General features: G+C 42.4%; 1 protein-coding gene across 1 annotated transcript; it reads right to left on the bottom strand.

Moving 5' to 3' along the window:
• Positions 1-26,837: 26,837 nt before the first annotated feature.
• On the bottom strand, positions 26,838-99,191 carry LOC147619270 (3-hydroxyisobutyryl-CoA hydrolase 1-like). The gene is made up of 14 exons (XM_086772928.1): positions 99,019-99,191; positions 73,972-74,052; positions 73,732-73,800; positions 73,565-73,628; positions 73,258-73,337; positions 73,060-73,143; positions 52,698-52,782; positions 52,202-52,287; positions 51,907-52,028; positions 39,232-39,292; positions 39,038-39,133; positions 29,731-29,832; positions 28,002-28,043; positions 26,838-27,421 (listed from the first exon to the last, which is right to left on the bottom strand). Exons 1-14 carry the CDS (start codon positions 99,124-99,126, stop codon positions 27,275-27,277), a joined length of 1,227 nt encoding a protein of 408 aa, XP_086629054.1. The 5' UTR covers positions 99,127-99,191; the 3' UTR covers positions 26,838-27,274.
• Positions 99,192-131,595: the final 32,404 nt, after the last annotated feature.

Here is a 131,595-nt window from a genome sequence, read left to right as displayed (position 1 = left end):
ATGTCTACATACCTATAGACTCCATGTAAACGAGTATTCTCTCTCCCTTTCTTTCATAAGAGATGGTCCTTTGCTTTGGTTCTCTTTCACAAAATGCGAGGAAAGAAGAAGAAGCTATTGCAAGAAGAAAACCTACAATCAAACCTATGTAGCATGCATCCAACAAGACTCAATGGAATACAAGCAAGCAAGAAGAGGGAAGAGGAGATCTCACAAGCAAACTATTACAACAAGGGAATGAGTATCTATTGCATATTGTAAAAAATGACTTATATATGAATGACTAGTTTTCACACTAGGCCGGTTAAACTTAAAAATAGTCCGGCCTCTATTATTACTTTTAAGTAAGTATGTACACTAAGTCCTCAAACTTTTCCTATTTATATGTAAGTCCTCAAACATAAAAATGGTTCAACCTCTACTATTACTCTTAAGTAAATATGTTCAAAAAGTCAAACTTTCTCTATTTGACATTAAGGAAAGGGTAGTTCGCTTTATAAATTCCAGTATCATCTTACAAAAGATAAGTGCTTGTTTGCGGTATAAGATGGCAAAGCGCCTTATGGTAGGTGAAACCATAATAACCAATAGAGTGGTTAACATAACTCCCTTCCTTAATGATGACTATGTTCTCGTATCACCCAAGTTGGTGGTGATGTTGCTACTAGGGTGGAAGGTACGAATGGTCCAGGATATGTCATGAAGTTGATAGCCGAGGAGGTTAAGTGGTATAGTTCAGAACCAATCTGCAGCCGTGCCGCTTGGGTACCCTGATAGCACGCAGCTTGTTAAGACAGCAAGGAAAGTAATAGGCGATGTAGAGACTCTTCATGCTAGAACTCCATTAGTTGTGGAAGTGGTCTATGTCCTAGTTGCATGGGTAGATGGCGATCTGGAACTTCATGGCATAACATGAGAGCATATCCCGATCTTATCGATCTTACGACGTGATACTATGAGATGAGGCTTGTTTGTGGCAAAAACATTGGCCAAGGAGGGGGGGTACGTTGCGGTGGTGTGGAAGTGGAGTTGAAGTAGAGGTGTGTAAAATGAAGCTCTTTGGAGGACCTTGCAAGGTTGAGGATTCTCTAGGTGATTGTATCCTCACATCACCCCTTCCTTATGGTGGTGAGTGCTTCCTCATGTCAGGCAAGTCGGTAGTGAAGTTGCTGCTGCTGTTGGGGTAGAAGGTGTGGATGGTTTAGGATACGCGATATGAACTTGGTGTCTGAGTAAAGTGGTGGGAAGATTTGGGTAGCCCTGATGGCACATAACTTGTCGAGGTGATATAGAAAGTGACAGGCTGAGATTAAGTGGTATAGTTTGGGACCGATCCATAACCGAATGCAGGGCAAAGTGGTGGGAAGCTTTGGGTAGCCCTGATGGCACACAACTTGTCGAGGTGGTGTGGAAAGTGATAGGCAATTTAGAGGTTCTTCATGCCCAGGCCTCTATTTTGGTTGTGGAAGTGGTGTAAACCCTACATCATGAGGTGGTTGGTAGAAGCAGTTTTCACCCTAGGATCACCATGTAATGATTTGCATGCGTAGATGGCAGGTCTGGGTCTTTATGGTATAACATGAGAGTATGTCTCGATCTCATAGCATGATGCTAAGAGACGAGGCTTCTTCATGGTGAAAACATCCGGTAGGGCGAGGTTGGGGTGATGTGGAAGTGGTGTCAAAACAAAGGTGTGGAAAATGAAGCTCTTTGGAGGAACCTATAAAGGTTGAGGGTTCTCTAAGTGATGGGTTGTTTCATAGGCTAGGCTTGGACCCACCATGGTTCTCCCATCCAAAACAAAGGTATGGAAAATGAAGCTCTTTGGAGGAACCTGCAAAGGTTAAGGGTTCTCTATAAGCGATGGGTTGTTTCATGGGCTAGACTTGTGCTCGCCGCCATGGTTCTCCCATCTAAAGATGTATGTGGAGGGTTGGCATTAACAAGTTACAAGTGTATGTGTTTGTGTGGCGTGAGATGTGAATAACATAGCAATGCGAGCCTATGTGATGATGTACACGACATGAGCCAGCATGATGACATGGCACGTGTGAGCCAACATGGTGATGTGGTACACTTTTTTTTTGGGTGACGTGGTGATTTGGCATCATGAGTCAATGTGATGAGGTGGATTTAAAAAAAATAAGATTTGTTTTTAGGAGATTTGTTTCGTCCAAGTTTGTGTGTGTGAAAATTTTCTCCAAGAGGGAGGGAATGTTTCAAGAGTTTAGGGGAAGAACTTTAAAGGGTCTAAGAGGGAGAAAATTAAACGAGCCTAAGAAGGGGTAGTTTTTAAGGGGGAGGGGATTTTGAGTGTACATGTGTGTATGTGTGGGAGCACATGCAGGTGAATATGGATGTGTGTACGTGCTATGTGCTCATACGTGCATACTTTTAATTTTTGATCATTTTTAGTTTTCTTTTGGGTTTCAAGTTTTTTTATCATTCGTGGGTGTATGTGTATGTACAATTAATAGGAAGTATGTGCTATGTTACATATGTACAACACATATGTACAACGAGATTTTAAGATTTTGGCTTCTCGGGTGGCATCACTGTGAGCAAAGGTGGGGAGTCGCTTACCCGTCCATGATGAAAGCCTTGACGTCACTACCATAGGATTTGCTGGCACACTTGATTGAGCTTTATCTTTCCAATTCGAACTGGCAAGTTGGCATTGCAACATGATGGTGCACACAAGTGTTGTGGAGTCATCATATTTTTTTTTTGAGCATTGGGGTTGCTCAGTAGTGCCATGGAAATGTGTACATAGCACTCTTTGGGGTTTGGCACCATGGGTGGCTCTTTATAATAGATGTGAGTAAGAGGTCAAGGTATTATCTCTTATTGCTTGGCATCCATGGACTCCAACTTCTTTGACGGTGGTGGCAGAACATAAGTTGAGATGGAAGTCACTCTTGCTTAAGCTTTGAAGTTAGCATAAGTGGCATGGCTTTGTGTCTCCACACCCACTTATATTTGATGTTTGAGAGGGTGTGTTTGTGGGGGTCCGAGGTATGGTTTTCTTTGAACTCGATACCTAGATATGGGGATTCCCTTCCTAGAATCCTTTTGATTCTAGAAATTTTATTCGGATCCAACGAAGCCTCAACTTTTGAGGTGGTACTAGGTACTGAGGCAATCACCTAAATCTTCAAAGTTGTGGAGACAGTGAGATTTTTGGGACCCAAATCGATGAGCCCCTTCGTAGAAGCCCTGGGCTTTGGGGAATGTCAAGGAGGGAGATTCATTGAGAGAGCTTTAGAAGGAGCTTTTAGTGCCATGATCTCTATGCATGCACCTCCACCTCCACCTCCACCACCACAACCCCCCCTCCCCCCCCTAACATGTTTCGCTTCAACTCTCCCTCTCCCTCTTCACTCTTCTCCCCAATTCTGTCTTCTCCCTCTCCCTCTCCCTCCCATCTTCTCTTCACCCTTTCCCTCTCCCCCCCATGTTCTCTTTACCCTCACTCTCTCCCCCCATGTTCTCTTTACCCTCATTCTCACCGTCACCCTCACCCTCACCCTCACCCTCACCCTCATCCTCACCCTCACCCTCTTCCTCCTTTCCATTGATACCTCTTCCAATCTCCCCCCCATGTTCTCTTCACCCTCTCCCTCTCCCTCTCCCCCCTTCCCACTGATACCTCTTCCAATCTCCTCCCTATGTCCCCCCCCCTTCTTTCTTCCCTCTCTCCTTATTATCATCATCCTTCCTCTCCCTATGTCCCCCCCCCCTTCTTTCTTCCCTCTCTCCTTATTATCATCATCCTTCCTCTCCCTCCCACTGCCCTCCTCCCATCCACCATTCCTTTTCGCTCTCCCTCTCATATCATCCCATTCCCATTCCCATTCCCATTCCCTCTCCCTCTCCCTCTTTTCCTTCTTCTTTCCCTACTCCTGTCATATCAAATCCCCATCACCCCCCCCAAACTATGCTTTCCCTCTCCCCAAGGTCTCATACTTCTTCCCCCCCCCCCCCTCTCTCTCTCTCTCTCTCTCTCTCTCTCTTCCACCTCTCCCCTCTCTCCCTCTCCCTCTCCCTCTCCCTCTCCCTCTCCCATCCCATCCCATCCCCTGCCCACCCCACCCCACCCCACCCCACCCCACATGACTCTTGGTTCCTCTCTCTCTCTCTCTTTAAGCTATAATTACAAATTGCATGTACATGCTATTAACATATGTTATTTTGTATAAATAAGTCTTTATATCTATTTTCATATGTTTTTTCGACTCAATATAAGGTACAAATTTTGATATTGACATGTAATAGAATGTACTTTTTGTACATGAAACATCATGTTTTTGGTATAAATTACCTAATTTATATAATTTTTTAGCTAATTAAGTTGGAATTTATTTTATTTTTTCGAGTTGATTTCTCTTTTTTTAAAACATTTGTTATCAAAAGATAAGAAGCACATTTTGATTTCTCTTTTTTTAAAACATTTATTATCAAAATATAAGAAGCACATTTTGATATCGACATCAAATCTTTGTACAATTTACACAAGCGATTTTTTTTTGGGTTTCATTTTTGAAGTTATAAATGTTTTTTGTAAAATACATGTTTTTTAAAATAATTATTAGGCTATAGAAACCAGAAGATTCATGCTTGTGAGTATACAAAGTGCCTAGCAATTAAACATTAGGTTTTTTTATGTAAATTATCTAAAATTTTATCAATTTTGGCTAATAAAATTAAATTAAAATATTTTTAATTCCTTGGGTTGAATTCTCTTTTTTTAAAACAAATTTTAGGAGCTTATAGGTAGCTGAGTTTTTGTTCAATTTACATAAGAATTTGGTTTTGTTTATTTTTGGAGATTTTAAAACTTTTTTTTTGTAAAATTAATGTTTTTTTGAGATTATATACCTTTTTTGTAAAACTAATATTTTTTCTCATAATTATTAGGCTGAAATTTAAGCTTAATGTTTTCTCATTAAGAATGGATGCTTTCTAAAACATAAGTATGAACACATTACAACAGTACATTATATTACATCGACATCTTTGTTGTAGTACAAATTGTGAATTGTGAATTTGACATCACTTGTGTGCGAAATGTATTAAATTATTATATTTTTTTCAGAGTGGGTTTTTTATTGTACTAATGGAGATAAAGCTAGGTTCTTACAATATTTTTGCAAAGCAGTTTCTACATTATGGGTCTACTAGGATTTATATGGATATTTTGTTTATGGATGTTGGTTATGGATGAGAATCCCTAGTCACATGGGCCTTTTGCCATATGGACATCCGACCAAGATGACCATACCGTTGAGATGGGCACCCAAGTATGGATGCCCATTTTAAACAAAATGCGGGGGAGAGGGAGAGCTTGAGTTCCTTGTAAGCAAACACACACACACGCACACAAGAGAGTGTAAGACACAAGAGAGAGATGGATGGTTGAATTTTCTTCTATCTTCTTCTCTTCTCTACAACCATATAACTAAAAGATAAGAGTACATACAAAAAGGGAAAGTACTCTCCTATAATAACATACAATGTGAATCCAACTATATGAGGTGGCGCTATAACTATGTCATAACTCTCTAGTACTCTAAAGTGGCTGTCACACACACAACCTATCATCCACTAGTGGTATATCGACCATAATCTCACCAACCATTCTAGTGGCATAAGTGTGGAAGCTATCACCCAGGCAGGTCATCAATGCTTGTTTTGTAGCACTAGTTGAGCTCGAATCCCAACACTCCCCTCCAGCTCAACTCCATGCACTGCACTCCAAGTAAGCTCCTAAACTTGTGGAGCTTCTCTGTGCCAGATGCCTTCGTGAAGATGTCAGCCACTTGATCCTCTGTGTTGACATATACCAGATCTACATCATCTACTAGAACCTTCTCCCTCAAAAAGTGATAATGCACCTTAATGTGCTTCGTTCTAGCATGGTATACTAGGTTACTGGCCAACTGTATGCTACTCATGTTGTCACAATAAATGACAACTGCCCTATCCACCACAAGCTCACCCATATCACTATAAGTAGCTTCTGAAACCAAGTTACCTCACAAGCTACCATATCAGTATCCTTGTTCTCTGCCTCTGTACTCTCGACAAGGCAATTGTTGACTGTTTCTTACTGCTCCAACTCGAGTAGCACTTCCAAACGAGAACGTAAAACCATTGGTAGATCTCTTGTTTGCAACACTAACAATCCAAACAACATATGTGTACCCATGTATCTATATCTCTATACCAACCTCATAGAAAAGTCCATAATCAGCTGTGGACTTTATGTACCTAAGAATCTATCTAGCTGCATCCAAGTATGGCTTCCTAGGGGCCTGCATAAATTGACTCATAAGTCTGACATCATAGCTCAAGTCTGGCCTAGTAATGGTCATGTAGATCGAGCTACCCACTATGTGCTTATACGGAGTGGGGTCCTCCAAAAGCTCACGTGTATACTTGCACACTGAACCATTAGCGTTATGCTTGACCTTATACACCCAATTACATCCAATTGCCCTCTTTTCCTTAGGCAAATGCACTAACTCCAATGGGCTCCAACTCTTGTATTGCTTTCATTATGTAAGCAGAATGATGGGCTCTGTATCCATCATATCTCAACTTGTCAATAGGGTACCTAACCCTCGTAGACCTGTGTATACTTAGATCGTTGCCAGGTGTCCTCAAAACAATCATAGTTCTCCTTACACCGAGAGTAACCACAGATAGAATGCCAAGCTTCTCATCAAGGCTCTCCTCGGAGCCACTAGAGTCACCATCCACATATGAGTGACTTGCTAACAGATTAGGCACAAAAGGTTGATGCACCTTTTCCTTCCCTTTGCATGATACATGTGTGACTACATCTGTTCTCAACCTACCTGAACATGGACTAACATTGGATCCAGTGGTAGAGGACTCTCGAGGTCCACTAAGCACCTGTGATTGCTATTCTACATGTGATGCAACATCATCACTTATTACATTTACATCTTCTATTGCTTTCACTTCTGGTGCATACCAGTTATTCATCTCGTCCTCAGCCTTAAACTTTGACAAACTTTGGGCATAGACTTCATTGCTGTATATTCACATGACCAATGCGCTTGTGGCATATGTCAATATCTTCAATGACACCTGTTCCATGCACAAACATGAATACCTTTACCTTAGGCATATTCACATCCAAAGTAAAGATCCTGCCATTTTTGCTACCCTTTGTAACCAAGTGACAATGATTTTTGAAGTCTTCCATAAAACATCCTTGAGGATTAAACCTCACTTGCAGACCTTGCTCAACCAGTTGTCCAACAAAAACCATGTTCTTTGTGATATTTGGAACATGAAGTACATATGCTAAGCACTTCATTTTATCATCCGACATAGACTATGACACTTTACCAACAAGCGCAATGGGATGCGCAGTATCATGACCTATTTCTACATAACCTAGTTTTTTTATTTTTTGCATGTCTCTAAACCACTCACCATGACTGGTCATGTGGCTAGAGACACTAGAATCCACATACCATATATCTTGAGATTCTAACACATCTCTTGTTGTGCAACTGAGCATGTGCTGCATCAGAAACTGCTCCTAACTTCTGACATCACCACCCCTTATTATAGTAGTCCTTTGCCATGTGCCCCGGTTTGCCACAATAAGAGTACTTTATGCTATTTGCACTCTGATTTCTTTTGCGAACCACCTCGGTCTCTTTGGCTCCCCCTACCTTTAGATTAGCCTCTTCCACGTGTATGATTGCTGGTTTGTGCGAATCATTGGATTGTTGTTTTCTAGAATTCTAGTTTCCTTGTCGGCCAGCACCTTGGCCTCAGCATGACCTCTACCTCTGCCTCTATCTAAATTAGAGTAGAAGGCCTATTCTAATATATTCTTACTTTGTGAAGAAGAGTCCTCACCTAAAAACTTTTCTTCTATGATCAGCATAGACACCAAGTTTCCAAAGTTGGGAATATTCTCTCTGATTGCAATGGAGGTCTTGAATGGCTTGTACTCTTTGCCAAGTCCATTTAAACAGACACTCACCAAATCATCATCTTCGATACATTGATAGACCCAATGGATTCAACAATGCCCTTGATCTTTAAAGCATACTCATTGATAGACATGCTTTTCTTTTCCACACGGTATACAACTCTTGTTTTAGCTTCCTTTCCTTTATATTGTTTTGTAGCATCTGCACACCAGGTTTTGCCATGTAATTGCTCGAGTGTTGGCATCCGGTATGTGTCCTGTCATCATTGTGCTTGTGACATTGATTGAAAGCTAATACACGACTTTCCTTGCACCTTGATTCCAGTCCTTGAATGCCTTTATATTTGCTAGAGCGGCATTCTCTTTGGATAACTCTGGAGGCTCCTTATTGTCTCCTTCGACATAGTCCCAAAATCCTTTGCCCATCAGGAAATTGGTCATTCTAAAATTCCAGGCATTGTAGGTGTTCTTATCCAGCTTCTCAATAATAATCTATTTGAGTCCGTTAGACATTTTTTCCTGCAACAATCAGAAACCTACAAATAGACAATTTTTGTATGCAACCTATAACACAACAGTATCTTCTGTGATTGCTCTATAACACTACTTCAGCACAATGTGTATGTCATCGGATATGACCAGAGTACATGTACATACACCCAATATTAACAATACATATGCAAACACTATATACACTCCTAAAATGGGCTGTTGCACTACAATGACCAAATTTTGACAAGAGATAGTGCTTTATCAAAACTTCTCAAAATTACCAAAAATACCTTGCAATGACGAAATGTAGACTAAAACACAATTTTGGCTACAAACATTTAGTACAATGTACTCAGTACAAAGTATTACGTAGTACACAGGCATCTCTAAGCCTACGAGACAGCATCGAAGATGTGTACCTTCTAGAGCTTCCGAGGGGGTATTGTACCTAAATCAAGAAGGGGAAGAGATGATGATGCTCTTACTCATATACCACTTCCTCATTTACTTGTTCTTGCCTCTTGTTTGCCTCCTTATCTCTCACATGAACCAAAGCTTTGATACCATAAAGAGAATGTGGGGGAGAGGGAGAACTTGAGTTTCTTTTGCAAGCACACACGAGAGTGAAAGACACAAGAGAGAGATGGATGGATGAATTTATTCTATCTTTTTCTCTTCTCCACAAGCATATAACTAAAAGATAAGAGTATGTATATAAAGGGAAAGTACTCTCCTACAATAACATACAATGGTCAGTTTCATAGTGTGAATTCGACTATATGAGTTGGCACTATAACTATGCCATAACTCCAGTACATCAAAGTGGATGTCACATAGCCTGCCATTCATTGGTGTCATATCAAACATAATCTCACCAACCATGCCAGTGGCATAAGTGTGGAAGCTATCACCCAGGTGGGTCATGAATGTCTGCTATAGCACTAGTTGTACTCGATATCTTAACACATTTCACCGGGGTTGCTTTTTCCATAGATAGCTTCTACTTTTTTAAATATAGCATGTTATTTTCTATTATTTCATGTGCTTTCTCACCATATATTGAGCTTCTACATTATCCCTTCTTTACTCTTTCTTCCGTTTATTACAGTCTCTCTTTCTACATACTCTCTCACATCCCCATCCTCTCTCCCTTACATTCTCATCCTGCCACCACCTACTCTCTCTCCCTTCTCATACCCATTTTAAAATACCTTCATCCAATAGCAACTACCAATCTCTCAAGGATACCCTTCGTGTTGTGATCTGCAAGGTCATGAACAAGTAAAAGAGCAGGCTGGTGACTAGGACGATATAGGATGCCCATGCAAACTACAATCTACAAAAAGGAAGCACTAAGCGTGTGGATAAATATTACAAATCAAGAAGCTATTGATCTTGTATGGGGACCTCTTCGTATGGAGAACTAGGATCCATAATGCAATTGGTACCCTTCATGCCTTTGCCTACATCAATGAAGAAGATGAAACTTGTCTTCGTCTCAAAAGCTAGATACTGTGGTGGCCTCTAAGTCCACCTAGCTTGTTTAGGTGCCCCTATGTCTTTTAGGTGCACATGGGGTGGTCGTGTGGACCAGAAGGGAGCTATTGGTGAACTCCTTTTGCCATATTTGGTTGAAGTGATCATGTGCTTCAATTTTCCCAACATACTTTAGCCAATGGGTGTCTGAATCGTTAGGGAAGACATATCATTTTGGCCTAGGGAATCCATCAGGCTTGCGAGTCCTATGGGAGCGTGTTTCCCCTGATGGTTCTGCTTTACTGGCTATTCAAGTTAGGCAGGCATGCAGTGCTAAACATGTATAGAGATGTGATCTCTTGCCCGTCTGCCATAGTAAACCTTGTTCCCATGCATTTAGGAAGTATGTCCAGGGTGGCAAGGATATGCATTCAATTCTCAAAGTCTTCTGGATCTGGAAGAGATGCACATTCCTCACTATCCTTTTCAGAGATGGATTGCAATGGATCTAGCTGTTGTTACTGAGTGCAAAGGGTTTGCCACTCATGGGATGTACCTTCCACATGGGATGTACCTTCCACATGTGTAGGTTGATCTTTATTGTCTGATCTTTCCTTCGAATGTAGATGTGGTCGGTATCCTAATCATGGATCATTTTGGATTCCCTCATGAATGGTCGCCTAAGGATACAATCATATGAACTGGGAGGTGTGGCGATAAGTAGTTCCAAGGATATTTATTTTCAAATCCTTCAATAGACCAATGGGTCTAGCTGTGGCTCCGTCAACGAGTTTGACTAGCAATGTGGTGTCATCCATGGCGGGTGCTCCCTATGTTCCCAACATTGTTTTGTAACAATGCTCACCCCTGCATCCCCATCCAGGATTGCTGTGACCTGGAGGCCATCGAAGGTTATAGGCAATGCTACATTGAGTTTGTTGCCTTCAAAGTATTGTCTAAGCGTTTTTACTCGAACTGAAGGGTTCCAAGTGATCTTGTGGGGTACAACAAGCTCGTCTTCCTCCAACTCATTAGAGCTGTCTAGCTCCATGGATTCTTGCATGTTTGCCCCAAGGTGTCTCGTACACTCAACAAGTTTAATATGGTGCTGGGATTAGCTTCACGAGCCTTCCTTGTTGAGAGGGACCGTGTGGATGAAGCCATCTCTTACACTCAAAAAGTTTAATATGGTGCTGGGATTAGCTTCACGAGCCTTCCCTGTTGAGAGGGACCGTGTGGATGAAGCCATCTCTTACACTCACAAAACAGGTTAATGCTGGTGATGGGATTAGCTTCACGAGCCTTCCCTATTGTTCTAGGTCTCATCGGGACAATCTTTATACATATGGTAAATTCCACACCCAACACATAAAGGGGTGAATGCGGGAGCACCTATACTTGCCATCCCTTTCTTGATAGGACACTCAGCCACTCGGTGAGGTCCTGCGCAATGATAGCATTGCATGGGTGGTTGTTTTACCATTGTATTCATGTCTCGGCCCCGTGGCATTGGGGCAACTAAGTATACTGGGTACATTTGGTCACCCTCCATCACGTAGTGTCTTAGAATTTGAGAGGGTGGACTAGTTAGCTCAAGGGGTTTGTAGTTAGGGCCTTCAGGGATTTCCTCCTTGTTCCCTTCTTCAAAGATTTTCGTTAGGGTTAGCTGACAAATAGGTGCGATTTGCGGGCAATGGGGACTCAGGTGGGAGAATTGGGGGTGGTAAGGGCGTTTTGGGTACTCGAAGAATTCCTCTTCAGGCCACTTCTTGGCCTGGTTGAGGTGCATTGTGGAGAGAAGGTGCTGGCAAAGCCAACAGTTGCCTTGGGTTTGTAGGCAAGGCTTGAGGTAGAGTACAGGTTGGAGTAGCCCTTTGCTAATAGCAGTTTGTGAATTCGTGATTACCCCATCTTTGGCAATATGTGCAAGAGGGTGGGATGAGGTCACAAATGTGGACACTCTATGCTATTATGGTTAGCTGCTTGACAAATCGGGCACCATACTAGCTCCATCTTTGGATAGAGATGGGGTTGGCCAACCCGATCCCGGCCTTGGCCGGTTCTCCAATGTTGGGTCATCTGCTGCATTAATGCAGCGGCCAACTTCTCAACTTACAGTCTAGATGTGGACTCTTTGCTCTTTTCGTCAGATTTTGTGCTGGTGGTCTTGAATGAGGCTTCTGATGTACCCTCATAGAGTTCTCGGGAATGTGTTCCCTTGAAATTGTCCTCAAAGTCCATAGCACTCCTGTACCATTGCTTGAAGTGGGTATGGGCCAAGGTATACAATGACTTGTGTAAGGGTACGTCATCTAGACCTTCTAGAAATCTCCCTATTAATCTGTCATCAGAGAACTTGTCCCTTAGCATTGTAGTGGGAGTGGAGATATCTCACTTTGTTGGTATAGTCTTGGATCGTTTCACCATCCCTTTATCTAACATTGTGCAGCTGCTCCTATGTACACTTGGTACCTTGGCGAGAATATCCCACCTTGAAGACCTCTTTCAAGGCTTCAAAGGTGGCCTTGTCCTTACTTTCAAGGACCCAAACCATTGGCCTACTTTATCGTCTAGGGTGAGGCCAAAGGAAGGCACTCAACTTAGCTTGATCTTCCACGTGGCCAAAGGCTTCACAGATTTGGTTGAACATCTCCAAATGTGGGATGGGGTCTCCAGTCCCATTGAATTTAATGATTAGCTTTGAGATGTTTGTTTGCGGGTTTATTTCGCTCTATTATGGTTCTTGGTGCAGGTTGAACTGGAGCTGGGGGTGTGATGCTCGTAGCCACCCCCTCCCTATTTCCATGGCTAATCTTTACATTTTTGATGTTAGCCCTACCATGGCTGGAGCGGGTGTTGGTTGAGGAATGATTGGAGGAGGAGTGGGGCCAGGTAGATAATAGAACATTGGAGGCTCTTGTCTTATGATGGGTGGGTTAGGTTGTGCTCCTTATGGCCCCATGTGGTACCCTGGGTATGCTCCCTGTGGTGGGTACTGTTGATATATACAGGTGGACTAGGCTTTGGGAAGGAACCGCCATTGTAGAAATGGAATGGCCATGGGCAGAAATGGACGACCGTGGTAGTATTAGATTTTTAGAGAATTTAAGGCTGCAGGTCTGACTGCCATCTATAATATTCCTTGACAATACAACTGTACCCCCTTGGTTGAATGCAATTAAATGCAATTTATACCTACTTAATGCAAATATTCTATTTTAATGCTAACTACCACATTCACGGGCTGAAGATTTCCCAAGATTTGGCTAGAGAGAATGGTACGGGCATGGCACATTTTCCACAATTGTGGCTTGTGAATGGAACGTCCGTTCGCTTCTCAAAAAAGCCTCCCAGAATGGGATTTTTTCCCTGTTTCCTCCTCTGATTTTTGCAATGTTAGGTATCTTCCCAATGTTTTCTTTTTTTTTTTTGGGATTTTTGATTTGATAGGGAGCTAGAGCTAGTCTCTAGCTACATATTGGTGCATAGAATGCTTAATGAAACCTAACAAATTGATATTAATTTGACAATTAAGCTATGGTGAAAACTTAATGAAAGATGAAGCAAAAATAAAAAATTTGTATGAATGTCAAGGGAAAAGATTGAACACTTACTGGTTTCTCTCGCACACTCGGTGAAGACCTCAATGCTCCAGTTGACCTCCATAGCTCCATGGAATCACCATTAAGCAAGCAAAAAAAAATTAAACACAAGCAAACAACTGGTGGATTTGCACTCCAACCGGGCCAAATGAGGACTCTAGCAAATGAAATAAGTGGAGGACCCTAAGCTAAATGCATTCCCCGGGTGGCGCAAAGATGTTAATCCTAACATACAACCTTGCACAAAAGAGAGAGGGAGAGAAGCAACATGCAAGGGTTGAGTTCGGAGATGTGCAGTTAGCCAACCCTAATGAGGGTTAACTCCTCGATGTGTAGCCGCTAGGGCTCACTCTACCTCCACTTGTGTCACCTAAGTGGATTCAAAAGCTAGGTAGAGAGCAATGAGGGAACTATGGAAAGCTCAACCTTCACTCCATGCCACATGCATGCAAGAGAAGAGAGCAAAGAGAGGGGAGAGGCTAATCATCACCATACCTACAAGCATACACAACAACAATCAAACATGCAAGCAAACCACAAACAAGCATGCATCCACAAGGTTATAAGAGAGAGAGAGAGAGAGAGAGAGAGAGAGAGAGAGAGAGAGAGAGAGAGAGAGAGAGGAAAACTCAAATGAGACTAATGGGATTGTCCCTTTTCATATTTCATATGTCTTATATACAAGAGCTCTTAGTTTACGATGGCTGGCCGCCCATTTACAATTGGGGACCAAAACTAGTCTTTTTAGCTTTATGTACAACTCTTTCTTATGACCAGCATTACGCAAGCCATAAGCTTGGTCATTCCATGTCTCTTTTATCATTAATTGCTTTGTGCGAAAACAAAAGATAAGTTACAATGAGCGTAGCCATGCTTGAAAAGTAATGTTAACCAAAGTGGTTAACATCATGTACCATGTGGCAAGGTTGAACATAACTAGATGGGATTTAACAGAGTACAAAAGTGTGGTGTGCAAGAAGGAGATAGCTCGGTAGGGAGGTTTGGTTACGGTGCGGTGTTGATGCGGGCCAAGATAGTGTGGAAGGTGGGGGTTGAGATAGAGTTAGATAAAAAGATATTGAATTGAAGCAATACATAGAGTCAGCATACGGTTGATGAGAGGTTGATGAGGGTAAAGGTATCCATAATGGGGGACCAACTCATGGTTGGTAAGGGTGTCGATGTCAGTGGCTCATGAGAGAAAAAGCATGTTCAACTTCTTTTTGTCATGCTCTTCCAAAGGGGTATGATCCGAGGTAATGGTTTTGAGCTTGTGGATTTTAGTGTGTGCCTGGATAACAAGGGCTTTTTTATGGTGAAGGAGCTCTTGGCAGTTCGCTTCTCGAGCTACCAAATTTGCCATCTTTGCCATGGCTTGGTTGTACTCCTCATGGAAATTTGTGAGGGCTTTGGCTTCCTCTTCAATTTTTTGCATGGACAACGTGGGCTTCGTTAGCTTTAGATTGTTGCTTGATCTCATCTAGGAGTTGGTTCCTTTGGGCTTCATGTGCATGGGTAGCTACAATCTTGGTTGTGTTCCTGGTATTATGGCCAGAGGAGGGCATCTATGTCTTGCTTTATTAATGTTGGCTAGCTCCTCTTAGGTGGCCTCCATGCAGAGAAACGATCTTGCTCTGAAGCCTATGGACTTCTCTTTTACCTTTCTTAATCTCAGTTTCTAGCTTAGCCGCTCTTCTCATTGTTGGCATCTTGAAGTAGTTGTGGGGAGTGGTTAAGCTTTCTTGTGGCCCCCTTGGATAGACTTATGCTGACATGGGGTTGTCGCTTTTTGTCAAACTCAGATGATCAACCACAAAAATCTTTCAATGTCTACTTCATGTGAGTCATCTAATGTGAAAACACCTCAAAATTAAGAAAACCATCAAGAAGAAAAATCTCACAAAAGTTATGAAACCTCATTACTATTTTGTTAACTCCATTTTTGGCCATTAACTAGGCAAGATGACTCTGGTGGGCCACATCACAAATTATTCTTATCGCTAGAGTTGTGGAAAAAAGTACCCGAGTTTTAAGAGAAAAAAATTTGGTACTTTATAATAATTATGACCAAGGCGGCAGACACTAGCCACTTGATGGTGGTTAATGAGGTAGGCAGCTTCGACGGGTTCCTGGTCCTTGTGGAGACGTACCCTCTTCATAGTGTGGGGATGCCGGTACTACCTATCTAGAGCTTCCCAAGGGAGGCTCTCCAACTGCAAAGTAGCTAACCATTGTGAAGGTCTCCACCGTTATCACCGCGGTGTTGGATATGAAGCTCTTTAGATGTGTCCCTCATAGCATAAAGCTATCATGGGATGTGTGAGACAATAACCAATAATCTCTCTCTCTCAGCATAAAGCTATGGGGTGTGTGAGGTAATAACAAATAATCTCTCTCACACTCACACTCACGCTCACACTCTCTCACCACACACGAGAATATAGAAGCTATGGAATGTGTGAGGCAATAACCAATAATTTCTCTCTCACTCTCACTCTCTCGCACTATACACACAAAAGAATATAAAAGATAAGTTGGTGCTCTTGATCTCACACAAGGGAAGTGTGTATTCTGATTGGTTGAATTATCTTTTATACAAACTTACCAAATGGCTGGGTCTCGGCTATGCACTCGAGCATAAGCGTCCGTAGTGTAAATCTCCAATCTAGTATGTACTAGACTACTAATATACATGTGAAATTTAATGCCAACATTACATTTAGCTTGGTTATCTCTTGTTTACATGATGTGTAGCTCCTTAGAGCTTAAAAAAAAATTATGCATTAAGGGCACGGGGACAACCTTAACCTATGTAAGGTGGGTGAAAGGAAAAGGATAACTTTGGGAGATTTGTGGTGCTTTTGTGTTTTTTTAATGTTGTTTAATCAATTAATCTTGTAAATATTTGTGTTTTTATAGTTGATTTTGTGTTTTTTTGAGTTTGATTCATTCATTAAGGGGAAAAAAAAGAAAAAAGCGTATGTTTTGAGCTTTCAATAACTTTTCATTTGATCTGCAATTACATATTTTGTTATTTTTAATTATTCATTTTACATTATAATGATTAATTTATGGTTAGCATTGGATTGCATTTGCTTTGCATACAAAATCAAGCATTTAGAGTGAATTTATTGATAAAATCCTCTTCTGTATTAACTCTATAAAGTTAACAGAAAAGAGATTTTTGTTGTTAATTTCTCTCTTATTAGTTTGTTAATTGGTTTTTTGAATTAATCAACATATGAACATCATTATTGTGTGCATTTCATCATTTTTCTAGTAGAATTAATATTAATAAATACTAGCAGTCAAAATTTGCTCATAATGTTATAGTATAATCTTCAATTGCTTCTATCTCATGATTCTAGACTTCTGATTAGAATTGGAGACCACAGTTCGAATTGTGAGATCAAGCTCTATCACCCTATACGTGTTTAGATTTTGTTGATAAAGTCTATAGAAAATAAGTGATCTTTGATCTTAATCATGATTAAGAGATTGGTTAAGCATAATCTATGCTATAATTGTGTTCCAAATTTGCATCAAGAGTTGCATTTGCATTAACATTGGTAGAATAGCACTAATGTTTAACTGTCATCACTTCTCTGTACACTTTACAATGTGTTGCAGGGAGAGTGAATTGTTATTTTGAAATTTGAAGGTTATTTTTCAAAATTTGCCATTCACCTAACACTAAACCTCGATTTTTCGTGAACACTGGACTGAATTGACAGACTTGCGGGAGAAGGGGGCGAGTATCGAATTGGGCATTTGCACTTCCATCTCTTGCCCAACGATGTGGTGCTTGCTTTTCATTTCATGTCTTTTTGACATCGTTGTTGAGAGCAATAGTGCTTATAGGGTGATTAAGGCCCAACTGTAGCATGCATCTACATTATAAACAACTTCCACAGAGCAATATACATCATGTGCATCAGTGCATATTTTTCCAAGTAGTGCTCTATCTTTTCTAGGGTCACCCTTTTGTGGCCTTTCAAATTGAAGGGCAATTTCTGCCCCCCCAATACTTGTGTTGCTATTATACTTCTATTGTAGGTCAAATTACCTTTAGAAGGGCTTTGCAACCTTCAAAAATAAACCTTGGCATGTATGTAAACTCGATGCGAACGTATGACAAGGATCATAAAAGGTATGTTGAAAAATGACACAAGTGGATGGTAGGAGATGCGTAGGATAGAAAAACTCATTGCTCATTGGGGACTAACCACATCGAGCATATGTGAACTTACGAGCATTGCTGGTTGTGAAGTCGTGGAGGTAGAAAAAACACAATAGAATGAGGATGACATCGACCAGACTAATTACGACACATCAATGGCCATGCAAACATTCAAGTATGAAGCTCAGAATGGCAAGAAGTCCTTTGTGACTCATTTGTATATTTTTGGTTATCTTACTCTTATGATCTTTTTCTTGAGTAACAACACAATAAGTTAGATGATAAGTAGATGAAATGCGCTTTTGTGGGATACATCTCAAAAAGCAAAGGGTATAGACTCTACCATCCAGCCACAAGTCCAGCCACAAGGTAGCTTTTGGTGAGTAGAGATGTTTTTATTGAGAACTCAATTCAGTCCATGCTTTCATGCAAAAAATAGGAAAATGTATGCTTATATGACATCTTTGAGTAGGGACGTTGTCTTTGTTGAGAACTTAGTTACAAATCTATGAGACTAAACATGTAATTGAAAAACCATGTTGAGTTGAGCTAAATCCATGACTTAAAAAAAAACATACAATTAAAAGAACATCCTACTAATCAACTAGTCAATATGCCATGTCAAGCATAAGTACAATTACATGTGCTAAAATCTATTAGTTTCACTTTGGGCACTGGCTTGGGCATTTGTTTTAGTAAAAAATTCTCAATGAGCACTTTACCTTCACGATAAAGGTTGCCCACTTGCCCTCTTTTTAAGTTGATCTGACCTTGGCTAATTTTATATCCGTTTGTTTGAGTTACATTGGGGTGAGTTCCTATGCAATCCATATTTTTGCACCATGAAGCGTGTTTAATTGATTTAGGGCCACTTTTGTACCATTAAGCTTGTTGATTAACCCCAATCTTATTATTTTTGTAACTATATGTGATTAAAGCGCATGGTTATCTTGTCTTTAAACTAGCAAATTCTAGCTCCCATCTTGTAACAAATATGTGACGTTATATGATTACAATGTATGATGAGGTTGACCTCTACTCTCTCCGGTGAGGGAGTCCTAGTGTGCCGAGCTCCATCAAGTAAAGTCCCAGGTAGCATCAAGAAAATTAATGATCATGGAAAGGCATACCATACTGGGTGGTCATGCCCATGCCTTGTTAGCTATCAAGAAGACCCCCAAGAAAGCCTCAATAATTTTTGGTTATCTAGGGTGTGGAGGCGATGCATGTCATTATCTAGAAAATGCATCTAGGGGGTACTCTCATGAACTCTACCATGACAATAGGGTAATAGTTTGCTCCCCATACTAGGATTACATTGCTTGCCTCTTGTACTTGACCTTAAATTCCATGCTCACTATCAATGCATACATGGGAACCATTTAAAGTTGCAGCAAGTGTGCTAAACCATTCTTCATGATGCATCATGTGATTTCTGATGCGGCCAAATCCATATACCAACAATCATTGTATTTATGTAATATATTTCCATGTTTAGAAAGTTGTGATGAACAACTACAATTTCTCATTGCTTGAGATACTTGTTTCATTTGTTTCCCATAGATTCTAAAGCATAAGCATAGTCTTCATCTTGAATTTCTATGCCACATAGCTAGTTTGATCCAGTTTGTTTGCATCACCTAAAAATGGAACCTCATTGTTGTATGCCATCCTTATAAGTAAGTAGCTCAACACACAAGCCAACAAAGCTGAATAATACAATGCCCAAATGTCAAAGTCTTGAACTTCGCAACAGTTCCAATTTCCGCACATCAATGTGCATTTAATGACCATATACATACCATACACACGACATACATTGCTTGCATTATACATCCAAGTATTCACATGTACATTGATGTACATTCACCAATGGCAACAAACGACAACTATGAGTGTTGTTTTGGTAAACTTCAACATACAATTTTGCTCATAACTTGAGCTTTTAGGAGCTCAACTCTAAATGATGGGCTCAAAATCCTCTTTCCAACAAGCTCAAAATAGCAAAACTCTAGGTAGCATAGATATTCTCTGTTTTGAGTTTTTTGACAAGCAATCTTAAACAACTTCACATGAACTCCATGTATATTAAGATTGGAAAAATCTTTGACCATACATTTGCTTCTCATAAGCTAAAAATACATTGCTTTGCACTCACCAAATCAATGCACAATGCTTTGCAAGCTTACACATACATACATGTAGATGCCAAAATTGTTAAGTTTTTGTCCTATTGTTTTGTTTGTCTTGTTCAAATCATGGTTGTCCCAAATCTTTCCAAGTGCATCACATTTAAACCCCCAACACATTGGGATTGTTTGCTACCAATATGGATAGGTTCTCCACATAATGTACATATTAGGATTGGGATTGTTTGCTACCAATATGGATTAGCAAACAATCCCAACACATTGCAGCCTACTTTCATAAACTCTATATCAATTTGAGATCCCTATTCTTACATACAAAATAACATTTATATTTTGAAAGTTTGTGTGTGTCTCTTACCAATAGGGATTAGCAAACAATCCCAACACATTGGGATTGTTTGCTACCAATATGGATGGGTTCTCCACATAATGCACGTATTAGGCTTGTGACCAAAATGCTTTTTGATTTTACCAATGAGCTCCAAATTGCTCTCTTTGCATTGCCCAATGCTAGTGCTCAATGCACATATTAGGCTTGTGACCAAAATGCTTTTTGATTTTACCAATGAGCTCCAAATTGCTCTCCTTGCATTGCCCAATGCTAATGCCTTTGATTTCAAGCTAATTTTTACTCATTGGGTGTGCTTGAACTGCCACAAAACAAATTGAACTAGAAACTCCAATGTGGGCTTCAATCGCCTCCAAAATTAGCTCTCACAAGAGGACAATGGTTGCTCCTCTTTCCACAAAAAATGACCTACAATGTGTGCTTCAAAACTTGCTAAAATGCTTACAAAATAGCTAAAATGAGCTTACCTTTTAGGGTTTCACTAGGTGAGTTGAGTTTGAGCTTAAAATAGTGTGAATGTGGCCTCTAATTATTCCAAGCTCCTTTGATTAGTGTTTGTTGAAATAGTTCACTCTCCCTCACTGAGTGAACTCTACCTTCTCTAGGTCCTTCACTCTTAATGTTCTAAAAAATAAAATAAAATCTCATAATTTGTGTGCTAGGATGGTGCAATGATAAATCTTCCCAGTGCATCGATACCATGAACAAATATATACAATTGAAATAGCTCACAACAAGATAAGGCACACACATGCTTAGAGCTCACCGTACTATTCTCTCTATTATTAACACACAATAGAATGATATAATACAAGCCCCACACACCACACTATCCTAACCACGTCTAATTGTGGTTATAGATTATTAGCATGTACTTGGCAATGTCAACCAAAAATTTATCACGCTTCATGTTTTGTGTTTGCCAAGTTGGTTGCTCTTACAAGAGATGATGGTGAGTGGCTTGAGTGATGTGTGCAAGGGAAGGAGATTGTGTGCAAGGGAGTCGTACAAGATGGTTGTGAGCTAGAAGAGGAGGATAGGACGCGGCAACAATGGTGAAGAAGAGAAGGTTATGGTGGGCTCCAAGTGGGGAAGGGGGGGTTAGTGAAGTCTTGAATGTAAGAAACCACAAAGATGAAACTCCCATTAAATATTGCAATATTGTGCTAGAGCCTCCACCAAATGCAAAGTGAGACAATCAAAGGAATCAACCCCTTTTATATGACGAGCCATGTACAACTCCCATGTCAAGGAAGTACATTTGAAACTTGTGGGGTGTCCCAAGTCCTATAATGTCCTTTGCATGGTTGTGTTTCCTAGGTCTAGCTTGTGTACCAAAATGGGGTCTACAAAATCTGGTAAAATGAACCTCTATCCATGCATTTTACCACCCAATTTGGAGTACTCATAATGTCCTCATATGGAGGCATGTAAAGGCAATTGCCCAATGGACTCGGCATATTTAGACATCTCAAGGGTGGAAAATATCAAGGTTAATGTGTACAAGCATGTCCCTATGGGAGGCATAGTCGCAACTACATGTATCTAGCCTCCTCATTCTTCCTCAACGCTGTAAGGATTCTACATAGGTGTGGTGCAAGTAGGACAATGACTTCTCTAGATCCCTCCACCCCTCTAGATGTTCTAGTCTCTTGTGTGTACACTACTCATATCCAACTACCTATGGTAACCCTCTCTCAAGGCTTTGATGTCTCTATATAGAAGATAATGTATTTACCACTAAAAGTCTCTACAAAGCCTCCAAGATCTAACCAATGTGCCATTGCAATTGCAAGTGGCCATATTTAGTCCTTTAATTATCTCATAGACCCCACCCTATCAAATGGGCCATCTCCCTATTATGATGACCCAGCCATCATGATAGACAACCCATTTCCCTACTTTGCAAGCCTCATGAACTTGTATCTTGACAACCTTCCTTGCAAAGGGGAAAGCTCATCCCCTATATAGATATGGGTGTCTTTCAAGGCAGCCTGTTTTTCCATGAAGGCCTCACTCACAAGAGCATCTTTCAATGAATGGAGAGAGAGAGAGAGAGAGAGAGAGAGAGAGAGAGAGAGAGAAGCTCTCATCACACTCACATGTAGATTTTTCTCTTCCTTCTCTCTCTCAACCCACATAACACACGACACAAAAGGGGAAGACCATTCTATCAAACATAAAAATGATACATACATGACCAATAGAACTCATTCTATTTTAGAACCTTTTAGGAAGCGCTGTCCCACCCTCTTATAGAGAGAATGAACACTATGTTCTCATGTGGTGGTTTGGTTTTTCAACAAAAGATGTGACACTCAAAAAAATGGCTTCATCCTAGATTTCATTAGAGACAACTTGCAAACTCACTTACATTCATGTGTGTGTGTGTGTGTGCGTGTGTGTGTGTGTGTGTGTGTGTGCTTACATTCTGAAGCATTGCAAAGACTCTGTACATAAAATGGAGACTTTTGTGGCACTATGTACATAAAATGCAGCCTGATATTGTCTGTTTACAAGAGCACAATCAACATTCCATGGTAGGTCAGCATGGATATTTTAGTGGCTATGACATATTTTATGCTGGCACCTCCACTTATTCAGGGGTATGTATTCTGGCTAGACATGAGTTGCAGCCTCAGTTAGCTTTTAATGACAGTAGTGGCAGATGGTTGGTTATACAATGCAATGTCAATGGGGATATACTTGAGTTTGCCTCTGTATATGCTTCGCAGACCTCTGCCATGAGGGCTTCTTTATGGGACTCCTTATCCAGATATCCATGGAGGTCCAATGCATTCATCTGTGGAGATTTTAACAATTCCCCTCTGCCAAGAGATAACACTACTTCTAAATCTCACATGTTATCTTTGGAAAGGCAGCAATGGGAGAGTATGCTTCTTGCGGTGCAGGCTGAAGACTTATGGCTGCTCCTCCAGGAAACCTTGCCCGGATACACTTTTCATCACAATGCATTCACCACATACTGGGCAAGGTTAGACAGATGGTACCTCTTTTATCCTCATCAATTTGCAGATTTCAGTCCTCATCTCTCCATTGACTTTTCCCTGGGATTATCAGATCATGCTCCGCTTTGGATGGATTTACACATTGGCCTGCCTTTGGATGATTTGCCTTCCCATTCTAGCAGGCTACTGCATGTAAATCAGGCCTATTTAAGGCACCAACATTTCCAGCAAATGATTAAACTTGCAATACAGCCTTTGTTTCAGCATGCCCAGGAGGATATCAATTATGCATGGGACAGCCTGGTTACCAGACTGCAGAATATCATTTGCAGCTATGGCAAGTGGTATATGTCTGAATGGAGAAATAAGATCAAAGAAGCAAAAAGGACAGCACAACAACTGACTGAATTTTCTCAGTCAAGACCTCTCTCTGAGGATGAACAGGAAGCTCTTTCACATGCTCATTTTCAATTGAATGCCAATGATCAGAGAAAATTGCATAAATGGCAGATCAGGGCGAGAACGAAGCCCCTCATGGATAAGGGCCTTTCATCCAAAGCTTTCTTTCAGGGCCTGCATGCTACTCGTAAGAAAAATTCATGCCTACGAGTTAGAAAGCTGGATGGCTCATGGACGCACTCTTTCTCTGATCTCCAAGATGAATGCCATAATTATTTTCAGAACATGTTCTCCCCTCCTGGCTCCCCATCAAATCAAATGATTGATGCTAGGACTGAATTCCTTCGACATGTCTCTGAAATAGTGGATAAGGATGTTGCTCTTACCATGGAGGGATCTTTCACTGCCACAGAGCTTGAGAATGCATTGTTTCACCTTAGCAGACATAAGTCTCCTGGTTGGGATGGCCTTACGGTGGAATTCTATATTGTCTTTTGGGATGACTTGAAAGAAGTCCTATTACAGATGATCAATGCAGCCTGGCAGGCAAACCAGATGCCACACTCATGGAAACATGGCATAGTAAAACTAGTGCCTAAAAAACATCTCTGTGATCATCTGTCGGATTGGAGGCCCATTACTTTGATGCCAGTAGTTTATAAGCTTATTGCAAAGATGATGGTGCACCGGCTGCATACGATATTGGATGTGGGTCTTCATCCTTATCAATATGGATTTATCCCGCGTAGACAAATCCATGATAACATTTCCAATGCCTTGACAGCAATTGAATATGCTAAGTACTCCCATCAAGATGTACTTATTTTGCAAGTGGATATTGCTAAGGCATTTGATACTGTTCACTGGGACTTCATCTCTCAAATTATGTTCAAACTTGGTTTTGGTCCCAAGATGGCAAATGCAGTATTTTGGCTCTACTCTGGATCTACCTCTCAGTGTATTTTGGGAAACCATCTCTCCCGCTCATGGACATTGGGTAGATCAGTACGACAGGGCTGCCCCCTTAGTGCTTTGCTATATGCCATTGTCACCCATCCCCTTCTAAAGTATCTTGATCATCTGACACATACAGGGCAGATGAAAGGGCTCACAATCCCTGGGGCATCATCCTTTTTGGCTCAAGCATATGCTGATGATTCCTTTTTCATGCCACAGAATTCACCCCAGGAAGTACATATGCTAATGACCACGCTTTCATTGTTTGGCTTGGCAGCTGGTCTGAATATTAATTTTGACAAATCTAAATTACTTCCTCTCAAACAATGTGATTGGCATTCTCTCCTTTGGCCTGGGCAAGTGGTGAATTCAAAAGATGCAGTCAGGCATTTGGGATATCCAATAGGATGGCATATTACTAGGAAGCAGCAGCTCAAATGGGTCTTACAAAGACTGCAACATAAATTGGATTTCTGGAAGATATCTACCTGGCCGCTTCATGTCAGGCTCAGAATAGTGCAGTCTATTGTAATGTCATATGTGCAATTTTATTTGCCATTGTTACATTGGTCCTCTCGGGATATTTCAGCCTTTATGTCACAAGCCATGGAAATACTCTGGAGAACAAAAGCGGCAGTGAAAGCATTAAGACTGATGAAGATGGAATTGTTGTGCTCCCCAAGGATGCATGGTGGTCTAAATATTCTAAATGTGCGGTATCATGTCCTTGCAAGGAAAATCACTATGCTGCATACTTTTTTCCGCCAACAACAGCCATGGACATGTATGCTTGCATCTATGTGTGTTAATATGAGGACTTCTGCTTATGGCCAATGGACTACTGATCCCTGGGAGGTTGTCATTGGGAGATTTGCAGGAAAGATACCAGGCTGCCCTTTCTCTACTGCTTTGATTTTGGACTGGAAACAGCTACTTTCAAAAGTTAAATGGGCTCCTAATAATTGCTCGGGGACAAATTCCATGAGACAGGAAAGTATTCATTGGAGTGCCATCTTTGACACTCCACTTGCCTTACAGGAACCGATCCGAGCATACAACCTCTCTAAATTGGGAATTCGGTATATACAAGATGTGGTGGATGATCAGGGATATGTTTTATCTTTTCCCCAGGCTATGGCTTCCTATCCTTTGGGAATGCATCACAGGACCATATGGAAGCAAATTGCTGATTTATTATTTCCTTTTCTACCAGTTCCTCCTATGGCTCCTATGGATCGGCTTATGGATTGGCAGCTGCTTTCCTCCACTACAGGCACTCATCCTGTTCCTCTCCCCGCTCTAACCTCCATTAAAGCCTATCATTTACTTCAGCCTGCTCCATGGATCCAGCAATATGGCAATTCTTTATGGCATATAAGGAAACCCCTTTCATGGTGGAGGAAGAATATTCGAATGATATGGAAAAGTAAAATGCCTTTGAAACAAAGACTTTTCCTCTGGAGATGTTTGACAGGTACATTGTCAGTGGGGGTTACACTTGCAAGACGCCATATTGCATCATCCACCTGTCTAAGATGTATGGCTCTTTCAGAGACAATTCCTCATTTGCTTTGGCATTGTCCTTGTTCTAGGATCCTCCTCAGGCGTATTTCTGATTATCTTTGCCTTCGCTTCCCAACTCATAGATTTGGGAAACATTTCTGGCTCTTTGGCAGACATCTCAGAACTTTGTCCCAATACTCACTTTTTCTATTTTGGGTGAGATATTGGGCCCTATGGACCATCTGGAGTGAACACAATTTTGCATATTTGGGAAGGCACAATCTCCAATCATATGAATCTTTCCGAGCCTCATTGCGACAGTCTGTATATGCTGCTTGCCTTGAGGGTGACATGGATGCATCTTGTATTCAGCTTTTCTTCGAGTGCTTTTGATCTTTGGATATTCTCCACTCTGGAGAATATGATTATGTAAACTTTCTTGTGTGCTTCCATTAGGCTCTCCTTTGGAGTCTAATGTCTTGTATATTGACTTTATGAAAATATAACAATTACTGGTTTTACTTAAAAAAAAAAGTGTGTGCTTACATTCATGTGTGTGTGTCCATGTCCATGTGCATGTGTTTTCCTAAGACAAATATCGGCCACATGATTGAGAAATGTTTGAGAGGAACTAAAGCCATTTATTTATGCGTGTGCATGTGTGTGAGTGTGTGTTTTCCTAAGATAAATAACGGAACTGTGCCGCATTAGAGAACATTGGGGGGATGTTAACACATGTTGGGTGAGGTAGCACATAGATAAGCCTTCTTGAACACATGATACAAGCACGACATAATCAGCTTTTGGATTTATTAATGCTTTAAGAGGAAGCACACCAACTCACCCCGACATTGAAAGATATCATTTGACAGGGAACACACCTACTTTGGTCTACACTCTGGTATATTTTCTTGGGTTTTACTTAAAATAAGCTGTAACATATTCTTGTGGGTAAGTAGGCGTATATCAACCACTTCAGAAGCTCGGATACCTTGTCCCAAACACTACTTTGCTACAGAGGAGAGTGACTTTTATTTCACTTATCACCCTGCCAAAGGCTTGTAAAGACAACTTACAGTGAGTGACATAAATCTAGGGTTTATAATAATTAGTACTTACATGAGGAAATATTATTGTATAGGAAGAAATATATTACCATCCTAAACATTTTGTATTATACTCTCATATATTTCTAAAGTCCACGCCTCACCATATCTTTTTATAGCCTTGCAAGACCTTTGATCTTGTCTTCACCAGCACCATGGCGAACAGGGAGTTCCAATTCATGCCCCTCTTCCTCCTTCAAAGGTGAGAAGTAGTAATCCACAATATTGGGTGTAACAAGCTCAAGAGTAGCTGGGTTCCACTGTCATGAAGGACAAGGAGACAATACAAGGACTTCAAGCTCCATTAATTGAGCAGTTTATTTGAAAAGAAGACATTTCCAGCGAAAGCAAGGCTTGGAACTGTAATTAACCACCACTTTTGGGTGGCATTAAAAGGACAACAGGGTATTTTTTTGTGTATGAGGAAGAAAGATGCATGCAGATCCTCTAAAAGCACATAGCAGGCACCCCTAATATTACATGAGCTAGTAAGAGCAATCTAGCAAGAAGAGAAAGATGAGTGGATAAAATCAGAGGTGGTACAAAGACAAGCATTTGATACTGGAGGTAGAGGCTAGCTATAGGAGTAAGGGACCAGAGCATAATAGAGGGTAGAATGGTGAAAAGGTACACCGTGAGAAACAAGAGTATGCCAAGTAGGCAACACATACTATCAATATTCTTTGCAAAGGATGTATTGAAATCAGGCCCTCTCAATCATTATGCAAAACTTAAAGACAAGGAAGGAGATCTCAGCCAGACAGATAAGGTCTCAAACATGCCTTTATGTGCCAGCAGAAAAATTGGAAGGTGCAAGAACTAGCTCATGGAATACTTTACCTTTGGGTTCTTGTCCTTATCCACCAAGATAGCCCGGGCACCCTGCAATATCCAAATGATAAAAAACATGACCCATAAAGTACAAAAAGAACGAGCAGAAAATTGGAGAACCTGTTTTTTTTTCCATTAAAAAAGTTGTTCTCATAAAGAGAGAATTGAAAGATTGGCCTTGCTCAAATAGCATTTCATTGGAAGCATCTGATCGATTTCCTACCAATTTGTGCAAGAAACTCTACGTAGCATAGTAGCATGCTGTCATGTGACAATGGTGGAGAGACCAGAGTTTGTGCCCAACACCAAGTTTGGTGCTACCCCAAGCCCCTGGTACTCACTTTCTCCAGGCCTCAAGAGAGGACTTTTTTATTGTCAAGGATTAAGACAGTGTTTGACAGCAAGTTTGGCACTACACCCAACCGGCAGACCTATCAACCTCCTCCACACTCCATATGAAATCTTGGCAAAAACGATCAGCCTTCACCTTCAGCTTATCCTTCCAAATAATATTCACGATACCCAGACAGGATTTCTTTAGGATCAGAGAATCCTAGATAGCACCTTCACTAGAGCAGCAACAGAGGGAGGTTTCGCAGGTGACAGGACTTGGGCATTCTCACCTTTGAGAAGGCCCAAGACTGGGGATTGGATGACCTTGAAAGGCCAAATGCTGTCGATGTGTTTGAGGAGTCTCTGCCTTCTACTCAACATCACATACGCAGGTTCAGGAGGAGTCTCTGATTCCAGCTGTGAGGGCTGCCTTCTTACTCTGAATATTTTCATGTTTGAGGCAGAAGCCATGAACAATTTTCTGGTAGCACAAACACGGTTGCAGGGATGGCAACTTCCTATCAAAAGCCCTCAGAAGTTCCTTGATTTAAAATATTGTAGTCTATCTCACCAGCATTAAGGGTAAGCAAAGGCCGTTTGTGCCTGCCACCACCAATATTTATTGCAGGGCCTTGGGTGCCAAGATTGATTGGGAAAGTCCTGTGGTAGGGAAGGATTTGGTCCATTGTCCAGGATCATTGATTCCATGGACCAAAGATGCCTTAGACTTTTAAGGGACTCCCTCCTTAGAAAGTAAAGAGCCCAGCCCAGGGACACCTCCCAGTTGACCATTAATAGTTTCTTTGAGGAACAGGACGACAGTATTTCGGGAGGCACCTGAGCCCACCAATCCACCCAGGATGACCAGATGCCACCTTGCACTGAGCCACGGCCTACCTCGACCCTCTGGAGTTCCCCTTGATCAGGCTCACCAGCTACAGTGCACTCGATGTCCACAAGGGCCTCGTCCACAACAACAGGGCCATACAGACATCTTCCCAGTAGCGGTGGACATGGAGAGTCTCTACGGTCATCGATTCCCCTATGTTGGACATCCTAGATGGATGAAGATGACACCACACCCACATTAGCCCTTTTTTGGAGATATATGTTTCACATGGTACACATGGTACCCACTATGAGGACGTATCTAGTTCACTTTTCTTTTGTTTCAACCATCATGTTGTCTCGTGGAACTATTGTAACACTTTTTTGTCTCATAGACCTTAAGATCTTTTGTAGACGTTTAATACAACTTTCTTTCATTTTTTGCTCTCATTCATTGCAACTAAATTTTATAGCACAAAAAAAACCACTTCTTATTCTCTTCAAAAATGTTGAGCATTAAAGGAAAATGTGATTATGTTACATGAACAAATAAATGATCGAAAAACATAGACTTTACCTCATAAAAGTCATTGGACAATTTTCGGTCAACACATCGCACCGTGAGTCTATATTCCCGCACAAGGCATTCACCTAGAGATTGGTGCCTACCTTCCCTTATCTGAGAGGGAAAAAATGAAGAGTTACCTGTACTTATCTTAGCCTTTAGAATGCACAAACAAAATCATGCCTATTCAACTGCTTAATACGCATGCATGATTTTTAAAACATGCTTTTCAACTCCTTCCTCTCCTCCCTCACCTCACACAAAAAATAAAAATTCTGACTATCCACTGAATATGTAATATGAGTCGGTGCACTGAACAAAACTACGGAAATGAGGCATAGTGAGGGCACAGTTATCATAAATGGAGAAACACGAACAGAAACATCCTTTTCGAGGGAGGGGAGATAGAGAAATGCCACATCAGCGAAGGAGATACAAGCTGGAGAGTAAGAAAGAAAAATATATTAATATCTTCAAAAGACCCAGAGGGTATCTGAGACCAAAAAGGTAGTACAATGTATCCATGATGAATATTGAACATGGAAAAGAAAAATTTGTGCGAAACTCGCTACATAAGCAAAAGTATCCATGTGATGCTACATGGCGACAACATGTGGTTATATACAATGATGCCATCCTCCTCAAGGAAAGATCACAAAGTCCCCTCTCTAGGAGCTTGTCATGTTGCTGAAGGAGATCCAGGATCTGCAACTTCTGGGTGGACGGATGAGGCCTCTGAGATCTGGGACGTCTGTCTCTCACAAGGGATCGCCCACAAAATCTCCCTTGGATCTCATAGTAGGGTGGGCATCGAAACAAATAGTGCTCCTCGTCCTCCACCTCACCAGTGATGCGTACTCTGCATATACGTGCATCTTATGGAATGCCCTCAGCTCTGCCAAACTCAACCCTAAGACGGTGTGAAGATACCCTCAGCTGGCCAGTCACTATCTGCATGGCACGCAGTGTGTGAACCCATCCTCAGAAAGTCTCAAAAAATGCTCTGTAAAACTGAGGTTTCCTGGTGAACTCTAGTGGGGACACCCATGTAAAGCTTGTGCGGAGCCCTAGCAGGTCTGGCCATATAAGAAGGTTGATCTATGACGTCAGAGCGTCCAAGCTGTACTTGAAAGGTGATCCATATGGAGGACATGACCATCAAATCAATCAATCACATGAGAATACCATGAACTGCTATGTCCATCCCGATGACTCGAGGGCCAATCTGTGGAGGCTCTCACTGTAAAGTGTATATACATTATGAGTAATGGTCTAAAAGAGGGAATCTATGACCAAAGGGGTGGCTCCAAACTCTGTTAGCACGATCCCATGTGACACAGATAGCTTACTGTGGATCATACATGAGCATCATCACCTAGAGTGTCTCTATGGCATATGCTCTTCCAGGTTGTCTCATGGAGATCGGGTTCCTAGAAGGGAGCCCCCTACATCCCTGCTGGTGGTGCACTAAGGTATCAAATAGCCAAGATTTGGTGCGGGGTTCATGGAAACATTGCCTGTCTAGGCAGGCTAGAGATGCATATCCTCTTGCCAAACGTGCATCAATAGCTGGTCTCATGGAAAAGAGAGGGCCTGCAAAAGTAAACTTGAAGTATACATAAGATGAAACCATCTCCACCTGGGCTCCCTGTATGAGAAGATAGAGTAGATATAGATATAACCCGATATGATGTGTGTAATCGGTCAGGGGGTTCTCACATATGACTATTTTAAATGCAATTAAACACTTAAAAAAAAAGGGACTAAATTTATCCACTTAAAACCATAGGCACACTTACGAACTTGACACCACATGAGGACCGGAATTGGCTGGACCCCCTTGGAATTTATGTCATATTACTGGGGAGTATTTATCTGTTACAAACTTTTGGGACATCTTCTATTCCCACACATGGGACATGAAATGTTTTCCACTGTACAACATCAATGTCCCAAAAGATGTCTACATATCCATGGATTCCTGTGAATCCAAGAGTCCATAGAGCATAGAACTTGTCTTCGATCTCCACCATCAGATGGCAGCCAAGTGATAGGCACCTAAGAATATCTCCACAACGCCATCAAAACACGTTCAGCTGGTACAACAATAGGTACGATCATAGCAGCAGGTACAGCAATGGTATGGCCAGCAGGTACAGTGCCATGTTGAGAAGTGCGGTACAAGTACTTTAGAATGTACAAAAGGTACACGTGGTACAACAAGTGTGTATGGGTGGCAACAGGTACAATTGGGTACAACAGGTCCAAGCCAACTTGTACGACTGTTCGCATTACATGGTGGTCACGAACTGTGCAGGAAGTGAGTGAGGCAAACACATGAGAGAGAGAGGGAGAGAGAAAGATGGCGATTGTAGAGAAAGAGAGAGATGTCAAAGCTCAAGAGAGATTTTCACGACTCAATCATGGTTCTTGATTGATGATTAAACCCTTCACAAGTACATGCTTTTGCAGGCTAGTAGCCTTATCTTTTGACCCATAGAAATCACATACACACACTACACCAATGACACATGTCACACTTATCCTATCTTCTCATAAGAGATTGTTCACACACATTGAGCTCCAAATCCTAACAAACCCCCCTTTGGAGTGAAGGTGGAGATGCCTGAAAAACCTTCAATAGTCATTGTGGTTTGGACTCTAGATAGTACCATGTGCTCAACGGAGACACAATACTTTAGTGTGCCGGGCAACCAACCCTGCTACATCAAGGATTCAGAGAATTTTGAAACCTCTCTATACTTGATCAAAGCACATCTTTCTTATCATCTTTATCCATTGCAACTCCCAAGCCAAAGAGGAGTTGTATTATAGAGCCTAGATTGCTTATCTTTCATTCATTTTCAAGCGGATTTTTTTTTTTCTTGAGGACAACATTCGAGTTAATGATTTTATTACCAAACAAGTTTTCCAACTTGTCCCATACCTCCTTTGAGCTCTTGGTGAAATCTACGTGATGAATCACGTTCGTCAAACAACCTAAGCCCGATGAGCACCATGGCCCTATCATTACAGCCATTCCATGTGCGAATCTTCTCTCTACATACAAAGTGATCCTCAGTCTCCACCTCCTCGCGGCACAATCTACATATCCGCTCGGCTCTGGGAACCCGTGCCGCTCTCCTAGCCTCTATCTCTAGCTGATGTGATGAGACTCGTAGCTGTCCAATAGCAACGCGAGAGCTGTGGGGCATGTATACATCCATATACCGCGATCGCTGTATAAACCCATCCCCTGAGATGCTCATAAAGTGGTCTCTGTAATACGGCATCTTCGGTGGTAGTGGGCTCTCTGGTGCTGTCCATGTCTCCTGTATTAACGTCTCTCTCAGGCCAAAGAGAACTGGCCTATGAGACAAAACCATGTACAATGTATGTGGTATCTCTGAGTATCAGATGGTGCTCAGTGCACAACACAACAACTGGAAGAAAACTGCTACTGTGAGGTTGGGATGTATGTACATATATAAGGATGGAGCACTACTGGGGTAAATGCACAACTATATGCCAAGGTGATACAACAATGCTCAATGCAGGCATGCTCCTAGTCAGCTCCATCCTGTGGTGAGGGGGGGGTGTAATATGTCATACATGTCAGCGCCAGTTGTAATGATATGCAAGATGGCTGCTAGATCAATGGGTCCCGGCTGTCCTCTCCTGTAGTCTCCTCTGGTATCGTGCCTGAATGTCCGTGATCATATGTCAATATCTGTGGGAAGGTCGGTATCTGGGCGCTCGTGGACGCCACAATGCTCAAATCTCCTCTGCTCTCCTCAAAGTGACCCCTCGGCCCATCACTGTGGGATCTGGCATGGCTGTCCTCTGGAAGAAATCGGTCAGCTGAGCCTGTCGGATCTGGGCTCTCCTCTCTCTTGACTGGAGTAACTGCTCTCTCTGTCGGTATATCTCTAGTAAGAAGCGCCCAAGTACTCGGTTTGATATCTGCAGGATGGACTGAAAAGATGTGTCTGCTCCTCTAAAGAGAGTAGGGTAGGTGGCTCTGATCCCATCATAATATGGACATCTGCATACAAAGTGTGACTCGCTCTCCACATCCTCTCTGCATAATCTGCATAATCTCTCCTCCCGTGAGATGCAGGCTGCTCGTCCAACCTCAATCTCCAGGGGGTGTGATGAAACTCGGAGCTGTCCAATCACTACTCTCAGAGCATGTGGAAGATATAGATCCATGGGTCTCTGAATGAAACCATCATAAGTCAGCATCAAGAAATGATCTCTGTAGTATGCCATCTTCGTACGGAGAGGTTGTGATGGTGTCACCCATGAGATCATACTGGGTAGGTGGTAATCGGTCCATATCATACCCAAAACTCTGGAGCCACAGGACTACCTGTGTATACCATGAGCGATTATCCCCTGACTCTGCAAGCTGCCTGGATGCCTCAAAAGCAATGCGCGGGAGTCGGTCCACTGGCATGTCATTGAGTCTGTGCAAGAAACATACTGTCTGAAAGAGTGCCTCCACTAGCATCGGTGGTGCAGCAAACTCTGCTCTCACAATGTCATGGGGAACGAATGGCTTGCTACGAACCATCCCGGATAGCAGTATGACCTGTGGGCGCTCTATCTGGCTCCATGTGGAGGCTGCCAAGCCTGGTGTCCAAACTGGGGCTACGTACATCAGGGCTGGGGTGACTAAAGTGTCAAAAAGCCACCCTTTTGTACGGGGCTCTTGGAAATGTGCCCGATGGCTCTGTCTCTCTAGCATAGCCAAGGCTGCATAGGCTCGGGTGAGTCGATCATGGGCTGCTTGCGTCATAGAGAATCGCCCGGCTCTGCTGGTGAATGTAATCCCCAAATATACATAAGATGTAGAGACCTCTACTTGGCTGCCCTCAAACATAAAAACAGATCTCCTCCTTATTGCTGGCGATGTATGGAAGATCATAACCTTGGTTTTCCCAAGGTTCACTGTGAGGCCTCTGTCTCTGCAGAAAAGCTCTAGAGCCCCTAGATGCTGCTGTAGTCCCTCCTGTGTCTCTGAAATCAGGATAATGTCATCAGCATATAGCATAATATGTACTTGTGTGTCCGAGATCTGCCTGCCGACTCCACCTCGCTCAATATAGTCTTCTACCTCGTCGATGTATAGCTCGAAGAGGGTGGGAGATAGTGGGCATCCTTGCTTCAAGTCTGCAGACATACCTCCTAGGCAACTGACCCTGGCTGCCACACGCTCATAAAGAGCATAAATTCCCCACATCATCTCTGTAGGTACTCCCAATGTCATGAGTCTCTGAAAGAGCCGCTCTCGAGGAACCATATCGAACACTTTGCGGAAATCCACAAAGCAGTAATGTAAGTGCCTGCCCCAGCTCCTGGCCTGCTCAATCAGTATCCTGAGAGTGAAGACATGGTCAATGGTGGAGAAGCCTTGCCGAAAACCTGCTTGTCCAGGGGCTCAGAGACTGTGGGCCTCTGCATAGTGACTAAGCTCTGCCTCCAATACTGCCCCATATAATTCGGCCAATGTATGACCAACCATGATAGTCCTGTAGTTGGCTGGGTCCATATGGTCCCCAGCCTTATGTAAAGGCACTACAGTATGCACAGTCCATGTCTCAGGCAAACCCTCTGCTAGAGCTCTATTAAAGAGCTAGGCAATGAAAAGGTGCTCTCCTTGGAGGCCCATGTGATCCGCGGCTCTCCCATGCTGTAATCTCTATATAGCTCTAGTGACCATCTCACTGGTGAAGAAAGTAGGGGCTGTGGGGTGCTGCTCTGATGGCTGAGGGATAGGTGGTTGGGCTGGGATTTGGTATAGTCTCTCTGCGTAAGCATGCCATGTAGTAGGGTCCTCTATCGATGTGGGTGGGGAAGGCTCCCTGAGTTGGCGCCAAGCCACATCTGCATCCCGGCTCATCAGCAAGTGGTGGATGTCCCAATACTGGGCCTCCTCATATGCCCGTCTCTTAAGTCTAGTAGGGGTGGACATCTGTCGTCCAGCCTGGCGTAGTGTAATTTGTCCCAGCTCTCTCTGTACTCTCAGCTGTCTGCGTAACTGGCGGCACTCATCATCATACCAGCTGTTATGGGGCATAGTCCTAGAACGGGTGATCTCCATGCCATGTATAGTGTGGGGGAACCTCTCCATGGCTGTTGAATGCAATACTGACGTAAGTCCATCCGTGAGTGCCGATAGAGGTGCTAATGGATCTAGATGTAGTACCTTTGAGTGAGAGAGAGAAATGAAATGTTATATTAACGTCTTCAAAAGGCCAAAGTGACCTATGAGACCAAAGTTACAACCATGTGAAATCTGATACACTGCCTGGAAAAGAAAAGAAAGAACTGAAGGTAAGAGAGAGAGAGAGAGAGAGAGAGAGTGAAAGAGTGAAGGAGTGGGAGAGAGAGAGAGAGAGAGAGAGAGAGAGAGAGCTTGCTGCTTAAGCCTTATAGGCGGCTGGCCGAGAGTGAGAGAGTGGGAGAGAGAGAGAGGAGAGCTTAAGCCTTATAGCCAGCTTAGGGCTGGCCACACTACACAGTCCCCATGGGTGACGGTAGGCCACAAAGTCGACAGACGCCAACGGAAGAAAACGGGCGCAGCCAGCAACGAGAGAAAACAGGCAGAAGCAACGGCAGAAAAAAAAGCGAAAAAAACAATGAAAAAAATAGGCAGAAAAAAATAGCCAAAAAAAAAAAAGCCTGGGCATTCCGGGCGGCCCGTCTCCGACGAGAAGACCCCGTTCTGCCGTTCTCGAGACGCCGTCCCCTGGTGACAGTGATGCACGAGACGTTCCCCCCGTCCCCATTCCATGTTGGAATGCCAGGTCGTTTTGGGACACCGTTTCCGCGTCCCGGCCCTCCGTCCCCTCCGTCCCCTGTGACTATGGCCGAGATAGGTGGCTACGTGGTCAGAGGAGGAGCTCGGATCAAAGGTGAAAAAAGGTAGCTCAACGAGAGAACATGTGTTCTGATACCATGTTCCCGTTATGTGTTGGTCACGGACTGTGTAGGAAGTGAGTTTGGCAGATACATGCGAGAGAGAGAGAGGGAGAGAAAGATGGTGATTGTAGAGAAAGAGAGATGTCAAATCTCAAGAGAGATTTTCACGACTCAAAGATGGTTCTTGATTGATGATAAAACCCTTCACAAGTACATGTTTTTGTAGGCTGGTAGCCTTTTGACCCATAGAAATCACACACACACTATACTAATGACATGTGGCACACTTATCCTATCTTCTCATAAGAGGGTGTTCACACACATTGAGCTCCAAATCCTAAAAGCGACCATGTATAGCAAGTCCATGTCAACCTGTACGGCCAGGTACAGCAAGTACAGAGCCACATCAGCATGGTACTTGCGAATATATATTTGTGTGTGTGCAAGATTTTTGCATTTTATTTCCCTTTCTTTACTCCACCCTTTCCCTTTCAAGATTCTGTTTTGTCCCTAACTAAGGCCAAATTGATAATTTATGTGCAATGTCCGAATTTCCCGAGCACCCACACATTAATGTGTGTGAAACCTTTTACTCACAAGGGGCCGGAAATATAAGCAGTCCACGGCCTTTGATAATAAACTTGTCCAGCCCCATTAATAATGATGTGTACACACACAAATAACATGTTTTTAGCCTATTTTCCACACAATTGGTCTTCATGTCAATCATCCAATGACCTATCAGGAGCACGCCATCCATAGTTCAAAGCCAAAGTCCTATTCGTAGGTGCCCACAAGGATATCCAGGGTGCCTATAACCCATATCTGGATAACCTTCCATCCAAGCTTGTCCAAAAGTCCATAAATCCTTTGTAATCTGTAAAATACTAATAAATACTAGTAAATCCCATTGAAAATGTGCCAAGTCATTGGGGGGAAACAGTGAGCTATACATGACTCCGCTAGTCTTCACGACTCTACCAAAAACACTTAGTCCAAAATGAACAAAGTGAAAAGCAAGGTCAGACTTGACTTGTGGGTGGTTGCCCACAACCAAGTCCTATCTTGGACTAGCGTCTTAGTACCAAGCCATACCCTTGTCATGTCCCAGATGTGAAATGGTCAATTGGTCAAAGGGTCCTATTCTTGTATATCACACACGTAATCTCTTCAAGAGTCCATTCGATGCGCTCATCTAACATGGTCCGGGAATTGTACCACTTGACCACAGGGTCTGGGAATGGTACCACTTGATCCAAGGATCCTGAAATTGTACCACTGATCCTCAAAATCCAAGAATCGTGCCACTTGATTCTCTACTTGGCATAGATCCACGAATAGTACCAACTTGATCTAGCCAAGTCCAAATAAGCACCAGGAATAGTACCACTTGTGACTCATAAATCCAGTAGATGCTTGGCTAGTGGATTGCTAGGCCTTCGGCTTAACCACACTAATAACCTTGTGAATTTCCCAAGGCAGTTTTCCCACCTCCCATGGCCACATGGGCTCACCCGGGGCCCTGTTTGGGCTGTGCGATCAGGACAAGCTGTCCAAGAGTAAAGTCTACCTACTCCATGTGTGGACCATTATGGGATAACAATCCACTGTAGCATGTAGCCTATTTGGCAGAGTGTCAAATCGAATTTGTCTCTAAACCATTTCTCCTCCTAGGCCACTGTCCCATGTGAAGACGGGGATACCACGGACCCAAGCTGCTTAACCATGGCTACACTGGGGGTCGTACAATATCCAATAGTTCCAATTGCTAGGCGTCCCGAACATGTTGAAGATGTGTGAACCCAACGGGTAGTGTGCCCGATTGGATGAAACAAATTACTCGGTAATCTTTGAAGATTCAGGAATTGGCGTGGTAATTTGATGCCGAGAGGGTTGCTCGGCAGTTTTACTGGCAGAGAAGCTGGGCTTGAAGGCCTATTTGGTAGGTGACCCAATAGAGAAAACTTCATCGAGCTATTTGAAACATGTTCTCTGTTTGAATTTGTACATTGGGTTATCTTGAGAATCTAATTTACCAGGACCAATATCTGCAAAGCTTTGAGGTGACCATGAGCTGGTATGCTTCCGATAATCCTACCACCTAATGTGATGGTTTTTTATGATGTTTTTAAGGTAGAAAGGAGCTCAAAGTACACCTTGAGTAGATTATATTTCAATATTGTTCATCAGTTGTGTTGAAGCCGTTGTCATAAAAAGGGTGGAGAGCTAGAGAGAGCCAAATGCGGATGAAGAACAATAACACAGTGCTGAACTTCAAGACGAACAGGAGTCGGCTTAGTCAAGTTTAAATTTGCTCTTACCATGTTTCAAAAGGTTCGATACTCTGTATTTCACAAACTACATAATATACATAAACTCATAGAAGACATACCGATCTCAGTGTGATCTTAAGGCTCAAAGGAGAAGCCTTTTTCAAGCTTTCTGCTGATGCTTTGTGCCAACCATGGCAATTATCCCCTTCAAGCTCCTGTTATTTTAAACAGAGCAACCAAATTTTTTTTAAGTATCACAAAAGAAAACATGCGCCTCAACGTGTTTATGCCACAACGTAGATACTAGACATACAAGTGCCTCTAAAATCTTCTCCATAGTAGTTTTGGAAAAGCATTTGTTGATCTCTGCCAACCTGTAATACATGGAATCATATCTCTCTCTCTCTCTCTCTCTCTCTCTCTCTCAAATGTGAACGTCCTTGAGCACCGTCTCGTGAACAATACGCTCATCAACACTAAAATGAACTAGCCACAATACACATAATCGCTGAAAGATACATCGTTGCTCAAGACAATTTGCAAAAGAGAAGCACTACACAGTACACCAGCATTAGGGCCGCAAACGGGCCGACCTCCCCCCCCCCCCCTGCCACCCCCCTCATCACTGAAGTATATTATTGGAGTATTTTATTTGCATATAAAGTTCCAAGGGCTTGCTAGCCAGATAATCCATGCAATGCATAATATGAAGGCATATTACCCACACAAGTATTTGCCGGCGGTGAAGAATGTTGAAGCCGGACTCGTTGAATGAGTCAATACAACCAGGTCCGACTCCTCATACACTTGGAGTTCTGTGAACACAAAACTGTTGGTCTGAGACCACACGCGAACAGGTGCTCTCGTACTAGGGCTTGGCTCACACAACTCGCAAAGGAACGAGCTTAGTCCCCCCAAGTTTAGGCACACAAACAGGTGCTCACTGTAATGAAAGGGGCTTGAGTTTGTACATAAGGAGAGGCTCATGGGCATGGTCACCATAAAACTCGTTTCGGTGGCTTTGAAACTCGTTTAACGTTTCAGTGTTGAAACGTTTCATGTGCACATTGAAACCATATCGTTTCATGTGGGAAAAAAGGTGGTGATTTTGTGTGCTTTTTATCTTTTATAATTCTTTCTCTTACCTTCTTTCATCCTATTTGTTCTTTTCTCTTCTCTTTTGTATGTCTTCTTTGTTTATTGATGATAAATATACTAGTATCATCTTATAACTATTAGCCAGTACCTACACATTTTATGTATATGATCATTTCGGTCCAACGTTGCACTGTCCGACTATCTGGTGTTGAAAAGTTTTGTTCCAAAATAAATCGTTTCAGCATGGTTTCGTTTCAATAGTGAAAAGTTTCGCGGTGACCTTGCTCATGGGCATGATTATGGCCGGTCAAGTACGAGGTCCAACATTAATGAGTGTGAAATGGTGGGCAAGTATATAAGTGAATATTGTAACAAAGGTCATAACACACTTTTACTAATGAAATCATACTTCTTGAAGCTCCATGCTTCTATGGCTATGGTGGTACTCCCTTGAGTGCATGTGGTACTCTATCATGAGTGCATGTGGTACTCCATTATGAGTGAAATCTTTCTTGCTTTCTTTTTCCCATCATTACAATGGTATCAAAGCCTTGTCTTTGATCCAAGATTTCTGAAAATTTTCAAAAATTCTGCATTTTCTTGATTTTCTTGGAGTTTCTTGGAAATTTTCTTGATTTTGATTGATTTCTTGATCAAGAAATGGAGCATGGGAAGTGTGGAATACTGGAATTCTCTTGAATTTTTGAATTGAGTAAAGTTTTGGGATCATGGGTTGGCTAAGGAACAAATTTTGAGGCGGGTGCTCCAAAATTTGAAAGAAGGGATCAAATTTGGGGGAAAATTCTACTAATCCTAATTAATTTTTCTTAATCAAAACGTTTATGATTTTTTCTCTTCTTCTCTACATGTTTGATTCTGAGGAAAATGGGTCTCCATCTCTAGCCATTGAGCATCAATGATTTAGGGTTTTGAAAGTGCATTTCACGACCTTTCCAATGAACCGTACAATGGTGCCTCACGACTTTTCGCGCCGTTTTGAAGGGATTGCGCTGCTGTTTCGCTCCGTTTTGAAGGGATTGCGCTGCTGTTTCGCTTGATTCAGTGTTTACACAACAAGTTTATGCTTGCATAAGCTGAGGCTAAGCTTAATGCAAGTATTCAATTTCGATGGTGCTGCATACTGCATTTCTTTCTTCTTTGTGAGAAAATCTGCACGTTTTCTTTTCGTGAGACCTGAGCGAGCTGCTGATTTCGCTTCACGTATTCTTGGGAGCAAGCATAGGCTTGCTTAAGCTTGCCCTACTTCGAATGCTGCAGATTTCGGGGTTTTGATGCCGTTTTCGCCTCACGAGTTTTGGGAGCAAGCCTAAGCAAGGCCGTTTTCGCCTCACGATTTCTTGGGAGCAAGCTTAAACAAGCTTAAGTTTGCTTAAGCTTGGCTTAAGCATAGCCAAGGTCAAGTGAGAGACATGGAGATTTGGTCATGAAGCAGCCACAATTATCAAACTGCAAGTTCCAATGATTTTGATCTTCTTCTTCAAGGCTTCAACCATCTCAAGTCTCAAGGCTTCAACATTCAAGCAATAATCATGGAGTAAGTTTCATTTTAAATGTTTGAATGCCATTGCTAAGAAGCTTCATTACAAGTGATATATGGGATGCTTATGGTTGCATTTTTTTTTCCAGAAAGGAGACTTCTATTAAGTATGAAAAAAATTTACAAAATGGAGATTTCACACCAAGAAAGGTGGAGATCTCAACCAATCAGGATTCCTATGCTGCCAATAGGGTCCCGAATGAGAGGATGTGAGAAAGATACCAATGTCCCACTCTCTCATAAACTCGCCGCGCTCCGCAGCCCTTGAAGATCCCTGGATTCTGGCCCAGGTAGCCATGATGGTGTGAATAATATCACTCCAAATCCTGCAAAGACACTGAGAAACAAGAACGGGAGTACCCTCAATGGCCTCGGTGCATCTAGCCTTCCAGATATTCCAGGCTGAGATGCTTATGGCTGCATTTTAAGTGCTTGGAATGCCATTACTTTGCCAACTTGCATGCTAATTGCAATGGTGGGAATGCTCATGAGATCTAGAATCTTTTGCATGGCCATTACATCCACCATTGAAGATATTTTTGGATGCATCATGTGAGCCCTTGATTTGCTTAAGCATTAAGCAAACATCACTCCTTTGGTGTTCATTGAACCAATTGGAGTCTACTTGCCATATGATTGATTGATTCGTGCATTAATGAGGGCCATGGAGTAAAGGTAAAAGGGATTGAAGTGATGCAAAGTAGTGAGTTGTGCTTGTGAATCACATGATTTTGGATGCTATGTGGATGTTGTTTTTGTGGTGATTAATGTGATGCAGCCACTTTGGATGAATGGGGAAAGCATGAGTACATGCTCTTTGTAATGATGAAATGAAATAGCATGAGTCATGTTAAAAACATTGTAAGTACTCCTATCTTATCCTTTTGAAGCTACATCCACATACGCTTCACTTGTATCCCACTTCAATTCATAGTATCTAGTATGCTTGTGAGGATACCTCGGGCATTGGAGGAGAGGCTCGGGGAGAGCATTGCATGAACTCTCCTTGTCGTGAGTGTTTTTGGTAAAGCGGCAAGGAGAGGGATTAGGTACTTGGATGTGAAGACTTGGCCCCAACTTGTGCCTAGAATCGGACTAGGTATGAGGGTGGGAAGGCTTGGCCGGGAGATCGGCAAGCATAAAGCTCTTCTTCGACACACAATCGACTATATTGTAAGCATGCCGAGGCTATGGAAGCCATTGGTCACTTGATTGGATATGCCATGGATGTTTGCTAGTGGTTGAAGCATAAGGATTACGTGAGCAAGCATATGCTTTTGATGATGATCATTTGGGGCATTATATCATGAGTGGATATTGGGCAATTGCTTTTGCATTTTGATTGAGATTTGGGCCAAATTGTAGGGAAACTATGGCAAAATTTTTGTGATTTTCCTGCACTCTGCAATGGGTAAAGAAGTGCAATTCAATCCCAACTCACACAAGATCTCTCAAGGGTCTTTGGAAGTCTTAAAAGGGTGTCTTAAGGCCATAGTTGTTTCTCATACGCGTACGAACAGGTTCGTACGGGTATGGTACGAGTGGTACGATATCGTACGGTATTTTTAGTTTTTTTAGTTTTTTTTCCCCCAAAAAACCATTTTTCCTTGAAATTTTTTTTCCAAATGCTTAAAAGAAATATAGAAACCTTGCTTTACGAAGATCCCAAATGCTCGCAATCCTTCGCAACTTTTGTGTCCACTCAGTATTCCATATGGGGTTGTTGAGAGACCTAAAAAATCTGGCGAGGTAGACTGGTAGTGTACACTTGATTGGTAGGATGAGAGAATCTTGCTACATCACTTAGGGATCCCTGGTATAGGTAGGCTAGACAATTAGATTCTCAAGTTATGTACGAGGGAGAAGATTTGGACATGGCCATTTTGATCTAGAGAGGAGTCCCTAACATTATCACCCTAGATGCATTCCTCGTATTTGTGCAAGGATGGTCCCTTAGTCATAAACGCTACACTGGGAGACCTTTGGTATTGCATTACCCATCCAGGTTCTTTTTTGGAGACAATCGAGAGATCCAATCGGGAGAGACACATATCCATGTTCTGGTTCCTCAAGCACTGTAGACTCCTCCCCTCCCAACCTTCCCTCACATTCAAGCTTGAAGCTCCATAGGTTGTAAGTGTAAAAAATAAAAACCGTATTTTATCGTACGGTATCCGGAAATTTCATATCGTACCAAAAATTCCCGTACGGTATCGTATCGTACGGTATCGTATTTTCGTACCGTGACAACCCTGCTTAAGGCGGTCCTAACTAGCCATCAAGTGGTTGATTCGAAGTCCGGACACCATCTCAGGGTACAAAGTGAACAGTTATGTCAGGCTGAAAACCCTTATTTAGTAAAAAATGGAGTGGACTGAATTGAAGGTGTCTACATAGCCTAAGAACACTACTAAGGAGCTTCCCGATGAGCCAATAAGTTCTCAATTTCGTGACCATATGGATGTTCAACTCTCATAGTTGACTTTCAGTAAAAAGTCAAAACAGAGAGGTATTGGGGTACTCAAAGTGGTGATCCAGGGTGATAGAAGTGTTCATCTCGTCAAAGCGATCGTGGCAAACTAAAGAAATCCAAATTTGGTTGCCGTTTGCTATATTAGCCACTTGGTAGCATGGGGAACCGAGGAAGGCCAACGAGATCTCAAGCACAAGTGCCCATGGAAGACAACCAAGCTCATGATGATGCCAATGAAGTTGTTCGTGATGATTTGGTACAGGTGGGTGATATTCCATTGAGTGAGAATCCACATTCCAATGTTGAACATGGGCAAAGTTCAAGGGCTATGCAACAAGATAGAGTACCTCTTCATGACATTAGTGGACGAATAGTCAATGAAGGAATGCCGACGCACACTAATGGACAGGATCAAATCTCATTGGGTAACATTACTTTGGATATGTTAAGGATTGCTCTTACCGATGCAATAAAAGATGCTCAAAGGGATGCTCAAAAAGAGGTGCTCTACGTTAGTAGTGAGATAGGCAAGTCCAATATACCTTCAAGAGACCATCAAAATGGACATGTCACGGGTTCTAGGTTGGGGAAGCCGCCTATAGTTTTGGATCCCATTGAAGGTTCTTCAAGAGGTGTTTACAATGCGATCCATCATTCAATCGAACGTGGCCGGGACATTCGTAAGACCAAACGGCATAACCAAGAACTCATATAGTCCAAATGACGTGTTGAATGCCGTTTTGTGTATATCCTGTGGAGAGACACACTTGGTGATACCCACTCTTAAGATCAATGAGGCTGAAACATGCAGACACATCAAGTTTATCGAGGATGTCATCTATGCGCGGGATTGGAAACCGGTTCTTGATAGTAAGCTTATTTAAAGCCCGGTAATCCACACACATACAGAAGGTACCATCCTTCTTTTGCACTAGCAAGATCGGTGAGCAATATGGTGAAGAGCTTGGCTGAACCAAACCTCGATCTAAATGATCCATCACCTGTTTTATAATCTCTTCTTGCAGTGCTCCGCTTACCATATATGCACGTTTATTTGGTGGGAGCTACCTGGTACCAAATCAATGCAATGATCCTCGGGTCTCTCAGGAGGTGGCTTTCCTGGTAATGCATCTGCAAAGCAATCCTTTAAAAATTTCAGCCTTTCACTTGTGAGAATATCTACACATATATCATTACATTCAACCTTATCACGAACAAAGACTAAGTACGCGGAAACACTATTTCTCATTGCTTTATTAATTTGAACATGAGATACAACTCCGATGGAGTCTCCCTCTTGGCTAGCATCAATAACATGCATGCGGCCTCTATGCATAAAAGTAACCCGGTTGGTCTTGTACTCCTTGTGTGCTCAATGTGGTGATGCCAGGTCTTTCCCAGCAATACATCACATCCCTGTAATGGTGCAACCAAGAAATTCTCATGTTTAAGATACCGCTGGATGTGTATGCGCAACTTTCCAATGATAGGTGTCACTTGCACTTGTTTCCTCACAAAAGCAGCCTCCGCCTCAATATGGGTCCCATGTCCCCTATAATGTTCAATGCGGATGCCATCTCCATAGAAATGAATGTGTGGCACAATCATCAAACATAAAGAGTGCGGGCTGATCCTTAAGTTGTCCCAACGCTTTGCAAACCATTCTTTCTTTGTCATCCTTACATGTGTTCCCTTGAACATCGGGAATGACTTGCACATTAGCCTTTTATTGCTTCTCATTGTCCTTATTCTTGCGCCTACGACATTCATGAAACATGTGATCTTGGCTGCCACATGAGAAGCACTTACCCTTCTTGGCATATTGCTCCCTTTGGTAAGGAGTGAGGGTAAACTTGTGCTTTTTTTGAGAGGCATTCTTTGACTGCTTATTTTCAACCTTGCCACCACCACTCTTTACATCTTTCACAAAAGGTTTAGCATGCTGTCCATGTTATAACCAGCCTTTTCTTTGCCCTTGAATGCATGGTCTCCTTTGCCAGAATGCTGTAATTTGTGCTCCAATTGCTCGGTGGCAAGAGCGGCTACAATGTAGTCCTGTAAAGCGGCATTATAGTGCATATCATGTACAGATTTGTAGACCGGTTGGATCCCGGACTTGAACTCCCTTTTCTTCTCAGGTTCACCCACAAACAAAAATGGAGAGACCTCCAAATAGATCTTCCAAAATCTGTTTACATATGCTTGCACAGACTCATTGTCCTTTTGCTCTACCTTGTCCAATTTGCTCATGATCTTCTCTACCGCATTTGGAGGCAAAAATTGTGCATAAAAACTTTCTTTGAAGTTCTCCCATGTTTGCACAAGGCTACTAGAAAGCTTTTCTATAATCCACCAATGGGTAGCCAAGCCCTTTAGAAACATGCTCACATGGCGAATCTTGGATTTCTTAGAGAATTCCTCATCACTGAAGGCGATGTCAAATTGGGCTATAAAAGCCATTGCCTTGCTTGCATCATAATCACCATGACAGGCTTCAAATTTCACAGATTTGTCACTTACTTTAAATTCTTTAAGCCTCTTGGTATGGTGACCCTCATCTTCTGGCTTTCTCTTCCCCTTGTCCAATGGGGCATCAATAAGTACATGCATATGTCCCTGGCGAGAAAAGTGCAGCACGGAGGCATGTGCCCTATGCAATGTGGATCTATGCAACAGTGGTCTCCTAGTACTTGCATTCACAAAAGGGTCCTTGCGTGAAACTTGTTCACCATGGGCATACTCGGTGGGGCATGAGTAGCGGGTGACACATGGTCTTCTTTGGCTGTCCCAACATTATACATAGCTTTCAGTCCATGACGGGGCTCTTCTCTGGCCAATTCCATAGGCAAAGTGCTGCGGCTTACATACCTATCACTTTCCCCATGAGAAGCATGCATCACATGTACATTTTCAGCATGTCTGCAACTCATTCTGCCATGTACATCTCTTTCTTTTCTTGACCCATGTGGAGTGGAGGTTTGCTTTGAAGTCATTGAAGCCTCATCCCTGTATACATAAGATTTAACCCTGCGAGATACATCATTTCCCATCTCCATATATGGGGGCCCTTCAACACAAAGTTCACCAGCAAGACCTTTCACCACATCCCCATTGCGTATGAGATAATTGAGAGATATCTCATGAGGGTTCACACCCAATTCCTTCGCCATAGAATCCATCGTGTGTGCCACCATAGACTCGGCCTTTGTAGCCTCCATAAGCTTGTGAACCTGCGGGTTCTCATACAACATTTTGAGCTCTTCTTCCTTAGCATACATCTACATCTGCATCTTAGCCTTCAATACATCTGGGTCATCTTCATGCATCTTCTCTTTGCCTTGAGAAGGTTGTTCGACATGTGTTTTCTTCTCTACATAACCTGTATGCGTATACTTATTGCCCAAAGCTTTAGAAACATGAGTGCCACTTGCTTGGTCAATTGAACTAGGCCCTTGTTCATTGTGTGTATGGCTATCCATAGTGAATGATGGCTGTTCACACGATGCTCAATGCCCAAACGACCATTTCCCCACTGAGAAGAGGGAAACAACCGTGCTCTAATACCACTGAAACTACACCGACTAGGTGTGAACGTCCTTGTGCACCGTCTCGTGAACAATACGCTCATCAACACTAAAATGAACTAGCCACAATACACATAATCACTGAAAGATATATCATTGCTCAAGACAATCTACAAAAGAGAGCATTGCATAGTACACCGCCATTGGGGCCGCGAACAAGCTGACCCCTCTCCACACCCCCCCCCCCTCAATACTGAAGTATATTACTGGAGTATTTTATTTGTATACAAAGTTCCAAGGGATTGCTAGCCAGATAATCCATGCAATGCATAATATGAAGGCATATTACCCAAACAAGTATTACCCAAACAAGTATTTGCCGGTGAAGAATGTCAAAGCCAGACTCGTCGAATGAGTCAATACAACTAGGAACGGGCTTGGTACTCCAGGTACGGTAGGTATAGAGGCGGGTTCAGCACTACAAGTACAGTTGGGTACTGAGGGTACAACATGTACAACAGGAGGAGGAATTGAATGCTTAAACCACCATGGACCAAGAAGAATTGGTCATAGAACCCACCAACCTGCCTATAAAGTTGGTAGAATATCCCAACCTAGTTGAGGAGAAAAGCAGGTTAGAAGTAGCTCATGAATTGGTAAGAGCATGCCAAGTGCAATTGGCCCGGTGCACAATTAGGGTTTCAGTAGGTACAACAAGAACACAACAGGTCCAACCGATACTGCTGGTACAAAAGGTACAATAGGTACAGTTAGGGTTTCAAAAGGTACAATAGGTGCTGAAGGTGCTGAAGGAGCAGTGACCAGCAAAAAAAGGGAAGTGAGCCAAAGAGAGTTGGGCACCAACTTCTAGGAGAAGGGAAAGTGCAAAGAGGTCGGGGAGAGAAGGTGGAGGGGTCCAAATCCCTTGTGCCATGTGGCGCAGCCCACCATAATTAATGGTGGGCACCTCCTTAAAGTGTCCACAGACTTATGAGGCCCTGTGTGGGTGCCCAACATTTGGGCTGGCCATAGTTTTGACCTTGGGTCCCGAGCACTGAGCCGCCGGTGCCCAGCTTTAATAAATGAGAACTGCTAAGGTTATAAAACCTTTGCAATAATAAACAAGGGTTAAATGAATACTTACCACATGTTCACATGCCACAAACCATGTCAGAATACAGGGCATTCACACAACTCACGGGTGGGCGTCCCTTGCCCGTGAATTGGACACGTCATAATAGGCATTCACACAAAAACAAGTCACGTGAAAACAATTTCAAATAGGTAGAGATGCATGCATATGCATTATGCAATGGAAATATCTCCCGTTACTGGAACCTGTAAATAGCAAGTCTTCCCGGGCACAGAACTGGCTCAATGGGAAGCCTAAATTGGGATCCCTGACAATGGGTTCCACGTCCTGGCCACACTACGGGTGACACGAGGCCTGGCCTTCCATAGGTGATGTGAGTCCTGGCCTCAGTACGGGTGACACGAAGCTCTCCGGCCTCCTGTACCTTGGCACAAAAATAGAGGAAGACCACTTGGGCGGCCAAATGGTGATGCTTTGTTGTGTGTGTGTGTGTGTGTGTGTCTCTGTTTCTCTCATAGTGGATTGAGGTTGTCAAGCAGCAGAAGGCACCCTGTTGGGGCAGGTGAAAAGCTCCATAGTTCACCACCAACGGACGTGTAGTTGTTAACGGACTCATCATGAGCCGAAGTTTTTCTTTTGTAATGACCTTTTGTAACGGGTAGTACCCGCATGAGCTGAGATGGACAAAAAGGTAGTGCATAGGACAGAAGAGGAGAGGAATCAGGGAAAAAGAGAGAGAACTCTACTGCGCAGTGTTGCATGTGCTATGCCATTAATCAGTCAGGTCTTGTAAAGAGGATGTCTTGATATATGGCGATAGCTAGTCACTGGTGATGAAACCAAGTATCTGATGTTGCCTAAGTGAAGTGGAAGCTAGACTGTGTAGCTGCGTCTTGTCTTTTACTTAATGGATTCAGTCTGTTCTGCTCATTGTGTTCTATTTGTGTAATGTCTGGAGTGTGACCATGCATATCATGATGCACTAATTGTGTGTGATTCACGTTAACGTCATTGAAGCCTTCATTTTGCACTTTTGTAAGCATGCAAATGACTACTTCAGGTCGCACAAGCGAGCCTTTCTTGCACTAATGACAATAGGTAGTAGGCACTTCTTACTCCTATCCTAACTCATTCTGGACAGTACTCTGACTCATCTGGACTAATCTCCAGAGCATCTCCTGCTCATGCAGACCAGTGTTGGGCATGTTCTGCCCATTGATGGTGTTGGGCACAATTGTACAGCCCAGCTCAAGGGAGCTGGCTAGACCATGGAAGTGTCGGGTCTTGACCGGACGACACACCCATACCGCAAGAAAATGCCATCATGATTGCAACATTGGAAGAAGAAAAACGCCAAAAGAGCAAGGAGCTCCATGTGAGGGTGGCTGGTTTTTCAAAAGGCCTCACATCTAAGGAGGATGGCACAACACTATGCAAGTAGATGGGTATGACAAGATTCGTGGATGCATAGCAAGTAGAGAAAGACATGACAACAGAACAACCCCTCATTCCGGAATTTAAAGACCACAAATCGTGGGCTGATTTCCTGAAGAAAAGGTTGGTTCTTAGGACCGCCAAGATATACTTGGGAGATGACCGCACACCCTTACAGGTAGAGCATAGAAGAATGGCCGAGGCGATGGAAGCCCATAAGGCTGGAAAATGGGCAGCTTACCAAGATGGTAGGGTCATCACCACAGAAATGTGCTGCATGACGGCGTGGGTCTATGAGACCATAGACAAACTCCATATGGCAGTATGGAATTGCAACGGCACTCTATGGTCAAATCCAGGAGCCTTTGTAGAGACATAAACAGGAAGTGAAATTGTGTTCTACACAGAAACTCACCAAAGCCGTGAGAGAGGGCTACTTGAGCTGTCTGGTTATGTATGGTAATCAGTCTTTCGAGAGCAAGCACGCACCACTGGAGGGGTGTGTGGTCAGAAGGAGTGGCATGCCTATTTCGGCCTCACATGCACCAGATGCTTACAGTGCTTGGAAGTGGAACAAGTAGGGATGTATGTTGTGTTATCAGAGATTCATTTGGATGAGATGGGTTTGCAGCGGGCCTCTCACAATGCACAGGTTACAGCATATGATACAAACATACCACAAGTGTCACCTGGCCTCTCCCGCCAACTCGGTCTCGGTTGCTCTCTTCCTAAGATAATTGTTCTTCTCGGTAAGACTGGCCCATTGGAAATCCATTGATCATCCCAAGAAATATCAATACCCAGTGCTGGCCACATTTGCAAGAACTTTGCCCATTTTCTTGGATATTCCTCATCGGCATTTCCCAATTCTCAAACAACATCTTGGTAAAATTGACCCTCTGTCTAAGTTTTAATCTCATTACCTATTTCAAGACTTCAACTGAGATGGTCGTGTTCTCTTTCTTGAGAAGTATCCGGGTAGTGATGAACCTATAAAAAGATGCCTCCCCTTGGTTTTCCATTTTGTTGAAGTTGATACCTTGGTGTGATTCAAGTGGCTAAGGTTCATATTTAATAAATCCAAGGTTACTGGATAATTATGACTGGACTAATAAGCACTATATAAGTGAGTCTTGGGTTATTATTGATTCATTGTGGTTTGGACCTGGACCAACAGGCTTACTCCTCCAATGGACATAGCAGATCACAGGCGGTCTTGCCGAAGGTAGCTTAGCCTGTGGGGAGTGGAATCTTAGCCCTTGGCTCGGGGGGAGGTTTGCAAACGCAAACCTATGGTTGGGTGGTGAGCTTGCCTACACACCTTTTATTTGGTTTCTCTTATCTTGCTTATGCTCATGTATTAGGTGATCCTTGGGAGCAGCCCCTCACACTTGGTATCAGAGCAAGCCTAATCATGGAGGTGGGAAAAAGCAAGGTTTGCATGTTGTTGTGCTTTTATCAAGGTTGCCTAAGCCAGATATCTCTTGGTCACCATATCTATGTTTTGAATCTGCAAGAAGTACGTGCTTTTTCAGGTTTTGCTGGCAGGGTAAGGCTCGTATGGATTCTAAGAGAAGGGGGAGAACGGGGAGATTTGTATGCATGCATGCAGGTGGAATTGTCCTGGGAAAACCCCTGTATTTTTGGACTATAACCCTAAGCTTTTATTCTCTCTTGGTAGCGCTGCAGTTTAGGACTGTTTTGCATGGAGTATGTGGAACAACTCTCATCGATCTAAACTTAAGCACTGAGGAGTTCATAATATGCTGTAAAGCTATTCAACACCTTGCACAATTGTTGAAGATTACCTATGAAGAGGACTCTTCTCCTCTGGGTTCACTTTTATGGTAAACTCATCTATTATTGAGCACACATCTTCGACATCTCCAGTGCTAAAGCTCTTCAATGCTTTCTCCAGCTCTGGTAGTGACTGCACATGAGAGGAAGGTACAGAGACATTGTGAAGCAAAAGGCTCAATCATTCACTACTCTATCAGAATGAGAAAAAAACAGAATCAAAGTATAGCAGCCAAAATAAAAAATTACAACAGATGACATCCATGTACTGGGATCCCCTTGTATGCTAGCCTTAAGGCCCGTTACCTTTGAAGGCACAAAGTGAGTTGCAAGACCACATGCTAGCAAATCAGCTCCATCTAAACGAGCACCAGTCAAACCTACATATTCTCCTGCAAAATCGCATAGCCTTGGCTTGATACATCATTAAAAAACAACACACCATCTAAAATATCACATAGTTATACACACACAAACACGTATGTATGTACAGACATGCACACACATACATACATATATGCACTTGTACATACATACGTATGCACACACATGTATGTATGTACGTACATAAATACGTACATATATATGCACTTGTACTTACATACATATATGCACTTGTACATACATACGTATACACACATGTACGTATGTACGTACGTAAATACATATGTATGTATGTATGCATGAATGTATATCTATGTATGCATGTATGTGTGCATGCATCTTTATGTGTGTATACGCATCAATTTTGAGTATTTAAAAGAAAAAGGGGTTCATAATGTGAAGGTTTACTCTAAAGTACCCAAATAGCCAGGTAGACGTGAAAGAAAATGTGACGCTCCAACATCCGGATGGAGTCCAAGAGCAGTTTCTGGCATGGAAAATACCTGCAAGTAAATACTTTGTTGTAAGATCTACAAACGGGGTTCTCCTTTGACGTTGACAACATTGTCTTGGGGTAAATTCAGCAATATGAGAACAAAAGTAAAACTCTAAGAAGAATGTACAGTTTTTTTCCCGTAGCATCTGCTTTGCTTTATTAATCACTCATATGGTTATCTGAAGAAATCACTGCAGTGCCGGTGTGAACCCCATTTGCGACATTAGTCTCGCATTTTGCAAAGCCTCAAGACCAAGGAAATCCAAGTACAAACCGCCAAAGTTCTGAAATGTATGTTGAATGAATGTCATTCTCATAATAGCATTAACTTATATATAGGCATGCCAAATTTTCTGAACTAATCCTAAATAAAAGGTTGTGAGACAGCCAATGGGTGTGCAGCCTAGCATTGTGGGCTTCTGACTTGGGGAGAGGAGGTCCCGAGTTCAAATCCCTGCAGAGCCCCATTGGTATTGTGGTTGCTTTCCAGCCACGAGTTGTAACGCCTTCAAGAGCAAAGACCAAGCAGCGTCCGGGTGGGTACCAACATCCACCATCCAATGACTTTCTTCATAAATATATTTTAGTTCCAAAGTCCTTTTGTAAACGTTGAGTAGCAAGACATCAAATTTTGGGTTTTAGTGAATTTCATTTAGTAAACATAGTGTGAGATAACAAAAACACTGAATCTAATTGCATCGTTGCAATAATATTTTGCTTTTAAAATGGAAAAATAAGTGATTTTTAATAACTAAAGATAAATCTCTCCACTGCTATGTAGTATCTGCGCACCATGGATGAAGTCAGAGAGAGATGGCTACAGGCGTATGCTGATGGCTTTGGTGGCAAGGATTTTGTAGGTAGTACCCACCGGAGTGGTGGCAACCAAGATGCAACAGTGACCGGAACTGAGGGCGTGTCCTAGGAGGAGATAAACTTTACCATTCAGGACCAGGATGCCTGGCACCTTCCAAAGTTCCACATTACCTTCGGTAGCCTTCTCTTTTCCAGATCCGACTGACAGGGCCCAACCTGGCCGGTTTCTATGTTGGTGAGTGAGCGTGTGACTGCGGTGGCACAGTTGGCATTTTGACAGGTACCGGCCTTTGCCGCAGCTTTGTCTCTCTTCAGCGTCTGGAGGAGAAAACCCAGACAGGCCATGTTTAGGAGCACACATGGTGGCTGCCTGCACGTCGCTTAGCGCCCTTGAGGATAGGAGATTGGAGTACAGATACCATGCTAGAGCTTCTTTCTAGACCTAGGCAAGGACAGAGTCACAAGTGACTTCTTTTAGACCACAAGACAACACCATCAGAGCAGGACATTGTATGCAGCCTCAAAGTCCTGGACAGGATGGAGTAGTAGGATCAACCTCAGGTTTGGGCCATCGCCTTGGTCTTTTTACAATTAGCTCCTTATCGCGGACCCTTACTCCCCCAGCGCAACAAAGCTCCTATGGCAGCACACAAGAGCAGTTGTGCTAGTGGCCATGAGTACTTTCTTGGATTCTCCCTTCTACATCGATGAGTTGGGGAAAGCACTATAGGCTCTTCCTTGTGGGAAGTGTCTAGGCGAGGATGGCCTACGGGTTTCCCTTCTTCCTGCGGCATTAGGATCATATGGCTTGGGGAGTCCCTTCAATGAGATCATGGTGTTTGGAGTCATGCCTGAGTGTCCTTTATAGGGGTTGATCCATCTCATCCCTCAGGGCCGGCCGGGGCTGCGGTTATTATTATTATTATTATTATTTTTTTTGGGGGGGGGGGGTGCGCCAATGGAGGCCGATCACTCTCCTCCTCTGTGGACTCGATCGTGTTAAAATCCCCTTCACACACCAGGCATCTGCCTAGGGGAGCCTTTCCAAGCCTATGTCCAAAAAGCAGCACGATCCACAACCCCATTGGGGGCATAGATGTTGAAGAGACCAATACAAGCTCCCCACGAGACAAGATCACCCATTGTGCTCATTCAAGAGTAATGATGCCAAAATCCACCACCCGGCTCAAGAGCTAACTATTGATAGAGATACAAACTCCACCTTGGTTCCCATGGGGATCTGTTGCGGGAGACCAAAAATTGCAGTTGCGCCCCAAGAGAATCTTCTCAGAGCGTTGAATACGGCCCACTGTGAGATGATAATCCTGTAAGAATAGTATGCTAACCAAGGTGCACGGAAGCTCCTCTCAAACAATCATCTTTTGCCTGCGGCACTAGGCACCCAAAGGTTTTAGACGTCTTGAGATGTCATCCACATGTCTAAGAGGAGACGTGGACTTTTGAAGCAGTTTTCCCTCGCACGGACCAGGCCGTACAGCAGCTGATTCACCTGTTCCTCCAGTGGGTTGCTCTCTTTGGTGGTCTGCACAAGCTCGCTACCAGTGGGCTACTGTGGAGCAGATTTGCGACTGTTCACAGCTGTTTTCTGTGGCTGATTGAACTCGGTGTTCAAGTCTCTCTCTCTAGGAATCTCAAGGACTGTCTGGCCTGAGCAGATAGCAGAAGAATGGGTCTCTTTAGCTTTGTGAAGAAAGCTAAGACATAGTCTCATGTGAGCTTTGTGGTAAGCTACCCACAGCATGTGGAAAATCTGGTGCTCATAACACCCTCACCTTGGATTTCTTGTAAAAGCTTCTAAGAAATAGAGAAGTTTCCTACTGTGAGCCGGCCGTTCCGGCTCAGTGTGCTGCCATATATTTGTGGCTTTCTACTGTTAGATTTGTTTGCACTTGAAGTATTTCTATTTTAGTTCGGGTATTTGCCTAGCGGTAAACTCATACAATTGTGGACAACTGCTTATAAGACGGAGGGGATTTCACCACCTCTGATCCGTGTTTTGGGGGAAGCCCACACACAAAACGGAACGAAGGTGAGAACGGGGATTTACAAAAGAAGGGAGATGCTCAAGGATAAAAGCATATCTCTGAAGATGGAAACCGATATTTGAAGCCTAGGCACTTGACATGGGAGTTTCTGGGCTTCAGATATGACTAAAAGGGTTCATGGGCACCCTACATGGACATCTGGGCCAGCTTGTTGGGCCCACAAGGACAATAAAGCTAGATGTCCACTTTTGAGAGGTATTTTTATAGCCTGGACACTAAAGAAGGCCAAGTTCTGAATTTATTCAGACGTCCGTTTAAAAAAGCAAAAGTTTGGGTATCTTTCGCAAGCAAAGCCACATTTGGGAAGGAGGAAAAGCATAGGCCATCTTTTTATAACTGGCCAACCTTAGCTAAAAGGGACTGGGCTGAAGCGTTGAAAAGAGGAGGGGCTGCTCTTTTGTTGACATGCGCACAGGGGCATAGGCCAACTGTAGCAAGTTCTCTCTCTCTCTCCCTCTCTCTTCGAACCTGCACCTCCTCTCTCCTGCGCCTCCTCACTCCTGCGAACCTGCGCCTTCTCTCTCCTCCTATTGTGGCCTGTACCTGCCTCCCCAATTGCAGCTGGCCACCTATGGGGGCCACCAGCTGAGGACCAGAATCAGCACTAGAACGGGGACCCCTTCAGTCCAACAACATGGACGAAGAGGAGATTGCCGCCGAACTCGGAAGAGCTGCCGATGCTGCATTTCACACACCGGTCCCCTTCTGTTAAGAAATTTTATATGAGAAAAGGTAGGGAATGGACACTCTCCCCGGGGTCAAAGCGACTGGGGAAGACATCCAAGAGAATCGATGAAGCAATGTATGATGAGATACACAGATTGGTCAGGACAGAGATACGCCTCCTGCGTGAGGAAGTTAAGCAAGAAATGCAGCAAGAAACACATGCCTGTTTGGCTGAAATGTATGCAGACATGTATGCAAAGATGAAGGGCAAGATGCAAGCCCAAGTACGGGCGGAACTGCAGGTTGTACAAACTCTCATGCAGGCTGAAATCAGAAAAGAATTGCAAGAGGAAATGCATGCAATGATTGCAGAAATGAAATGAAATGAAATATTAATGTCTTCAAAAGGCCAAAGTATGATCTTGGAATTAAGGGCAGAGCTGAATGCATGCAAGGAAAAGTCAGACCATCAAAATGAGGGACAAGGCATGGCTGCAGCACCTCAAATGCAGAAGGAAATAAAAGAACTAAAAATACAGGTGGAGAAGGAGATAAAAACCTTCGCCGGGGTTGCACAGGGCACCAAGGTGGAGGTGGAAGAAAATGCTAAGTGGATTGATGTGGAAAAAATCACAAGGGAATGCCTGAAAATAAAGTGGAGGTGATGAATGCAACCCTTGAAGAAGAGGCCAAACGGAGAGCCAGAGCCCTACATGTACGGGTTACAGGGTGGGGGGGAGAAAGGTACTCCTCAAGAAGATGCTAAGACACTGAGTACAAAGATAGGAGCCACAGAGATTCCTACAGCAGAGGCCTGGAGAGTGGGAAAGGATGCCACCAGCGCACGAGCATTGATATTGAAATTTGCAAATATGGATAAGAAGAAGGCCTTTCTCACTAAGAGGGCTACACTTAAGGGAGATAAAATTTATCTAGATGAGGATCTTACGCCGGCCCAGGTAGCACACCGAAGGAAAACATGCCTCGAGTGTTCGAAGCACGTAAGGAGGAGAAGTGGGCTGTATATAGAGATGGGCAAGTATTCATCCGAGAGCGCCAGTCATCCTGACAGGGCGCGGCCTATGGGACCTTGAAGTTATCGGTGTGGAACTGCAATGGAGCCCTACAGGTAGATGCAGGGTACTTCAAGGACACTTTCAAAGGCCGGGATATTGCCATGTATAGAAAGACACACCAATGTGCAGGGAGTAAATTACCGGAGGTTCCTGGGTATAATGGGAATCAGTATTCCTACAGGTAGATGCAGGGTACTTCAAGGACACTTTCAAAGGCCGGGATATTGCCATGTATAGAAAGACACACCAATGTGCAGGGAGTAAATTACCAGAGGTTCCTGGGTATAATGGGAATCAGTATGTCGACCCCAACCACGCATAGCAGGGGGGACTAGAGGAAGTGGGGGGGGGGGGTAGCAGTACTGTTTAGGGAGGACTTATGGGAGGCAATACATGTGATGCATAGAGGTGCAGACGCACGCAACATGTGGATCAAAGTGAGCACAAATAGACCTCGAGACATTTACATTGCAGTATGCTACTTCCCACCGGCACATTCCAGATACGCTACGCTGGGAGAATCACCATATATGCCGCTGTACGAGGACATCATGAGATTTGCAAGCTTGGGAGATGTACTACTAACGGGGGACTTTAATGCACGTACAGGCCGGGAACAATCAGCTCTCTATGCTACGGATGAGCCCATGTACAGCGAGCTAGCAACGGATGAGATAGGGATGTAGATACAGGAGAGGTGACAGAATATGGGAGACACTTCCTAGCTTTGGGGAGTGCACATGGGCTAGTTATCTATAATGGCCTATCCCGTTGGCCAGGTTCAGATGCTCTCGCATGCTGGAACAAAAAGGGAGGAGCTAGTACACTGGATTACCTGATGGGCTCACCTACCTTGATACATGATATACAAGATCTCTCCATTTCAGGCAGACCCATTGGGATAGCAGCAGACCATGCATATTTGACATTTTCTGTGACTTGTGCACACCACCCTCTAGTTGTACCAGATACCCAAGATATCACTTTACTCGAGAGACCTCTAGGGTATATGGCAGTGCAGTATATGATGGTCTATTCGCTCTTGACTCGAGCAGTCCACTTGATGAGCTTACAAAAGAGTTGGCAGATGTATTACATGGTTCAGCAGCATATGCTTTCCCGTATACCCCCACTCTTTCTACCCCTCCTCGCCATACGGCCCCACAGAATGGTTGGTACGATGATGAATGTCGTGAGACTCGTGACTGCCTGCAGCAGCGGGGGATCACCCTTGGCATCCACACACATAGACAGGCTAGAACGCTCTTCAAACTATAGTTACCAAGGGACGGGGACGGGGACCGGGGGACGGGGACGGCTAAAGGTAGGGAACGGGGACGCGGGGGTGGGGACGGTGTAGTGAGTAGGAGAGGGTGGAGAGGAAGGTGATGGACCGTGGAGTAGGAGAGGGAGATAGTGGAGAGGAAAGCTTGAGTAGGAGAGGGAGATCGTGGAGAGGAACTCAAGTCTTGGAAGGCTTGAGTAGAAGAGGAGTGGCTCCAAGCCCATTATATAGTTGTGTTGCTCTCTCTCTCTCTCTCTCTCTCTCTCTCTCTCTCTCTCTCTCTCTCTCTCTCTCTCTCTCTCTCTCTCTCTCTCAAATGGCCAGTGTTAACGGCTAGTAGCCGTTTATTTGAAAAAAAATGCCTAAAGATTTAGCTGTTGCAGCCGTCGCCGTCCCCTGCAGACAACGTCCCCCCGTTCCCACAGGGGGGAACGCCCGTCCCCTGGTCACGTCCCCTCTGTCCTGTCCCCCTGGCCGTCCCCAGCCCGGTGTGCAGGTCTCTCTGCTCGGGACGGCGTTCCCACGTCCCACATGGGCGTCCCTCCGTCCCCCTGTCACTATGCTTCAAACGCCTTGTGCGGAAGAAGAAGCGGGATTACCTGGCCAAGCTTGAGATGGAGATATACCAACTATTTTTGGGACAGGACAACAAGAGGGCGTGGAAGATGTTCCATGGGCGACAGCCACCCACACCTATCACAGCACCTGAGGCATGGCATGAATATGCAAGAACTTTATATTAAGTACCAGGGCAGCCCCCCATCCCTCATATATCAGCGACTCGCCAGGATCATAGTACTTTTGTCACCATTCGGATGGTTTTGGATGCTACTGACAGACTACGTAATGGAAGAGCCCAAGACCAGGATGGTCTAGTAGCAGAACATTTTTCACATGCCAGAGATGTATTGGCACCACTGCTAGTACACATGTTTAGTAGAGCCATTTGCAAAGGTTTCTCAGAGAGTTGGTCGGCACATACTATTGTACCTCTATCTAAGAGTGGTGACCCCATGATACTAGGGAACTACAGGACCATCACGATTGGCCATTGCTTGGCCAAGATATTCGGATCTATTTTGGATCGAGAGCTGAGTAGATGGGCTGAGACACATGGACTCAGAGCACCTGGGTAGGCAGGATTCAAACGAGGTTTCACGACTTTGGATCACATATTTACCCTCAGGGCTCTCATTGAGGAGGGACGAGCACGGGGGAAGAGGATATATTGCTGCTTTGTGGACTACCGCAAAGCCTTTGACACAGTGCCACGTGCCAGACTCATGAGGAGATTGCATCACATTGGTGTTCCCGAGGAGATGCAGTGGGGCATTTATGCATTATATGAGGCGGTGATAGGCAGAGTACGGACTCCCGGAGGCATTTCGGATACACTGACTAGCACCATTGGGGTGAAGCAGGGATGCCCACTGTCACCCACCCTTTTTGGACTTTACATTGATGAGATATCCAACTACATTGACAGGATGGGGGTGCAGGGGGGCAATCTGGTAGGGGTTTGGATACCCATACTGCTATATGCCGATGACATTGTACTTATTGCAGACTCCCCTGAGGGTTTGCAACTGCATTTGGATGCTTTGCAGTCGTTTTGTGCAAATAGGGACCTCACAGTGAACCTTGGGAAGACTAAGATTATGGTCTTCAATACCACACATGCCTAGGTGACTAGAAAGCAATATCAAACTGGGCAATAAAAGCAAGTGCCTTTGATGCATAATATTCCCCATGATATGTGTTAAACTTCACAGATTTGTCTCCGGCTTTGAAGTCACGAGACTTTGATGCATGTGCCTACATCTCAACATGTTTTCCCTCATGTTTGTCCATTGGGACAGCCCCTGTGAGACTGGCATCATTGTAGGAGCAAAAGGTGATGCATAAGGCATAGATACACGTGCCCTGTAAGCATGAGGCATGGCTGGCCTCTCAATATGCATTGATACAATTTCAGCCATAGCTTTTCCCTCACACAAGCACACTCGAAGGCATGAGTGGTATGAGAGATAACGCAGAATACCTACACCAACAGAAAATTGCAACCCATGTTGCATGTGTTGTGCATACACATTTTCAACCGGCAATGGCATTTGACATACATTTTGACCACTGCCATAAACATTGTGTCCTTCACGGGCTACATAAGGTATTCCTGCATGGCGTGAAGTCGTCGATTGTTCCTCTCCCATAGCATGGAGATTCATCCTCTTTGACATAAGTTCTTGTTCAGGCACCTGTGGGGATTCCAAGACATGTGGGATGGTTGCCTTTTCAGCATAGGCATCCTCGATACGAGCCAAGTATGCACGTGCTACATCCCTCGGTCGCATGTGCAACTCTTGAGCAATCAATGCCATTGCATGATCCATATAAGATTCAGCTTTCTTGGCTTTCAAACAGTCATGTACCAATGGATCCTCACGACAGTAGAGATTCAATTCTTCTTGTTGTGCATGGAAAAGAGCTTGCATACGAGTAAGTTCAGCCCTCAAGACTATGGACTCTTCTTCCTACATCTTCTCTTTGCCACAAGACAGCTGTCCCACATATTCATGTTCCCTATTGTGCACCACATGAGTTTGCTCATCCTCTAAAGCATTGGAGACATGCATTTCGTTGTCCCTGCCTCTTGTGTTAGCATCTCCAACATTCATTGTATGGCTGTCCATAATGTTCTAAGTGTAAAGATAGCTAGTGTTCACGGTGATCGTCTCTCACGATAGAAGTGAAAGAGAACCGTATGCTCTGGTACCAATGTAACTTGGTATGAACACAATGCTAATCAATACACTTAAATACACTAAGATTTGATGGACACATGCTAAATACAAGAAGTAATTTGCTAAATTGACAAGAGACACACAATGAGCCGAAACGGCTGGCCCCTCCCTCAAATAAAGTATATTGATCTTGGGAGAATCAAGTACATAGTGTCATGGGCATTTCTAACCAGATTTCCATACCAATGCATATGAATATAGTATTGCAAACAAGTGGTTGTCGATGTAGACTTGCAACTCACACTACCTTCTTAAGTGCCCATGTTCCATACCATCTGCTCTCTATTGTTCCACCAACACATGGTAGCAACAATTTGCAAGAGAGCATGTAGGACAAGAGAACACTACACAGGGTATGTGATCTTGTAATCCGGTTCCTCCCTCCTGCTACTTGCTTCCATATTTAAGCATAAAAGCATACCAATTGCAAGTAGAGTCGATGACAGCGGAAGTCTTCCCCTATGGTTCAACTTGAGAAAGGAGGGCTAAAATTAGGGTTTTCAACAAAAAGACCAAAAATTACAGCAGTAAAGAGAGTTTTTTTGCTGAATTTCAGTCACTGGGAGTGTGTAGAAGAGTGATTAGCACCCGGAAACACTCTTGGAAGCTTGGGAAACACCTTAGCAAGCTTGGATATGGAGTTGGGAAGGAGAAAGTGCAGAAAATACAGCCCAAATGCCCTCATGAAGGAGGTGCCTATCTCTAGAGAGAGGAGGAGTGTGGTCATGAGTTGTCCAATGTAGGTGGTAACAGGCAGGTGCTTTGTGGAGCAAGCTAGAGAGGACACATGGCTGGTTACTCCCTTTGTACAAAGGGGATAAGGTCTGGGCGGTGGGCATTGGGTTTTGTCCACCTCGGGACATCAATGTGAACACCGGGCTGGTCATAATTTATAAGTGAGTTTGGGTCGCCCAAAACTTAATGAAGTATGTACACACTCACTTATAAATTAGTGTTAACTCCTAAGCCTAAGTTTATGACCAATACTTACCACCTGTCACATGCCACATAACCATGTCAGCAGACAGTTTCACACGCACGGTTCGCGGGCGGTGTCCCCTTACCCGGAACTACACATTGGTCAAGCAAGCATGAAAACAGCATGCAATTTCAATTGCAAGCAAGCACATAAATATGCTATGCATTGCAGCATTGGTATAGACAATCCCCGTTCATGAGACTATACCAAAATAGACGTGCTCCAGGCAAGTACACAAAGTACCAGACCCAATGAAACACCAATCCACGAGGCATTTCCAGGAATGTACACAGAGGCACAAGTCCCAACGGAAAGCCAAGTCCACAGTATCACATGAGTGGCATCAATCCCAGCATATACAACTACCATGGACACCAATCTAATGTACATACATGATGAGAAAGCATGGGTGGACCAATTGGATGGCCAAATGGTGACACGAACGAACCTCACCTCACAAGAGTTACCTCGGACCACACCTCCACATTCAAGTGTGCCTAACACCATCCCCTCATCAGCTCCAGATATAGGATATGCTCCATCACCATCGACGAGCTACCTTTCCACCTGACGTGGCTGAGGAAGACCTCCTGACCATACTCATTAACCCCATGCTTGACATTTTGGAGAGTGGTATACCATCTCTTGGGGGCTGATGCTCCTCTCATGTTTCATGTTTCATGCTCCTAAATTCCATGATGAGATTTTGAGGGACAGTTTTGCATCACTCTAGTGAGATAGTTTTGATTTGTTCTATTTTATTATCCGTTCCATGAGATGAGATATGCCATGGACATTATTATCACTTTGGTCTCATAGGCCCATTCGGTGTTTAGTAGATGCTTAATATATCTTTCTTATTTCATCCATGACGAGATTTCATGGACACTATGTATACATCATTTTGATCTTATAGAACCTTTGGGTCTTTTGAAGACGTTAATATAACTCTCTCTCTCTCTCTCTCAGCCACACTCATTAGCTGAGGGAGACCTCTCAACCATACTCATTAGCCCCATGCTTGATATAGTGGTATAGCATCCATTGGGGGTCGATGCTACTCTCATGTTTCATGTTTCATGTTCCTTGTATTCCATGAGATTATAGTATCACTTTGGTCTCATAGGCCCATTGGACCTTTAATAGACGCTTAATATATCTTTCTTTCTTTCTTCACACTTTTGCACCTATCCATAAGGGGAGTACCCATGGATCTTCATAACTACTGAACCATCATATGATCAGTCATATCTTGGCCACGCTCTATGGATCTATACGTGAATCTGAGCTCAGCACACAGGCAGAGGGAGGAATATAGGGTACCAAGGCATGCACGATTCACGAGGACATTCTCCATGCTGGATCATATATTCATGCTTCGGGCTATCGTCAAGCAAGCCAAGGTAGATGGCTGCCGACTATACTGTTGCTTTGTGGAGTTCCGCAAAGCTTTCGATATAGTGCTTTGGGCCCGTCTCCTATAGTGCTTACACCATCTCAGGGTCCCGTCTGACATGATCTAGGCTATCATTGCCTTATATGAGTCAGTTATTGGCAGGTTGAGATGCCCGAGAGGATTCTCTAAGGAGGTCTCTAACACCATCAGGCATGTGCACAGTCATAGACATGGCTAACCTCAGATCTAATCCCTGATTTAGGTAGCAGTTTTAGGGTAGATTTAGGGCACTAGCAAGATCAAGCAGGGAAGAAACAGCAAGTCCACCAATATCAAGCCTCGGGAAGCTGGCTGACAACAGGTGCTCACATATGGGTATCATCAGGGCTGGCTGACATGAGCATTCAGGGCTTCTTAGCATTTAACAACAGTCGTGGACAAAATGGAACTAGCCGACAGCAGTTGGCCAGGTTACAGGCCATTTTGGGAGCCTATTTAAGGCTAGGCCAGCATAAGACATAGATTATCTATTCCCACTTTGGGGCACATCAATAGGTAGTCTAGTCATAATTCAGTTCTATTTTGGAAGGCCAAAGGCCATAGCAGTTGTACAGTCATATACATCTTTTTGTACCATACTAATATACTGAAAATATCTTCTCTTTGCTGTCTAGTCTTTGCTATTGCATTAGTGTTCCTAATCTGTAGGCTTACGGCTGGATCAAGAGCAGCAAGGCTTCTGTGCATGCAACATAGGTACCAGAGCATTCAAGCTCAGCCATCTAAGCACTCATCTATCCCAAGAAAGATGCATAGATCCATGGAAGAAGGCAGCCACGGTAGCATTTATGAGGTGGTCTGCAGCAGGCAAAGCTAGAAGAAAGCATCCTTGGGCTTTGTGCGCTCAAAGGAGCATACCATTGGCTCTTAGATCAGTTCCAAAGGTGGAGCATCAACCATGATCATTCTCAGTAGGAGATCATATCTGTGTTAAGGGAAAGGGATTGCAAGCCTAGGGACAAAGTGGAAACAGATGCACAGTTCTCAAACCAGACTTGGAGTGGAAGCAGAGGAATGACAGGTTTTCAGTCACAGTGTCAGAAGTCAGCCAGAGTCAGTAGTCCAGGGAGGAAGGATGACACGTTTCCAACCCATCATCAAGTTTAGCAGGAGGGAATGTCAAGTGCACAGCCATAAACATGGCTAACTATTCATGGCTAACCTTAGATCTAATCCTAGATTTAGGTAGCAATTTTAGGGTAGATTTAGGGCACTAGCAGGTTCAGTTAGGGAAGAAGTAGCAAGTCCACCATTATCAGGCTTCAAGATGCTCACTGACACCACGTGCTCACACATGGGTACCATTAGGGCTGACCAATAGGACAATTTTTACCACAATCGTGGAAAACTAGAGCTAGCCAGCAGCCGTCGGCCAGGTTACAGGACCTCACACTCAATCATTAGATAAGTCTAGTAAGTCATAATTCAATCCTCTTTTGGAAGGCCAAAGGCCATAGCAATTGTACAGTCATATACATTTTTTATACTGAAAACACAGTTCATCTCTCTCTTCTCTTTGAATGTAACATGCAACTCATATGATCGTGTAAATGCACAACAAGACCTTCTTTATACCTTTATGTTAGTGAGCATGAAGCAATCCACTTTTATCTTCATTCATAGGAGATAGAGCTGAAGAGAGAGAGAGAATGCAGAGACAATACCGTATTGGGTCCCAATCTTGGAGAACTTGATTTGCACATAGAGGGGGCTCTTAGTCAACCTTGGGAAAACTAAGGTTATGATATTCCACACCTCCTACCTAGTTGCAGGCAGTACAAAGATCACTTACATGGGTAGCAAGGTTGAGGCGGTGCACTCATATGTCTATCTTGGAGCTACCTTCACTAGTCCACGCTTCTCTATGAGACAGGAAACAGAGGATAGAAGCACTAGAGGAGGATATGCAGCTCTAGCCCTGTTGGAGAGGCAATGTTTCCATGCGTATTTTCAGGAGCCGAGGACATAGGGTTGGCTTTGTGACACCCTAGTCACCCCAGCACTTGTGCATGCAGCTCCCTTGTGGGCACCAGATTTATCCCCGGCAGATTGGCAGCGCATAGAGCGTTATTAGATCATGATGTTATCACGGATGTTGGTGTAGAGTCCCTTCCACGATTGGCCCTAGAGTCTTCCATGCAGCTTACATGAGACGGACATGGCAACTCTTGGAGGCTGGTACTCATAAGCGGTCAGCTGGTTCGACTTACATAGCCTGCGGATACCCCCCCCCCCCCCCCCCCCCCCCTCTCACTTGTTCCAGTATAGTCTCGACTCCCCCTTTTTGGATCTCTCTAGGCAAGAGATCTGTGAGAATGCACAGCAGAAATGAAAGACAACTGCTATAGAGAGCAAAACGCAGAATAGAGAGAGAGAGAGAGAGAGAGAGAGAGATTTTATTAACGTCTTCCAAAAGACCGAACTCGGCCTATGAGACAAATTGGAGTACCTGTATGGGGTAACCTCTGTCATCCCAAAAAAATGAAAAAGTACTGAACAAAAAAGCTGAATCTGGGTGTGCAGGGGATGGAGCTCTACTACTAGGAGAATGCAAAGCTATATGCATGGAGTATACAATCATGATATGCAACCTAGCTAGCTCCATCCTGTACCATACTGGGGGTATAAAATGGTATACATCAATGAAGGGAGTGTCCACAGCTCCCTGAAGAACATGCCTGGGTGTGCTCTGAAGCGAGCCAGTCCCCCCGCACACTCTCTGTGAAACTGAGCTCTGATCTCTGTCATCTCTCTCTGGTATAGGCGTGGTGTCCAAAAGCCAGGCGTCCTCTGTCTCCTGCGGGCTCTAAGTGTCTCTGCTCTTTGGAGAGTAATTCCCTGCCGTGTGAGGGCTGGGAGGGGGATGGATCTCTGAAAAAATGTAGTAATCTGTGTCTGTCGCCCCCCCTCTGGAGTTGTCTGAGCCTGTAATAATGTCTCTCTGTGGCACTGTATGTCTAGAATGTATCTCCCCAGTATGCGCTGGTCTGTTGCCTCAAAGATCTTGCGTAGGGAATGTGGCTCTCTGAATAAAATGGGATATCTCTCTCTGATGGCTGTATATGCTTTGCATCTGCATACATAATGCTCCTCACTCTCCACCTCCTCTCTGCACAATCTGCATACCCTCTCCTCTCAGGGGATCCGTGCTGCTCTGCCAGTCTCAATCTCCAATCGGTGTGATGAAACTCTGAGCTGACCAATAGCCACTCGGGAGCCGTGTGGTAAAAAGCCCTCCGTGTATCTAGGCCTCTCTATAAATCCATCATCAGTGATACTCATGAAGTGATCTCTGTAGTATAGCATCTTCGGTGGAAGAGGCTGTGTAGGCGATATCCATGTCTCTCGTGTATAGAGCTGCCATAGATCCTGTCTCGATACTCTGTTCCTCTCACTATGAGAGAGACGGATATGTGGTGCATCCCTGTCATACTGGAATGGTGGTAGATGATCCATGTCTAGGCCATGCTGTGAGAACCAATGTGTGACCTGTGCATACCATGATCCTCTGTCTCCTGCCTCAGCCAGCTGTCTAGATGCCTCAAAAGCTCTGTATGACAATCTGTCCTGTGGCATCTCTCTGAATCTGTCTAGCAGGCATATAGTCTAAAATATGGCCTCTACCATCATAGGAGGCGCAGCAAACTCTGCTCGGATAATGTCATGAGGTACTGACGGTTTGCTGTGTATCATGCGTGCCATCATGAGGGCCTGTGGTCTCTCTATCTGTGTCCACCAATGGGTAGCAAGGCCTGGCGCCCATACCGTTGCTCCATACATCAATGCCGGTGTGACTAATGTATCAAATAGCCACCCCTTCGTCCGGGGCTCCTGAAAATGCGCCTGGTGGCACTGTCTCTCTAGCATAGCCAATGCTGCATATCCCCGTGTCAATCTAGCTTTGGCTGCTGAACCCATGGTGAAGCGTGTGGCTGCTGCAGAGAAGGTAACCCCTAGGTACACGTATGATGTCACCACCTCCACCTGGCACCTGCGAGAGTGAATGTCAGCTGACTCCTGCACTGTCTCGATGTATGAAAGACCATAACCTTGGTTTTCCCAAGGTTCACAGTAAGACCCCTCTGTGTGCAGAAATCAAGTGCATGTAGATGCTGTTGTAGACCACCTAGAGACTGAGGGAGTCTACTTAAGACCATAAAACTTGTAAACCATCCCCTTTGATCCCGGAACCTCAAAGCTTGGAGGCTGTTCAACATACACCTCCTCTTGCAGGTCACCATTAAGGAACGCGGATTTTACATCCATTTGATATATGGGCCATCGCTGAGAAGAGGCAAGGGCAAGAACAATCCGAATCATGGTCATCCTCATTGCCGGTGCAAAGGTATCCTCATAGTCGATGCCAGGCCGTTGAGCATAATCCTTAGCCACAAGTCTAGCTTTGTGCTTGTCCACCGGCCCATCAAACATATACTTGGTCTTAAAGACCCACTTGACACCAATGACTGACCGTTTTGACGGCCTCGAAACCAACTCCCAAGTTTTATTCTTCTCTATGGCATCCAACTCCACTTGCATGGCTTTCCTCCAAGTATCCTAAGAAAGAGCTTCCTTCACGGAAGTGGGTTCTTTGTCCCGCATGATAGGAGACATCAAAGCATAGTTTACCTGTAAGAGCTCCACTGAATGGTTTTTGTCACGAACTCTGTGTGATCTTTGAGGTCCATCCTCTGTGGTCCACTTGGAGGAAAGCTCCGTAACACCCGACTCCCGAAGGGTGTCTTAACAACCACCGTGGTACTCGAACAGAACGCGGAGCCTCCTGCTGCTACTGCTGATGGGGCTCATCTCCAGCCTCGGGCTCCACCTCTACAACGGATTGAGGCTGTCTAGCTGGAACAACAGACTGGGAATCATTCTTAGACTCATCTGGGTCTCCAAGAAGTGGTGGCTCATCAACAGTGGAAGCTAGAACATGCTCATCAAAAACATCTCTACTGACAACAACCTCATTCTGCTCCGGATCATACAACCTGTAGCCTTTGGAAAGAGAGTTATATCCCACAAATACAAGCTTTTGGGACTTCGACTCAAGCTTCCCCCTCTGCTTCTTTGGAATGTGAACATAGGCATCACTCCCAAAAACACGAAAATGGGAGACATTTGGTTTCCTGCCAAAATAAGCCTCAAATGGAGTCATCTTTGGTACTAAAGACGTCCGAGATCGGTTGAGGATATGGACAACCGTAGCCATAGCCTCTCCCCAAAGTGGCCAAGGAATCACGATGCTCCAGCATCGTCCTCACCATCTCCACCACAATCCGGTTCTTTCGCTCAACCACTCCATTCTCTGAAGGGGAACTTGTATTGGCCAGCTCCCGCTTGATGCCATGTTCCACACAAAACCGCACAAACGCATTAGAAGAGAACTCTCCTCCCTTGTCAACCCGAAGAATCTTTATCTGCAATCCAAACTCCTTCTCCACCATAGCATGCCATTCCTTGAACCGAGAAAAAGCTTGGTCCTTCTGGGAAAGGAAATAAACCCATGTGAATCTGCTACAATCATCAACAAGCAACATAAAGTACAAAGAATCTTCCAAGGATGGGGTCTGCATAGGTCCACACAAGTCAGTATGTACCAACTCCAAAGGTTTCAAAGCCCACCTAGTAGCTTGCTTCGGAAAAGATTCCCTGTGCTGCCTACCACGGATGCAAGAACTACAGTGTCCCTGCCTGCTGCCAACATCTAGCAAGCCATCCACCAACTAGTCCTGGAAAGCCCGTCGCAGCGCATCTACATTCAAGTGGCCAGAACGGAAGTGCCACAAGTCACCGATCTGAGTGCCTGTCAGAGAAGAGAGTGCTCAGAGTTTGTAGATACCGTTCTCCACTCCACCTTCCCATACAAGCTAGCATGTTTCTCTATCCCGTACAGCAACAGAATGCTCCTCAAACTCCACCCGGAAGCCAGTCTTGCAAACCTCATGCACTCACAATAGATGAAAACCAAGTGAGGGACGTAAAGAACACAAGAGGAATGCTTTCCCCCTTTGCCATCGGGAATGATCTCCATCATGCCCTCATTGTTAATCAGTATAGTCGATTGTCGCCAATAAAAATGCGACCTGACTACTGTTTAAGATCCTGTAAAAACTCTCGCAAAGAAGTCATGTGCCTGGAAGCACCACTATCGAGAATCCACTCCCAAGTATCCCTGGCGATGAAACCAACTGCCTCCTCGCTCGAAGAAGATGAAGCATCTGTGTCCAAAATCTCCAAGTACACAAAGGCTGGAGTCTTTGCAGCTGAAGCTGAAGAATCAGCGCTCTTCGCGGTACTCCGCTTAGGACATTTTCGCCAATAGTGGCCTTTCTCACCACAATCGTTTACAAGTCCACTCGGCCTTCAATTTATCATGGTCTGAGTTGGCCTTCTTCTCAGAAGACTTCTCCAATGAAGACTTCCCTTTGCCCTTATTGTTGTTGTTGTTACGGCCTTTCGACCATTGGCCAGTCAAGACCTCAGAACCTCCACCTTGTGGAGGATTCGTAAAACACTCTTCCTGGTCCAAGACCATAGGCACAAGTTCCTTCCATGTGATGGTGCTAAGGCTATCACTGGTGATCAAAGAGGAGTAAAATGCTGAGTACTGAGAGGGTAAATGAGACAACAAAGTGATGGCCATGTCCTCTGAAGATATCTCCTTCCCAGCCTGAAGAACCTCTTGCTGAAGAGCCTACAACTTGTTAATGTGCTCCCACATCATTGAAGACTTTACAGGGTTCAAGACCTGCATTTGCACTTCCAAGGAGATCCGTTTCATGGGTGATACCCTGTTATACAGAGAAGCCAAATGTTGCCAAATCCCTCTGGCCGCGTCATATGTTTTATATGATTAATCACCTATGGTGTGCAATTAAGGAAGATGAAAGAACGCAAACGGGCATTGACACGATCCCACAACTGTGCCTGAGCCTCCCATACTTTCCGAGTAGAGGGTAAAAGCTCCCCGTCCTCCAACTCCGGCCGTGGAACACCAAACCACAATGAAATCAGCCAAGTCATAAGACTCCAAGACAGACTCCATCATTACCTTCCATATGCCGTAGTTGTTCCCGTCCAACTGTCGATCCACTAGGAATGTGGGAGAGTAGGGATCTTCACGTGCTTCTCAGCCATCTCAAGCAAGTCTGCCATCTCAAGGGTTCACAAGGTCTTGTGAAGGGAGGGTAGGTGGGAAAAAAATGAAGAAGAGTATGCAAATAGTATGCAAGGTGGCTGTCCAACGGTGATGGCCGCCTTCTACCTGATCTCCAAGTCCCGAACAGCCCAAGAAATCTCCAATCGGCACCACAAATCAGCAAACCCTCAAGCTCCCACTGTCTCCAAGCTTCAAGCCACCTGGGGCTCTGATTCAATGTGAGAATGCACAACGGAAATGAAAGACAACTGCTGTAGAGAGCAAAACGCAGAATAGAGAGAGAGAGAGAGAGAGAGAGAGAGAGAAGCTGTATAAACTCTGCTATATATAGTAGATCCGATACACAATATACAAAAGGTGTGGGGGGCAGGTGGTCGGCCAGCCCAAAACAGGCCGACAGCAGCCCAGTTGCTCACGACCAGGAAAATCAGCAGTCGGCCAGATAAAACACAGTCGGCCAGCATTGAATGAAGTCGGGTAGCAACACATCCAGTCGGCCAGCAGCAGATAGAGTTGGCCAGCACATGACAGCCCCCCATGACCCACAAAAAAGGGGAAAATACATGGAAAAATAGGGCAAAATAGAAACCTAAATGGGCAGCCACACCCACAACAATGGCCGTGGTTTGTAATGTACAGACAGGAGATGACTGCTAACAAAATCAACCATCTTATCCATCTCGAACTGACAGGGCTTTACACAAGCCACACATGGATTAATCCACCAGAGCTTCCTACGAGGCTCCAACCAAGAACACTTCCTGCATGTTTCTGAGGATGGATTCATTGTGAGCCCTGGATACCTTCACAAGCACATGTCACATGCCATGTGGATCACCATTGGGCAATCGAGGGTATCATCTGACCATCTACGGGTTGAATCTAATATAGCAAAGGGCATTCCTCAAAAGGCCTGGGTATGCAGGGTATGCACAGTAGAGGTGGAGACAGAGGAGCGCTACATGTTCAGATGCCCACCCTATTATGAGATTCGTAGGAGATTCCATTGCTTTTTTCAAGACAGATTTGGCCCTCTCACAGATTATGCAGTATGAGGATCATCGTCATCAGGAGTTCATGTTCAGACAGCACCTAGGGGGCAGAGACAACGGGATGCTTCCCAGACCTCCATTACAGATTTCTTTTTCTGCCTGCATCTGCCTGCCACAGAGCATGCCACTCCTGCCCCACAGAGACAACAAGATCATACCATGGATAAACTCCGTGACAGATCATGGGACCCTATGGCTCCACGCACCTGTGGAGTCACTAGAGAGAGCAACGATCCCTCCTAAGAGCCAGATGCCCCTGCCACCAAGTATCCCGCCCATCCACCTGCCTGCTGCAGACCTAGGACATACTTCGACGACATGGAGAGGTCTCACCACAGGTGGTGGACATCACCACAGCTCTACACTCTGTTTTGGAGGAAGATGGTACTATTACAGGATGAGGTGCTCCTCCCACCCCATTGTACTGGCACTTTGTATTAGCACATGACTACCTGTACTACCTTTTTTTCATGGACACAGGTTCAGAGTATAAGTAGCTAGCTTTCTTTTTCAGTTTTAGCTTTCCCAGGGATCAGTACCGTCATGGAATCATTGTACTATTCTTTGGTCTCATAGACCCTTTGGGTTTTTTGAAGACATTAATAGATCTTTCTGATTTTTGTATGTTAGGTTAGAAGACTATTAGCAACCCATCTTTTTCCTCAAACAGGGAAAAAAGGAGTTTGAGGACAACATAAGACAAAAAACTGTTGTCCTTCGCTTTTGTACCAGCTCTTTAATCCTATTATTCTTTCCCCAAGAAGGAATACTAGTTTTTAACAATTTAATTTGTTTTAATACACTTTGTTCAAATATTATTGATTTTCTACAATTCAGGGCCATATGTATGAGTGCCAAACTTTATAATCATATTCATTACTCCATTGAAGCAACAAAGCAAACTATAAAGACGGAACTATACAGTTTTTTCTGTGGCAACCCTGAGAGATCCATGAATAGAGACACCAGCACCTCCTCCCATAACAATCCCATCAAGTAGAGCTACCTAGCAAGTACCAAGAAATTTTTTTTTAAGGAAGACTAGAAGTTTCAAAGACCAAGAGATTGTGTATTAGGCCTTGATCATACTACACGGCTTTATAATGGCATATAAACTTACATGTGGCTTCTTGTAGGTCCCTACAATGTAATTAAGTAGATACTCTGTATAAAAAAATCCTTTGGCCAGATTGTACTGCCCTGATTAAGAAGAACACATTGCATGTCAATAAGCAGATCCATTAATGCCATCTTAAAAACTAAACTGATGTGCTCAGGGATTTACTCGTACTAAGAAACTTCTAGGAAGGAAAAAGGAGAACATTGCAGCTTACTCATACCAAGAAACCTCTAGAAATGGAAAAAGGCACTACATTTACCTAGCAGGGTTATATAGCAGTTTTAAAAAAATCAAACTCAACGCATGCCTGCATTTCCATTGTGGCAAGTTGCCGCAACGTCACCTCCCGCACAGAAAGCCCTACCAGACCCCTACAACATCACAAAGACATTTTCACACTTCCAAAATAAATTACAAGATAACATATTAGTGTCTTTGACGGAAAATGGACCCTTTTGCTGCCCACGGAGATACCTTCATTATAAGCACAGAAACTTGGCTGTCGGTCTCCCACTGTTCATAGAGCTGCTTCAAGCATTCTACCTATACATTACATTAGGGCATTCTCCTATTTAAAGCTCCATAAGTACCTCCGTAAAGTAGAGAAAGTTTGCAACAGGATTGTAATGATGCTTCAAGATGTTTACCATAAGAGTGTTTTTAACCCAAGAAACAAGTGAAAAGATGATAATCAAGCATCAAAATAAGGTGTACCATCCAATGTGAAAGAGCATTTAGTTGTTTCGGCCTGTTTAAAATTGCCACCCTTGCCTGGCTGCATTCATCCACTAGAATCTGCATGTATGAAAAGGCATGGTTTTTCCCCAACATCATCGTCACGTCAAGGCAAACACGATTTTCACTACTCCAAACTCTACATGTACCTCAGAATTGAAAGTTTTCAAGCACATTCTACACACATTTCTAGGTTGATTCATCATGGTAGTTACTCTTGACACAATATGAAGACTCAACCTTACACTAGCTTCCTCTGATCTTTTGGATGATCGCCAAAAGGAGCTCCACACACTTTAGGGGTAGATCTTAAAAGTAAGGAGCTAGACAACTAGACTGACATGAGATGGCTATAGCATCTATAGATTGGCTCAGCCATTCCTGTTTTTATTTATTAGATGACGCCCAAGTAGCAGTCACAGCTTGTTTGGCTCTAATGAGTGTGGTCAATGCACATGGCTAAGAACCCACAAAGCAGGGTGACACAAAAGAGGTCAAAAAAGAACCGAAAAGTAAAGTACCAACTTTTGAGGATACACAGGAGCTTGGACCTCACCCCAAACAAAAAAAAAAAGAGTTTTCACCAGTAGCCTCCCCTTCCCAAACGCTCTATCCCAAGTCCCATTAGATTCCTTTCCCTCTGCCTCTTTTTTTGCTGCGCACACAGCCTACTAACTATCATGCCAAGCCTTCCTTCTCTTTTTCTTCTCCACCTCCTTGCGCTTTTGCTCCCATCACCCACTTCTTCCCCTTTCCAACCTAAGTGAAAATTCCGTGTTCAACCACCCTCCATCTCCTGCAATCTCTTCTTGCCCCACCCCAATCTCCCCTTTCCAAGCTGCAATTCGAGCCCCTTCCACCCTCTTACTCCCTTAACCTCACCTATCTCTGTCCTTCCTGCTCCTACTCCCTCCCCTTGGCACATCCCCCGGACCCCCCGGACCCCCCCCCCCCCCCCCCCCCCCCCCCCCCCGGCGGCCCCTCCCACCCACCCACAATTCGTCCCTTTCTACCTGCTCTTGGCCTGAGCCATTGCCACTTAATTATTGCCTCCACACCCCTTTTCTTCCTGCTCCTACTTGCTCCTCTCTACACCCCCCTCTTAATTCTTGCCTTTCTCCTTCGGTGCACCGCCTGCTCTTGGCCTGAACCACTGCCACCAGCCATCTCTAAAAACAATAAGCTGCAACTGGCAATTTCATCAGGCAACAATGTCTCTTTTATGTGAGGCGCTCACCAGCTACTCAACATGCCTTATGAAATTTGGTGTTATGGGCTACCTCACCTCCAAGAGGAAACTCTACATATTCACCTAATGGATGAGCAATAGAACACAACCGTCGTGGGGTACTTACCAATGCTTCGATCTCGAGTCCCTTGAGGCCTCCAAGCTCTCTTGTAAAGCTTCAAACTCAAAGCTCCACCTCCACACTGTCACCGTGGAGTCGCTCACACCATCACATAGACCAATCACACTCTCTCTCACTCTCTCATACATAAACACACAAGCACGGAAGAGGCACAATGCTAGAATGCTCTCACTCCTCACTCTCTCACAAAGCATAAGGAGAGAACTCTCAATAGCACAAAGGGGATTGTGTCCTTTTCATTATAAGAAAATGCCTTATATACAATTGGTCCTTATTTATACTTGGGCGCCCAAAACTTACTAACTAGACCTTGGGTGTGAAAAGATGCAAGGGGGAAGAGAGCTTGAGCTCTTGCAAGCACACACACACTCACAAAACCCTAATAGAGAACACACAAGGTGAGAGGCTGAAAATCTTCTTCTTCTTCACTCAACACTCAACACACCATATACAAGATAAGAGTACACATAATATGAAAGGTACTCAACCAATACATACACGGGTTCTCTATAGTGTGAACCCAACTAAATGAGCTGGCGCTATAACTATGCCAGTCTCTAGAATGGCTGTCACACAGCCTGTCATCCCACTGGCCGCATATCACCCATGATCTCACCAACCATGCCAGTGGTGTAAGTGTGGGGCCTATCCCCCAGGCGGGTCATCAGTGTCCACCGCCTCACTAGACGAGCTCGATATCTCAACACTCCCCCTCGAGCTCAACTCCATCTCATGTACACCAAGCGAAGCCCTGAATCTGCGGAGCTTCTCTGTATCCAATGCTTTGGTGAAGATGTCAGCTACCTGATCCTCTGTGCTGACATAAACAAGGTCAAGGTCTCCTGCCAAGACCTTCTCTCTGACGAAGTGGTAGTGACCCTCTATATGCTTCGTACGAGCATGAAAGACTGGGTTCCTGGCCAACTGTATACTGCTAATGTTGTCACAGAAAATGACAACTTGTCTATCCACTGATAGACCCAAATCTGCAAGTAGCTTTCTCAACCAAGCTACCTCACATGCTGCCATAGCAGCTCCTCTGTACTCGGCCTCTGTACTGGATAGAGCAACCGTAGGCTGCTTCTTGCTGCTCCAAGTCACAGCAGCACTCCCTAAAGAAAACATGAATCCACTAGTAGATCTTCTATCTGAGATACTACCAGCCCAATCAGCATCTGTGTACCCATGTACACATATCTCTATCCCAGTCTCATAGAATAGTCCACAATGCAAAGTAGACCTCACATACCTCAGTATGCATCTCAATGCATCCAAATGCAGTTTCCGTGGAACCTGCATAAACTGACTCACGAACCCAATAGCATAGCTCAAATCCGGTCTGGTGATCGTCATATAGATCAAGCTTCCTACTATGCGCCTATACATAGTAGGGTCCTCCAAAATCTCTCCTGAATCTGCACTCAACTTGCCATTCTGATCCAATGGCACTGAGATAGGCTTACAGCCTGTCATACCATACTTGGACAACATGTCCAAGCCATACTGTCTCTGCAGTAATCCAATACCATGTGGTGACCTAATCACCTCAATGCCCAAGAAATATCTGAGCTCCCCCAGATCCTTCATCTCAAACTTCTGTCTAAGCAAGATCTTTACATCAAGGATCTCTGCATCATGGTCCCCCGTAATGATCAAGTCATCTACATAGATGACAACAACCACAACCCCTCTATCACCATGTCTCACATACAGCGAGAAATCTGCATTGACTACATGAAAGCCAATAGTGACAAGATATTCAGAAATCTTGTCAGACCATGCTCTTGGTGCTTGCTTTAAGCCATACAAGGCTTTCTTCAACCTGCAAACATGCTCGGGGTGACTCACATCCTCATAACCAGGTGGCTGCAAAATATACACCTCTTCTTGCAAATCCCCATGCAAGAATGCATTCTTTACATCCATCTGATGTAAAGACCATTGCTTTGACGCAGCCACTGCTATCACAACTCTCATTGTTGCCATCTTGGCAACTGGGCTGAAAGTTTCCTCATAATCAATGCCATATGTCTGCGCATATCCTTTGGCTACCAATCTAGCCTTGTACCTGTTTATGCTTCCATCACTGTTATGTTTTACTTTGTACACCCACTTGCATCCAATGGCTTTCTTGCCTTCAGGCAATTGCACTAAATCCCAAGTTTCATTTCCATATAGTGCATTCATCTCCTCATCCATAGCTTTCTCCCAACACACATTTGTTAAAAGTCATCTCCTGTCTAGATTTATACACCAGGGCCTTTGTTGTGGGTGTGCCCGCCCTTATCAGGTGTTTTATCATTTTTCCTCACTCCCCGTATTTTTCCCCTATTTTTTTCCATTTTTCTGAGGCTTGGGAGGGTTGCCAGAGGATGCCAGGAGCACTCCAGTGCTGGCCGACTGTATGTTCATCAGTCGTGGGTTACTGGGCTGCTGGCCGACTGGATTTCCTCAGTCGTGGGCATTCATCTGCTGGCCGACTGGATTTTCTCAGTCGTGGGACCTATTCAGCAGTCGTGGGCACTTTATCTGCTGGCCGACTGCCCTCCCAGGGATGTATATATAGGCCCCCAACCCCCATACCATATTTGTATCATATTCGGGATCTGCTTGTGTATATCAGAGCAAAGTTACACGCCTACATCTCTCTCTCTCTTGTGCTGTTTTTCTACCTACGTTTTTGCTCGTGTTCCCAGATCTGGTCATCATCTCCGCTGCGTATTCTGACATGGTATCAGAGCCCTGGGCTCTAGATAGGTCTTGGGATTTGTGTGAGCAAGAGGGGGACTGTTTTGTGGCTGATTGGTGGACTGTTTTGGGCTGATCGGGAAGAGGAGAAGCAAGAGGAAGGCGGGCTGATTTGCTGGACAGCCACTTGCAGGTTTTAGTTCTTCTTTGTTCCCACCCACCCACCCTTTTCAGAGTACATCCCCGCAATGGCAGATCTGTATGAGATGGCCGAGAGGCATGTGAAGATCCCGACACTCCCCACGTTCCCGGTGGACCGTCAGTTGGACAGGAGCAACTACGGCATATGGAAGGTGATGATGGAATCTGTTATGGAGTCCTACGACCTCGCTGATTTCGTCGTCGTTGGTGTTCCACGGCCGGAAGTAGAGGAAGGGGAGTTACCGTCAACCCGAAAGGACCAGGAGGCCCAGACACAGATGTGGGATCGTGTCAACGCCAGGGTCCGTTCGTTTATTTTTCTCAACTGCACACTGCAGGTAATCAATCATGTCAAGCACATGACGCTGGCCAGAGGTATATGGCAGCATTTGGCCTCACTTTACAACAGGTTATCGCCCATGAAGAGGATTTCCTTGGAAGTACAGATGCGGGTTATGAGCCCTACAAAGTCGTCTACGATGCGGGAGCATATTAACAAGCTGCAGGCTCTTCAGGCTGGGAAGGAGATATCGTCAGAGGACATGGCCATCACGTTGCTGTCACATTTGCCCTCTTCGTACTCAGCATTTTACTCCTCTTTGATTACCAGTGGCAGGCTCAGCACCATCACGTGGGAGGAGCTTGTGCCCATGGTCTTGGACCAGGAGGAATGATTCATGAACCCTCCTCAGGGTGGAGGTTCGGAGGCCTTTACTGGCGAACGGTCGAAAGGCCGTAACTCAGGCAAAGGGAAGGCTTCATCGGAGAAGTCTTCTAAGAAGAAGTCCGACGCTGACCGCGAGAAGCTGAAGGCAGAGAGGACCTGTAATGATTGTGGCGAGAAAGGCCACTATTGGAGGCAGTGTCCCAAGCGAAAGACCGAGAAGGGTGAAGATTCCTCAGCAGCAATCATGAAGAGTCCGGCTTTTGTGCACCTGGAGGTGATGGACACCAATCCTTCATTTTCTTCAAGCAGGGAGGAGATTGGAGGACTCTCCGCAACGGATACTCGGGAGTGGATTCTCGATAGTGCTGCTTCCAGGCACATGACTCCTTCCCGTTCCGGTTTACACGATCTCTGCAGGCGTTCTGGTCATATTCTTACTGGGGATACGTCCACTATCCCAGTTCACAGTGAGGGCAGGATGGAGATAGTTCCCGATGGCAGAGGGGGGAAGCATTCCTCCCAGGTGTTGTATGTTCCGGCACTTGGTTTTCATCTGTTGTCAGTGCATCAGGTTTGCAAGACTGGCGTACGGGTGGAGTTTGATGAGCATTTTGTTGCTCTCCGGGATAAAGCAACAGGCCAAGTGGTTTGGGAAGGCGGAGTGGAGAATGGAGTTTACAGGCTTTCAGCACTCTCTCTCCCAGGTCCTCAGGTTTGTGATGAGTGGCAGTCTGGTAATGGCTACTCAAGTGTGGATACGCTGCAGGTGCGGGCTTTCCAAGACCAAGTGGTGGATAGCTTGCCAGTAGATGGCGGCAGTTGGCAGGAACTTTCCAGTACTGATGTTGGTAGTTCTTGTGTTCGTGAGTCAGAGGAAGCTAAACAGGTCACTTATGCTCTGATGTCTCGTAGTGTTCGGGACATAGAACTTCCAGTAGTTGAGGATGTTCTTTCCACGGGGACCTTTCGGAAAGCCAGGCAGGTGGCAGGTGCTTACTTGCAGAAGGAGGTGGTTTCTCCAAGCTTTGTGGTTCCGGATTCAGAGGGGGTGGTTGACAGGTTTCATCAGGTTTCCAGGACTTATTTGTGCACCGTAACAGGTGTTGATCCTTGTGAGCAGTGTGATGTCTCTGTGACTCAGAAGTTGTATGGTTCATTGATCTGGTTGATGGACACCGGATTGGACGGGAGCTTCCTGATGAGGCAGTTGAGCTCTTGGTTGCAGATGTCTCTTTGGGAGGCAGGATTGCGTTTCCTGTGGTTTCTGCGGTATGCGAAGGATCAGGGACTCTTGTACACAGGAGAGGGATTGTTAGATGGAGTCCGACTCCACGGTTGGAGTGACTCGGTTTGGGGAGGAGATCCGGACACGAGGAGATCTACTTATGGCCTAGGAGCAGTTTTACGGAGCAACAGGAGGTGGTTACATGGCAGGTTTGGGCTTCCACTGGAGGAACCCATGGTCATCCAGAGGCACTTTGTTCGTGAACAGATCGTTGCTGATGACATCTTGCTAGAGTTCTGTTCGACGAAGGACAGTACGGTGGACCTCTTCACGAAGTCGCTCTCTCAGGATTTGCTCAGGCGGCACCCCAGCTCCCAGTGGTTGGTTACACAGCCAGGAGCTGAGAGGGGGTGTTAGAAGTCATCTCCTGTCTAGATTTATACACCAAGGCCTTTGTTGTGGGTGTGTCCGTCCTTATCAGGTGTTTTATCATTTTTCCTCACTCCCCGTATTTTTTCCCATTTTTCTGAGGCTTGGGAGGGTTGCCAGAGGATGCCAGGAGCAGTCCAGTGCTGGCCGACTGTATGTTCATCAGTCGTGGGCTACTGGGCTGCTGGCCGACTGGATTTCCTCAGTCGTGGGCATTCATCTGCTGGCCGACTGCATTTATGCAGTCGTGGGACCTATTCAGCAGTCGTGGGCACTTTATCTACTGGCCGACTGCCCTCCCAGGGATGTATATATAGGCCCCCAGCCCCCATACCATATTTGTATCATATTCGGGATCTTCTTGTGTATATCAGAGCAGAGTTACACGCCTACATCTCTCTCTCTCTTGTGCTGTTTTTCTGCTCGCGTTTTTGCTCTTGTGTTCCCAGATCTGGTCATCATCTCCGCTGCGTATTCTGACAACATTTCCAACAGCCTCATCAATGTATGTGGGCTCAACAACCTGCACAACCTTTGCCATATATGCATAGTGATGTGCCACATAACCATCATAGGTAAATCTCTGCACAGGATTTTTCACTCTCCCAGATCTTCGCAGCTTTTCATTCATGGCTTCCATAGCCTTCTTTACACCAGGTGTTCTCATAGCTGGGATCCCAAGCTCCTCATCAAGGCTCATATCTGAGCCACTAGACTCTCCATCAACATGAGAATGCCCTGCAGAAATGTCAGGCATACCAAGGGACTCAACCACTTTCTCTTTCCCTTTACGTGATGTACTAATCACATTTGCAGGACTGGTATTATGACGCAGCCTGCCACTCCATGGTCTATCAACAGATCCACTAGATGAGGACTCTCCTGGTCCACTCAAAGATTGTGATTGCTGACCTGCATTCTGTGCAACCACACTTCCACTCACATCAACCCCAACAGCTTCTTTTTCAGCAGCATACCAGCTGCGCATCTCATCAAAAACAACATCCCTGCTCACCCTCAACTCACGTGTAGCAGGGTTATAACACCTGTATCCCTTTTGCTCAAGGGCATATCCAATAAACACACATTTTTCAGCTTTTGGATCCAGCTTAGTTCTCAGCTCATCTGGCACATGCACATATGCAATGCATTCAAAGACTTTCAGATGAGACAAATCTGGTTTTCTGCCAGTAAACCTCTCCTCTGGAGTTACATCATGTATGGCTGCAGTTGGAGTCCTGTTCATGATGTATACTGCTGTAGAAACAGTCTCAACCCAATAGCTATGCGGCATATTTTTCTCTTCCATCAATGCTCGCGCAATCTCAGCAATGTGCCTGTTTTTCCGCTCAGCAACTCCATTTTGTTGCGGAGTGTATCTGCATGTAAACTGTCTCCGAATACCATTCTTCTTCAAAAATTCAGAGAACTCATTGGAGAAGTACTCTCCCCCTCCATCTGACCTTAGACACTTTACATATTTCCCTGTTTGCTTTTCAACCAAAACTCTGAAATTCTGGAAGTGAGTGAACACCTCACTCTTCTCCTTCATGAAGTATACCCACACTTTCCTTGTGTGGTCATCAATGAAAGTCACATAATACCTGCAGCCTCCCATAGATATGGTCTTCGTAGGACCCCATACATCTGAATGCACAACATCTAGTGCATTTCTGCTCACATATCTATTACGTGGAAATACATGCTTTGTTTGCTTTCCAAATTGGCATGCTTTACATATTCTCTGCATACCTTCCACTTTAAACTTTGGCAGCCCTGTCACAATTCCTTTAGTCTGCATAGACTTCATTCGCTGCACATTCACATGTCCAATTCTTTATGCCAAATGTCTGTGTCTGCAACAATTCTTGAACCATTTGCAAACATCGCATCACTCATTTCAGGCATGTCTACATTCAACGTAAACATTCCACCCACTCTGTTGCCTTTTGCAACCAACCTGCACTTGTCTTTAAAGTCTTCAACATAACAACCATCAGGGTTAAACCGAACCTGCAAACCCTGCTCAATCATCTGGCCAACTAAAACCAGATTCTTTGTTATGTTCGGAACGTGAAGTACATCGGCAAGGTACTTCACTTTGCCATCCTGCATAGACAATGGCACATCTCCAACATGGGCAATTGGATGAGCAGTGTCATCCCCTGTTTCCACAAAACCTGGTCTTTTCGGGTTTTTCATCTCCTTGAACCACTCCCCATGACTTGTCATGTGGTTCGAAGCACCTGAATCCACATACCATACATCATCTTTTTGTGCTGCTTCAACATTTTCAGACATGGCTTTCACGACATGCTGCATAACAAACAACCTTTCATTATCCTCATTATTTCTGCTCGAGGATGCATAGTTGTTTTGCTGCACTTTCCCATTTTGCATGTTAACCTGCTTCTTATAACATTCTGCCTGCACATGTCCAGGCTTACCACAATAATAGCATTCACGTGCATCATTATACTGCCTTTGCCAATTTCCACGGCCTCTTTGACTCCCCCTGCCTCTGAATTTGCCTCTTCCACCTGCGTGTTGTTGTTGTTGTTGTGAATTCTGGGACTGTTGTTGTTGCTGCTGCTGGCCATAATTCTGATTACCTGTTCGGCCACCTCCTTGACCGCGTCCACGGCCTCCTCTACCTCGTCCTCTTCTTGAACTTGTGTAGAAGGCCTGTTGCTCCGAACTGTTTTTGGTTTGTGAAGACTGTTGGTCTTCACCCAAGCTCTTCTCTTTTATAATCAGCATAGACACCAAATCTGTAAAGCTGGGAATGTTTTCCCGAGTCTGAATAGACGTCTTGAACGCCTTGTATTGTGGCCCGAGACCACGTAGACAGACTTCCATCTTGTCATCATCATCTACTGACACACCAATAGATGCAAGGGATTCCACAATACCCTTTATCTTCAGCGCATAGTCATTCACAGACATGCTCTTTTTCTCCACAGTATGAAGTTCATTCTTCAACTGTATCTTACGTGCCTTGGTATTTATTTCATAGAGCTTTACCAAGGTGTCCCACGCCTCCTTGGGGAACTTGGCATCCTGAATATGCCCAATCATAGTGTCCTGTATACTAATGGAAAGCCAATACATAACTTTCCTGGCTCCTTGGTTCCAGTCTTTAAACTCTTTCACATCTGGAGCAGTCGGATTTATGTCTGGTATCTCTGCTGCCTCTTCATGCTTACCTTCTATGTAGTCCCAATAGCCCTTTCCCATCAGGAAATTCGTCAACCTGAACCTCCAAGCATGGAAGTTATTCTTATCAAGCTTCTCAGCCACAATCTGGGTTATCCCATCATTTGACATCTTGCCAAACACACAATTTTACCAGAAACACAACTCTGGTTTGTCCTGCATAAACTGCTGTATTTTCTGCAGCGGTACTGTAGTACTCTCAAATGTCACAACCAGTGACTTCAATATGCATACATACACCCAATGGCAACTGTTGACCTCTTTGTAGCACCCACAGTGTCTGCACAGCCAATTTGTGTTCCTGCAGTTCTTAAAACAGAGTTCTGCAGAGAATCGATGACTTACCCGCAGTGCTCGAAATCGCCTGTTTTTTGAAAAACGGAGGTCCAGACGCGCCCGAAACGCGTTTTCGGCCCAGAAAATTTTTGTCCGATAGGACATTATAGTTGCCCTATAGCTTTACTCCCGCGAAGAAAGCTCCTCAATCAGAGATCGTTTGCCGGTGCCTCCCGTAGAGCTCCCGACAAGGGTGTAGTCACCAACACAAATAGGGAAGAGTAGTTGAAGCTCTTACCTTCGTACCGCTTCCTGTGGTTCTCTTGCTTGCAGCTCAGCCCTTAGCACGAACCAGGCTCTGATACCATGAAAAGATGCAAGAGGGAAGAAAGCTTGAGCTCTTGCAAGCACACACACACTCACAAAACCCTAATAGAGAACACAAAAGGTGAGAGGCTGAAAATCTTCTTCTTCTTCACTCAACACTCAACACACCATATACAAGATAAGAGTACACATAATATGAAAGGTACTCAACCAATACATACACGGGTTCTCTATAGTGTGAACCCAACTTAATGAGCTGGCGCTATAACCATGCCAGTCTCTAGAATGGCTGTCACACAGCCTGTCATCCCACTGGCCGCATATCACCCATGATCTCACCAACCATGCCAGTGGTGTAAGTGTGGGGCCTATCCCCCAGGCGGGTCATCAGTGTCCACCGCCTCACTAGACGAGCTCGATATCTCAACAGGGTGGCCAGTATCTCATAATGTACAACCTTTATAGTGCCTTTGCATGACACTTATTAATGTCCTCAATTGAGGATCATGTTGTTAATCCAAATGGGATTAACATTGCCCCCTTCCTCATGTAGGTTTTGTCCTCAGAACTTGTTACCGAGGTCGGAAGACCTGGTGACCGAATTCATGTCGGTAGAAGTTGCGTCGGGACTAGAGTTTCCGGAGTGCTCGACAGAATGCTGAGTGGGACTTTCAGAATCCAGTGTCGATCATGTCTTCAAATGTAAGATGCATATAGACTGGAATACATCGTAAGCGGTGGTAATACAGCATCATTCCTCTGTCTGAAGGCCCTTAGTTCATGTCAAACTGCAGATGTGCTTCAAAGCCATTATAAGTTTCCTTAGGTTGATCTATGATTACCACACCCATACTTGGGAGTTGGTGATGATGAATTCCACGTTTCAATGAAGATGATCACGCTTAGATGATGATGAAGAAGAGAAAGATAAATCCTCACTTTTCAACAATCTTGATCATGATGCTTCAAGAGGTTCAAGCCTATTTTATACTTGAGGAGGAGCCCTACTTTTTGCCAAAAGCTAGTAAGGCTTTTGCTTTTCCTCTTTAATAATAAATTATTACTCAAATATGGCTATCGTTTTCCAAAGTTCTTGTGCTTTGCTTTTCTGGCTTCAGGGCCTTGCTTTTAGGCCTTAGAGTTGCTTTTTGAAAAGGTGTCTTTTAGCTTTTTGGTCTATCTCAAACTCCTCTTGCCAGTGGTGCTCTTGGCTCGTAGTCAGCCCAGTTTGACTTTTTGCTTTTCTCTGCTTTTTGACCAAGACTGGCGCTTTTTCATGAGCAAACTTTATGATCCTTGTCCCCATGCCTTCTTCCAACTGTCTAGTGTAGGTTCCATCATGTGAAAAGAGCTAGGAGGGCCAAATAGTTACAGAATGAATTTGATTAACATGTACTATTGGAGTTGCACACAACGGTCTGCCAAATCTAGGAAATCCATTCCTACAAGTGTGTTAACTCTTTAGGAATTGGTGACAATGCCTCTTCTTGGTCTTCCACTCGTCCAAAATCCTATATGACTTCAGGTCCTTGAAGCTCTCCAACATGTGAGGAAACCCCTTCCTAGACAACTTCCGATTTGACCACAGGGAAACCCTCCTGCTGAGGTTCAACCATACGTGCACTTACAACTATTGTGCAATTTGTCAACTAAGTTTGCTTTTCCCAACACTCCTTGTTGCTTTGACTCAGTCTTTGAAAAGCTACCAGCAACTTCTCCCACGCCTTTCATGCAACTAGCTCTACGACCTCCTCCTCCTCCTCGTCCGTCTTGACTACACGTTCTTCTTCTTCCCGTCTGTATCAAGCTTTACGTTCTTTGCGTTCTCGACACTACCGGACTTCATGTTCTTGATCATCTTCGGCTGGTATTCCTCCTCCCAAATCGCATATTCTCACTAGTACCATTATATTATGGAATCTATCTACCGTGAAGAAAAATGCAACTCTTGATGCCTACAACCTAAACAATTACATGCAAGACCAAACACACGGATCTGCTACAAACTCTTATGCCTATGCAAATGCCTCTATTGCATGCAACAAATCTACCTTAAGCTGCCTTCAAAAACTAACACACAACTGGCTGCTGCGGGCCGCCACCCTAGGCGTCCTAGTGCTCTAACAACAATATAACATGCATGCAAAAGCGTAATTTGATTATTGCTCATCAAACATTGATTAGAAACTAATCAATCACTTAATGCTGTAAATACACAAATAGACTAGAGAGTTGACCTAATCTACTGTGTATATTGCAAAACAAGAATATGAACAATGCTGAATTTGGATCTAGACTTATATCCAGACTCCTATCATGCTAGACTTAAGCTATACTATATGCATAAACAAAAGGTTATCAATGTGCCAAGACTTGTGCATGGCTAAGATCTGCACTATAGGGCTACCTTCTTGCTGATCCAAGCACTTCCATTGCTACACATGACTTGCAAATACCAATGAATGGATATTTTCACCTGCCGCTTCACTACCTATTTATAGGATCCTAGTGGCTGGTCGGCTGGCTACCTTGCTGATCGGCTCGCTTACAGCCTAATAAAGGCATGTTCACACCCAGATATCTGTTGACATTTGGGCACTTCACCTGGGAATGTCTGGCCAGCACTTGGGCCCTTTGACATGTACCTATCTGGCCTCTAAGCCTACACAAAAGTATGTTGGCCATGGCCACGTGGCACTCACAAGGGTGATACACAAGAACCTGCTAAACTTGGAGCATAGGGGAACATGATTCACCTTTGCTCTACCTTCAATCCGGTCCAACTATAAGCTCAAATCACTCTTCTCCAACTCTTCTTCCAATGATGACTCCGCTGAAACTATTGACTTGGAAAATATTGTTGACTCACCTCATCCTCTGCTCGAATGAGCTCAAATGTCTGTAGTCTATCGGTGTCGCCACCAACTCTCAATTTTGATGGTCCTTAGAAACTAGTTCCGGTACTTGTGTTTACTTTGCAAGAACTAATGACAATTGCATAACTTCTTGATTGTCCCCTTTCCAAACTTTTGAATAACTTCAAGTCCTAGAAACTCTCCATCTTTTGAGGAAACTGGCTCCTATTGAGTATCGACCCCTAGTGAACTCTCCACTACATTGCTTCGCCAACTTTGCCTACGTTTGGCGAAACTGCTTCTCGAACATGGATCTCTCTGTAGTACTCTTTCAATTTCTACTCCCCATGCTCCCAAGAATCATCTTCCAGCTGGAATCTTTGCTTTCAAGAGATGTGAATCTGATCATCTGCTTCCAAGTCGCTAGTTGGTCCTTGGACATAGTCTTGAGACTGTAAGGTCTCACGTGACCTAGCCCAAGAATCATATGGTGTGGAACCACATAGGAGCGAGGTCACCTCACAGCCATGGAGTCGCTCCATACTCACCCCCGAGCTGGAGGTTATAGCTACATCCTGGGCGGAGCTCCCCCACAGTAAATCCCAGTGTCTGATACCACCAGGCCACACCATACACATGTCGTCTCGCAAGGTGAGCACCGTCGATGGGCCATGCCCTACGAGTCAGACTTGACGATCATAATAACAACTAAGCCTGGGTTATGCTTATATAGGCCACTGGGCTCTATAACTCGCTCCAGTGCTATAATTAGCTAATAACCCTATAATTAATAATAACTATGCCTCCACTTATAAGCCTCCTCCCGTGTGGGTTAGACTATCTCCTACTAGGCGCCTACTATACCTAGCTTCTAGCTTGGGCGCCTAGTTATGGACCTATCCTGGACGTAACGGAGACCACCTTCCATGAGTGCCATACAGGAAAACACAAACTCCTACATGCAAGACCTAGCCCATGTATTTGTTGCAAAACCTTGTGCTAACACAAACTGTGATGCACATGACCTAAAGCTGCCTCCAACAACTAACGCACATTTGGCTGCACCCTGTCCTGGATGACCCAGCGCTTTGATACCAATGCGATCTGCTAGCAGAAGCGTGACTAGATTAATGCTAATTAGAAGCGTTGTTAGCTGCTAATTAATGCTAATCACATGACTTAATCAGTAAAAATCTGCAAATGCACACAAAAGAGGCAAGGACCTCCGCATCCGAGGGTTACCCCTATAAACCAGATGGGTTGTGAGTCACATAGTGCGTGTGGGGATTATGAAGAGAATATAGACCCCACTGTTCCATATGGGATTGATACGTTTGAAATGACTTCCCAGTATTACATGGAGGATCATTTCGGGCAAGTCAAGCCTGTATATTAAGCGGCTACTCTCGCCACAAGAGGACAAAACCTTAATACCTTTGCCAGGAGACCACCTCTTCAATGCTACGATTGTGGTGGACCGCATCGTGTAGCGGAGTGTCCTAATAGGCTACAGAAGATCGCTACTCAAATGTAACCAAATCAAGGGAGCACGTCGGGAATGCTGGTACTTACATGTAATCGTTGTGGCATAGATCATTTGATTGCTCAATGTCCACATAATCCAAGTGCACCCAAGATTACGCCATTGAATTTGGTTGAGGTCACCAATGAGGCACTAGGAACCACACCTGTTATATCCGCAAATGTAGTCACACGGTCAATGCTTCAAAATCAAAACTACATTCTTGAAGAGAGGGATACTGCATCAATTGCTCGAGCAAAGAAAAAGAAAACGCGATGGAAGAGATCGCTTAATGCCACAAGCTCCAAACCTAGTTCAAAGACTAATATACGGACAGGAGACGACCCTGTGTATATGAATGATCATGAAGATGATTTTGATTCAATAAAAACCATGGGGACCAAAGCCACTACTTTAAGGGAGGAACCCACTCTGGAGCACAACAAAGGAGAATCAAGCAAAGACATAAATCGGGGGAAACAAAAGAAAACTCCTCCTGCCCCACAACCAAGTCAGCTAATGTCCTCTCGGCTACCCAGATTGACTGAAACTCTCAAAGACAAGCCACGCGGGCCAAAAACCCTCAAGAAAAAGATTGGGACTTACCCAAACCCAGTAGAGGAGATTGAACGAGTGCAACACTTAAGGGGTTTGGTGGAAGAAACACAAAGAGAACTGGAGCCAGAACCTATAAAAATCAAGATTCCAAACACAGTGTTTCCTACACAAGTTCAGCCTCACACAGGAGCCATAAACCGTTAGCTATACCTAGTATCATTCGGGAAGAAAGTGAGGATAGGACATCAAGAAGTGGGCAGACACCCTTCTTGCTTGAAAGAATGTTTAGTGAGGGAATGCCTGACCCCATCGAAGAGGAAGTGATTCCATCTTCACAAGTTCCTAGTCATGGGCTGATATCTCGAAAAGTAATGGATTTCATGTCCTCTGAAATCAGAACCACGATCATATCTAAGTTATATGGAGATCTTGAGCTATTCTTAGCTCTTCGGGCATTTCTCAATGGAGAACTGAAGGCGGGGTTACCACAATTTGCAAATATAGATAGACCCGACACGCTTCAAGATGTGGAGGAACATTTGGATCTACAGCCCAACCTAGATAAAGACTCGGTCGTTGAAATACCTGTTAACAAGTTGGGACAGTACTTTGAAGGTGACGAATCTAATGCAACCTCCCCATTACTACTAAGGGATTAACTCTAAAGGGAATCCTTGATGGTGGTGCTGGAGTGAGCATTGTGACTAAAAACTGCTGGGAATCTACTATGGGAAGACCTCACCTAGAAGTCACAAACATAGTGGTTAAGATGGCAAACGGAACTATAGCTAAACCTATTGGAATGCTAAGGGACCTTAAAATCAAGGTTCTGGGATACAAGGTAAGGCATACCTTCATTGTAATGGATTTCTCTAAGCATCCTATGTCATATCAAACGATCTTAGGACGTCCTTTCATGAGGGAAGCACAAATGGTACATGACTGGTCGAAAAACCATGTCTACTTACAATTTCGGGACTCTGTCATTTGAGTTGATCTTGAGAATGGTCGTGCGCATCCTTTAGGAAGCAAGGTTATCATTGATAATCGATCGGATACCACTATTCACTCAGCCCCATTAAAGTATTGCTATACATGCAAAAAAGAGACCGATGATAGGGAAGATTCTCCTTATATGAATGTCCTACCGGGCATGACTGAGTCAGATAACGTAGATTGGGTACACCTAGCGGTAACCATAGACACATGGGGAAATAGAGGCACAAGTTGGGTAGCACCTGAGGGGCAAGATATGCCACCATTAGTGCCAGTAAACATGATAGGTGTTATATACTTGACTTCTGATGGCAAGAAAGTGGCAAACTCCCTTAACACTGAAAGTAGCGAAGACTCTGACCAATGCGCCTCCAAGTCTGAATCTCAAGAAGAAACTGACTCTGAGCCTGATAGGGGGTATGAATTGAATATTCACCCAAGTGTGGAAGCCACGTGCTTAAGGCCTAGGACCGTAACCTCTTGCAGTTCGTCCGAGAGTGAGGGGAGCACAAGTGAAGATCGATCAAGTGAGTCTGAATCTGATATAAATAAAAATCAGAAACTAGGTAAGAAGAAGACGAGACATAAGCGACAACGCTATCGAGCTAATGTACGAGCTAGAATAAACAAAAAGAGAGATCCACTGCAGAATGGCTTAATTATCTAGGAGCATATGACGCTCCTTGGAAGTTAGTGGATAATTGGGGAGAATACCTCCAAGGTGTCATGTGGTGTAGTCCGCAACCTCATGACATTGCCCAATTAGAAATCGAAGAGAAGCCGAAACTAAGTCCTACTCTGAGAAGGCGTCAAAACCGAGAGTTAGCTCAGCAACAAAAGGAAGCGGAAATTAAAGAAAAAAGCATGGCACAATAAGAACCGGTAGACTTACACCCTGCGCCCGATCATTTCAAATCTTTTACCACAGGGGAACGTAAAGTCGTCTATACAAAAGCCCAACGAACGCCTACCAATGGGAGTAGCGGTGTCTACGATGGCTCGGCGGTAGTTAAGGAGATAGAACTAGCGGATCCAGGTGAGAAGTTTAAACCAGTTTTTATTACTCAAGACCTCACCAAGACGAAAGAAGCTACACTTAAGATGCTTCTTAAAGAATTCAAGGACATATTTGCTCGGGCATACCATGATATGAAGGGTGTTCCACCCAATGTGGTGCAACACAAAATTCCAATGATTAGCACTGCTAACCAATCCAGCAACGTCTCTACCCAATGAATCCTAAGTATGCAAAGATTGTACAAGAGGAAATTGAAAAGCTTATAAAATGTGGATTCATATACCCTATTGAGCACTCAGAATGGGTTTCTCCAATAGTCATGGTACCAAAGAAGAATGGGGAACTCAGAGTCTGCATTGATCTCAAAAAGGTTAATGCAGCCACCAGAAGATATCATTACCCCTTGCCGTATTCGGAACATGTGCTTGAAAGAGTTGCAGGCAAGGAGGCTTATAGCTTTTTAGACGGGTACTCTGGTTATAATCAGATCACAATTGCAGTAGAGGACCAAGCTAAAACAACTTTTATAACAGAGTTTGGAGTGTTTGCCTTTCGCGTCATGGCCTTTGGCTTAACCAATGCACCTGCCACATTCCAACGATTGATAAACACAGCCTTTAAGGAATATCTAAGGGACTTTTGTGAAGCCTTCTCTTTGTGTTCATTCCTCTTGGGACGAGCACTTGATGTGTTTACGAAAAGTATTTGAAAGGTGTAGATTATATCGCATCTCATTGAATCCTTTCAAATGTCAATTCTAGGTTAAACATGGAGTTATTCTAGGGCATATAGTGTCCAAAAATGGGATTTCCACCGACGAAAGTAAAATCAAGGTCATTGCCCCCACCCACCAACTATAAGGGAGTCCAGCGCTTTATGGGCCATGTTGGTTATTATCGAAGGTTTATTTTATTCTTCGCTGAAATAGCTCGACCATTGTACAAGCTTCTCATCGAGTTTATTTGGACCGAAGATTGTGACCATGCATATGAGTTATTAAAGAAGGCCTTGGCGAGTGCTCCAATCTTGCGAATGCCTAACTGGGATTTAATCTTCCATGTGCATATTGATGCATCAAACTTTGCTATTGGGTGTGTACTAACTCAACTTGGAGAACATAAACTAGACTACCCCATTAGCTTTACCAGTCGCCAGTTGAACAATGCTGAAATGAACTACACCACTACGGAGCGAGAAGGGTTAGCAATGATATATGCAGTAAAGAAATTTCGTTATTACCTTCTTGCCACTAAGTTTGTTTTCTATGTGGATCATCAAGCATTGTTGTATCTGGTGAACAAACCATGCTCCACAGGAAGAATCACACGATGATTGTTAATTCTTCTTGAGTTTGATTTCACTGTTGTTGTGAGACCTGGCAAAAAACATGTCATGGCTGATCATTTGTCTCGCATACCTAATAGTGAAGCTCCTACGGGAGTTGATGATGACTTACCTGACACTTCCTTGTTCATGGTGGAGACAATGCCTGAATGGAGTGAGAAGATTGTTAACTTCTTGGTTAATGGATTTCCACCCAAAGAGCTTCGTAAAGATCTAGCTTAAAAGCTGATCAAGGAATGCGAACCCTATTGCCTAATGGCCGGGATTCTTTATAAAAGAGGAAAGGATGACATTCTTAGGAGTTGTGCCCGAGAGGATAAGTATCTATATATTTTACAAGAGGCACATATGGGTGTAGCCGGTGGTCACTTTTTACGAGACTTAACTGCGCGAAAGATATTGCAATCAGGGTATTGGTGGCCCACTATGTTCCAAGATGCATCACTTTTTGTGAAGGGTTGTGATGAATGCATGCTACAAGAAACCCCAGCGGAAAGATCAGATGCCCCTACATCCAATTAAAGTAAACCAACCATTTGAAAAGTGGGATTTAGACTTTGTACATCCAATTAGCCCAGCGGCCCGTAACACAATCTCGCTATATTATTGTGGCCCCACTGACTATGTGACCGAATGGGCTGAAGCGAAAGCAACACGTAAGGCAGATGCGAGGACAACAGCCAAGTTCCTCTTTGAAAATATAATCACACGCTTCGGTTGTCCTTTTGAACTTGTGAGCGACAATGGTACGCATTTTATAAATGAAGTGATTAAGGAGCTCACAACAAATTTCATGATATCCCATTATAAATCTACTCCTTATTATCCGCAAGTGAATGGCCAAGCCGAGAGTACCAACAAGACCTTAATCTCTATTCTGACAAAGACAGTTGAGGCTCATCGCACGGATTGGGATCTAAAGCTTACATCAACTTTATGGGCCTATCGTACTGCGTACAAAGTGGCTATTAATTGCACACCATTCAAGATGGTATATGGCTAAGAAGCAGTCATGCCGTGGGAATTTGTCATTCCTAGTCTTCGTGTTGCTACTCAAGAGGGCTGAGATGGTAATCCCTTAGTAGAAAGTTTGTATATCCTTGAGCGGTTAGATGAAGAAAGACAATTGGCGGTGTACAATGCCCTTGTAGAGAAGAATAGAAGGAAAAAATGGTTTGATCGCCACCTGAAAAACAAGGACATCAAAGTTGGGGATAAAGTCCTGATGTATGGAGTGCGTAACGAAAAGAAGAAGCTAAAATATGCTGGTAAGGGACCGTACAGAGTATGTGAAATTACCCCACAAGGTACTATCCGAGTGGAGACTCTCGACAGAGTTGAAACCGTTGGATTCCTCAATGGGAGTAAATTCAAAAGATACTATCACTCCCTAAGCCAAGAGGAATTACATGCAATCCATCAGAAGAAGGCAGCTAAAGAACAGGCTGAGCTTACACAAGCATTTTTTGAGGAGGCAAAGGAGGATTCACTAGAATCTGACCCGCCTCTACGATACCCAATTGAGCTATAGAGTCCTTACGGGGAGGTGCTATATAATGCATTATTGGATACGGGAGCTCAACACAATTTGTTGTCATATGGAGTGTGGTGTCAACTTGGAAAACCACCCTTATCCAAGAGTACCATCCAAGTTAAGGGTATCAATAAGAAGAAAACCACTGTCTCGGGAATTCTGCACACTCCTGTTGCCTATGACAAGGGGACTGTGGTTCAAAGCTTTTTGGTTATGCCTGCTGGTACCATGGAGGGAACTGTAAACTTAGGGCGCAAATGGATGTTAGCCACCAAGTGCAATATTGATTGGGCAACCAGGCGAGTTACAACGCAAGAACCAGCTCTCAACCTGACCACTCAGGGTCCCGCACCTAGGCCATCAACTCTGGACAAAACGCTAGATAAGGAAAAATCACAAAGTCAAGTGGCTACACCATCTTTGATTGTTTGCCACCCCTCTAACGCTTCAACGCCAAGAGTGGAGACAGGCAGTCTGGTCCCCAAGGCTCCACTTACTTTACCGAAGAGTACATACAAATGGGTCTCAAAAGCTTCGTTAACGGCTACCTCTACTGCTCAATCTCGTTCAGACAAGAAGCCTCGTAGTAAGAAAGCAGCTACCCACCCTAGAAAAGGCAAGGTAACATCACGTTGGATTCCTAAAATATTATCAGCAGTCCAAGGGTACTACAAAGGGAATGACCAGATTTGGGTCCCTAAACATAAGCTGAATTCTTCTACATCGCCTGTAAAATCTTGTAAGCCAAATGTTGCCACCCCAACGACAATTCAAGACCGTGTCAAGGGAAAGGTAACGGAGTACTCCACACCACTTCTTCCAGAGCTAGTTTGGATTCCCAAACGATATCGATCGCGATACCACCTAGCTCAAGAAGGGGGGAGTCATAGAAAGCTTCTAGCTCCTCATGCCATTCACACATTGATATAGAAGTTTATGCACGCTCTACACCTACCCTTGTCAATACCCACCAAGAAAACTATGAGTCTACGTCTCCCCTTGTAAATGTATCGTCAGAAGCCATATCCTCCGTTCGTTCATGGGAGCATACACTATCATCTCTGCAACTTGATGTGGCCACAAGGGTCATAAAAAGCTATCTGCCCACATCACCACCTATAACCCACTAGACAAATTGGTTCCAAGGGGCTACAACATCATTGCAAAAAATACGATCTACCCAAGGAAGGGAGAGCATGTACTCACATTCGACATTCTATTGCTTCCTCCCTAACCTTCTCCCCTGACCATGTAACTTCCAAATTCGAAGGAATGTATATATATAGCTTCATATACAAAAACGAAAAAAAAAATAGTAAAAAGAGCAAGAGCACATTAAGAGGAGAGTTATCCGCACACAATTAGAAACAAGATTGACCTGTCTTCATGAACCTACTGATGCTATATCTATGTTTGAAGATATGGCAGATGCACGAGCATCACACACTTCATCCACTCCCACCTTTGGTGAGAGGTATCATCTGTACCTTTCTCAGATATTTCACATGTGCTATCCTGTAATTAAAACCGAATTGGGTCATATAGATGTACTAGCCAGCGAGGAAAATGTTGAGGAATTAGAATGGCTAATTCGCCTATTGACCACGACTCACCCCTACTCCGTAGAGGACGTATTCCCAATAGCCCAAGTCTTTACTTTTCCACAGGATGACTATCCTCGCATAGTTACATTCTTGACGAGTCTATGTGGATGGGAGGACGAAGAAGATATATCTGACGATGAATGGACGGATGAGACTCATGGCACTACCGAGGCTGATTTTATTTATTTGGATAATGCGGATAGAGGCTTAGCCTTAGGGCTACAGCCAGGACTCTACAACATTCTCTTACCTTGATCCTCAATATTAGTGTGGTGACTGGTAGGTAGGTTAGTGTTTTCAAGTTGTTTCTAGTTTTGTGTCCTTAAACGAGTCCTTATTTTTTCCCACTGATGTGCCTCTCGAGGTATAGTGCTTGTTAGTTAATTGTATAGGTTGAAAAGTTTGAGGTGGGTTCGCTTTCATGGTCCTGGGACTGCCGCAATGTTCATACATGGATATCTACATCAAATTGCGAGCATTTCTTATCGAATCAAGAAGATCTTCAAAATACAGGTGTAATTCTTCCATGCCCACTCGCTTTCATTTTTACTGTTCAATTAATTACATGAACTATAATGCATGACCACATGGAATTTGTCAAGCACTACTTAGTTTTTGAAGTTGCCTAAGGTGTTAGTGTAAATCATTAATTGAGTTTAACCTTATTTTAGAAATTCTTGGGAATGCATGATGTCTTTAGTTAACCTTGGAATATGGTTGTCTTAGGTCTAGGGTTAAAACCATCTTAATGCTTGAACAACCTGGCTGTGGGTGTTGACCTCTAAGACATAGCTTCTACCCCTTTGTCGAAAGGATGTAAGAACGCATGATAATTTGGAAGCAAAAATCCAAAGAGATAAATAAAAAATAAAAAGAAAGGCCTACAAAAAATAGCAATGTATGTCTGTTATGTGCTTTCATGTCGGCCTATCGTCCTATTGACACTTCGTAGGAGAGAAGTATTCCACTCCAGACCGATGCCCTGGGTTGGTAGGAGGTAGCCTTGCCTAAGGTGAGCTAGTAGATTCCTAGAGAAGGCCTTGGGTTGGTAGGGGGTAGCCTTACCTAAGGTGAGCTAGTAGATTCTTGGAGAAGGCCTTGTGGTAAACATGGCACCAGGGTCAATGCTAGTTTTGCTTTAGGGAGGTCGCCATTGTTTGTAAAAATTGTCACAGCATAAAAGAAATAAAGGCAAAAGACTCCTATGACTGATATTTCTTGTGTCCTTAGGCTCTTGGGATTCGCTTGTTCTTAGAATAGACACATTGTGGTCATCTGTTTATTTATTAAGCTTGGTAATTTTCCTCGACTTAGGTCAATTGTAGACCTTGATTAACCTTCGACACCTTGCTAACTCTTGAATTACTTTCAATAATTTTTAAATCCTGTTAATTTGCTACGCTAGCTCCTTCATGTGACCTCTTAAACTAGGTTCTCATGGCATACTTCCATTGTGGTCTAACATGCTGATTTTATTTTTGATACACTCTATATCTTTTGAATACCAAGCATGCTTTCACTCTACTTCCCTGTTTTGCAAATACAGTCTACCACAACAAACCCTGTCGAGCTTACCATACCATAGCTTCCAAGGACGGAATCTACATCAGGAAGGGGGTATGTTAACCTATGGCGGATATTGAGACGTATTACTTTTTACATCATATAATTATTTTACGTATTCTGAGTCATGGACCGGGCTTATCGGCACCACATGTAAAGGGTAAAGGGATTGGGTGATCGCTGATGAGAGGCGCACCTCGAATTTCATTAGGATAAGGGTTAGGATCGGCCGGCCATGTGTGGGCGTCCATGTGTGAACGGCCGGCCATGTGTGGACGCCCATGTGTGAACGGCCAGGTCACATATAAAAGTCAAATGTAACCTAAAACCTCTCATTCGGTAAGTGTTGAATACAAGGAGTGCTCTTGCTTCATCTTCTCCATCTCCTTCTCCAGCGTGTGTGTGTGTGTGTGAGAGAGAGAGAGAGTGTGTAGTGATCGAGCATTGTGTGGCGGCACGGCTGCGGCGAGGCGGCAGAGTGGCGAGGGCGACTCCTTCTTCATCGCGGCGCGAGAATCCTTCATGACAGCGGTCTGAGCGGTGAGTGACACACCATTGCTCCCTGTTTTGAGCTTGCTGGTTTCTTGGTTGTGTGCTTGTTGCAGCCATTCGTGGCTCGCACACGGTGCTTGGCAAGTCCCTAGCTCCGACACGTGCGGCAAAAGCGCACAACTATCATAACATAGCAACCCAGTCGTTAATAAATAGGGTGGCAAAAATATCCAATCAATGGAGCAGGTAGAAGAACGTATCAGTCTCACACTCCTGACAGCCCGCAATCCATTACTAACAGCTCACTTCCTGGCAGCCATGTTGCATCAGTTTGGCTCCTAGCATTCCTCTTATTGAAGATCCAAGCATTTCAACCACTGAAAGTAGAGACCTAGAGAATTTCCCCACTTATCACGGTGATGGGTTGTAGGTGACAAGATCTGAGCCATACAATCCACAAGCCTTCTTCACAAGAATCAACTGCAGATCTGTACACATCAGCAGACTTGGAAGGCAATCCAACATTGCTAACATGACACAGCTGCAGCGCATCACAAATCACATCAACCTGACCTTGTTGAGCTGTCGCTTGTCCCTGTGTCAGAAAGTCGCGGAATATGGGTTGCGACTCCCGCTGCTCTCCATTTTCCAAGCGAGAATGGACCCCAGTGTCCATTCCCTAATTCCTCAGCAGCAGATTTCATCAGTTTGTGTGGCATTTCATTCACCCATCATGTTGCACTTTCCACCATAAAAAAAGAACATCTCTTCTTCAAATTGGGCAGCTAAGCCCAGCCTCCATGGACATGCCAAGTTTATGTACAATCTAATCAAACAAAATATCCTTCTTGGGTCCAACTAAAATCAGCTCAATTCTTTTGTGTGCAATCATGGTACCCTGTCACATACTCGCAAATCAAGCTATGTTATTTCATGCATGGAGTAAAAGGCAAAATTCTGATCAGTGCATATCGTCCACTAAGAAAGCGTATTTATAGCTGCAAACCTCATTTCCAACCTTGCCTTATATCAGTTAAATAAATGAATTATCAAAACCTTGCATTAATACATTGAATTGCTCTGTAAGAGCTGTCTCACAAGATCAATTTTTCAAATAAAAGATCAAGTGAATAAGGCCCACCTCTTCGTTGTTCGAACTACCTGCTGTTGGGGAGGCGTTAACTCCAACACGCGAAGAAGGTGAAGCCATCTTATTTAGGTAATCAATTAAGACATGGTAACTTAACATGCATGATAGTCCCGATTAATATTGTAGTTCATAGAGTGTCTCTCTTTCTCAAATAAAGCAAGCCCACTTTTTGAAATTTTATAAAGGTTCATTAGAAAAATGCATGAAAATATATTTCTCTCATATAGAACAACTCTTCAGCTTCTTATATAGAGCAAGTGCCTTTTTCAAACAGTATTTTGTATCATATAAAGCAATATCTTTGTCTCTCTCTCATGTAGAGCAACTGTATAGAGTACACTAAATCAATGAGAAGCTTTCACAAACAGTGTTGCTCTTAGTACAAGTTCTATGTCATGATCTAAAGATTTAGGAGGGAGCATTCTTGGGAAACAAACCAACATACACTTCTAAAAGCCTCCTCACATGAGAAGGATTTTCCTTACTTTCTACATGGTGTTTTTTTTCTCGTAGTAGAAGCAAAGATGTTTGGCAACCCTAACTGATTCCACAAATTAAGTTCGTGGTTGAGTTGTCCCAATGAAAAGTATTTGGTCTTCTCACTAATGATCACATCTTCCCTATTTTTTAATTCATGAAGAGATACTATCTTGGCCTCACAATCTATGATATCTTTAGTTTTGGTCAATTAATCCATCCCTAGTATGGCATATAAATTGGAATTCAGTTGAGGATTGGGCAAACGATTCTTCGCTCCCACCTATTAAGCACGTGCATGGTAATCCCGAACCCTAAGCCCATGTGTACATATGTAGCATACCCCCCCTCCCCCTCAAGTAGTACTACCTTCATCGGGAATGATAAAACATACAAAAAACATATCTAGCATCATTCAAAAATATATCATGATAAAGCCTATATGTACATATGTATCATGATAAAGCCTATATGTACATATGTAACATGCCCCCCCTCCCCCCCAAACCCCCTCAAGTAGTACTACCTTCATCGGGAATGATAAACATACAAAAAGCATATCAAGGATCATTTAAAAAATAATTAAAAACACACACATGCACACACCTTTACACACGCACATGCACAGATCGCATTCGTACACACATCCACCCACCTTTATGCACATGCACCCATATTTGCACCAGTATGTGCACATTCACTAGCACATCGCATGTGTACATTTACATGCACATACCTTCGTGTACCGTGTACACACCGCTCATTGTGCACACACATCGCACACTCCTTCCTTAATACCTTGCATGTGCACGGGTGCACAATATACACACGTGTGTATGTACAATGCCTGCGCACGTGTTTTAGGAAAATTAGGGCAGCATCTCCATTATATTTTGGATAAAATCTCAATGTAGATATGTCCAAAATCTAAATCCACCAATCACATCAACTCTTGTCAACACCCCATTAACCAATTTGCATCATTTTGCATCCCAACAAAGGTATCATTTGCCCAATTATGCATGTAACATAGGCTCACGCAATGCCATTGCCATTGTTCATCATCACTTTACCATGTGACATAATTGCATTTTCCCATGCAATGCCAAATGTAAGATGTTGCTGATGTAGCGCGTCGATGCTTTCCGATCTCTCGGCCAAGCACTTCCCACCTTTGTACCTAGGTCGAAACTAGGCACAAGTTAGGACCATTTCTTCATATCCGATACCTAATCCTCTTCCTTACCTCTTTACCATGGCACTCACGGCAAGGAAGATTCAAACCATGCTCCCCTTGGCCTCTCCAACTAAATGCCAAGGTACCCTCACACACATCAAAATTCTAGGAATAGAATATGGGGTACAAAGTGATGTGATAGATGTGATTTGAACTTTAAAGATGTAGGTACGATGACTTATAATGCTTTGCATGAACTCATGCACAATATCATAATGTCAATCTCATCATGTCCAATGTCTTCCACAACACCATATAGCTCCAAAAGTATCAATCAAAACACATGTATACCCCTTACATAAGCATGTCAAAACATGGGCAATCAACACCTCCATGTACATGTGTATTAGGCATTCACATAAGCATACCATGTGCCATTACAAGTATTGATTCATGCCTTTAATACCAATTAATGCATTCCAATTTCACCAAGATGCACCAATGCTTCAAAATGCATTCACATAGCATCAATGAGGTCTCTTAGCCTTGCCTAATGCACTCTAGGGTATATGTAGACTTCAAAGAATGTCCAAGGCTATGTGATGTCAATGAATGACATTAAAAGTGTTGCATTCTTAAGCAAGAATGGCAAAATTCTCAAGCAAAAAAGAAAACCCCAAAATTATTGACAATGGTGATTGAAACCTTTAATTGCAAAAAAGAAAACCCCAAAATTGTTGACAATGGTGATTGAAACCTTTAATTGCAAGCTTAAAGGAGTATTAAGTCTTGCTAATGATCATTCCCATCCTTGTCTACACTTGGAGTATTGATAAGAAACCCTGATTTTTTTTAAATGCAAACCCTGATATGCAAGATTAGAAGATTAAAGTAATGCTTGAAGGTGTGGGTTGCTTACACTTTGGAAAGGTATTACCAAGCATTAATGCAAATAATTTGTAAAAGTAGAGCTCCAAATCTCCACAATTTTGTGCGCAACTCACGGCCGTCCTCAAGGTTGAAATTGCCAAGAATCAGTACCATTGTCAAGCTTGGGATGAAGTTTGTTCTTGCTTAATATATTCCCAAGATTAGGCAAGTTATATTGTGACCCTAAGCTCCAAGATGCCATGGAATCACACGAAAACGGCTTCAGTCCACAGTGTTGAAAAAAATGCGTAGGAAATCCCTTAGTTGAGAATTGAAGAGAATATTTTCACAACCATTGCTAACCCTAGGCTTTTTCTAAGCCTTAAGCTTGACATTAAGGCTCAAAAAGAAGGGAAAAACTTGGAGAAAATGCGCGCAGCTCTGTAGGCCTCATAGTAGAAAAAAATGCCAAAATAATCTTCCATTTCAAGGCTATCGCAAATCTTAAGCTTGCTTAAGCCAATCAAAAGCTTATGCAAGCTTCAATGTAAGCCACAACCTCCACCATGAAGAAACAAACGGCGCAGCCTCACGGTCAGAAAACACGCAAAGAAACTCCAAGGTAGTAGTTCAAAATGAAGCTCATAATATCCTCAATCAATGCCCTAAGCTGTGGGGTAAGCTCAAAGTTGAAGATAAAAGCACCATAGCTCACAGATCCAACTCCAAGAAGAGGGAAAAAAAGAAAAAAATGTTTTTATAAACCATACTAATCTTGATTAGTGAGATTAATTACTATTTTTCCCCCAAATTTGGTCTCGACTTTCAAATTTGATGAAGCCATCCCCAAATTTGATCCACCATAACCCATAGCCCCCAAAAGCTCATGAAAATGTGAATCAAAAGGATCAAATCAACTCAAGAAGAATCACCATATCCCCATTTCTTTATCAAGAAATCAAGAAATCAAGAAAATCAAGAAAAACTCGAAAATTTCAAAAACAATTTCAAGAAAATGGATCAAAGGCTAGGCTTTGATACCAATGTAAGAAAAGGGTTGGCCACTCAAGGCATGGAGTGACAACATGGGTGTGGGTCACCATCTTCACATCTCATATGGGAGAAGTTCACCATGGAAGCTTGGGCATGAGAGCTCCAAGAAAGGTAATAGTAAAAATGATCACAAAAGTGTGTACAATGCCCATGAGCCCTATGTATCATATAGCCCAAGGCCCCCAAAGGCACACATGTAAATAACCCTAAGCCTAAGTGCCTAGGCCCCATCCCCCATGTGCATGTGACACCAAATTTGCTTCATTATTACAATAACCTTGAAGGTCATGAAGTATATGCAACACTACATGCTAGGATATGCGCATACCTTAACTTACATACCCGATATGATGTAGCATATAAGTTGTAAACCATGCAAAGATTATGCATATGCTTTGCATGGTTTACCTGCAAACATAGCATGCAAAAGCCTATATTTTGCCATATATTCATTTTGCCTTGTAGGTTCTTGTCTACCTCTTGCCTACTGGATACCAATCATGCAATAGGCATTATCACGTTGGCATACTTAGTTGCAAATATCTACCCAACATACAACTTATTACAAACGCATTGAGAAACACCTACATAGGGATTTATTCTTCTTGCACTTGACCTTTATATAAGCACTAAGAAGATATATGGTCTTTGCTTCCACATTTGCAGCACTTCCCTTCACGCACATATTACTCTCTTTTTCTCTGGTGTTAGCCTCTCGTCAGCCCATAGTTAGGCCTTTGGTACCCAATCTTTTTCTCTGACTTAGTGGGAGCACCACAGATTTTAGCCTTTGAGAGGCCATTCGACTGGAATTTCAATGGGTAGCTTCTTGAATTGAAGCTCACCTTCCTTGCCCTCCTGCAACATGTTCCCAACATTCTGGATGATGAGAATGAGAGGGGCTATTCTCTGGGTTTCAACCCAAACCTCATGTGTCATGGTTTCAAAAGTATCATCAACCCATGGACCTCTACATGTAGGAATTTCCTCTCTCATGTGCTCGTGGAACTCAAGTAATTTAGTAGACAAGCATCCAAATCTATGTGATAATTTTGAGGGGTGTATGTATTAGGAATGTATTCTTATGGGCTTATGTCACAACTTGGAGAATTTACACTTTGTTATGATGTTTGAAAACTTTGTTAGCTTATTTGGGTGAAGCATGATAAGGTGGTACACTTTCTACTAGTTGCATTGGTTGTTACCACACTTAATGTAAGATTTCTCCCCCAACCCCTTTTTGATGTCTAGTATCTTCCCCTGTAAATCAATCCCTCTTCAGAAATATAAAGGCCTTGTTCTAACTGTTTTAGCCTAGAGAGAGAAAAATATGCTAGAGAGAGAATATTCAGATTATGAATATTTTTGGATAGAAAATTAACTCATCTTATTAAAATAAGTTCCCCTGAAATAGAAATTCAAAAAGAATTTTCCAATGTGCAATTGGAATTAATTGGAAATAAGTATAAAGAACCTTAGTCTAAGGGTCGAGATTTTCAGAAATTTTTAGATTATGGTCCAATTAAGGTTCCTATGGGCCAATAGCATCAATCCATGTGTAGGGAGGAGATAAATCCAAATTGTAAAAAGAAAATACCCTAAAATGAGTAAATGCTCACTTGAGGTGGAGAGTAGAAAATGTACAAGGTTTATTAGAAAAAAAACTATGAGCAATATTAAAAATATGAGATATTTTGGGTATAATGATTTTATTATGACCCATATGTAAGGAAGGGGAGTCCCTTAAATGCTCACATAAGATGAAGAGTTGAAAATGTACAAGGTTTATTAGTAAAAAACTATGAGCAATATTAAAATGATTCCATTATGACACCTATGTAAGGAAGGGGGAGTTCTTTAAAGGAGGTGCATATTTCACATAAGATGAAGAGTTGAAAATGTACAAGGTTTATTAGTAAAAAACTATGAGCAATATTAAAATGATTCCATTATGACACATATGTAAGGAAGGGGAGTTTCTTAAAGGAGGTGCATATTTCCCTTAAATGATTTTATTATGACACATATGTAAGGAAGGGGAGTCCCTTAAATGCTCACATAAGATGAAGAGTTGAAAATGTACAAGGTTTATTAGTAAAAAACTATGAACAATATTAAAATGATTCCATTATGACACATATGTAAGGAAGGGGAGTTCTTTAAAGGAGATGCATATTTCACATGCTTGAATGAGTTTTAAACTCATAAAAATTAAGATATTTTATCTCTCCTCTCTCCTCATTCAAGTCTAGTTCCAAAAAGTTAGCTTAACTGACCTAAAAATGGTCAAAAAGTGACCAAACTGACTTGGAAAATTCTAGAATCGGTTTGTTTGGTTAGGAGCTCAAATTTTCCTATAAATAGAAGCCTCCCCTTGTTGAAAAAGACATAGAGTCTTATGCCTTGTTACTCTACTCCACCTAAGCCAAATTAGATAGAGTCTTATGCTTTGTTACTCTACTCCACCTAAGCCAAATTAGATAGAGTCTTATGCCTTGTTACTCTACTCCACCTAAGCCAAATTAGATAGAGTCTTATGCCTTGTTACTCTACTCCACCTAAGCCAAATTAGATAGAGTCTTATGCTTTGTTACTCTACTCCACCTAAGCCAAATTAGATAGAGTCTTATGCTTGTTACTCTACTCCACCTAAGCCAAAATATAGAGTGTCTTATGCATTGTTACTCTACTCTACCTAAGCCAAGATTTGTGAATTCTTTAATAATTCACTAGTTTTTGATACTTCTCTCTTTCTTCAATCCCCATTGGTGGCTCCATCAACATACTAAACCAATTGATTGGTTGGGGGCCTCTACCGTGAATAAAGAATCAAGCAAATTATAAGGTAAGTATATTGAATTTTGATCTTTCTATAATTTCTCAATGATTCTCTCTTCTCAACCCCTCTCAAGCTTGAGAAGTTTAATTGGTATGGTTTTTTAAATGCTATTGAAGTTAATTGGTGAATAGTAGTGAAGAGTTACATAATTTAATAAATGCTATAGAAGTTAATTTCCATTTATGTTTAAATTCTAATGGTTTTTATGTAATTTCTCTCTCTCACTCAAGAAAATGGTCATACTCATGAACCATTCTCAATCCAAATGAAGCTTTTCATATAGCCTTTCCTTAATCCAAGATTAAGCTATGCTTGAGGCCAAATTAATGGCTTTTTGCTATGCTTTTAGTTTATGCACATTGATGATTCAATCCATTATGGATTGATGACCCAATTAGAGACCATTCTAATTGTTTTCTTAATGATCCAATTAGAGACCATTATGGATTGATGATCCAATTAGAGACCATTCTAATTATTTCTTTAATAATGAGCTTTATCCCTTAGAAAAAAATTGAGATTTATCAGTCATAGTAGCGGAGCTATGGCAAAATTTTTATAGAAATTACGCATAAAATAAATTCATTCAAAGTATAAAAAGAGGAATTCCTACCATATTCTAGGAACTATCATCCTAGATTAATTAAAAGAATTTTATTATGCATGGAGATGTGGATGTTGCATGTAGATGTAGATATATGGATGTGAGTGTGAATGTGGAGGTGGATGTATGCATGGGACGTGGATGTATGCATGTAGAAATAGATGTGTGGATGAGGATGTAAATGGAGATGTGGATGGATGCATGTAGATGTAGAGGTATAGATGTAGATGTGAATGGAGATGTGGATGTATACATGTAGATGTAGATGTATAGATGTAGATGTGGATGTGGAGGTGGATGGATGCATATAGATGTAGATGTATAGATGTAGATAGGAATGGAGATATGGATGTATGCATGTAGATGTAGTTGTGAATGGAGATGTATATGTATACATGTAGATGTAGATGTATAGATGTAGATGTGGATGTGGATGGGGATCTATGCATGTAGATGTAGGTGTATAGACGTAGATGTGGATGTAGAGGTGGATGTATGCATGTAGATGTAGATGTATAGATGTGGATGTGAATGTGGAGTGGATGTATGCATGTAGATGTAGATGTATGGAGGTGAATGTGAATGTGGATGTGGATGTATGCATAGGGATATAGATGTATGCATGTAGATGTGAATGTACGCATATAGTTGTGGATGTATGGATGTGAATATACGATTGTGATGTGAGGGAATCTGAAGTGATGAGATGGAAATGATGTGATGGGATGAGTATACATATAAATGGAATATGGAATAAGTATACATATAAATGGAATATGGAATAAGTAATGTAGATTGAGGAGGGATAATGTGGAAAAATGAAAGTTAAAATAGAAATTGTATTGTAAACTGTTTGTAAATGCTGTCTGTAAATGATTGTTTTATGTCAAGAATGCTGGGGGGAGCATTTTGACCGTCTTGTGATTAAGGTCGTGATGAGAAAGTTGGAACTGCTGATGGGGAGTCAATGAAGGACGTCTTGCGTAGCAAGGTCGGCCGAGGTCTTGACCAGCCTCGGTGCGATTAAAATGGTGAGCTTCCGGTACGGTGGATGAGGGGCCAAGGAAGCGGCCTATGCGTGAAGCGCTAGGTTACCTGCGAAGGATCCTAGAGGGTGCTGACCATACGGTGCTCGGGCTCTGGGTCGCCTAGGATACCCACGCGTGCGTCGAGGAAGATATTGGAACAGAGTTGGAGTTGTTTTCTGAAATCGAGCATGGATCTGGTTGATTGACCTTGCTGGTCTTCAATGGATGAGTCCATGGCTCCTTATATGGATCTGTTGGTTGATCTTGCTGATCTTCAACGAGAGTCCATCATGTTAAGTGATTATATTGCCAAGTATTATGGGCTAGGAACTATCGAAACGGCTCCTGAGCGTTCTAGTTGCCAATGATGCCATAGATACTCTGATGAAGGAATGATGGGAAATTAAGAATCAATTGGATAAATTGGAAGATGGTGATCAATGATACTATGGTTTTATTAAAGGATTGTTTTAAACTGGTTGAATCTGGTTGAAAAAGGCAATTTCATATTGGGTGTGTGAGTGGTGTGACTAGTTTTATTTTGCATGAACATCCGGCTAGGGGGCCTTGGAACTCTTTTCCTTGGTACCCGGGACAAAACCTAACCAAATTTTTAATTGGATCCCATCACTACAATGGTTGGGCGGTTGGCTAACCCATGGGATTGGATGGGGTTAGGCTGGACTGATGGATCCGTAAATCGAGACTCAAACTTTTGTTTTTACGATAGAAAAAATAAATAAATCCCGGACAGAAACTGTTCTATGGATAGGAATCAACGGCTGTGCCTCTTGAATGGGGAAAAAAGCGTTGATCCCAATGATCCAAGTGTAAGTTTCTTCCTTGAACTGACTAAGTATCTTATAGATGTAATCGGATCATCTCGATCAGAAATGATCTTGACTACGTTAGAGTAAAAAGTTATCCTGGTGGAATCGCCCGTGCTTTCCGGTAGAGGAAGTTTTTCCAGGTTCGGTTTTGGAACAACCGACGGATTAGTCTCTTATCCGGATATCCGTGGGCGAGGCCCCGAGTGTGGGACCCCTGTCCCGCGCGAGAAGCGCTACTTCCGCTGCCAGTACCCTGAATCCGTTGCTCGGTGGGAACAGGGATCTTACAGTTAGTATCAGAGCATTTGGTTAATAAAGATCAACTGAGAAGACAAATATATCAAAAATTTATCAAGAGACACAAAAAGATTATAATTGTGTGAGATAATTCATACAATTTGATATTCAAACTGAAACTTGTAAATTAGTAATTGGGTCTTCAAATGGAAGTACTGCAATTATATAAAATCCCTGACTTGCTTGAGGCCTAGACATGATGGTATTTACCTTATAATTCCAAGGGCCGTGACTACCCATATATACAGAGAGTATACTGCAGCTCTTTACTGACAGTATATACGAGTAAATCTAAGACTTGAAATTATAAGCGTTAATGCTATCTAGATGATGATTTCGAATGTGATTGATATGATTTTTAATTCTGTTTGAGAATTGATGAATTGATTTGGATTCTGATTGAAAATGCTGATTGAAAAAAAATGTTGATTTTTAAAAATTAGTTGAAATATAATGAAACCACAATGAGGGGGAATGGGACGAGTCCCTGTGATGATATTCATAACTAGAATGATGATAATGAATTCAGCAAATCACTATGAGGTTAGTGGGTTGTGCTGTTAGATTGCTACTGTTAATACTTGACCGGTAGATCAAGTTAAGGGATGTCAAATTGAGAACTTGCTTGACTGAAATTTCCGTGGAGGAATGTTCCGAAGGAAACTTTTCGGTCTAATGGACCATTATCATGTTAAAGATATGAATGATATGATCTGAATGAATTGTTATTTAATGATGAGTTCTATATAAGGGATATTTATCCCAGTGTTCTGTTGGGTTGACCAGAATATAAGGAACCCCAGAATAAAATTGGATCTTAAGAAAAAGAGCTGTCCTCTACCTTGCGAGATGAGAACATCTCGCACTTTTTAAGTGGGGTAGAATGTAAGATTCCTCCCCAGCCTTCGAGGTATACAGGAGTAAGAATCTCCCTTTTTGATCTTATAATTATTCCCTCTCTAAAATAAAAGAAAGTTTCTGTTTAAAAAAAGAAAGACCCTTTTCCTAGAATACTTCTCAAGAGTCACGCCTGTTTTAAGGATTTAGAACAATGAGTTTAGAAGTGAGAATCGGTGTTTTGGATACCAAGGTTTTGGTTTTCATTCGAGTACGGCCCAAAAGAAGTTCTTTATCTCTTGGGGAGTATAAGAAGTTATCCCCCAGATATTGTGATCCTTATATCTGAATTCAATGAAAGTAGGTGACTTAGCCTACAAGCTTCTTTTATCTCCTCATCTCAAAATTCTTAATGCCTTCTATAGAAAAATGTGTCAAACGCAAATCATGGAAAGACGGTAAAACTTCAGTGGTAAGTTACCGTTGGCTTCTAGGTTACGCTAGCTCCTTCCTTTATATAAGTCGTAATTTTTACTTGCCGCTCACAGTAATCTTACTCCCATCAATCTCCTTTCTTTCTTAATCTCCTTCATGGCTTGGCAACAGGAATTAGTTTTATCCCTGATGATTTCTCACCTTCAAGACGCAAGAGAGTCTGTGAAGAAAGACTTTATAGAACAGTATGAGCGCTCACTTTTTCCTCACCTAGGAACTTCTGTAGCGCAGACCAAATGGCGGACCTATCAAAACATAACTAGGGTAACACCCTGGGGTCAGCAGCACTTTCGTAACAATGTCCGCTTGGCCATGGTTATTGAAGCTTTGGGTTTGGGTCCCCGATACTACTGCGTCATGAGATCAAGGCATCTTGGGTTTTCTGAGCGGGTCTTCTTACTGGTGTGTTTTCTTCCTCATGAGAAGATATGCCTTTATCCCGTTTTTGGCTTGCCTCTCAGAGGTCCTTTTGTTAGATCACCTCATACCACTGAGATAGGTGCGGCAATAACCAGCAGAATCATTCCCATAGATGAGTTACCCTATACTTGTGCAGCTTGTGAGGACTGCTTTTGTGACCATATGATGGACGGGCTTATGGAAGTGTAAAGAGTTCTTCTATCTTTACTGTATAAGTTTCGTGAATGAATAAAGTTTAAATCTTGTTCTTATTTTGAATCTTGCTCTCTTTAAGACTTTTCTTGGTGGTTAATCTTGATTAAAATTTTTCTCTAAATCTCATATTCGTGCATCTTGTAAAATTATCCCAGTTTGCGAGATGAGGACATCTCGCATTTTTTAAGTGGGGTAGAATGTAAGATTCCTCCCCCAACCCCTTTTTGATGTCTAGTATCTTCCCCTGTAATCAATCCCTCTTCAGAAATATAAAGGCCTTGTTCTAACTGTTTTAGCCTAGAGAGAGAAAAATATGCTAGAGAGAGAATATTCAGATTATGAATATTTTTGGATAGAAAATTAACTCATCTTATTAAAATAAGTTCCCCTGAAATAGAAATTCAAAAAGAATTTTCCAATGTGCAACTGGAATTAATTGGAAATAAGTATAAAGAACCTTAGTCTAAGGGTCTAGATTTTCAGAAATTTTTAGATTATGGTCCAATTAAGGTTCCTATGGGCCAATAGCATCAATCCATGTGTAGGGAGGAGATAAATCCAAATTGTAAAAAGAAAATACCCTAAAATGAGTAAATGCTCACTTGAGGTGGAGAGTAGAAAATGTACAAGGTTTATTAGAAAAAAAACTATGAGCAATATTAAAAATATGAGATATTTTGGGTATAATGATTTTATTATGACCCATATGTAAGGAAGGGGAGTCCCTTAAATGCTCACATAAGATGAAGAGTTGAAAATGTACAAGGTTTATTAGTAAAAAACTATGAGCAATATTAAAATGATTCCATTATGACACCTATGTAAGGAAGGGGGAGTTCTTTAAAGGAGGTGCATATTTCACATAAGATGAAGAGTTGAAAATGTACAAGGTTTATTAGTAAAAAACTATGAGCAATATTAAAATGATTCCATTATGACACATATGTAAGGAAGGGGAGTTTCTTAAAGGAGGTGCATATTTCCCTTAAATGATTTTATTATGACACATATGTAAGGAAGGGGAGTCCCTTAAATGCTCACATAAGATGAAGAGTTGAAAATGTACAAGGTTTATTAGTAAAAAACTATGAACAATATTAAAATGATTCCATTATGACACATATGTAAGGAAGGGGAGTTCTTTAAAGGAGATGCATATTTCACATGCTTGAATGAGTTTTAAACTTATAAAAATTAAGATATTTTATCTCTCCTCTCTCCTCATTCAAGTCTAGTTCCAAAAAGTTAGCTTAACTGACCTAAAAATGGTCAAAAAGTGACCAAACTGACTTGGAAAATTCTAGAATCGGTTTGTTTGGTTAGGAGCTCAAATTTTCCTATAAATAGAAGCCTCCCCTTGTTGAAAAAGACATAGAGTCTTATGCCTTGTTACTCTACTCCACCTAAGCCAAATTAGATAGAGTCTTATGCTTTGTTACTCTACTCCACCTAAGCCAAATTAGATAGAGTCTTATGCCTTGTTACTCTACTCCACCTAAGCCAAATTAGATAGAGTCTTATGCTTTGTTACTCTACTCCACCTAAGCCAAATTAGATAGAGTCTTATGCTTGTTACTCTACTCCACCTAAGCCAAAATATAGAGTGTCTTATGCATTGTTACTCTACTCTACCTAAGCCAAGATTTGTGAATTCTTTAATAATTCACTAGTTTTTGATACTTCTCTCTTTCTTCAATCCCCATTGGTGGCTCCATCAACATACTAAACCAATTGATTGGTTGGGGGCCTCTACCGTGAATAAAGAATCAAGCAAATTATAAGGTAAGTATATTGAATTTTGATCTTTCTATAATTTCTCAATGATTCTCTCTTCTCAACCCCTCTCAAGCTTGAGAAGTTTAATTGGTATGGTTTTTTAAATGCTATTGAAGTTAATTGGTGAATAGTAGTGAAGAGTTACATAATTTAATAAATGCTATAGAAGTTAATTTCCATTTATGTTTAAATTCTAATGGTTTTTATGTAATTTCTCTCTCTCACTCAAGAAAATGGTCATACTCATGAACCATTCTCAATCCAAATGAAGCTTTTCATATAGCCTTTCCTTAATCCAAGATTAAGCTATGCTTGAGGCCAAATTAATGGCTTTTTGCTATGCTTTTAGTTTATGCACATTGATGATTCAATCCATTATGGATTGATGACCCAATTAGAGACCATTCTAATTGTTTTCTTAATGATCCAATTAGAGACCATTATGGATTGATGATCCAATTAGAGACCATTCTAATTATTTCTTTAATAATGAGCTTTATCCCTTAGAAAAAAATTGAGATTTATCAGTCATAGTAGCGGAGCTATGGCAAAATTTTTATAGAAATTACGCATAAAATAAATTCATTCAAAGTATAAAAAGAGGAATTCCTACCATATTCTAGGAACTATCATCCTAGATTAATTAAAAGAATTTTATTGTGCATGGAGATGTGGATGTTGCATGTAGATGTAGATGTATGGATGTGAGTGTGAATGTGGAGGTGAATGTATGCATGGGACGTGGATGTATGCATGTAGAAATAGATGTGTGGATGAGGATGTAAATGGAGATGTGGATGGATGCATGTAGATGTAGAGGTATAGATGTAGATGTGAATGGAGATGTGGATGTATACATGTAGATGTAGATGTATAGATGTAGATGTGGATGTGGAGGTGGATGGATGCATATAGATGTAGATGTATAGATGTAGATGGGAATGGAGATATGGATGTATGCATGTAGATGTAGTTGTGAATGGAGATGTATATGTATACATGTAGATGTAGATGTATAGATGTAGATGTGGATGTGGATGGGGATGTATGCATGTAGATGTAGGTGTATAGACGTAGATGTGGATGTAGAGGTGGATGTATGCATGTAGATGTAGATGTATAGATGTGGATGTGAATGTGGAGTGGATGTATGCATGTAGATGTAGATGTATGGAGGTGAATGTGAATGTGGATGTGGATGTATGCATAGGGATATAGATGTATGCATGTAGATGTGAATGTACGCATATAGTTGTGGATGTATGGATGTGAATATACGATTGTGATGTGAGGGAATCTGAAGTGATGAGATGGAAATGATGTGATGGGATGAGTATACATATAAATGGAATATGGAATAAGTAATGTAGATTGAGGAGGGATAATGTGGAAAAATGAAAGTTAAAATAGAAATTGTATTGTAAACTGTTTGTAAATGCTGTCTGTAAATGATTGTTTTATGTCAAGAATGCTGGGGGGAGCATTTTGACCGTCTTGTGATTAAGGTCGTGATGAGAAAGTTGCAACTGCTGACGGGGAGTCAATGAAGGACGTCTCGCGTAGCAAGGTCGGCCGAGGTCTTGACCAGCCTCGGTGCGATTAAAATGGTGAGCTTCCGGTACGGTGGATGAGGGGCCAAGGAAGCGGCCTATGCGTGAAGCGCTAGGTTACCTGCGAAGGATCCTAGAGGGTGCTGACCATACGGTGCTCGGGCTCTGGGTCGCCTAGGATACCCACGCGTGCGTCGAGGAAGATATTGGAACAGAGTTGGAGTTGTTTTCTGAAATCGAGCATGGATCTGGTTGATTGACCTTGCTGGTCTTCAATGGATGAGTCCATGGCTCCTTATATGGATCTGTTGGTTGATCTTGCTGATCTTCAACGAGAGTCCATCATGTTAAGTGATTATATTGCCAAGTATTATGGGCTAGGAACTATCGAAACGGCTCCTGAGCGTTCTAGTTGCCAATGATGCCATAGATACTCTGATGAAGGAATGATGGGAAATTAAGAATCAATTGGATAAATTGGAAGATGGTGATCAATGATACTATGGTTTTATTAAAGGATTGTTTTAAACTGGTTGAATCTGGTTGAAAAAGGCAATTTCATATTGGGTGTGTGAGTGGTGTGACTAGTTTTATTTTGCATGAACATCCGGCTAGGGGGCCTTGGAACTCTTTTCCTTGGTACCCGGGACAAAACCTAACCAAATTTTTAATTGGATCCCATCACTACAATGGTTGGGCGGTTGGCTAACCCATGGGATTGGATGGGGTTAGGCTAGACTGATGGATCCGTAAATCGAGACTCAAACTTTTGTTTTTACGATAGAAAAAATAAATAAATCCCGGACAGAAACTGTTCTATGGATAGGAATCAACGGCTGTGCCTCTTGAATGGGGAAAAAAGCGTTGATCCCAATGATCCAAGTGTAAGTTTCTTCCTTGAACTGACTAAGTATCTTATAGATGTAATCGGATCATCTCGATCAGAAATGATCTTGACTACGTTAGAGTAAAAAGTTATCCTGGTGGAATCGCCCGTGCTTTCCGGTAGAGGAAGTTTTTCCAGGTTCGATTTTGGAACAACCGACGGATTAGTCTCTTATCCGGATATCCGTGGGCGAGGCCCCGAGTGTGGGACCCCTGTCCCGCGCGAGAAGCGCTACTTCCGCTGCCAGTACCCTGAATCCGTTGCTCGGTGGGAACAGGGATCTTACAGTTAGTATCAGAGCATTTGGTTAATAAAGATCAACTGAGAAGACAAATATATCAAAAATTTATCAAGAGACACAAAAAGATTATAATTGTGTGAGATAATTCATACAATTTGATATTCAAACTGAAACTTGTAAATTAGTAATTGGGTCTTCAAATGGAAGTACCGCAATTATATAAAATCCCTGACTTGCTTGAGGCCTAGACATGATGGTATTTACCTTATAATTCCAAGGGCCGTGACTACCCATATATACAGAGAGTATACTGCAGCTCTTTACTGACAGTATATACGAGTAAATCTAAGACTTGAAATTATAAGCGTTAATGCTATCTAGATGATGATTTCGAATGTGATTGATATGATTTTTAATTCTGTTTGAGAATTGATGAATTGATTTGGATTCTGATTGAAAATGCTGATTGAAAAAAAATGTTGATTTTTAAAAATTAGTTGAAATATAATGAAACCACAATGAGGGGGAATGGGACGAGTCCCTGTGATGATATTCATAACTAGAATGATGATAATGAATTCAGCAAATCACTATGAGGTTAGTGGGTTGTGCTGTTAGATTGCTACTGTTAATACTTGACCGGTAGATCAAGTTAAGGGATGTCAAATTGAGAACTTGCTTGACTGAAATTTCCGTGGAGGAATGTTCCGAAGGAAACTTTTCGGTCTAATGGACCATTATCATGTTAAAGATATGAATGATATGATCTGAATGAATTGTTATTTAATGATGAGTTCTATATAAGGGATATTTATCCCAGTGTTCTGTTGGGTTGACCAGAATATAAGGAACCCCAGAATAAAATTGGATCTTAAGAAAAAGAGCTGTCCTCTACCTTGCGAGATGAGAACATCTCGCACTTTTTAAGTGGGGTAGAATGTAAGATTCCTCCCCAGCCTTCGAGGTATACAGGAGTAAGAATCTCCCTTTTTGATCTTATAATTATTCCCTCTCTAAAATAAAAGAAAGTTTCTGTTTAAAAAAAGGAAGACCCTTTTCCTAGAATACTTCTCAAGAGTCACGCCTGTTTTAAGGATTTAGAACAATGAGTTTAGAAGTGAGAATCGGTGTTTTGGATACCAAGGTTTTGGTTTTCATTCGAGTACGGCCCAAAAGAAGTTCTTTATCTCTTGGGGAGTATAAGAAGTTATCCCCCAGATATTGTGATCCTTATATCTGAATTCAATGAAAGTAGGTGACTTAGCCTACAAGCTTCTTTTATCTCCTCATCTCAAAATTCTTAATGCCTTCTATAGAAAAATGTGTCAAACGCAAATCATGGAAAGACGGTAAAACTTCAGTGGTAAGTTACCGTTGGCTTCTAGGTTACGCTAGCTCCTTCCTTTATATAAGTCGTAATTTTTACTTGCCGCTCACAGTAATCTTACTCCCATCAATCTCCTTTCTTTCTTAATCTCCTTCATGGCTTGGCAACAGGAATTAGTTTTATCCCTGATGATTTCTCACCTTCAAGACGCAAGAGAGTCTGTGAAGAAAGACTTTATAGAACAGTATGAGCGCTCACTTTTTCCTCACCTAGGAACTTCTGTAGCGCAGACCAAATGGCGGACCTATCAAAACATAACTAGGGTAACACCCTGGGGTCAGCAGCACTTTCGTAACAATGTCCGCTTGGCCATGGTTATTGAAGCTTTGGGTTTGGGTCCCCGATACTACTGCGTCATGAGATCAAGGCATCTTGGGTTTTCTGAGCGGGTCTTCTTACTGGCGTGTTTTCTTCCTCATGAGAAGATATGCCTTTATCCCGTTTCTGGCTTGCCTCTCAGAGGTCCTTTTGTTAGATCACCTCATACCACTGAGATAGGTGCGGCAATAACCAGCAGAATCATTCCCATAGATGAGTTACCCTATACTTGTGCAGCTTGTGAGGACTGCTTTTGTGACCATATGATGGACGGGCTTATGGAAGTGTAAAGAGTTCTTCTATCTTTACTGTATAAGTTTCGTGAATGAATAAAGTTTAAATCTTGTTCTTATTTTGAATCTTGCTCTCTTTAAGACTTTTCTTGGTGGTTAATCTTGATTAAAATTTTTCTCTAAATCTCATATTCGTGCATCTTGTAAAATTATCCCAGTTTGCGAGATGAGGACATCTCGCATTTTTTAAGTGGGGTAGAATGTAAGATTCCTCCCCCAACCCCTTTTTGATGTCTAGTATCTTCCCCTGTAATCAATCCCTCTTCAGAAATATAAAGGCCTTGTTCTAACTGTTTTAGCCTAGAGAGAGAAAAATATGCTAGAGAGAGAATATTCAGATTATGAATATTTTTGGATAGAAAATTAACTCATCTTATTAAAATAAGTTCCCCTGAAATAGAAATTCAAAAAGAATTTTCCAATGTGCAATTGGAATTAATTGGAAATAAGTATAAAGAACCTTAGTCTAAGGGTCTAGATTTTCAGAAATTTTTAGATTATGGTCCAATTAAGGTTCCTATGGGCCAATAGCATCAATCCATGTGTAGGGAGGAGATAAATCCAAATTGTAAAAAGAAAATACCCTAAAATGAGTAAATGCTCACTTGAGGTGGAGAGTAGAAAATGTACAAGGTTTATTAGAAAAAAAACTATGAGCAATATTAAAAATATGAGATATTTTGGGTATAATGATTTTATTATGACCCATATGTAAGGAAGGGGAGTCCCTTAAATGCTCACATAAGATGAAGAGTTGAAAATGTACAAGGTTTATTAGTAAAAAACTATGAGCAATATTAAAATGATTCCATTATGACACCTATGTAAGGAAGGGGGAGTTCTTTAAAGGAGGTGCATATTTCACATAAGATGAAGAGTTGAAAATGTACAAGGTTTATTAGTAAAAAACTATGAGCAATATTAAAATGATTCCATTATGACACATATGTAAGGAAGGGGAGTTTCTTAAAGGAGGTGCATATTTTCCTTAAATGATTTTATTATGACACATATGTAAGGAAGGGGAGTCCCTTAAATGCTCACATAAGATGAAGAGTTGAAAATGTACAAGGTTTATTAGTAAAAAACTATGAACAATATTAAAATGATTCCATTATGACACATATGTAAGGAAGGGGAGTTCTTTAAAGGAGGTGCATATTTCACATGCTTGAATGAGTTTTAAACTCATAAAAATTAAGATATTTTATCTCTCCTCTCTCCTCATTCAAGTCTAGTTCCAAAAAGTTAGCTTAACTGACCTAAAAATGGTCAAAAAGTGACCAAACTGACTTGGAAAATTCTAGAATCGGTTTGTTTGGTTAGGAGCTCAAATTTTCCTATAAATAGAAGCCTCCCCTTGTTGAAAAAGACATAGAGTCTTATGCCTTGTTACTCTACTCCACCTAAGCCAAATTAGATAGAGTCTTATGCCTTGTTACTCTACTCCACCTAAGCCAAATTAGATAGAGTCTTATGCCTTGTTACTCTACTCCACCTAAGCCAAATTAGATAGAGTCTTATGCTTGTTACTCTACTCCACCTAAGCCAAAATATAGAGTGTCTTATGCATTGTTACTCTACTCTACCTAAGCCAAGATTTGTGAATTCTTTAATAATTCACTAGTTTTTGATACTTCTCTCTTTCTTCAATCCCCATTGGTGGCTCCATCAACATACTAAACCAATTGATTGGTTGGGGGCCTCTACCGTGAATAAAGAATCAAGCAAATTATAAGGTAAGTATATTGAATTTTGATCTTTCTATAATTTCTCAATGATTCTCTCTTCTCAACCCCTCTCAAGCTTGAGAAGTTTAATTGGTATGGTTTTTTAAATGCTATTGAAGTTAATTGGTGAATAGTAGTGAAGAGTTACATAATTTAATAAATGCTATAGAAGTTAATTTCCATTTATGTTTAAATTCTAATGGTTTTTATGTAATTTCTCTCTCTCACTCAAGAAAATGGTCATACTCATGAACCATTCTCAATCCAAATGAAGCTTTTCATATAGCCTTTCCTTAATCCAAGATTAAGCTATGCTTGAGGCCAAATTAATGGCTTTTTGCTATGCTTTTAGTTTATGCACATTGATGATTCAATCCATTATGGATTGATGACCCAATTAGAGACCATTCTAATTGTTTTCTTAATGATCCAATTAGAGACCATTATGGATTGATGATCCAATTAGAGACCATTCTAATTATTTCTTTAATAATGAGCTTTATCCCTTAGAAAAAAATTGAGATTTATCAGTCATAGTAGCGGAGCTATGGCAAAATTTTTATAGAAATTACGCATAAAATAAATTCATTCAAAGTATAAAAAGAGGAATTCCTACCATATTCTAGGAACTATCATCCTAGATTAATTAAAAGAATTTTATTGTGCATGGAGATGTGGATGTTGCATGTAGATGTAGATGTATGGATGTGAGTGTGAATGTGGAGGTGGATGTATGCATGGGACGTGGATGTATGCATGTAGAAATAGATGTGTGGATGAGGATGTAAATGGAGATGTGGATGGATGCATGTAGATGTAGAGGTATAGATGTAGATGTGAATGGAGATGTGGATGTATACATGTAGATGTAGATGTATAGATGTAGATGTGGATGTGGAGGTGGATGGATGCATATAGATGTAGATGTATAGATGTAGATGGGAATGGAGATATGGATGTATGCATGTAGATGTAGTTGTGAATGGAGATGTATATGTATACATGTAGATGTAGATGTATAGATGTAGATGTGGATGTGGATGGGGATGTATGCATGTAGATGTAGGTGTATAGACGTAGATGTGGATGTAGAGGTGGATGTATGCATGTAGATGTAGATGTATAGATGTGGATGTGAATGTGGAGTGGATGTATGCATGTAGATGTAGATGTATGGAGGTGAATGTGAATGTGGATGTGGATGTATGCATAGGGATATAGATGTATGCATGTAGATGTGAATGTACGCATATAGTTGTGGATGTATGGATGTGAATATACGATTGTGATGTGAGGGAATCTGAAGTGATGAGATGGAAATGATGTGATGGGATGAGTATACATATAAATGGAATATGGAATAAGTAATGTAGATTGAGGAGGGATAATGTGGAAAAATGAAAGTTAAAATAGAAATTGTATTGTAAACTGTTTGTAAATGCTGTCTGTAAATGATTGTTTTATGTCAAGAATGCTGGGGGGAGCATTTTGACCGTCTTGTGATTAAGGTCGTGATGAGAAAGTTGCAACTGCTGACGGGGAGTCAATGAAGGACGTCTCGCGTAGCAAGGTCGGCCGAGGTCTTGACCAGCCTCGGTGCGATTAAAATGGTGAGCTTCCGGTATGGTGGATGAGGGGCCAAGGAAGCGGCCTATGCGTGAAGCGCTAGGTTACCTGCGAAGGATCCTAGAGGGTGCTGACCATACGGTGCTCGGGCTCTGGGTCGCCTAGGATACCCACGCGTGCGTTGAGGAAGATATTGGAACAGAGTTGGAGTTGTTTTCTGAAATCGAGCATGGATCTGGTTGATTGACCTTGCTGGTCTTCAATGGATGAGTCCATGGCTCCTTATATGGATCTGTTGGTTGATCTTGCTGATCTTCAACGAGAGTCCATCATGTTAAGTGATTATATTGCCAAGTATTATGGGCTAGGAACTATCGAAACGGCTCCTGAGCGTTCTAGTTGCCAATGATGCCATAGATACTCTGATAAAGGAATGATGGGAAATTAAGAATCAATTGGATAAATTGGAAGATGGTGATCAATGATACTATGGTTTTATTAAAGGATTGTTTTAAACTGGTTGAATCTGGTTGAAAAAGGCAATTTCATATTGGGTGTGTGAGTGGTGTGACTAGTTTTATTTTGCATGAACATCCGGCTAGGGGGCCTTGGAACTCTTTTCCTTGGTACCCGGGACAAAACCTAACCAAATTTTTAATTGGATCCCATCACTACAATGGTTGGGCGGTTGGCTAACCCATGGGATTGGATGGGGTTAGGCTGGACTGATGGATCCGTAAATCGAGACTCAAACTTTTGTTTTTACGATAGAAAAAATAAATAAATCCCGGACAGAAACTGTTCTATGGATAGGAATCAACGGCTGTGCCTCTTGAATGGGGAAAAAAGCGTTGATCCCAATGATCCAAGTATAAGTTTCTTCCTTGAACTGACTAAGTATCTTATAGATGTAATCGGATCAACTCGATCAGAAATGATCTTGACTACGTTAGAGTAAAAAGTTATCCTGGTGGAATCGCCCGTGCTTTCCGGTAGAGGAAGTTTTTCCAGGTTCGGTTTTGGAACAACCGACGGATTAGTCTCTTATCCGGATATCCGTGGGCGAGGCCCCGAGTGTGGGACCCCTGTCCCGCGCGAGAAGCGCTACTTCCGCTGCCAGTACCCTGAATCCGTTGCTCGGTGGGAACAGGGATCTTACAGTTAGTATCAGAGCATTTGGTTAATAAAGATCAACTGAGAAGACAAATATATCAAAAATTTATCAAGAGACACAAAAAGATTATAATTGTGTGAGATAATTCATACAATTTGATATTCAAACTGAAACTTGTAAATTAGTAATTGGGTCTTCAAATGGAAGTACCGCAATTATATAAAATCCCTGACTTGCTTGAGGCCTAGACATGATGGTATTTACCTTATAATTCCAAGGGCCGTGACTACCCATATATACAGAGAGTATACTGCAGCTCTTTACTGACAGTATATACGAGTAAATCTAAGACTTGAAATTATAAGCGTTAATGCTATCTAGATGATGATTTCGAATGTGATTGATATGATTTTTAATTCTGTTTGAGAATTGATGAATTGATTTGGATTCTGATTGAAAATGCTGATTGAAAAAAAATGTTGATTTTTAAAAATTAGTTGAAATATAATGAAACCACAATGAGGGGGAATGGGACGAGTCCCTGTGATGATATTCATAACTAGAATGATGATAATGAATTCAGCAAATCACTATGAGGTTAGTGGGTTGTGCTGTTAGATTGCTACTGTTAATACTTGACCGGTAGATCAAGTTAAGGGATGTCAAATTGAGAACTTGCTTGACTGAAATTTCCGTGGAGGAATGTTCCGAAGGAAACTTTTCGGTCTAATGGACCATTATCATGTTAAAGATATGAATGATATGATCTGAATGAATTGTTATTTAATGATGAGTTCTATATAAGGGATATTTATCCCAGTGTTCTGTTGGGTTGACCAGAATATAAGGAACCCCAGAATAAAATTGGATCTTAAGAAAAAGAGCTGTCCTCTACCTTGCGAGATGAGAACATCTCGCACTTTTTAAGTGGGGTAGAATGTAAGATTCCTCCCCAGCCTTCGAGGTATACAGGAGTAAGAATCTCCCTTTTTGATCTTATAATTATTCCCTCTCTAAAATAAAAGAAAGTTTCTGTTTAAAAAAAGGAAGACCCTTTTCCTAGAATACTTCTCAAGAGTCACGCCTGTTTTAAGGATTTAGAACAATGAGTTTAGAAGTGAGAATCGGTGTTTTGGATACCAAGGTTTTGGTTTTCATTCGAGTACGGCCCAAAAGAAGTTCTTTATCTCTTGGGGAGTATAAGAAGTTATCCCCCAGATATTGTGATCCTTATATCTGAATTCAATGAAAGTAGGTGACTTAGCCTACAAGCTTCTTTTATCTCCTCATCTCAAAATTCTTAATGCCTTCTATAGAAAAATGTGTCAAACGCAAATCATGGAAAGACGGTAAAACTTCAGTGGTAAGTTACCGTTGGCTTCTAGGTTACGCTAGCTCCTTCCTTTATATAAGTCGTAATTTTTACTTGCCGCTCACAGTAATCTTACTCCCATCAATCTCCTTTCTTTCTTAATCTCCTTCATGGCTTGGCAACAGGAATTAGTTTTATCCCTGATGATTTCTCACCTTCAAGACGCAAGAGAGTCTGTGAAGAAAGACTTTATAGAACAGTATGAGCGCTCACTTTTTCCTCACCTAGGAACTTCTGTAGCGCAGACCAAATGGCGGACCTATCAAAACATAACTAGGGTAACACCCTGGGGTCAGCAGCACTTTCGTAACAATGTCCGCTTGGCCATGGTTATTGAAGCTTTGGGTTTGGGTCCCCGATACTACTGCGTCATGAGATCAAGGCATCTTGGGTTTTCTGAGCGGGTCTTCTTACTGGCGTGTTTTCTTCCTTATGAGAAGATATGCCTTTATCCCGTTTTTGGCTTGCCTCTCAGAGGTCCTTTTGTTAGATCACCTCATACCACTGAGATAGGTGCGGCAATAACCAGCAGAATCATTCCCATAGATGAGTTACCCTATACTTGTGCAGCTTGTGAGGACTGCTTTTGTGACCATATGATGGACGGGCTTATGGAAGTGTAAAGAGTTCTTCTATCTTTACTGTATAAGTTTCGTGAATGAATAAAGTTTAAATCTTGTTCTTATTTTGAATCTTGCTCTCTTTAAGACTTTTCTTGGTGGTTAATCTTGATTAAAATTTTTCTCTAAATCTCATATTCGTGCATCTTGTAAAATTATCCCAGTTTGCGAGATGAGGACATCTCGCATTTTTTAAGTGGGGTAGAATGTAAGATTCCTCCCCCAACCCCTTTTTGATGTCTAGTATCTTCCCCTGTAATCAATCCCTCTTCAGAAATATAAAGGCCTTGTTCTAACTGTTTTAGCCTAGAGAGAGAAAAATATGCTAGAGAGAGAATATTCAGATTATGAATATTTTTGGATAGAAAATTAACTCATCTTATTAAAATAAGTTCCCCTGAAATAGAAATTCAAAAAGAATTTTCCAATGTGCAATTGGAATTAATTGGAAATAAGTATAAAGAACCTTAGTCTAAGGGTCTAGATTTTCAGAAATTTTTAGATTATGGTCCAATTAAGGTTCCTATGGGCCAATAGCATCAATCCATGTGTAGGGAGGAGATAAATCCAAATTGTAAAAAGAAAATACCCTAAAATGAGTAAATGCTCACTTGAGGTGGAGAGTAGAAAATGTACAAGGTTTATTAGAAAAAAAACTATGAGCAATATTAAAAATATGAGATATTTTGGGTATAATGATTTTATTATGACCCATATGTAAGGAAGGGGAGTCCCTTAAATGCTCACATAAGATGAAGAGTTGAAAATGTACAAGGTTTATTAGTAAAAAACTATGAGCAATATTAAAATGATTCCATTATGACACCTATGTAAGGAAGGGGGAGTTCTTTAAAGGAGGTGCATATTTCACATAAGATGAAGAGTTGAAAATGTACAAGGTTTATTAGTAAAAAACTATGAGCAATATTAAAATGATTCCATTATGACACATATGTAAGGAAGGGGAGTTTCTTAAAGGAGGTGCATATTTCCCTTAAATGATTTTATTATGACACATATGTAAGGAAGGGGAGTCCCTTAAATGCTCACATAAGATGAAGAGTTGAAAATGTACAAGGTTTATTAGTAAAAAACTATGAACAATATTAAAATGATTCCATTATGACACATATGTAAGGAAGGGGAGTTCTTTAAAGGAGATGCATATTTCACATGCTTGAATGAGTTTTAAACTCATAAAAATTAAGATATTTTATCTCTCCTCTCTCCTCATTCAAGTCTAGTTCCAAAAAGTTAGCTTAACTGACCTAAAAATGGTCAAAAAGTGACCAAACTGACTTGGAAAATTCTAGAATCGGTTTGTATGGTTAGGAGCTCAAATTTTCCTATAAATAGAAGCCTCCCCTTGTTGAAAAAGACATAGAGTCTTATGCCTTGTTACTCTACTCCACCTAAGCCAAATTAGATAGAGTCTTATGCTTTGTTACTCTACTCCACCTAAGCCAAATTAGATAGAGTCTTATGCCTTATTACTCTACTCCACCTAAGCCAAATTAGATAGAGTCTTATGCTTTGTTACTCTACTCCACCTAAGCCAAATTAGATAGAGTCTTATGCTTGTTACTCTACTCCACCTAAGCCAAAATATAGAGTGTCTTATGTATTGTTACTCTACTCTACCTAAGCCAAGATTTGTGAATTCTTTAATAATTCACTAGTTTTTGATACTTCTCTCTTTCTTCAATCCCCATTGGTGGCTCCATCAACATACTAAACCAATTGATTGGTTGGGGGCCTCTACCGTGAATAAAGAATCAAGCAAATTATAAGGTAAGTATATTGAATTTTGATCTTTCTATAATTTCTCAATGATTCTCTCTTCTCAACCCCTCTCAAGCTTGAGAAGTTTAATTGGTATGGTTTTTTAAATGCTATTGAAGTTAATTGGTGAATAGTAGTGAAGAGTTACATAATTTAATAAATGCTATAGAAGTTAATTTCCATTTATGTTTAAATTCTAATGGTTTTTATGTAATTTCTCTCTCTCACTCAAGAAAATGGTCATACTCATGAACCATTCTCAATCCAAATGAAGCTTTTCATATAGCCTTTCCTTAATCCAAGATTAAGCTATGCTTGAGGCCAAATTAATGGCTTTTTGCTATGCTTTTAGTTTATGCACATTGATGATTCAATCCATTATGGATTGATGACCCAATTAGAGACCATTCTAATTGTTTTCTTAATGATCCAATTAGAGACCATTATGGATTGATGATCCAATTAGAGACCATTCTAATTATTTCTTTAATAATGAGCTTTATCCCTTAGAAAAAAATTGAGATTTATCAGTCATAGTAGCGGAGCTATGGCAAAATTTTTATAGAAATTACGCATAAAATAAATTCATTCAAAGTATAAAAAGAGGAATTCCTACCATATTCTAGGAACTATCATCCTAGATTAATTAAAAGAATTTTATTGTGCATGGAGATGTGGATGTTGCATGTAGATGTAGATGTATGGATGTGAGTGTGAATGTGGAGGTGGATGTATGCATGGGACGTGGATGTATGCATGTAGAAATAGATGTGTGGATGAGGATGTAAATGGAGATGTGGATGGATGCATGTAGATGTAGAGGTATAGATGTAGATGTGAATGGAGATGTGGATGTATACATGTAGATGTAGATGTATAGATGTAGATGTGGATGTGGAGGTGGATGGATGCATATAGATGTAGATGTATAGATGTAGATGGGAATGGAGATATGGATGTATGCATGTAGATGTAGTTGTGAATGGAGATGTATATGTATACATGTAGATGTAGATGTATAGATGTAGATGTGGATGTGGATGGGGATGTATGCATGTAGATGTAGGTGTATAGACGTAGATGTGGATGTAGAGGTGGATGTATGCATGTAGATGTAGATGTATAGATGTGGATGTGAATGTGGAGTGGATGTATGCATGTAGATGTAGATGTATGGAGGTGAATGTGAATGTGGATGTGGATGTATGCATAGGGATATAGATGTATGCATGTAGATGTGAATGTACGCATATAGTTGTGGATGTATGGATGTGAATATACGATTGTGATGTGAGGGAATCTGAAGTGATGAGATGGAAATGATGTGATGGGATGAGTATACATATAAATGGAATATGGAATAAGTAATGTAGATTGAGGAGGGATAATGTGGAAAAATGAAAGTTAAAATAGAAATTGTATTGTAAACTGTTTGTAAATGCTGTCTGTAAATGATTGTTTTATGTCAAGAATGCTGGGGGGAGCATTTTGACCGTCTTGTGATTAAGGTCGTGATGAGAAAGTTGCAACTGCTGACGGGGAGTCAATGAAGGACGTCTCGCGTAGCAAGGTCGGCCGAGGTCTTGACCAGCCTCGGTGCGATTAAAATGGTGAGCTTCCGGTACGGTGGATGAGGGGCCAAGGAAGCGGCCTATGCGTGAAGCGCTAGGTTACCTGCGAAGGATCCTAGAGGGTGCTGACCATACGGTGCTCGGGCTCTGGGTCGCCTAGGATACCCACGCGTGCGTCGAGGAAGATATTGGAACAGAGTTGGAGTTGTTTTCTGAAATCGAGCATGGATCTGGTTGATTGACCTTGCTGGTCTTCAATGGATGAGTCCATGGCTCCTTATATGGATCTGTTGGTTGATCTTGCTGATCTTCAACGAGAGTCCATCATGTTAAGTGATTATATTGCCAAGTATTATGGGCTAGGAACTATCGAAACGGCTCCTGAGCGTTCTAGTTGCCAATGATGCCATAGATACTCTGATGAAGGAATGATGGGAAATTAAGAATCAATTGGATAAATTGGAAGATGGTGATCAATGATACTATGGTTTTATTAAAGGATTGTTTTAAACTGGTTGAATCTGGTTGAAAAAGGCAATTTCATATTGGGTGTGTGAGTGGTGTGACTAGTTTTATTTTGCATGAACATCCGGCTAGGGGGCCTTGGAACTCTTTTCCTTGGTACCCGGGACAAAACCTAACCAAATTTTTAATTGGATCCCATCACTACAATGGTTGGGCGGTTGGCCAACCCATGGGATTGGATGGGGTTAGGCTGGACTGATGGATCCGTAAATCGAGACTCAAACTTTTGTTTTTACGATAGAAAAAATAAATAAATCCCGGACAGAAACTGTTCTATGGATAGGAATCAACGGCTGTGCCTCTTGAATGGGGAAAAAGATTGGTTGGGGGCCTCTACCGTGAATAAAGAATCAAGCAAATTATAAGGTAAGTATATTGAATTTTGATCTTTCTATAATTTCTCAATGATTCTCTCTTCTCAACCCCTCTCAAGCTTGAGAAGTTTAATTGGTATGGTTTTTTAAATGCTATTGAAGTTAATTGGTGAATAGTAGTGAAGAGTTACATAATTTAATAAATGCTATAGAAGTTAATTTCCATTTATGTTTAAATTCTAATGGTTTTTATGTAATTTCTCTCTCTCACTCAAGAAAATGGTCATACTCATGAACCATTCTCAATCCAAATGAAGCTTTTCATATAGCCTTTCCTTAATCCAAGATTAAGCTATGCTTGAGGCCAAATTAATGGCTTTTTGCTATGCTTTTAGTTTATGCACATTGATGATTCAATCCATTATGGATTGATGACCCAATTAGAGACCATTCTAATTGTTTTCTTAATGATCCAATTAGAGACCATTATGGATTGATGATCCAATTAGAGACCATTCTAATTATTTCTTTAATAATGAGCTTTATCCCTTAGAAAAAAATTGAGATTTATCAGTCATAGTAGCGGAGCTATGGCAAAATTTTTATAGAAATTACGCATAAAATAAATTCATTCAAAGTATAAAAAGAGGAATTCCTACCATATTCTAGGAACTATCATCCTAGATTAATTAAAAGAATTTTATTGTGCATGGAGATGTGGATGTTGCATGTAGATGTAGATGTATGGATGTGAGTGTGAATGTGGAGGTGGATGTATGCATGGGACGTGGATGTATGCATGTAGAAATAGATGTGTGGATGAGGATGTAAATGGAGATGTGGATGGATGCATGTAGATGTAGAGGTATAGATATAGATGTGAATGGAGATGTGGATGTATACATGTAGATGTAGATGTATAGATGTAGATGTGGATGTGGAGGTGGATGGATGCATATAGATGTAGATGTATAGATGTAGATGGGAATGGAGATATGGATGTATGCATGTAGATGTAGTTGTGAATGGAGATGTATATGTATACATGTAGATGTAGATGTATAGATGTAGATGTGGATGTGGATGGGGATGTATGCATGTAGATGTAGGTGTATAGACGTAGATGTGGATGTAGAGGTGGATGTATGCATGTAGATGTAGATGTATAGATGTGGATGTGAATGTGGAGTGGATGTATGCATGTAGATGTAGATGTATGGAGGTGAATGTGAATGTGGATGTGGATGTATGCATAGGGATATAGATGTATGCATGTAGATGTGAATGTACGCATATAGTTGTGGATGTATGGATGTGAATATACGATTGTGATGTGAGGGAATCTGAAGTGATGAGATGGAAATGATGTGATGGGATGAGTATACATATAAATGGAATATGGAATAAGTAATGTAGATTGAGGAGGGATAATGTGGAAAAATGAAAGTTAAAATAGAAATTGTATTGTAAACTGTTTGTAAATGCTGTCTGTAAATGATTGTTTTATGTCAAGAATGCTGGGGGGAGCATTTTGACCGTCTTGTGATTAAGGTCGTGATGAGAAAGTTGCAACTGCTGACGGGGAGTCAATGAAGGACGTCTCGCGTAGCAAGGTCGGCCGAGGTCTTGACCAGCCTCGGTGCGATTAAAATGGTGAGCTTCCGGTACGGTGGATGAGGGGCCAAGGAAGCGGCCTATGCGTGAAGCGCTAGGTTACCTGCGAAGGATCCTAGAGGGTGCTGACCATACGGTGCTCGGGCTCTGGGTCGCCTAGGATACCCACGCGTGCGTCGAGGAAGATATTGGAACAGAGTTGGAGTTGTTTTCTGAAATCGAGCATGGATCTGGTTGATTGACCTTGCTGGTCTTCAATGGATGAGTCCATGGCTCCTTATATGGATCTGTTGGTTGATCTTGCTGATCTTCAACGAGAGTCCATCATGTTAAGTGATTATATTGCCAAGTATTATGGGCTAGGAACTATCGAAACGGCTCCTGAGCGTTCTAGTTGCCAATGATGCCATAGATACTCTGATGAAGGAATGATGGGAAATTAAGAATCAATTGGATAAATTGGAAGATGGTGATCAATGATACTATGGTTTTATTAAAGGATTGTTTTAAACTGGTTGAATCTGGTTGAAAAAGGCAATTTCATATTGGGTGTGTGAGTGGTGTGACTAGTTTTATTTTGCATGAACATCCGGCTAGGGGGCCTTGGAACTCTTTTCCTTGGTACCCGGGACAAAACCTAACCAAATTTTTAATTGGATCCCATCACTACAATGGTTGGGCGGTTGGCTAACCCATGGGATTGGATGGGGTTAGGCTGGACTGATGGATCCGTAAATCGAGACTCAAACTTTTGTTTTTACGATAGAAAAAATAAATAAATCCCGGACAGAAACTGTTCTATGGATAGGAATCAACGGCTGTGCCTCTTGAATGGGGAAAAAAGCGTTGATCCCAATGATCCAAGTGTAAGTTTCTTCCTTGAACTGACTAAGTATCTTATAGATGTAATCGGATCATCTCGATCAGAAATGATCTTGACTACGTTAGAGTAAAAAGTTATCCTGGTGGAATCGCCCGTGCTTTCCGGTAGAGGAAGTTTTTCCAGGTTCGGTTTTGGAACAACCGACGGATTAGTCTCTTATCCGGATATCCGTGGGCGAGGCCCCGAGTGTGGGACCCCTGTCCCGCGCGAGAAGCGCTACTTCCGCTGCCAGTACCCTGAATCCGTTGCTCGGTGGGAACAGGGATCTTACAGTTAGTATCAGAGCATTTGGTTAATAAAGATCAACTGAGAAGACAAATATATCAAAAATTTATCAAGAGACACAAAAAGATTATAATTGTGTGAGATAATTCATACAATTTGATATTCAAACTGAAACTTGTAAATTAGTAATTGGGTCTTCAAATGGAAGTACCGCAATTATATAAAATCCCTGACTTGCTTGAGGCCTAGACATGATGGTATTTACCTTATAATTCCAAGGGCCGTGACTACCCATATATACAGAGAGTATACTGCAGCTCTTTACTGACAGTATATACGAGTAAATCTAAGACTTGAAATTATAAGCGTTAATGCTATCTAGATGATGATTTCGAATGTGATTGATATGATTTTTAATTCTGTTTGAGAATTGATGAATTGATTTGGATTCTGATTGAAAATGCTGATTGAAAAAAAATGTTGATTTTTAAAAATTAGTTGAAATATAATGAAACCACAATGAGGGGGAATGGGACGAGTCCCTGTGATGATATTCATAACTAGAATGATGATAATGAATTCAGCAAATCACTATGAGGTTAGTGGGTTGTGCTGTTAGATTGCTACTGTTAATACTTGACCGGTAGATCAAGTTAAGGGATGTCAAATTGAGAACTTGCTTGACTGAAATTTCCGTGGAGGAATGTTCCGAAGGAAACTTTTCAGTCTAATGGACCATTATCATGTTAAAGATATGAATGATATGATCTGAATGAATTGTTATTTAATGATGAGTTCTATATAAGGGATATTTATCCCAGTGTTCTGTTGGGTTGACCAGAATATAAGGAACCCCAGAATAAAATTGGATCTTAAGAAAAAGAGCTGTCCTCTACCTTGCGAGATGAGAACATCTCGCACTTTTTAAGTGGGGTAGAATGTAAGATTCCTCCCCAGCCTTCGAGGTATACAGGAGTAAGAATCTCCCTTTTTGATCTTATAATTATTCCCTCTCTAAAATAAAAGAAAGTTTCTGTTTAAAAAAAGGAAGACCCTTTTCCTAGAATACTTCTCAAGAGTCACGCCTGTTTTAAGGATTTAGAACAATGAGTTTAGAAGTGAGAATCGGTGTTTTGGATACCAAGGTTTTGGTTTTCATTCGAGTACGGCCCAAAAGAAGTTCTTTATCTCTTGGGGAGTATAAGAAGTTATCCCCCAGATATTGTGATCCTTATATCTGAATTCAATGAAAGTAGGTGACTTAGCCTACAAGCTTCTTTTATCTCCTCATCTCAAAATTCTTAATGCCTTCTATAGAAAAATGTGTCAAACGCAAATCATGGAAAGACGGTAAAACTTCAGTGGTAAGTTACCGTTGGCTTCTAGGTTACGCTAGCTCCTTCCTTTATATAAGTCGTAATTTTTACTTGCCGCTCACAGTAATCTTACTCCCATCAATCTCCTTTCTTTCTTAATCTCCTTCATGGCTTGGCAACAGGAATTAGTTTTATCCCTGATGATTTCTCACCTTCAAGACGCAAGAGAGTCTGTGAAGAAAGACTTTATAGAACAGTATGAGCGCTCACTTTTTCCTCACCTAGGAACTTCTGTAGCGCAGACCAAATGGCGGACCTATCAAAACATAACTAGGGTAACACCCTGGGGTCAGCAGCACTTTC

Source organism: Cibotium barometz, chromosome 33 (assembly GCF_041138505.1).
Source record: "Cibotium barometz isolate CiBa-2024 chromosome 33, ASM4113850v1, whole genome shotgun sequence".
NCBI lineage: Eukaryota > Viridiplantae > Streptophyta > Polypodiopsida > Cyatheales > Cibotiaceae > Cibotium > Cibotium barometz.
This window is presented reverse-complemented; position numbering and strand designations above follow the sequence as displayed.

Coding starts and splice junctions, on each gene's coding strand:
- LOC147619270 (XM_086772928.1), bottom strand. CDS start 99,126: ATGTTAAGTTACCATGTCTTAATTGATTACCTAAATAAGATGGCTTCA. Junction 52,029..52,201: donor CTCACTTTGTGCCTTCAAAG/GTAACGGGCCTT, acceptor TCTCATGTGCAG/TCACTACCAGAGCTGGAGAA. Junction 39,134..39,231: donor AGAAGATTTTAGAGGCACTT/GTATGTCTAGTA, acceptor TTAAAATAACAG/GAGCTTGAAGGGGATAATTG.